Source organism: Natator depressus, chromosome 1 (assembly GCF_965152275.1).
Source record: "Natator depressus isolate rNatDep1 chromosome 1, rNatDep2.hap1, whole genome shotgun sequence".
In the NCBI taxonomy this organism is placed as follows: Eukaryota; Metazoa; Chordata; order Testudines; family Cheloniidae; genus Natator; species Natator depressus.
In genome coordinates this window covers 344,014,683-344,156,672 of record NC_134234.1, presented here as the reverse complement: position 1 = coordinate 344,156,672, position 141,990 = coordinate 344,014,683, and the positions used below count along the sequence as shown (strand labels likewise).

Sequence of the window (141,990 nt, the reverse complement as noted above, 5' to 3'; positions counted from 1 at the left end):
TCACAGTACTTAATGCACAGCTGGAAAGCGCTCAGACACTGCAATGAGGAGCAGAGAGTAAGAACCCATGTAGGACTGAACAGAAGACACCCCCACACTGTCCCCACAGCGCAGTGAACCAGGCAGGGGCCCACGGAGATAGAACGCGATCGTGTCATTGAAGAGCGCACCAGCATGCGGCACTACAAAGGGAAGAGATGAGGCTGCACAGGGAACCTGGGTAACGATGCAGCCTCTGGCGGGACACAGCTGAGAGTATCAGTTCAGGACAAATTGCTTAGAGCAGGGCAGTTACAGCCCACGGTTGGGTTTCCTTTACTATTAAGGCACACCAAACCAGCCAAACAGATCACTTCGGTCTCACCCCACTGGCTAACCATAAGTCACACAAGCAATTCCCTTAGACACTCCACTTCCCCAGTATCACCACCAGGACCAAGCCCCACACCCAGGTCAATATACAAGTCAGATCTTACCCACAAATCACACTGTTGCCAATCCTTTAGAATCTAAAAGTTTACTCATTGAAAGAAAGAAATATAGATGAGAGCTGAAATTGGTTAAATGGAATCAATGATATACAGTGATGGCAAAGTTCTTGGTTCAGGCATGTCACAGTGATGGAATAAATGGCAGGTTCAAATCAAGTCTCTGGAGAACGTCCCCAGCTGGGATGGGTCATTCAGTCCTTTGTTCAGAGCTTCAGTGTCGCAAAGTCTCTCCAAAGGTAAGAAACAGGATTGAAGATAAAATGGAGGGATTTCCAGGGCCTTTTATATCCTCTGCCGTGTGGAAGGACACCCCTTTGTTCTTACTGTGGAAAATCACAGCAGCAAGATGGCGTTTGGAGTCACATGGGCAAGCCACATGTCCCTGCATGACTCAATTCTTTTACAGGGAGAGCAGCCATTGCTCACATGCTACCTTGAACATTCCCAGGAAGACTTCTCATGTGAATTGGAGTCTCCCAAGGTCCACTGTCCGTTAAGTGTTTCTTGACTGGGCACTTACCGAGAATAGTCCCTTCTCAAGAAGCTGACCAAATGCTTCCCTGAGGCTACTTTGAATCAAGCACATTGAGATACAAGTACATAGCCAATGTTCATCACTTCAGCCACAACAACGATACGCCCAGACAGACAGCATAATCCTACCCAGCCAATCCTAACCTCTCCATAGACACCTCACACGACAACCTCTGTACCATATTTGCTGCAAATATATAACAGTGGTTGCAACAATGATCTATACGGTCACAACCTGACTATTATTTCCTCACTTTAGAGGGTTTAATTTCTATGTGGGGGAGGCATTTTCAAAAGTGCCGAAGTGACTGAGGAGCATGGCTCACGCTGGCAGCCAATGGGGCCTGGGTGTCTAAACCGGGGGGGGGGGCCTTTGGAAAATCGCACCCTGCGCGGATAAAGCTGGGGGAGGGTTCGGGGAGAGGAGGAGACCTGGGGGAGCAGGTACAAAGCTCTCACCTTTGGCTAATTGCCCTGCCTCCGTCATCGCCCTCTGCTCCTCGCTGCTCTGTGCCCAGGCAGGGCCCTGGAAGTGCATGAGGGCGATACGAACACCCCTCGGTGGTGGGGAAGGGCTGGCCGGGGCCGGGACACGGGCAACCGGTTCGGGGCAGGGGGCTGTGGAGCTGGTTGGGGGCGTAGCGGGGAGCGCGCCGCGGCGTGGTGATGGTGAGTGACCCCGTCTGTGTGCTGGGAAGCCCAGGCCAGGATTGTACGTGTGCAAGCGCGTGTGTGCGCACACACACACACACACACACACACCCCATAACTAGCCCCATGTCACCCATGGAGCTGCAGGTGGCGACTCGGGCTGGGCGGACGCTGAAGATGACAAGTGGAATTTAAAGTTAAGTTTCAGTTTCCTTTTCTCCTGCTCACTCTCGCTTCCTGGGGAAAGGCAGCTCCCCAGCCAAACCAGCGAGATCCCCAGCGAGCAACCCGCCCTGCGTATGAAGGGCAGCATCGCCCGGGCGGCCACAGTCCGTCCTGCCCGGGCAGAACTCGGGTCTCTCCCAGAACCGGGCACTTCCACACCGTGGGAAGAAACCCGGGGCAGTGAAAGGAGCCGTCACCTCCCCTGCCTGGGACTCAGCGGATCGCAATGAGGTAGGAGCATTGGGGTCGCTGGGCGGGGGGGACATTTCCAGCGAGGGCTAAAGTCAGACAGCTTGCCACCCCCCTCTGCGCATTTCTGGGCTGTAAATCTCCGGCTTTTAAATCTCTGGGGCGCGGTCACTCTGGGGTGATTCTGCGTCCTGTTGACTCTCCAGGCTGGTGCCTCTCAGGGCTAGTGCAGGTCACTGTTGACACCTCCCCTGCGAGCTCCCCTCGCTGTACCTTCACGGAGAACTCCCCCTCTGGCCAGCTGTCACTCCGGCTTCGCTCCGCATCAACGGAGGAGCCGGTAAGAGAGTGCCCCCCCCAGCCCTGTGCCCCCTCTCCGTTGTGTTTCAGAGGAGCAGCCCTGTTAGTCTGTATTCACAAAGAGAAAAGGAGGACTTGTGGCACCTTAGAGATGAACCAATTTGTTTGAGCATAAGCTTTCCTGAGCTACAGCTCACTTCATCGGATGCATTCTCTAGCCCACGAAAGCTTATGCTCAAATAAATTGGTTCGTCTCTAAGGTGCCACAAGTCCTCCTTCTCTCTGTTGTAGTTTCTAACATCCACGTGGCTGTTACCAGACTATTCACTGGCCTTGTAACTCCTGCTCCCCTCCGCGCCCCTCTGCAAAACCTGGCTGCGGGTGCGTGTGGGGCGGGGGGGAGAGATTAACTCTGATCCCTGGGGAGCTGGAGCCAAGGGGCAGCTGGGGGGCGGGACGGGACCAGCCCAGGAGATGCAGAGAGAAAAGGCAGCAGCAGCAGGAGCCCGGAGCTACAGCGCGGGGGAGGCTGCTGGGAGGGGAACCAGCTGCACGTAGCCCCACTGCCCCCCCAGCACCACCCTGAGCGCAGGGCACCGGCACCAGACCAGAGCGCAGGGACAGCTGGGGGGTGGAGGGGGCTGTGTCTCTAGCAAGGCGGGGGGGGTGGTCCTGTGAGTCTAACAAGGCGGGGGGGGGGGGAAGGTTGTTCTATTGTTCAGTGTGGTGCTTGTTCCAGGGTGACCATATTTCAGGTTCCCAAAAAGAGGACACTGCCGAGTGGGGAGGGGGAGGGAATGTGGGGGTGGGGGTACAATTGGTGGGTGCTGAAGGGGATACCTGCAGCAGGGGTACTCACTGGAGGTGGGGGGCAGTGTCGCTCCCTGTCATGGTGGTGGGGATGATTGCAGCATGTAGTGGAAATTCATTCAGCCCAGATGGAGTCTCATTTTCCCCTCTCTTTGCAGCACCCTGCGTCTGAAGGAGAAGCTGCAGGCCCTCCAGTGCCACTTCACCTGGAACTTTGAAATCAGAGACCAGGTAGATGCAGTTCACCTCCTCCAAACTCTGGCTCTCAGGATTGCCCACACTCACTACCAGAACCAGCCCACGCTCCTTGCCATGCAGGCTTATCTCTGCCACCTGCAAGGGCAATATGAAGACGCTCTGCAAAGCCTGAGAGAAGCCGAAGAGATTCTGCAAAGAGATCACCCAGATAACTTCCCCCGGCAGGTCCTGGTCATTTATGGAAACTACGCCTGGATCTATTATCACTTGGCCCACTATGATTTGGTTGAGCTTTACCTGGACAAGGTTAGAGAGATCTGCCGCTCCCTGAAGAGCCGCTCTCCACATGCAGCTCAGATCCCTGAGATACATGCACAGAAAGGCTGGTCTCTCCTGGCAGCAGGCTTCCGCAATGGCACTGAAGCCACAAAGTGTTTCCAAATTGCATTAAGAGAAGACGAAGCAAATGGGGAATTTCTTGCTGGGTTGGCAATTGCGGTCTTTGCATCGTGGACTCACTCACACAAGCCTGTACTTCGGGAAGCAGCCAAAAAGAAGTTGGTTGCCATTCTCCATGAACAGCAGCAAAACTATGAAGCTAAGGTGTATTTAGCCAAGATCCTTAAGAAGTGTGATAGACAGCAAGCCAAAGCCCTCTTAGAAGATGTTGTTCAGAATAGCCTGGACCCTGAGGTCCTGAGACATGCAGCCAAGTTCTTTCAACCAGAATTCATAGAAAAAGCAATCTCTGTTCTAGAGCAAGCAATCTCTCTGAACCCCAATTATCATCTCCTTCACTATGACCTTGGCGTCTGCTACAAGAAACAACTGGAGCAGGCCAAGTCAGGCAGAAGAGAAGAAATATTGGCAGCAGCTATTGAGGCCTTCAAAAAGGCTGTGCAGAAAGATCCAGCCTCTGTGTTTTCAAGGCTGGCTTTAGCTGAAATGTATGGAGAAAACACACCTCACTACCAAGAAGAGATTTATCTCAATCTCCTGAGTGAAATGCCCAGCCTCAGCAAGAAGTGTCAGCAGGCAGTCTACCTTCACTGGGGGGATTTCCTCTTCTACAAGCAGAAGTCAGTGTGGGAGGCAGCTAAGATGTACAAAGCAGGTTTTGCCATTCCAGACAACTACCTGGAGAGGCAACAACTGAAAAGCAGGTTGGAAGAGGTGGCAGGAGAATTCCAGCAGAGCTTCCAAACCACAGAGGCTGAGGCCATACATTACTTCATTCAAGAGAATGAAAGTCCGTGGTACATGGGGAGATCCACTGGTGGCAACAACAGAGCAGGAGACTGGAGAAGGAGAGAAAATGCGGGATCCTTTCCCTTCCCTTCCGTGGACACACCACGACCTCTTTCTTAAGTGAGTCACTTTCCCCACCTGTGTAACAGTGATATTCGTGATGCAAATGATTCTGGGTTCCCTGAATTGTTCAGACCACAGCACATCTTGCTGCTGTTTCTTATAATTATTATTAGCTACCTTTCTTCTGATAGCACCTAGAAGCCCAGACATGGACCAGGACCACATTGCGTCTGGCCCCAAAGAGTCTACCATCTGCAACGAGAGACAACAGGAGGGAACCGGCAGACAGACGGAGGAGCACAAAGAGACAATACTGGTCAGCAAAATGACAGTGGTCTCAGCCCACCAGCCGTTGTCAAGTGTTTTGTAAGTATCACCGCAGAGGACAGTTTAGCTTCTGACACTGAGCAGCTGTTTCTACTCAGAGGGGACAGTGCGACCATCCTTGTCTCTAAGCAAACCTACCTTCCAGCTCTGCTGCCTTCTAACGTCCACGCAGCAAATAAGAATGGAGTTTCTTCTAACAGCGTTGAGTTTTTGTATTTGCATGGCTGAGTGCCTGTAGTGTGTCTATATCATGAGTCCCATCTTTGCTTTCAGCACCTCTCACTGACAATGACTCACATTGACATGGCACCTTCATCCCCAGCTTGTCACTGATCTGCTATGGTTTTATTTCATTTACAATAAAAGTAACTGAGAAAACAGAAATCAGTCAATTACACCATCTTGGAACATTCCTTTCCGTGCCCTTAGATTGCATCAGGGTGAGCAGGACACACAGGACCCCACGGGCGCTTCGAACTCACAGTAAACCACCGTGACAGTCACTAATAGAGCTGGAGCCAAGGCTGGAGTTTCAGAAGCTCGCTTGGTGGAAATGAGTGTCCAGATTTACCAAAGAGCTCAGCACACAGCAGCTCCCATTGTTCTCAGCTGGGGTCCAAGACCCCTGCAGTATTCTCAGGGGGGTGGGGGGTGGGCGGTGGAATCCTCTATTGTTCTCAATGGGGTAGGGTGAGGAAGATTCTCCATGGTTTTCAGTAGACACTGCTAGCCCTTTGGAAAAGCAGCCATAGACGCTTAGACAGCTAAGGGGGTACCTTTGAGGTCTGCTGGGCACTCAAGGGATTACCATAAAGGACCCTAAACTCTCAGGTGGGTGAGGTGGACAAAGGGGTGGGGCAGGGGTAAAGGCTCCTTACCTGGCACGTTCAAAAGCCCTCCCAGGGGTCCTGTGTGCTCCAACCCCTCAGGCACAGCGACCCCATCAGGTGCAGGTGAACACGCTCACCCCAGCGCTGCCAGCTGGCCAGGCGCGTCCAAACGCCATGGGCCCCTTTGCGCTGCGATGAAGGGATAAGCAGACAGCCAGGGCAGGCTGGGTGTGAGTGAGTGAGAGGGGGGTTGGAACTGGCAGGTTTGCCCTGTCGGGGGATGCTGGAGGGGACGGGGCGTAGATCCACGGGGAGCTTGGGGAAGGGGCAAAACACAGGAAAGCTCTTATCTGGTTGGGGGCTGCTTTGCACGCAGAGCAGATGCCCTGCTTCCAGCCGCAATCCCTTTCCACAGCAAACCTGGGCAGTCAGCAGGTACCTGCCCCAGGGCTGTCCGGGGTTGGGGGCCCCTCCCAGCAGCTGTTTGTGGATGGATGTATCACCACTCAGAGCTGGAAAGGAGCCGCGTAGACCCAGCTACGGGGGTTCAGGCAGTTTTATGGGGACCAGAGCGACCATTCTGTGGGCACAGTGGAGAGCTGAGATGGCGTGACAGGGTTGGTGCTACTCACCCCTGGGCAGCACCGTCTTCTGGCTCATCTGGGGAAGTAGCTCGGATGCCCCTTCCCGTGCTTACTCAGCCCGTCGAGCCCCTTGGTCACGCCCTGGCCTCTCACGCGCTGGGAGCAGCCGCGCTTCCCTCTCCCTGAGCCCCCCCGATCACCTCACGTTAACGTTCTGCCCCAGCCGGGTGTCATCGCAGGCTGCTCCAGACGGCCCCCACCGCCCCCAGGGGCTCTCCCTCATGTGTCACCCCAGCACTGACTGGTGGGGGAACCCGGCCCGCCCTCTGCCCCGGATGCCAGTCCAAGGACCTCAACCCAGCAGCTGTGGGGTATTCCTCTCCCAGCCCTTCCTGCTCCTCCCCTGTGTAAACACCCCCAAACCCAGGGTGCTCCGGCTCCAGCGCCCCCCCACCCCACCCCACCCCCGGGCTGCTCGGGCTCCAGCGCCTGCCCCCGCTCCAGCATCCTCTCCACCACCACCCCCGCTCCAGCTCCCCAGCTCCGGCCCCCTGGCTGCTGCAGCTCTGCCTCCTGCCCAGCTCTGGCGGCTGCTCTCCCCTTAGCTCAGCCCTGCCCTGGCTCAGGGAGCTCCAGCGCACACGGAGGACAGGCCCCCAGGCTCCTGACTCCCTCATTGGCCTGCCCGCCCTGTCAATCAGCCTGACCTAGAGTATTGACCCCTGCCCATTGGCCCCAGGGACTGCCAGTCTCAGGATTCTAATTTCTCCGTGGCCCTTCCCCGCTATTGGCAGAGGGCAGCCAAACAACCCCACTCAGTGTCAGTGCGGGGCCAGCAGCCCCCTTACACCGGGACGGCTTCCTGCTCTCCCCCAGCTGACACACCAGCTGATCCCCTCCATCTCTCTCCCATCCCATCCCTATCCTTTCACCTGCACCACCAGCCTCTTTCCTGTCCCCCGCCCCGCCTCCTACCCCCCATTCCCTACAAACCTTAAATCTGCCTCCTGCCCCCGAGAGCTTCTCCACCCTCCCTTTACAGGGCTCTGCTGTTCCTGAGATGTAACCATGTCCTGGCTAGCCCCCAACGCACCCCTCATGGAGCGCCAGACATTTTGCCTCTGAGTGTTAGGATGACCACCCGTTCTTTATTTTATAGGACTGTCCCTGATGTAAGCAGTGTCAGGATGAGCTCCACCCTGACATCTGGTGGTGAGGTGTGGCAAGTTGTGGAAAAAACACTTCAGGGGCTGATCTCATTTGCATAGGCACACCCACCCCGCCTAGACTGAGGCCATAGCTGCCAAATGGTCACTTTGGCTGCTGTGGGATCCCCAGTGTCTCTGTTATTGGGGCAGGAAGAATAAATTGTTATTACCCTGATTATGGGAACTGTGCTTGGAACTGTACTTGGCCTTTTGCTATGATGGAGGGACTCATCATCAACTAAGTAGCACTCGCTAAGCAAGGGTCATGGGTTCCAAAACTGTGTGAAGGGAGAGAGACTTGAGACAGGTATTAGTACTTGGGGGTGTGGGCCCCTTTGTGAGGGTCTGAAGCACCAATTGCACCTCTGTCTTTCTCCACTGTGGAATGTCAGAGCTAATTTTGGGTCTATTAAGAGTCTTGCTACAGGTACTGTGCTGCATTCACTTTGGCCTTAAGGTGCACCAGCACTAAGGCCCCCACTACTATGAGCTGAAATCACTAAGCACTGTGTCAAGTAGTGGGGAGCCGGAAGATCTAGAGTGCAGCTGTGTGTTTGTGAGACGGCGAGCTGAGCAGAACTGTTCGTGAGACGGCGAGCTGTGTGGCGTGGAGCCGGTCGTGGTGGAGCGGAGCCGTCTGTGAGACAGCGGTGTGTTCGTGAGACAGCGAGCTGTACAGAGCGGAGCCATTCGTGAGACAGCGAGCTGAGCAGAGCTGTTCTTGAGACAGCGAGCGGTGCAGAGCAGAGCCGGTCGTGGTGGAGTGGAGCCGTTCGTGAGACAGCGGTGTGTTCGTGAGACGGCGAGCTGAGCAGAGCTGTTCGTGAGACGGCGAGTGGTGCAGAGCGGAGCTGGTCGTGGTGGAGCAGAGCCGTTCGTGAGACAGCGTAGCAGAGCAGAGCCCTGTGGGGCAGTCAGCTTCAGGACACGTAAGGTGCCCCTTGCCCCTTTTCCCCACACACAGGCACATTTTAGCCAGACTGGGGAGTAACACTATGCAGATGAACTTTTGAACTCTGGGGCTGGACTTTTTGGACTTTGGGTGATTTGTGGATTGCTGGACTCAAGAGACGTTTGCGTGCTGGGACTCAAGAACCCGAGGGAAAGGGGCATGCCCCAATTTGCTTGGGGTGGTTTTTTTGCTCATGGGTTGTGTTATGAATCCTGTTGGTGGTGTTTCCCCAACATAATGCCACATTGTTTCTCTCTGTTATTAAAAGGCTTTTTGCTACACTCAGACTATGTGCTTGCGAGAGGGGAAGTATTGCCTCTTGGAGGCGCCCAGCGGGGGTGGTATATATTTGTCCCAGGTCACTGGGTGGGGGCTCGAGCCGGTTTGCATTGTGTTATTGGAATGGATCCCCTAGATATTGAACCCGGCCCTTGTTGCTGCCAACTCTGATGGGCAGAAGGGTTACACTTATTTCATTGCTTTGGCCCTTATGATGACCATCCATAACTTAATTCTCCTGTGGTTTTTTCCCCCCTTTCTTCCATCCAACAAAGGTGGTCGCTCTGCTGCACCGGGCTTGGGTCTCACTGAACACAGTCGGAGATGGCTGCCCTCTTCATTACAGGCAACTTCTCTGCCACGTGCAGACAGCTTGTAGGGAAATGGCAGCCATCTTGCTGCCTTCAGCCCCATTGAGAGTAATGGGAGATAGCAGCCAAAATGGTTGCGGAAAACTTCACCCATTGGCAGTGTGGCTGGAGAGGGCAGGGCCTAGAGGGCAATGCGGCCCTCAGCGACCCTCTGTGTCAGGGATGGAGGCTGTGCCAGCCACAGGGGTGGCTCCGCAGGGCCATGGGGAAGCGTATTTATTGTCACACTGGCTGGAGTGGCTCATGAGTGAGAATACCAGCCTCAGGGCAGACTTTTAAGAACCACAGCACAAACCCCAAACTGGCTGGGAGTTCTATACTTCGATTTCACCAACCAAGTGACAAGTTTGAACCCCTCAGGCTCTAGGCAGCTTTACCGTGGGGCCACAGACAGTCCCCTGGGGCATTCCAATCTCTCTCGCAACCCAGGCAAGCTTCCTCTGTGGCACATGGTTGCTTTACACCAAAGATCACAAAATATTCAGGTTAGTCTCACTCACAAAGGACCATTCACTTACACCCAGCTCAATTTGCACCTTAGATCTCACACCAAAGACAACACTTGTAGACATTTCTCTAGTAAACTAGGATTTATTAACCAGGAAAAAGAAATAAGAGCATTATTTACAAAGTTAAAACAAGTAACCATACACACAAAAACGTGTTGCAGTCTTAGGATTCACATGGTGCCAGAGCTGATGAAATATGCCAGCTCGATGTGTCCATTAGGGCTAACCCAGGTTAGTCCTGCGGATCTCTTGCTTGTGTTCAGGAATCTTTGCCCCTGAGAATCTAAACAGGATAAAAGGACCATAATTCCTTCTGCTCCGAGATTTTTATCCCCATCTCCCTAGAGTCTGGACAAGTGCTTCTACATGCTTGATTTAGTTCTAAATGGGAGCACAGGATCCAGCCCAAGAGGTGAATCTAGCTGAACCGCTTTGTGATAGCATCCATAAAATAATTAAATTGAACATATCTGGGGGGAGGGGACCACCAAAGAAGTCCCACACAGGAGCATTTAATTTCAGAAAGGGGAACTACACAAAAATGAGGAAGCTAGTTAAACAGAAATGAAATGTCCAGTCCTAAAACCTATGTATGTAACCTATCATTTAAACCAGCTTCTGTACCAGATGTCTGGAGGATAGCTAATGTGACACCAATTTCTAAAAAAGCTCCAGAGGTGATCCTGGCAATTACAGTCCAGTAAGCCTCACTTCACTACCAGGCAAAGTGATTGAAACTATAATGAGGAACAGAATTATCAGACACAGATGAACACAATTTCATAGAATCATAGGACTGGAAGGGACCTCGAGAAGTCTTCTAGTTCAGTGCCCTGCACTCAAGGCAGGACTAAGTATTATCTAGACCATCACTGACAGGGGATTGTCTAACCTACTTTTTGACAGAGATTCCACAACCTCCCTGTGATGGGATGGGATTCGCCACTGTGGCGCCTCCTGCTGGCTGTGATAGGAATTAGCTCTACTCACCAGGGCCCCCTCCTCTGGTGGTGCCTTGTTGCCATCACTTTTGTTCCAGGACCCACTGTGACGAAGTGGGACTCTTCTTAATGTTTCCTCTGAATAGTGTGGGGGTGCCTCAGTTTCCCCTATACAGTTCTTGAGTATCTGGGTGGTGGAGTAAGGGTGTATGATCACTGCAGAGCCCTAGAGGGCAGGTGTGTGCAGGGGTCTGGACACAGAGAATGGCCGACACCCTGTTTCCTGGTAACTGATGGCCTGGGCCCTTCCCCCCTGCAAGGTGAGAGCTAAAGGGTTGGAGAACAAAGGAATCAGGTGACCTCCTGGCCCGGGAAAGGGACAAAGCCCAGAGGAGGTGCGGCTGGAGGGAGTTTCAGTTTGGGGCTGGCTGGAGACATGGAGTGAAGTACAGACATGGTTGTCTGGCTCACTGCCCCCCAAAATGGACCCAGCTGAGGGGTCCTGTTCTCTGCACCTACAAGCTCTGTTTTAGACCATGTTCCTGTCGTCTAATAAACCTTCTGTTTTTACTGGCTGGCTGAGAGTCACGTCCGACTGCGAAGTTGGGGGGCAGGACCCTCTGGCTTCCCCAGGACCCCGCCTGGGCAGGCTCGCTGGGGGAAGCGCACGGAGGGGAGAGGATGCTGAATGCTCCGAGGTCAGACCCAGGAAGGTGGAAGCTGTGTGTCCTGAAAAAAGGCGACTGCCCCAGAGTCCTGCCTGGCTTTGTAGGGAGCAGTTCCAGAGCATCGCCCGGGGACTCCGTGACACCCACGCCGCTCCCAGAACTGTAGAGTCCTCTTCAGTGACACTGCCCCCTGGCTCTGCCACCCTCTGTGTTCTCCCCCTTCCGGGGGACCCACGGTCTCTGTTCAGCCACTCCTCCAGTGGCAACTTCAGTCCATTGTCCCAGGGCCACTTCCCATGTAGCTGCAGCACCCTTTTCTGCCCATACCTCAGGTCCTCAGCCTGCAGGTTGTAGCAACCAGCCCAGAGCTCTCTCTAGCTCCCCCAGCCCCTGCTTGCAGCACTGCTCTATCCCAGGTGCTGGCACTCCTTCTTCCTGCTCAGAGCCTGGTCTTCTCCCCACAAACTCCATTCAGCTACTGAACTCTGCTATGCCGTGCAGCCCTTCTTATATGCGCCTGCCAGGTCATGATTGCCTGCTTCTCTCAGCCCCTTTCTAATTGGCTGCCTGCAGCTCACTCTCCGTAGGGCTGCTTTTAACCCCATTTCTGCCAGTGGCAGGCAGCCACGCCATCACGCTCCCTAGGCACTTTATTCCAGTGCATGACCACCCTGACAGTCAGGAAGTTTTTCCTAATGTCCAACCTAAAACACCCTGGCTGCAATTTAAGTCCATTGATTCTTACCCTATCCTCAGAGGTTAACAAGAATAATTTTTCTCCCTCCTCCTTGTAACAATCTTTATAACCGTTTTCAAGTGCATAAATGTCCCCTCCCAGTCTTCTCTTCTCCAGACTAAACCCAGCTTTTTCAATCTTTCCTCATAAGTCATCTTTTATAGACCTTGAATCATTTTTGTTGCTCTCCTCTGGACTTTCTCCAATTTGTCCACATCTTTCCTGAAATGTGGCGCCCAGAGCTGGACGCAATGCTCCAGCTGAAGCTGTATCAGCGTGGAGTAGAGCAGAAAAATTACTTCTTGTGTCTTGCTTACGACGCTCCTGCTAATACATCCTATTTGTTGCGGAAGAGTCAACATGGGTTTTGTCAAGGGAAATCATGCCTCACCAACCTATTACAATTCTTGGAGGAGGTCAACAAATATATGGACAAGGCTGATCCAGGGGAAGTAGTGTACTTGCACTTTCAGAAAGCCTTTGACAAGGTCCCTCACCACAGGCTCATAAGCAAAGGAAGCTGTTATGAGATAAGAAGGAAGGTCCTCTCATGGATCAGTAACCAATGAAAAGACAGGAAACAAAGGGTAGAAATAAATGGTCAGTTTTTAGAATGGAGAGAGGTGAGTAGTGGTGTTCCCCAAGGGTCAGTACTGGGACCAGGACTGTTCAACGTTTTCATAAATAATCTGGAAAAGGGGGTAAACAGTGATGTGGCAAAATTTGCGGATGATACAAAATTACTCAAGATAGTTAAGTCCAAAGCAGACTGAGAAGAGTTAAAAGGATCTCACAAAACAGGGTGACTGCGCAACAAAATGGCAGATGAAATTCTATGTTGATAAATGCAAAGAAATGCACATTGGAAAACATAATCCCAACTACACATACAAAATGCTGGGTTCTAAATTAACTGTTACCACTCAAGAAAGACTTTGGAGTCATTGTGGATACCTCTCTGAAAGTATCTGCTCACTGTGCGATGGCAGTCAAAAAAAGCTGACAGAATGTTAGGAACCATTAGGAAAGGGATAGATCAAATAGAAAATATGATAATACCCCTATATAAATTCATGGCACACCCATATCTTAAATACTGCATGCAGATCTGGTTGCCCCAGCTCAAAAAAGATATACTGCAATAGAGAAGGTAGAGAGAAGGGCAACAAAAATGATTAGGGGTATGAAACAGCTTCCATCTGAGGAGAGATTAAAAAAACTGGGAGTTTTCAGCTTGGAAAAGAGATGGCTAAGGGGGGAATATGATAAAGGTCTATAAAATCTTGACTGGTGTGGAGAAAGTGAATAAGGAAGTGTTATTTAGTCCTTTACATAACACAATAACTAGGGATCACCCAATGAAATTAATAGGCAGCAGGTTTAAAACAAACAAAAGGAAGTATTTCTTTATATAACGTACAGTCAACCTGTGGAATTGGTTGCCAGGGGATGTTGTGAGGCCAAAACAATAGTAGGGTTCAAAAAAGAACTAGGTAAGTTCATGGAGGACAGGTCCATCAAGGGCTATTGACAGGATGGGCAGGGATGCAACACCAAGCTCTAAGTGTAACTTGCCTCCGATTGCCAGAAGCTGGGAATGGGCGACAGGGGATGGATCACTTGATGATTCTCTGTTCTGTCCATTCCCTCTGGGGCACCTGGCATTGGCCACTGTCAGAAGACAGGACACTGGGCTAGATGGACCTTTGGTCTGACCCAATAGGGCCATTCTTATGTAACCTCTTCATGAGGTCCCAGGAGGTTGGGATGGATGTCATGGTTGACAGTATGAAAAGCAGCACAGAGGTCAGGAAGGATGGAGAATGAGAGTTAGGTGAGAGGAGATCACTTAACTCCCAAGGGGTGGCAGGTTCTGTCCCGTGCTGGGTTGTAGAGCAATGGCTGCTGTGCAATTTTACATTTTAACTGAAAAACATAGTGTCATCAGTTTTTGTTCTGAGTTCAAGAAAAGGAAGGAATCAGAAAGTCTCATAGAAATAACTCTCAGGTGTGTTTATGCCTTCAATTCTTAGGGTTTCAGCTGTATCCAGGCCAATTCCAGAACAAAGAACAGACATTGCATCCACAGAGTCCATAAGAACGGCCACAGTGGGTCAGACCAAAGGTCAATCTAGCCCATTGTCCTGTCTTCCAACAGTGGCCAACGGCAGGTGCCCCAGAGGGAATGAACAGAACAGGGAATCCTCAGGTGATCCATCCCCTGTCACCCATTCCCAGCTTCTGGCAAACAGAGGCAGGGACACCATCCCTGCCCATCCTGGCTAATAGTCATTGATGGACCTGTCCTCCATGAACGTCTCTAGTTCTTTTTTGGCCTTCACAACAAAGAGTTCCACAGATTGACTGTGCATCGTGGGAAGAAATACTTCCATTTCTTTGTTTGAAACCTGCTGCCTATTCATTTCATTTGGTGACCGATAGTTCTTGGGTTATGAGGAGTAAATCACACTTCCTTATTTACTTTCTCCACACCAGTCATGACTGTATAGACCTCAATCATATCCCCCCTTAGTCGTCTCTTTTCCAAGATGAACAGTCCCAGTCTTATTAATCTCTCCTAACATGGAAGCCGTTCCATGCCCCTAATCATTTTTGTTGCTCTTTTCTAAACCTTTTCCAATTCCAATATATCTGTTTTGAGATGGGGCAACCACATCTGCATGCAGGATGCACAGCAGGGGGAGGGGTGTAACAGGCCTCCATTGTCTCAATTAAATGTCCGGAGACAGAATATTTACATTCTGCCGACCCTCAGCATCTCCCCATTACATTTCTCTCCTGCCTGCTGACTAGAGTGGGCCCCGTTCCCATTGATACTAAGGTTATGGCTACAGTGCAGTCGCAGGTGTGTCTAGCTCAGGTAGGCATCCCCATGCGAGCTTTAATCTAGCTGGTGGGATTAAACCGAGCAGTGAAGCCGCAGTGGCACAGATCCGGATGTGGCCTAGAAACACAAGTACGTACCTGGGGGCCAGATGGGCTTGCAGGTCCTGCACCGCCAAGTGTCACTGCTGTCTTTAGCTGTGATATCTAGGTTACAGCTAGTGCGGGTAGGGCAGCCCATGCTACGGTCCCACCTCTCACTGCAGGGTAGACACACCCTGCGGCCATTTCACAGCACCCTGGCCGTGCAAAGGGGCCTTTCCATTTACACTCGCTTTACGCTGCCAGCGTGCTGGGAACTAGCCTTTGTGTAAATGAGAGTCAGGCCCTTCCTGTCTCCTTGGATAAATGGCCCCCAGTGAAGTCAGTGCGAGACTCTCTCTCCACACACACATATACGTATCCCAGGACATAAATGACCCCAGTGGGCAGCCAGATGATTTCCAATGTTTGAGGGGGTTTAAGCGCTCCCTGAAGATTCAGTTTTCTAGATATCAGCTCCTTAAAAGTTACATTTCTATTAAGGTTAACCCCCATACCTTACATTATTGGTCCAGACTGCATTTGCAACCTTAGCTCCACATTCACCAAGTTCTTACATGGGAAATCCCTTTGTTTTGTGGGCTCTGTTTTGTGACATCATGATGTACATTTTGGCTTGGAATAACACGCATCAAATATTCCAGTTAATAGCTAGCTTCGGCCCTAAAGGTGAACTGCACAACAAAATAATCACTTCTAAATACTCTCACTTAGCAGCTCTGGTGCTGGAGGAGCATTCAAACAGGTAAACACATTTTGAACAAACGTTGTACATTGTTATTTCCCCCCTGAGAAATTCTCCTGACGTTACCAAGCGGGGAGCTCTCTGTGACATAACAAATACCACAGGCTGCATCTATTGCAATGAGTCATGGGGTTTGGCAGTGTTGCTTTCTAGGACACAGGAAGTACTAAGAGGATTTCACAAAGGTTAGATTCAAACCATTCATACTGATCCCATGCATGGGAGAGTGAGGACGTCAGACACTGAAATCCAGGCTTAGTTCTTTGTTGCCACTTAGCAATTTGCTTTTAACCAGAAAGAAACCCTGTCACTCTGTAATCACTGCCCCATCATTGTAGCATGTAGTGGAAATTCATTCAGCCCAGATGGAGTCTCATTTTTCCCTTTCTTCGCAGCACCCTGCATCTGAAGAAGCTGCAGGCCCTCCAGCGCCACTTCACCTGGAACTTTGAAATCAGATACCAGGTAGATGCAGTTCACCTCCTCCAAACTCTGGCTCTCAGGATTGCCCACACTCACTACCAGAACCAGCCCACGCTCCTTGCCATGCAGGCTTATCTCTGCCACCTGCAAGGGCAATATGAAGATGCTCTGCAAAGCCTTAGAGAAGCAGAAGAGATTCTGGAAAGAGATCATCCAGATAACTTCCCCCGGCAGGTCCTGGTCATTTACGGAAACTATGCCTGGATCTATTATCACTTGGCCCACTATGATTTGGTTGAGCTTTACCTGGACGAGGTTAGAGAGATATACAGCTCCCTGAAGAGCCGCTCTCCACATGCAGCTCAGGTCCCTGAGATATATGCACAGAAAGGCTGGTCTCTCCTGGCAGCAGGCTTCCGCAATGGCATTGAAGCCACAAAGTGTTTCCAAATGGCATTAGGAGAAGATGAAGCAAATGGGGAATTTCTCGCAGGGTTGGCAATTGCGGTCTTTGCATCATGGACTCACTCACACAAGCCTGTTCTTCGGGAAGCAGCCAAAAAGAAGTTGGTTGCCATTCTCCATGAACAGCAGCAAAACTATGAAGCTAAGGTGTATTTAGCCGAGATCCTTAAGGAATCGGATAGACAGCAAGCAGAAGACCTCTTAGAAGATGTTGTTCAGAATAGCCTGGACCCTGAGGTCCTGAGACATGCAGCCAAGTTCTTTCAACTAGAATTTGTAGGGAAAAAAATTTCTATTCTAGAGCGAGCAATCTCTCTGAACCCCAATTATCATCTCCTTCACTATGACCTTGGCATCTGCTACAAGATGTAGTTGTGGGGGGCCAAATCCAGCAGAAGAGAAGAAATATTGGCAGCAGCTATTGAGGCCTTCAAAAAGGCTGTGCAGAAAGTTCCAGCCTCTGTGTTTGCAAGGTTGGCTTTAGCTGACATGTATGGAGAAAACACACCTCACTACCGAGAAGAGATTTATCTCAATCTCGTGAGTGCAATGCCCAGCCTCAGCAAGAAGTGTCAGCAGGCAGTCTGCCTTCACTGGGGAAATTTCCTCTTCTACAAGAAGAACAGTGTGCAGAAGGCAGCTGAGATGTACAAAGCAGGTTTCGCCATTCCAGGCAACTCCCAGAGAGGCCACAACTGAAAAGGAAGTTGGAAAAGGTGGCAGAAATATTCCAGCAGAACTCCCAAACCACTGAGGCTGAGGCCATACGTGACTTCATTCACGAGACTGAAAGTCATTCTCTTGACTAAAGGAGGAAGTCCACTCGTGGCAACAACAGAGCAGGAGACTGGAGATGTGGAGAAAATGGGGGATCCTTTCCCTTCCCTGGACACACCAAGACCTCCTTCTGAAGTGAGTCACTTTCCCCACCTGTGTAACAATGACATTCGTGTTGCAAATGATTCAGACTATGGCACATGCTACTGCTGCTGCTGCTAATTATTATTAGCTACCTGTCTTGTGGTCACGCCTAGGAGCCCAGACATGGACCAGGACCCCATTGTGTCTGGCTCCAAAGAGTCTACAGTCTGCAACAAGGGACAACAGGAGCGAACCAGCAGATGGACAGGGGAGCACAGGGAGACAATACTGGTCAGCAAAATGGACAGTGGCCTCAGCCCACCAGCTACCCAGCCATTGTCAAGTGTTTTGTAAGTATCACCGCAGAGACAGTTTAGCTTCTGATACTGAGCAGCTGTTTCTACTCAGAGGGGACGGTGCGACCATCCTTGTCTCTACGCAAACCTACCCTCCAGCTCTGTGGCCTTCCAACCTCCACGCAGCAAGTAGGTGTGGAGTTTCTTCTAACAGCGTTGAGTTTTTGCATTTGCATAGATGAGTGCCTGTAATGGGAATAATTATATAGACACATCTTTGCTTTCCCCATCTCACCTTGACCACGACTCACATTTACATGGCACCAGTTTCCCCAGCTTGTCAAGGATCTGATTTATTGTAAATGAAGTAAAAACATAAGTTACAGAGAAAACAGAAATAAATCAGTCTCTTTGTATTGAAACATTGCTTCTCCTGCCTCTAGATTGCATCGGGGTGAGCAGCACACATAGGACCCTACAGGCGTGTCGAGCTCACAGTAAAGCACCAGGACAGTCACTAACAGAACACGAACTGTCCCACATTGAGGTGTCATTACAGGAGGGTTTGGAACAAATTGATAAACTAAACCATTATAAGTCACCAGGACCAGATGGCATCACCCAAGAGTTCTGAAGGAACTCAAATGTGACATTGCAGAACTACTAACTGTCGTCTGTAACCGATCATTTAAATCGGCTTCTTCACCAGATGACTGGACGACAGCGAATGTGAGGCCATTTTTTTTAAAAGGCTCCAGAAGTGATTCTGGCAATTACAGGCCGGTAAACCTGACTTCAGTACCCGGCAAACTGGTTGAAACTAACTATAGGAAAGAACAGAATTATCAGACACATTGATGAACATGATTTGCTGGGAAAGTGTCAACATGTATTTAGATTTTCAGAAAGCCTTTGGCAAGGTCCCTCACCAAAGGCTCTTAAGCAAAGTAACCTGTCATGGGATAAGAGGGAAGGTCCTCTCACAAAGAGATCTCACAAAACTGGGTGATTGGGCAACAAAATGGCAGATGAAATTCAATGTTGATAAATGAAAAGTAATGCACATTGGAAAACATAATCCCAACTATACAAAGAAAATGATGGGGTCTAAATTAGCTGTTACCATTCAAGAAAGATCTTGGAGTCATTGTGGAGAGTTCTCTGAAAACATCCACTCAATGTGCAGCGACAGTCAAAAAAGCAAACAGAATGTTGTGAATTGTTAGGAGAAGGACAGATAAGAAGACACAAAATATCTTATTGCCTCTCTTTAAATCCATGGTACGCCCACATCTTGAATACTGCATGCAGATGTGGTTCCCCCATCTCAAAAAAGATATATTGGAATTGGAAAAGTTTCAGAAAAGGGCAACAAAAATGACTAGGGGTATGGAACGGCTTCCATATGGGGAGGGATTAATAAGACTGGGACTTTTCAGCTTGGAAAAGAGATGACTAAGAGGGGAAATGATAGAGGTCTATAAAATCATGACTAGTGTGGAGAAAGTAAATAAGGAAGTGTTATTTACTCCGTCTCATAACCCAAGAACTAGGGGTCGCCAAATGAAATGAATAGGCAGCAGGTTTAAAACAAACAAAAGGAAATATTTCTTCACCCAACGTACAGTCAACCTGTGAATCTCTTTGTTGTCAACGCCAAGACTATAACAGGGTTCAAAAAAGAACTAGAGAAGTTCCTGGAGGATAGGACCATCAGTGGCTATTAGCCAGGATGGGCAGGGATGGTGTCCCTAGCCTCTGTTTGCCAGAAACTGGGAATGGGCGACAGGGGATGGATCACTTGATGATGACCTGTTCTGCTCATTCCCTCTGAAGCACCTGGCGGTGGCCGCTGTCAGAAGACGGGAGACTGGGCTAGATGGACCATTGGTCTGACTGAGTATGGCCGTTCTTATGTACTTAAGAGCCAAGGCTGACGTTTCAGAAGTGCCAGAGCGGTATCAGTGAGAAGTAAATGAGAATCAGGCCTTGTGACACTTTACTACGTTTTCAGTCTGTTGCTAAGGGCTTGTCTACACACAAACACGGAGCTGCTTTCGCTCCATTGGTACAGCCCTCCAGGGTGGCTGCCACTGTTAGGCCAGTTCTCCCCGCCGTGGTTGAGGTCACCTGTGCTGGACGCTTACCAGGCTGCTGGGACTGGCTCCCAGAACTGGATGGGTGTATTTCTGATATCCCTCGGCAGAGGTGCCGACTTCCTGAGTTCCCCGGGGGGCGGGCTCAACCCCTTCCCCGCCCCAGGCCCCACGCCCACTCCAGCCCTTCCCCAAGCCACCACGCCTACCCCACCTCTTCCTGCCTCCGCTCCTCCCCCTCACCCCAGCACCTCCTGCATGTGGCTGAACAGCTGATCGCGGCGTGCAGGAGGGGCTGATTGGCAGCACCTGCTAGTGGGTGGGGGGGTGGGGAAAGGAGCTGATCCACAGGGCTGCCAGCAGCTGCTGAGCACCCACGGAGTCGGTGCCGATCTCCCTGGATTCTGGACAGGCCTTAGCACTGCCTGCTTCTTTGACCTCTAGGCTCACTCCCTGGTCCTAGACTCTGGATCTGGCACCCCTTCTTGAAAGTGGGGCCCCATGGCTCATGAGCGCGTGAGACAGGCTGCACCAGGCCTTTGTGGCCCCTACTGGAGGCCCCGTGGTCCTATCACATCCTGCCCCAGGAAAAGAGCAGCAAAGGGCTGCCGAGAGCGGCCCCATGGAAGCAGCCAATCAGAGCCCAGCAGGCTCAGGTGACAGGAGCTGCGGGTGCTAACAGGGCAGTGTCTGGCTGGGACCACAGGGGCACTCACACTCCTCTCTGGCCAGAGCAACTCTGGGGACAACCCGAGTTTCGTTCTAGCCGCATTTGCTGAAGCTGGGAAGAGAGAAGCTCTGAGAATTTTAACCCTGAGCTATGAGGGGGGCAGGGAAGTAGCAGCAACGAATTGCAGTGAGTGGCGCACGGCTGCTGTGCAGAGTGTCCCTGGGTCAGAACCTGGGCTAGTCTTTGGGCCCAGGTTCCCCCACCAGCAAAGTGGTATCCCCAAGAAGGGGACAAATTTCATTTGGAGGCCCAAGCGAAAGGCTGAAATTAAAGGGCTCAGAGCCAGGGCTGAAGACGCTGGTGAGGGCAGATAGTTTTGCTGGACACAGCGTCCCTCATGGAACAACGGAGCCTGTCCCTGTCTGAGGCACATGGGCCTTCATCTCCAGCCTCCTCATCCTTGCAGCCTCATGCACAGGAGCTGGGGTCTTCTCTCAGCAGTCTGCAATGAGGAGGGACATCACTGTAAGGGCAGGAATGGCCCCACTCGCCCTTCCATTGCCCCACTGATTGGTTTTGCCGTCTAGATTTTAAGAACTGGAATGATAAAGACTGTCATATGAAAAACGGCTACGTTTGCAAGTATCGACCCTAGCGAGGAGAGTCGCTCGCCTGCGCCTAAAGGGGGAGCTCAGTGCCTGGGATGCAAAAGAACTGGGCTCCTTGGGCATGATCAGACAAGGTCCCAGACTTTCCGATGCCTTTGCTGCATCAAGGGACAGTCCTCTCCCTCCCTGAAAGACCAGATCTCACTTCCCCAGCTGCAAACTCTCTTCCCCGAAGTGTATCTATTCTAGTTACATTCCTGCCCCTTCCCCTCAGTGGCTGCAGCCCACAACAAGAATAAACTCTCCTGAGCATGCAGTTCTGTGTGTGTCTCCTCTGTCCCAATCCTGGCCCTGCATAGAGGCGTCCATCCAGCCCCCTCTGACTGTGTCCTGAACTGCCCAGATCTCAGTGGAGGAGAGGAAGGGGACCCTCAGAGGGAGGCAGGATGGGCCTGGCCTTTTCGATAAGGGACAGGACTTCGTCTCCCTCTAGATATCTGCAATAACCAGAGTTTCTTCTCTCTTCTGGCCCACCCACCTCCTCTTGGTCTTATCTCCACTCAGACACAAAGCAGGGACGTTTCTAGCGGTTGTGTAATCATCAGGCCCCACCAGAGCTGGAAGCATTTGCCACAGTACTAAGCAGGCTGAGCTCCGTGAATACCACCCCTTGGACCTTTTTCCAACTGGTCAGTGTTGGACAATGACTGGGTTATGTTACTACTCCTGGGGGAATTCCGCACCACTGTGTGTGCAGAACTGGCTCGAGCCCCCCCACTGCAGTAATCTGGGAAAACTTAACACCGCCCCAGGCGCCTCCAAGAGACAATACATCCCCACTCACAGGCACTGAGTCTGTGTTTTACAAAAGAGAACTGCTATTGAAAGGGAAAGGGAACGCAGCATTAGTTTGGGAAAACATCACAACCACATTCAAACACATGTGATCATAAGCTGTGATCATAAGGTTAGGGACTATTTAGAAAAGCTGGACGTGCACAAGTCCATGGGGCCGGACGAGTTGCATCCGAGAGTGCTAAAGGAATTGGCGGATGTGATTGCAGAGCCATTGGCCATTATCTTTGAAAACTCGTGGCGAACGGCGGAAGTCCCAGATGACTGGAAAAAGGCTAATGTAGTGCCAATCTTTAAAAAAGGGAAGAAGGAGGATCCTGGGAACTACAGGCCAGTCAGCCTCACCTCAGTCCCCGGAAAAATCATGGAGCAGGTCCTCAAGGAATCAATCCTGAAGCACTTACACGAGAGGAAAGTGATCAGGAACAGTCAGCATGGATTCACCAAGGGTAGGTCATGCCTGACGAATCTAATAGCCTTCTATGATGAGATTACTGATTCTGTGGATGAAGGGAAAGCAGTGGATGTATTGTTTCTTGACTTTAGCAAAGCTTTTGACACGGTCTCCCACAGTATTCTTGTCAGCAAGTTAAAGAAGTATGGGCTGGATGAATGCACTATAAGGTGGGTAGAAAGTTGGCTAGATTGTCGGGCTGAACGGGTAGTGATCAATGGCTCCATGTCTAGTTGGCAGCCGGTGTCAAGTGGAGTGCCCCAGGGGTCGGTCCTGGGGCCGGTTTTGTTCAATATCTTCATAAATGATCTGGAGGATGGGGTGGATTGCACCCTCAGCAAATTTGCGGATGATACTAAACTGGGAGGAGTGGTAGATACGCTGGAGGGCAGGGATAGGATACAGAGGGACCTAGACAAATTGGAGGATTGGGCCAAAAGAAACCTGATGCGGTTCAATAAGGATAAGTGCAGGGTCCTGCACTTAGGACGGAAGAACCCAATGCACAGCTACAGACTAGGGACCGAATGGCTAGGCAGCAGTTCTGCGGAAAAGGACCTAGGGGTTACAGTGGACGAGAAGCTGGATATGAGTCAGCAGTGTGCCCTTGTTGCCAAGAAGGCCAATGGCATTTTGGGATGTATAAGTAGGGGCATAGCCAGCAGATCGAGGGACGTGATCGTTCCCCTCTATTCATAGAATCATAGAATCATAGAATATCAGGGTTGGAAGGGACCCCAGAAGGTCATCTAGTCCAACCCCCTGCTCGAAGCAGGACCAATTCCCAGTTAAATCATCCCAGCCAGGGCTTTGTCAAGCCTGACCTTAAAAACCTCTAAGGAAGGAGATTCTACCACCTCCCTAGGTAACGCATTCCAGTGTTTCACCACCCTCTTAGTGAAAAAGTTTTTCCTAATATCCAATCTAAACCTCCCCCATTGCAACTTGAGACCATTACTCCTCGTTCTGTCATCTGCTACCATTGAGAACAGTCTAGAGCCATCCTCTTTGGAACCCCCTTTCAGGTAGTTGAAAGCAGCTATCAAATCCCCCCTCATTCTTCTCTTCTGCAGACTAAACAATCCCAGCTCCCTCAGCCTCTCCTCATAAGTCATGTGCTCTAGACCCCTAATCATTTTTGTTGCCCTTCGCTGGACTCTCTCCAATTTATCCACATCCTTCTTGTAGTGTGGGGCCCAAAACTGGACACAGTACTCCAGATGAGGCCTCACATTCGACATTGGTGAGGCCTCATCTGGAGTACTGTGTCCAGTTTTGGGCCCCACACTACAAGAAGGATGTGGATAAATTGGAGAGAGTCCAGCGAAGGGCAACAAAAATGATTAGGGGTCTGGAACACATGACTTATGAGGAGAGGCTGAGGGAACTGGGATTGTTTAGTCTGCAGAAGAGAAGAATGAGGGGGGATTTGATAGCTGCTTTCAACTACCTGAGAGGTGGTTCCATAGAGGATGGTTCTAGACTATTCTCAGTGGTAGAAGAGGACAGGACAAGGAGTAATGGTCTCAAGTTGCAGTGGGGGAGGTTTAGGTTGGATATTAGGAAAAACTTTTTCACTAGGAGGGTGGTGAAACACTGGAATGCGTTACCTAGGGAGGTGGTAGAATCTCCTTCCTTGGAAGTTTTTAAGGTCAGGCTTGACAAAGCCTTGGCTGGGATGATTTGATTGGGGATTGGTCCTGCTTTGAGCAGGGGGTTGGACTAGATGACCTCCCGAGGTCCCTTCCAACCCTGATATTCTATGATTCTGTGATTCTATGATTCTAAGCCAAGCCAACCCCACAGCACACTTTTGTTAGGTGGGTTCATTTTCGTATGTTTTGTGACTACAGGAATCCATGTTGGTTTCAAAATGGAATTTTATGCCCACGTGAGCTATAGGTCCATTTTCCCGCTCTTTTATTTCTCCTGGAGTTGTAAACAACTTCCAGTCAGAACTGGTTTTCCTAAGGGGTTTCCCAGAAGGGGCTTCCCGCCTTTTCTAAGGGGTTTCCCGGGCAAGTGTATAAAAAGCTGCCCCGAACATGGCCTCAGGGCTGTCCAACTGAGTGGCAGCCAGGGACGGTCACGGGTCATGGGTCTTACCTGCAGACATCTATCCATCCTAGGGATTTTCCTCCTACAGCTTCCTCACCTCTAAAGAGAAGAGAGGAGAAGAAACAGCACTTACCTTTGTCATCGTCCATCGCTGTGCTCCTGAGCGTACCATTTCTTCTGTTTTCCTGTGGCCCCGAAGGAACATCAAGGGACTCCTTGGAGCTCCTCTCCAAAGCCTTGCCGTTAGCCAGAGGATTGAGGTCCCAAGCACCTGCTGTCGCTTTGATCTGTGAAGATGGTTTTTATATCTGTTTCGTAGGGTTGAGTTTGGGGGTAATCACTGTATTGCGCAATTTTGCTCTTTATTCCCCTTCTTATTTGTCCCACTCTTTGTTATAAACCCTTCAATACACTTTATTTGATTTTACCTTTACTGATTGACTCCTCATTATTTAGGGTGGGAGGGGTCCTCTTTGCAGGAGAAGGGATCCTACCACATGACAGATGCTGGACAGGGAGGCCGAACCTAGGGAGACTGAAAGCATAAGGATCTCTTTTCTTATCACACACACACACTCCTCCTTTGCCTTTCAGTCCTTTCCCCCTTTAACACAGGGCAGTGTCTTTTGCCTCAGTTTCCCAGCTGCTGGTGGGAAAGTTTGAGGAATGAATATCCCATTAGCACATCGCTCCCCTCTCCCTCCACTGCACCCCACTCACAGTTGGCCATCCTTGGTCAGCAAAGACCCAGAGCTCAGAGGGGCCTTCATGTGGGTTCCCTCCCACCCCCACCCAGGACGTGCATTGAGCACAACGGACCCTGCTGCCACCCTTCCCTCTGCCACCATCGGTCACCCCGGCGCTGCTGCTGCTTCTCTGCCGCCACCCGCCGCTCTCTGCGATGCCACGTTCTCAGGTCCCACCACTGAACCCAGCGCTCGGTGAGTAGCGGGAAACCTCACTGCTCGGGCGCTCTCTTTCCCTGCACCACCGTCCCGCACCAGGTCGATGGCTCGGCCGCTAGAGCTCATCACCAACTCTTGCTGGTGGCCGCTCTGACAATTTTTCCTAAAAGACTTAATTAACTTTAGGAAAAACAAACAAATATGCACATGGACACGTCCACGCCATTGTAATTTATCTAAATGTAGGATTTGTATTTTGCAGACTCAAGAATAAAAACAATGTACAGGTGTCTCTATTGTTTACTAGACCCAAATGCAATAGAAACACAAATAAGCTGCTTTGAACGTTCTTATCTTTTTTGTTGTTTCTTTGGCTTTTTTGGTAAAAGGTGGATGTCTGTACGACAATTTGACCCGGACGTTGCTCCTAGTCTTGTGCTCTGCGCAGGAGCGACTCACCGTGCCAGGGAGCTGCCAAACCCTGTAGTTACAGCAACTGTAAACAGCGAGTGCGGCCCTTCAGCAAAGCCCACCCTGGGGAAGGTGGGTTGGGAACTCCCCTGTGGCTGTGGAGTCCCAGGCTCCCCATGCCCCAGCCAGACAGGAGTGGGAGAGCTGCCCAGGGGAATGCCCTGGGGACCCAATGCCTCAGCTGCCTGCACTGACAAGAGCTGGCTCCAGCACCACGGGTCTCCAGAGACGCTGCCTACACCCTGCTTCACGAGAGCACTTCACTGGAGGGTGGTGGCCTGCATCAGGACAGGCTCAGCCCACTTCTGCTGCCCTTTACTCATACAACAAGGTAACAACCTGTCATTCCCCTGCATTCAATAGTAAAGTGATTTGTAACCCACCAGCAGCCAACACTGCTCCCTTTGGCACGGCAGCTCTGTCTGCTGGATATCGAGGCAGAGAAGGTGAGTTCATAGAATCGTAGGACTGGAAGGGACCTCGAGAGGTCATCTAGCCCAGTCCCCTGCACTCAAGGCAGGGCTAGGTATGATCTAGAGTCTAGACCATCCCTGGCAGGCGTTTAACCGGCTCTTAAAAATCCCCAATGATGGAGAGTCCACAACCTCCCTAGCCAATTTATTCCAGTGCTTAACCACCCTGACAGCTAGGAAGTTTATGTCCAACCTAAACCTCCCTGGCTGCAATTTAAGCCCACTGCTTCTTCTCCTGTCCTCAGAGGTTAAGAAAAACAATTTTTCTCCCGCCTCCTTGTAACAACCTTTTATGTACTCATGTAAATACAGAAGTCGTTTTCCCCCAGCCCATCACTAGATGTTACAGGAGATCTCAGTCATTCCCTGCTCACATAGCCACTGGGAGCTGACAACAGGAAGGGATTCAGAGGGTTAACAGCCCATGGGGAACGCGGCTCCCTCCCACCAGCTGGGCACCCCAGTCACTCAACCCTGCACAGAGACCAGGCATGAGGGGCAGTCGCAGCCCTGCTTCTATGCCACCCAACCCCTGCAACCCTCTGCGGGGCCCCACAGAGCCAGGATCAGCCCCAGCACAGCAGTGGGAGGCTGTGTGTGTGGGTGTGGGGGGGTGGGGGGGGGAATATGTTCACAGGGGCATGCATGTGATTCGTGCAAGTGTTCGCAGGCGGAGGGTGTGGGGAGGGGAATGTTCAGAGGGGAAGGGTGGGTGACGTCTCTCCTGCTGTCCCCGCTCCCTGTCCTGGGCACCTGCCAGCTCTTTGCACAGAGATCAGGAAGCTGAAACCCAGAGAAATGAAACCTAAAGGGAGCGTGAGGAATCAGAAAGAGCTGGGCCAGGAAACACAGCAGGCTATGGTGAGGCCCCACCCCCGGCCAGCCTGCCTCACTCTGGGGAGAATGCATTCGGCTGGCAAGGCCTCAGGCTGCTCTGAGAGCCTCGGATGACCGGGGCTGGGGAGCACACGGGACATGATGGGATTTGTGCCTTTAAGGAGCCCTTTATGCATCTCCAGCAAGGGGCTCTCAGCTGGGAGCTGGTCAGGGCCCGTTAACCCTCGCAAGCCCAGGCCTCAGGCACCGACACCCCCCAACAAAAAGCAACCGCGGCTTTGCATCCCCTTTAAATAAATTGCTCTAGATGTGGCCCTAGGGTGCTGGCTGTTCCCCCCTCACCCCTCAATGATGGGACAGTCCCCCCTACCGATCGAGGGCAGAGAACCAGGCAAACGATTCCCTGAGTTTGTTGAAATCGGCTTTTTAAGTGTATTGTCTTTATGCTGCTGCTCCCCCTGCTTCCTTCCCCTAGGATCACAAACTCTTTATCGCTGTGTAGTCACTTTCACCCAAGTTGCCTTCCACCTTCAGGTTCACAGCCAGCTCCTCCCTATTAGTGAGAAGGAAATGGCAACTAGCCACCGGCCTTCCCCCCTTTACATCCTCCACCTTCTGAAACAAAACAAAATGTATATTTAAAAAACCCTACGGAAAGACGCTTCTCCCTCTGGGAGAGGAGAAACCAAACATGTGACAGGTGTGAGTCACAGTACTTAATGCACAGCTGGAAAGCGCTCAGACACTGCAATGAGGAGCAGAGAGTAAGAACCCATGTAGGACTGAACAGAAGACACCCCCACACTGTCCCCACAGCGCAGTGAACCAGGCAGGGGCCCACGGAGATAGAACGCGATCGTGTCATTGAAGAGCGCACCAGCATGCGGCACTACAAAGGGAAGAGATGAGGCTGCACAGGGAACCTGGGTAACGATGCAGCCTCTGGCGAGACACAGCTGAGAGTATCAGTTCAGGACAAATTCCTTAGAGCAGGGCAGTTACAGCCCACGGTTGGGTTTCCTTTACTATTAAGGCACACCAAACCAGCCAAACAGATCACTTCGGTCTCACCCCACTGGCTAACCATAAGTCACACAAGCAATTCCCTTAGACACTCCACTTCCCCAGTATCACCACCAGGACCAAGCCCCACACCCAGGTCAATATACAAGTCAGATCTTACCCACAAATCACACTGTTGCCAATCCTTTAGAATCTAAAAGTTTACTCATTGAAAGAAAGAAAGAAATATAGATGAGAGCTAAAATTGGTTAAATGGAATCAATGATATACAGTGATGGCAAAGTTCTCAAGAAGCTGACCAAATGCTTCCCTGAGGCTACTTTGAATCAAGCACATTGACATACAAGTACATAGCCAATGTTCATCACTTCAGCCACAACAACGATACACCCAGACAGACAGCATAATCCTACCCAGCCAATCCTAACCTCTCCATAGACACCTCACACGACAACCTCTGTACCATATTTGCTGCAAATATATAACAGTGGTTGCAACAATGATCTATACGGTCACAGGTCATGTCAATAACGTCACAACCTGACTATTATTTCCTCACTTTAGAGGGTTTAATTTCTATGTGGGGGAGGCATTTTCAAAAGTGCCGAAGTGACTGAGGAGCATGGCTCACGCTGGCAGCCAATGGGGCCTGGGTGTCTAAACCGCGGGGGTAGCCTTTGGAAAATCGCACCCTGCGCGGATAAAGCTGGGGGAGGGTTCGGGGAGAGGAGGAGACCTGGGGGAGCAGGTACAAAGCTCTCACCTTTGGCTAATTGCCCTGCCTCCGTCATCGCCCTCTGCTCCTCGCTGCTCTGTGCCCAGGCAGGGCCCTGGAAGTGCATGAGGGCGATACGAACACCCCTCGGTGGTGGGGAAGGGCTGGCCGGGGCCGGGACACGGGCAACCGGTTCGGGGCAGGGGGCTGTGGAGCTGGTTGGGGGCGTAGCGGGGAGCGCGCCGCGGCGTGGTGATGGTGAGTGACCCCGTCTGTGTGCTGGGAAGCCCAGGCCAGGATTGTACGTGTGCAAGCGCGTGTGTGCGCACACACACACACACACACACACACCCCATAACTAGCCCCATGTCACCCATGGAGCTGCAGGTGGCGACTCGGGCTGAGCGGACGCTGAAGATGACAAGTGGAATTTAAAGTTAAGTTTCAGTTTCCTTTTCTCCTGCTCACTCTCGCTTCCTGGGGAAAGGCAGCTCCCCAGCCAAACCAGCGAGATCCCCAGCGAGCAACCCGCCCTGCGTATGAAGGGCAGCATCGCCCGGGCGGCCACAGTCCGTCCTGCCCGGGCAGAACTCGGGTCTCTCCCTGAACCGGGCACTTCCACACCGTGGGAAGAAACCCGGGGCAGTGAAAGGAGCCGTCACCTCCCCTGCCTGGGACTCAGCGGATCGCAATGAGGTAGGAGCATTGGGGTCGCTGGGCGGGGGGGACATTTCCAGCGAGGGCTAAAGTCAGACAGCTTGCCACCCCCCTCTGCGCATTTCTGGGCTGTAAATCTCCGGCTTTTAAATCTCTGGGGCGCGGTCACTCTGGGGTGATTCTGCGTCCTGTTGACTCTCCAGGCTGGTGCCTCTCAGGGCTAGTGCAGGTCACTGTTGACACCTCCCCTGCGAGCTCCCCTCGCTGTACCTTCACGGAGAACTCCCCCTCTGGCCAGCTGTCACTCCGGCTTCGCTCCGCATCAACGGAGGAGCCGGTAAGAGAGTGCCCCCCCCAGCCCTGTGCCCCCTCTCCGTTGCGTTTCAGAGGAGCAGCCCTGTTAGTCTGTATTCACAAAGAGAAAAGGAGGACTTGTGGCACCTTAGAAACGAACCAATTTATTTGAGCATAAGCTTTCCTGAGCTACAGCTCAGGAAACCTGGCTGCTGGTGTGGGGCGGGGGGGCGGAGAGATTAACTCTGATCCCTGGGGAGCTGGAGCCAAGGGACAGCTGGAGGGAGGGACGGGACCAGCCCAGGAGATGCAGAGAGAAAAGGCAGCAGCAGCAGGAGCCCGGAGCTACAGCGCAGGGGAGGCTGCTGGGAGGGGAACCAGCTGCTTGCAAGGGGGCGGGGGGGCTCTTGTGAACGCTCAGCCTGGAGCTGAGACCACGTAACCCCACTGCGCCCCCAGCACCACCCTGAGCGCAGGGCACCGGCACCAGACCAGAGCGCAGGGACAGCTGGAGAGGGGGGGAGGGGGGGAAGGCTGTGTGTCTAGCAAGGCAAAGGGGGGGGGAGTCCTGTGAGTCTAACAAGACGGGGGGGGGGTGTTCTATTGTTCAGTGTGGTGCTTGTTCCAGGGTGACCATATTTCAGGTTCCCAAAAACACTTCCTTATTTACTTTCTCCACACCAGTCATGACTGTATAGACCTCAATCATATCCCCCCTTAGTCGTCTCTTTTCCAAGATGAGCAATCCCAGTCTTATTAATCTCTCCTAACATGGAAGCCGTTCCATACCCCTAATCATTTTTGTTGCCCTTTTCTAAACCTTTTCCAATTCCAATATATCTGTTTTGAGATGGGGCAACCACATCTGCATGCAGGATGCACAGCAGGGGGAGGGGTGTAACAGGCCTCCATTGTCTCAGTTAAATGGCCAGAGACAGAATATTTACATTCTGCCGACCCTCAGCATCTCCCCATTACATTTCTCTCCTGCCTGCTGACTAGAGTGGGCCCCGTTCCCATTGATACTAAGGTTATGGCTACAGTGCAGTCGCAGGTGTGTCTAGCTCAGGTAGGCATCCCCATGCGAGCTTTAATCTAGCTAGTGGGACTAAACCGAGCAGTGAAGCCGCAGTGGCACAGATCCGGATGTGGCCTAGAAACACAAGTACGTACCTGGGGGCCAGATGGGCTTGCAGGTCCTGCACCGCCAAGTGTCACTGCTGTCTTCAGCTGTGATATCTAGGTTACAGCTAGTGCGGGTAGGGCAGCCCATGCTACGGTCCCACCTCTCACTGCAGGGTAGACACACCCTGCGGCCATTTCACAGCACCCTGGCCGTGCAAAGGGGCCTTTCCATTTACACTCGCTTTACGCTGCCAGCGTGCTGGGAACTAGCCTTTGTGTAAATGAGAGTCAGGCCCTTCCTGTCTCCTTGGATAAATGGCCCCCGTTGAAGTCAGTGCGAGACTCTCTCTCCACACACACATATACGTATCCCAGGACATAAATGACCCCAGTGGACAGCCAGATGATTTCCAATGTTTGAGGGGGTTTAAGCGCTCCCTGAAGATTCAGTTTTCTAGATGTCAGCTCCTTAAAAGTTACATTTCTATTAAGGTTAACCCCCATACCTTACATTATTGATCCAGACTGCATTTGCAACCTTAGCTCCACATTCACCAAGTTCTTACATTGGAAATCCCTTTGTTTTGTGGGCTCCGTTTTGTGACATCACGATGTACATTTTGGCTTGGAATAACACGCATCAAATATTCCAGTTAATAGCTAGCTTCGGCCCTAAAGGTGAACTGCACAACAAAATAATCACTTCTAAATACTCTCACTTAGCAGCTCTGGTGCTGGAGGAGCATTCAAACAGGTAAACACATTTTGAACAAACGTTGTACATTGTTATTTCCACCTGTCATAAATATAAAGGGAAGGGTAAACCCCTTTAAAATCCCTCCTCGCCGGAGGAAAACTCCTCTCACCTGACAGGTTTCAGAGTAACAGCCGTGTTAGTCTGTATTCGTAAAAAGAAAAAAGAAAAGGAGTACTTGTGGCACCTTAGAGACTAACCAGTTTATTTGAGCATGAGCTTTCGTGAGCTACAGCTCACTTCATCGGATGCATAGCATATCGTGGAAACTGCAGAAGACATTATATGCACACAGAGACCATGAAACAAAACTTCCTCCCACCCCACTCTCCTGCTGGTAACAGCTTATCTAAAGTGATCATCAAGGAGGGCCATTTCCAGCACAAATCCAGGTTTTCTCACCCTTCCCCCCCCCCCCCCCCCACAGACACACATACAAACTCACTCTCCTGCTGGTAATAGCCCATCCCTCTTTGAAACCTCTCTTTATAATGCGCATGATAATCAAGGTGGGTCATTTCCAGCACTAATCCAGGTTTTCTCACCCCTCCCCCCCACACACACCCCCCTCCAAAAACCACACACACAAACTCACTCTCCTGCTGGCAATAGCTCATCTTACAATGTGCACAGCAATAATCCAAGTTTAACCAGAACGTCTTGGGGGGGGGGGTTGTAGGAAAAAAACAAGGGGAGATAGGCTACCTTGCATAATGACTTAGCCACTCCCAGTCTCTATTCAAGCCCAAATTAATAGTATCCAATTTGCAAATGAATTCCAATTCAGCAGTTTCTCGCTGGAGTCTGGATTTGAAGTTTTTTTGCTTTAAGATAGCGACCCTCATGTCTGTGATTGCGTGACCAGAGAGATTGAAGTGTTCTCCGACTGGTTTATGAATGTTATAATTCTTAACATCTGATTTGTGTCCATTTATTCTTTTACGTAGAGACTGTCCAGTTTGACCAATGTACATGGCAGAGGGGCATTGCTGGCACATGATGGCATATATCACATTGGTGGATGTGCAGGTGAACGAGCCTCTGATAGTGTGGCTGATGTTGTTAGGCCCTGTGATGGTGTCCCCTGAATAGATATGTGGGCACAGTTGGCAACGGGCTTTGTTGCAAGGATAGGTTCCTGGGTTAGTGGTTCTGTTGTGTGGTATGTGGTTGTTGGTGAGTATTCGCTTCAGGTTGGGGGGCTGTCTGTAGGCAAGGACTGGCCTTTCTCCCAAGATTTGTGAGAGTGTTGGGTCATCCTTCAGGATAGGTTGTAGATCCTTAATAATGTGTTGGAGGGGTTTTAGTTGGGGGCTGAAGGTGACGGCGAGTGGCGTTCTGTTATTTTCTTTGTTAGGCCTGTCCTGTAGTAGGTGACTTCTGGGAACTCTTCTGGCTCTATCAATCTGTTTCTTCACTTCCGCAGGTGGGTATTGTAGTTGTAAGAATGCTTGATAGAGATCTTGTAGGTGTTTGTCTCTGTCTGAGGGGTTGGAGCAAATGCGGTTGTATCGCAGAGCTTGGCTGTAGACGATGGATCGTGTGGTGTGGTCAGGGTGAAAGCTGGAGGCATGTAGGTAGGAATAGCGGTCAGTAGGTTTCCGGTATAGGGTGGTGTTGATGTGACCATCATTTATTAGCACTGTAGTGTCCAGGAAGTGGATCTCTTGTGTGGACTGGACCAGGCTGAGGTTGATGGTGGGATGGAAATTGTTGAAATCATGGTGGAATTCCTCAAGGGCTTCTTTTCCATGGGTCCAGATGATGAAGATGTCATCAATATAGCGCAAGTAAAGTAGGGGCGTTAGGGGACGAGAGCTGAGGAAGCGTTGTTCTAAATCAGCCATAAAAATGTTGGCCTACTGTGGGGCCATGCGGGTACCCATAGCAGTGCCGCTGATCTGAAGGTATACATTGTCCCCAAATGTAAAATAGTTATGGGTAAGGACAAAGTCACAAAGTTCAGCCACCAGGTTAGCCGTGACATTATCGGGGATAGTGTTCTTGATGGCTTGTAGTCCATCTTTGTGTGGAATGTTGGTGTAGAGGGCTTCTACATCCATAGTGGCCAGGATGGTGTTATCAGGAAGATCACCAATGGATTGTAGTTTCCTCAGGAAGTCAGTGGTGTCTCGAAGGTAGCTGGGAGTGCTGGTAGCGTAGGGCCTGAGGAGTGAGTCTACATAGCCGGACAATCCTGCTGTCAGGGTGCCAATGCCTGAGATGATGGGGCGCCCAGGATTTCCAGGTTTATGGATCTTGAGTAGTAGATAGAATATCCCAGGTCGGGGTTCCAGGGGTGTGTCTGTGCGGATTTGATCTTGTGCTTTTTCAGGAAGTTTCTTGAGCAAATGCTGTAGATGCTTTTGGTAACTCTCAGTGGGATCAGAGGGTAATGGCTTGTAGAAAGTGGTGTTGGAGAGCTGCCGAGCAGCCTCTTGTTCATATTCCGACCTATTCATGATGACAACAGCACCTCCTTTGTCAGCCTTTTTGATTATGATGTCAGAGTTGTTTCTGAGGCTGTGGATGGCATTGTTACCATAACCTCAGCCATGCAGAACACAATGCCAGGAAACTGCTGAATTGGAATTCATTTGCAAATTGGATACTATTAATTTGGGCTTGAATAGAGACTGGGAGTGGCTAAGTCATTATGCAAGGTAGCCTATCTCCCCTTGTTTTTTTCCTACAAACCCCCCCCAAGACGTTCTGGTTAAACTTGGGTTATTGCTGTGCACATTGTAAGATGAGCTATTGCCAGCAGGAGAGTGAGTTTGTGTGTGTGGTTTTTGGAGGGGGGTGTGTGGGGGGGGGGTGAGAAAACCTGGATTAGTGCTGGAAATGACCCACCTTGATTATCATGCGCATTATAAAGAGAGGTTTCAAAGAGGGATGGGCTATTACCAGCAGGAGAGTGAGTTTGAATGTGTGTCTGTGGGGGGGGGGGGGAAGGGTGAGAAAACCTGGATTTGTGCTGGAAATGGCCCTCCTTGATGATCACTTTAGATAAGCTGTTACCAGCAGGAGAGTGGGGTGGGAGGAAGTTTTGTTTCATGGTCTCTGTGTGTATATAATGTCTTCTGCAGTTTCCACGATATGCTATGCATCCGATGAAGTGAGCTGTAGCTCACGAAAGCTCATGCTCAAATAAACTGGTTAGTCTCTAAGGTGCCACAAGTACTCCTTTTCTTTTTCCTCTCACCTGTAAAGGGTTAAGAAGCTAAAGGTAACCTCGCTGGCACCTGACCAACATGGCCAATGAGGAGACAAGATACTTTCAAAAGCTGGGAGGAGGGAGAGAAGCAAAGGGTCTCTGTCTGTCTATATGCTGCTTTTGCCGGGGATAGACCAGGAATGGAGTCTTAGAACTTTTAATAAGTAATCTAGCTAGGTATGTGTTAGATTATGATTTCTTTAAATGGCTGAGAAAAGAATTGTGCTGAATAGAATAACTATTTCTGTCTGTGTATCTTTTTTGTAACTTAAGGTTTTGCCTAGAGGGATTCTCTATCTTTTGAATCTAATTACCCTGTAAGGTATCTACCATCCTGATTTTACAGAGGGGATTTCTTTACTTCTATTTACTCCTATTTCTATTAAAAGTCTTCTTGTAAGAAAACTGAATGCTTTTTCATTGTTCTCAGATCCAAGGGTTTGGGTCTGTGGTCACCTAATTTCCAACATTTCCCAGGAAAGGGGGGGGTGCAAGTGTTGGGAGGATTGTTCATTGTTCTTAAGATCCAATGGTCTAGGTCTGTAGTCACCTAGGCAAATTGTTGAGGCTTTTTACTAAACCTTGTCCAGGAAGTGGGGTGCAAGGTTTTGGGAAGTATTTTGGGGGGAAAGACGTTTCCAAACAGCTCTTCCCCAGTAACCAGTATTTGTTTGGTGGTGGTAGCGGCCAATCCAAGGCAAATGGTGGAATATTTTGGACCTTGGGGAAGTTTTTGACCTACGCTGGTAAAGATAAGCTTAGGAGGTTTTCATGCAGGTCCCCACATCTGTACCCTAGCATTCAGAGGGGGGGAGGAACCTTGACACCCCCTGAGAAATTCTCCTGACGTTACCAAGCGGGGAGCTTTCTGTGACATAACAAATACCACAGGCTGCATCTATTGCAATGAGTCATGGGGTTTGGCAGTGTTGCTTTCTAGGACACAGGAAGTACTAAGAGGATTTCACAAAGGTTAGATTCAACCCATTCATACTGGTCCCATGCATGGGAGAGTGAGGACATCAGACACTGAAATCCAGGCTTAGTTCTTTGTTGCCACTTAGCAATTTGCTTTTAACCGGAAAGAAGCCCTGTCACTCTGTAATCACTGCCCCAGGATTGTAGCATATAGTGGAAATTCATTCAGCCCAAATGGAGTCTCATTTTTCCCTCTCTTTGCAGCACCCTGCGTCTGAAGGAGAAGCTGCAGGCCCTCCAGTGCCACTTCACCTGGAACTTTGAAATCAGAGACCAGGTAGATGCAGTTCATCTCCTCCAAACTCTGGCTCTCAGGATTGCCCACACTCACTACCAGAACCAGACCACGCTCCTTGCCATGCAGGCTTATCTCTGCCACCTGCAAGGGCAATATGAAGATGCTCTGCAAAGCCTTAGAGAAGCCGAAAAGATTCTGCAAAGAGATCACCTAGATAACTTCCCCCGGCAGGTCCTGGTCATTTACGGAAACTTCGCCTGGATCTATTATCACTTGGCCCACTATGATTTGGTTGAACTTTACCTGGACAAGGTTAGAAAGATCTGCAGCTCCCTGAAGAGCCGCTCTCCACATGCAGCTCAGATCCCTGAGATACATGCACAGAAAGGCTGGTCTCTCCTGGCAGCAGGCTTCCGCAATGGCAAAGAAGCCACAGAGTGTTTCAAAATGGCATTAGGAGAAGACGAAGCGAATGGGGAATTTCTTGCTGGGTTGGCAATCGCAGCCTTTGCATCATGGGATCACTCATACAATTCTACGTCTTGGAATGAAGCCAGAGAGAAGTTGGAAGACATTATCCCTGAACAGCCGCAAAACTATGAAGCTAAGGTGTATTTAGCCGAGATCCTTAAGGAATCGGATAGACAGCAAGCAGAAGCCCTCTTAGAAGATGTTGTTCAGAATAGCCTGGACCCTGAGGTCCTGAGACGTGCAGCCAAGTTCTTTGAACGGGAATTCGTAGAAAAAAAAATTTCTATTCTAGAGCGAGCAATCTCTCTGAACCCCAATTACCATCTCCTTCACTATGACCTTGGCATCTGCTACAAGATGCAGTTGTGGGGGGCCAAATCCAGCAGAAGAGAAGAAATATTGGCAGCAGCTATTGAGGCCTTCAAAAAGGCTGTGCAGAAAGATCCAGCCTCTGTGTTTTCAAGGCTGGCTTTAGCTGAAATGTATGGAGAAAACACACCTCACTACCAAGAAGAGATTTATCTCAATCTCGTGAGTGCAATGCCCAGCCTCAGCAAGAAGTGTCAGCAGGCAGTCTGCCTTCACTGGGGAAATTTCCTCTTCTACAAGAAGAACAGTGTGCAGAAAGCAGCTGAGATGTACAAAGCAGGTTTCGCCATTCCAGACAACTACCCGGAGAGGCAACAACTGAAAAGGAAGTTGGAAAAGGTGGCAGAAATATTCCAGCAGAACTCCCAGACCACTGAGGCTGAGGCCATACGTGACTTCATTCACGAGACTGAAAGTCATTCTCTTGAATAAAGGAGGAAGTCCACTCGTGGCAACAACAGAGCAGGAGACTGGAGATGTGGAGAAAATGGGGGATCCTTTCCCTTCCCTGGACACACCAAGACCTCCTTCTGAAGTGAGTCACTTTCCCCACCTGTGTAACAATGACATTCGTGTTGCAAATGATTCAGACTATGGCACATGCTGCTGCTGCTAATTATTATTAGCTACCTGTCTTGTGGTCACGCCTAGGAGCCCAGACATGGACCAGGACCCCATTGTGTCTGGCTCCAAAGAGTCTACAGTCTGCAACAAGGGACAACAGGAGCGAACCAGCAGACGGACAGGGGAGCACAGGGAGACAATACTGGTCAGCAAAATGGACAGTGGCCTCAGCCCACCAGCTACCCAGCCATTGTCAAGTGTCTTGTAAGTATCACCGCAGAGGACAGTTTAGCTTCTGATACTGAGCAGCTGTTTCTACTCAGAGGGGACGGTGCGACCATCCTTGTCTCTACGCAAACCTATCCTCCAGCTCTGCGGCCTTCCAACATCCACGCAGCAAATAGGTGTGGAGTTTCTTCTAACAGCATTGAGTTTTTGTATTTGCATAGATGAGTGCCTGTAATGGGAATAATTATATAGACACATCTTTGCTTTCCGCACCTCACCCTGACCATGACTCACATTTACATGGCACCAGTTTCCCCAGCTTGTCATGGATCTGAATTATTGTAAATGAAGTAAAAACATAAGTTACAGAGAAAACAGAAATAAATCAGTCTCTTTGTGTTGAAACATTGCTTCTCCTGCCTCTAGATTGCATCGGGGTGGGAAGCACACATAGGACCCTACAGGCGTGTCGAGCTCACAGTAAAGCACCAGGACAGTCACTAACAGAACACGAACTGTCCCACATTGAGGTGTCATTACAGGAGGGTTTGGAAGAAATTGATAAACTAAACCATTATAAGTCACCAGGACCAGATGGCATCACCCAAGAGTTCTGAAGGAACTCAAATGCGACATTGCAGAACTACTAACTGTCGTCTGTAACCGATCATTTAAATCGACTTCTTTACCAGATGACTGGATGACAGCGAATGTGAGGCTGTTTTTTTTAAAGGCTCCAGAAGTGATTCTGGCAATTACAGGCCGGTAAACCTGACTTCAGTACCAGGCAAACTGGTTGAAACTAACTATAGGAAAGAACAGAATTATCAGACACATTGATGAACATGATTTGCTGGGAAAGTGTCAACATGTATTTAAATTTTCAGAAAGCCTTTGGCAAGGTCCCTCACCAAAGGCTCTTAAGCAAAGTAACCTGTCATGGGATAAGAGGGAAGGTCCTCTCACAAAGAGATCTCACAAAACTGGGTGACTGGGCAACAAAATGGCAGATGAAATTCAATGTTGATAAATGAAAAGTAATGCACATTGGAAAACATAATCCCAACTATACATAGAAAATGATGGGGTCTAAATTAGCTGTTACCATTCAAGAAAGATCTTGGAGTCATTGTGGAGAGTTCTCTGAAAACATCCACTCAGTGTGCAGCGACAGTCAAAAAAAGCGAACAGAATGTTGGGAATCGTTAGGAGAAGGATAGATAAGAAGACACAAAATACTTTATTGCCTCTCTTTAAATCCATGGTATGCCCACATCTTGAATACTGCATGCAGATGTGGTTCCCCCATCTCAAAAAAGATATATTGGAATTGGAAAAGTTTCAGAAAAGGGCAACAAAAATGACTAGGGGTATGGAACGGCTTCCATATGGGGAGGGATTAATAAGACTGGGACTTTTCAGCTTGGAAAAGAGATGACTAAGAGGGGAAATGATAGAGGTCTATAAAATCATGACTAGTGTGGAGAAAGTAAATAAGGAAGTGTTATTTACTCCGTCTCATAACCCAAGAACTAGGGGTCGCCAAATGAAATGAATAGGCAGCAGGTTTAAAACAAACAAAAGGAAATATTTCTTCACCCAACGTACAGTCAACCTGTGAATCTCTTTGTTGTCAACGCCAAGACTATAACAGGGTTCAAAAAAGAACTAGAGAAGTTCCTGGAGGATAGGACCATCAGTGGCTATTAGCCAGGATGGGCAGGGATGGTGTCCCTAGCCTCTGTTTGCCAGAAACTGGGAATGGGCGACAGGGGATGGATCACTTGATGATGACCTGTTCTGCTCATTCCCTCTGAAGCACCTGGCGGTGGCCGCTGTCAGAAGACGGGAGACTGGGCTAGATGGACCATTGGTCTGACTGAGTATGGCCGTTCTTATGTACTTAAGAGCCAAGGCTGACGTTTCAGAAGTGCCAGAGCGGTGTCAGTGAGAAGTAAATGAGAATCAGGCCTTGTGACACTTTACTACGTTTTCAGTCTGTTGCTAAGGGCTTGTCTACACACAAACACGGAGCTGCTTTCGCTCCATTGGTACAGCCCTCCAGGGTGGCTGCCACTGTTAGGCCAGTTCTCCCCGCCGTGGTTGAGGTCACCTGTGCTGGACGCTTACCAGGCTGCTGGGACTGGCTCCCAGAACTGGATGGGTGTATTTCTGATATCCCTCGGCAGAGGTGCCGACTTCCTGAGTTCCCCGGGGGGCGGGCTCAACCCCTTCCCCGCCCCAGGCCCCACGCCCACTCCAGCCCTTCCCCAAGCCACCACGCCTACCCCACCTCTTCCTGCCTCCGCTCCTCCCCCTCACCCCAGCACCTCCTGCATGTGGCTGAACAGCTGATCGCGGCGTGCAGGAGGGGCTGATTGGCAGCACCTGCTAGTGGGTGGGGGGGTGGGGAAAGGAGCTGATCCACAGGGCTGCCAGCAGCTGCTGAGCACCCACGGAGTCGGTGCCGATCTCCCTGGATTCTGGACAGGCCTTAGCACTGCCTGCTTCTTTGACCTCTAGGCTCACTCCCTGGTCCTAGACTCTGGATCTGGCACCCCTTCTTGAAAGTGGGGCCCCATGGCTCATGAGCGCGTGAGACAGGCTGCACCAGGCCTTTGTGGCCCCTACTGGAGGCCCCGTGGTCCTATCACATCCTGCCCCAGGAAAAGAGCAGCAAAGGGCTGCCGAGAGCGGCCCCATGGAAGCAGCCAATCAGAGCCCAGCAGGCTCAGGTGACAGGAGCTGCGGGTGCTAACAGGGCAGTGTCTGGCTGGGACCACAGGGGCACTCACACTCCTCTCTGGCCAGAGCAACTCTGGGGACAACCCGAGTTTCGTTCTAGCCGCATTTGCTGAAGCTGGGAAGAGAGAAGCTCTGAGAATTTTAACCCTGAGCTATGAGGGGGGCAGGGAAGTAGCAGCAACGAATTGCAGTGAGTGGCGCACGGCTGCTGTGCAGAGTGTCCCTGGGTCAGAACCTGGGCTAGTCTTTGGGCCCAGGTTCCCCCACCAGCAAAGTGGTATCCCCAAGAAGGGGACAAATTTCATTTGGAGGCCCAAGCGAAAGGCTGAAATTAAAGGGCTCAGAGCCAGGGCTGAAGACGCTGGTGAGGGCAGATAGTTTTGCTGGACACAGCGTCCCTCATGGAACAACGGAGCCTGTCCCTGTCTGAGGCACATGGGCCTTCATCTCCAGCCTCCTCATCCTTGCAGCCTCATGCACAGGAGCTGGGGTCTTCTCTCAGCAGTGTGCAATGAGGAGGGACATCACTGTAAGGGCAGGAATGGCCCCACTCGCCCTTCCATTGCCCCACTGATTGGTTTTGCCGTCTAGATTTTAAGAACTGGAATGATAAAGACTGTCATATGAAAAACGGCTATGTTTGCAAGTATCGACCCTAGCGAGGAGAGTCGCTCGCCTGCGCCTAAAGGGGGAGCTCAGTGCCTGGGATGCAAAAGAACTGGGCTCCTTGGGCATGATCAGACAAGGTCCCAGACTTTCCGATGCCTTTGCTGCATCAAGAGACAGTCCCCGCCCTCCCTGAGAGACCAGATCTCACTTCCCCAGCTGCAAACTCTCTTCCCCGAAGTGTGTCTGTTCTAGTTACACTCCTGCCCCTTCCCCTCAGTGGCTGCAGCCCACAACAAGAATAAACTCTCCTGAGCATGCAGTTCTGTGTGTGTCTCCTCTGTCCCAATCCTGGCCCTGCATAGAGGCGTCCATCCAGCCCCCTCTGACTGTGTCCTGAACTGCCCAGATCTCAGTGGAGGAGAGGAAGGGGACCCTCAGAGGGAGGCAGGATGGGCCTGGCCTTTTGGATAAGGGACAGGACTTCGTCTCCCTCTAGATATCTGCAATAACCAGAGTTTCTTCTCTCTTCTGGCCCACCCATCTCCTCCTGGTCTTATCTCCACTCAGACACACAAAGCAGGGACGTTTCTAGCAGTTGTGTAAACATCAGGCCCCACCAGAGCTGGAAGCATTTGCCACAGTACTCAGCAGGCTGAGGTCCGTGAATACCACCCCTTGGACCTTTTTCCAACTGGTCAGTGTTGGACAGTGACTGGGTTATGTTACTATTCCTGGGGGAATTCTGCACCACTGTGTGTGCAGAACTGGCTCGAGCCCCCCCACCGCAGTAATCTGGGAAAACTTAACACCGTCCCGGGTGCCTCCAAGAGACAATACGTCCCCACTCACAGGCACTGAGTCTGTGATTTACAAAAGAGAACTGCTATTAAAAGGGAAAGGGAACCCAGCATTAGTTTGGGAAAACATCACAACCACATTCAAACACATGTGATCATAAGCCAAGCCAACCCCACAGCACACTTTTGTTAGGTGGGTTCATTTTCGTATGTTTTGTGACTACAGGAATCCATGTTGGTTTCAAAATGGAATTTTATGCCCACGTGAGCTATAGGTCCATTTTCCCGCTCTTTTATTTCTCCTGGAGTTGTAAACAACTTCCAGTCAGAACTGGTTTTCCTAAGGGGTTTCCCAGAAGGGGCTTCCCGCCTTTTCTAAGGGGTTTCCCAGGCAAGTGTATAAAAAGCTGGCCCGAACATGGCCTCAGGGCTGTCCAACTGAGTGGCAGCCAGGGACGGTCACGGGTCACGGGTCATGGGTCTTACCTGCAGACATCTATCCATCCTAGGGATTTTCCTCCTACAGCTTCCTCACCTCTAAAGAGAAGAGAGGAGAAGAAACAGCACTTACCTTTGTCATCGTCCATCGCTGTGCTCCTGAGCGTACCATTTCTTCTGTTTTCCTGGGGCCCCGAAGGAACATCAAGGGACTCCTTGGAGCTCCTCTCCAAAGCCTTGCCGTTAGCCAGAGGATTGAGGTCCCAAGCACCTGCTGTCGCTTTGATCTGCCAAGACGGATTTTATATCTGTTTTGTAGGGTTGAGTTTGGGGGTAATCACTGTATTGCGCAATTTTGCTCTTTATTCCCCTTCTTATTTGTCCCACTCTTTGTTATAAACCCTTCAATACACTTTATTTGATTTTACCTTTACTGATTGACTCCTCATTATTTAGGGTGGGAGGGGTCCTCTTTGCAGGAGAAGGGATCCTACCAGATGACAGATGCTGGACAGGGAGGCCGAACCTAGGGAGACTGAAAGCATAAGGATCTCTTTTCTTATCACACACACACACTCCTCCTTTGCCTTTCAGTCCTTTCCCCCTTTAACACAGGGCAGTGTCTTTTGCCTCAGTTTCCCAGCTGCTGGTGGGAAAGTCTGAGGAATGAATGCCCCATTAGCAGATCGCTCCCCTCTCCCTCCACTGCACCCCACTCACAGTTGGCCATCCTTGGTCAGCAAAGACCCAGAGCTCAGAGGGGCCTTCATGTGGGTTCCCTCCCACCCCCACCCAGGACGTGCATTGAGCACAACGGACCCTGCTGCCACCCTTCCCTCTGCCACCATCGGTCACCCCGGCGCTGCTGCTGCTTCTCTGCCACCACCCGCCGCTCTCTGCGATGCCACGTTCTCAGGTCCCACCACTGAACCCAGCGCTCGGTGAGTAGCGGGAAACCTCACTGCTCGGGCGCTCTCTTTCCCTGCACCACCGTCCCGCACCAGGTCGATGGCTCGGCCGCTAGAGCTCATCACCAACTCTTGCTGGTGGCCGCTCTGACAATTTTTCCTAAAAGACTTAATTAACTTTAGGAAAAACAAACAAATATGCACATGGACACATCCATGCCATTGTAATTTATCTAAATGTAGGATTTGTATTTTGCAGACTCAAGAATAAAAACAATGTACAGGTGTCTCTATTGTTTACTAGACCCAAATGCAATAGAAACACAAATAAGCTGCTTTGAACGTTCTTATCTTTTTTGTTGTTTCTTTGGCTTTTTTGGTAAAAGGTGGATGTCTGTACGACAATTTGACCCGGACGTTGCTCCTAGTCTTGTGCTCTGGGCAGGAGCGACTCACCGTGCCAGGGAGCTGCCAAACCCTGTAGTTACAGCAACTGTAAACAGCGAGTGCGGCCCTTCAGCAAAGCCCACCCTGGGGAAGGTGGGTTGGGAACTCCCCTGTGGCTGTGGAGTCCCAGGCTCCCCGTGCCCCGGCCAGACAGGAGTGGGAGAGCTGCCCAGGGGAATGCCCTGGGGACCCAATGCCTCAGCTGCCTGCACTGACAAGAGCTGGCTCCAGCACCACGGGTCTCCAGAGACGCTGCCTACACCCTGCTTCACGAGAGCACTTCACTGGAGGGTGACGGCCTGCATCAGGACAGGCTCAGCCCACTTCTGCTGCCCTTTACTCATACAACAAGGTAACAACCTGTCATTCCCCTGCATTCAATAGTAAAGTGATTTGTAACCCACCAGCAGCCAACACTGCTCCCTTTGGCACGGCAGCTCTGTCTGCTGGATATCGAGGCAGAGAAGGTGAGTTCATAGAATCGTAGGACTGGAAGGGACCTCGAGAGGTCATCTAGCCCAGTCCCCTGCACTCAAGGCAGGGCTAGGTATGATCTAGAGTCTAGACCATCCCTGGCAGGCGTTTAACCGGCTCTTAAAAATCCCCAATGATGGAGAGTCCACAACCTCCCTAGCCAATTTATTCCAGTGCTTAACCACCCTGACAGCTAGGAAGTTTATGTCCAACCTAAACCTCCCTGGCTGCAATTTAAGCCCACTGCTTCTTCTCCTGTCCTCAGAGGTTAAGAAAAACAATTTTTCTCCCACCTCCTTGTAACAACCTTTTATGTACTCATGTAAATACAGAAGTCGTTTTCCCCTAGCCCATCACTAGATGTTAGAGGAGATCTCAGTCATTCCCTGCTCACATAGCCACTGGGAGCTGACAACAGGAAGGGATTCAGAGGGTTAACAGCCCATGGGGAACGCGGCTCCCTCCCACCAGCTGGGCACCCCAGTCACTCAACCCTGCACAGAGACCAGGCATGAGGGGCAGTCGCAGCCCTGCTTCTATGCCACCCAACCCCTGCAACCCTCTGCGGGGCCCCACAGAGCCAGGATCAGCCCCAGCACAGCAGTGGGTGGCTGTGTGTGTGGGTGTGTGGGGTTGGGAGGGGAATATGTTCACAGGGGCATGCATGTGAGTCGTGCAAGTGTTCGCAGGAGGAGGGTGTGGGGAGTGGGATGTTCAGAGGGGAAGGGTGGGTGACGTCTCTCCTGCTGTCCCCGCTCCCTGTCCTGGGCACCTGCCAGCTCTTTGCACAGAGATCAGGAAGCTGAAACCCAGAGAAATGAAACCTAAAGGGAGCGTGAGGAATCAGAAAGAGCTGGGCCAGGAAACACAGCAGGCTATGGTGAGGCCCCACCCCCGGCCAGCCTGCCTCACTCTGGGGAGAATGCATTCGGCTGGCAAGGCCTCAGGCTGCTCTGAGAGCCTCGGATGACCGGGGCTGGGGAGCACACGGGACATGATGGGATTTGTGCCTTTAAGGAGCCCTTTATGCATCTCCAGCAAGGGGCTCTCAGCTGGGAGCTGGTCAGGGCCCGTTAACCCTCGCAAGCCCAGGCCTCAGGCACCGACACCCCCCAACAAAAAGCAACTGCGGCTTTGCATCCCCTTTAAATAAATTGCTCTAGATGTGGCCCTAGGGTGCTGGCTGTTCCCCCCTCACCCCTCAATGATGGGACAGTCCCCCCTACCGATCGAGGGCAGAGAACCAGGCAAACGATTCCCTGAGTTTGTTGAAATCGGCTTTTTAAATGTATTGTCTTTATGCTGCTGCTCCCCCTGCTTCCTTCCCCTAGGATCACAAACTCTTTATCGCTGTGTAGTCACTTTCACCCAAGTTGCCTTCCACCTTCAGGTTCACAGCCAGCTCCTCCATATTAGTGAGAAGGAAATGGCAACTAGCCACCGGCCTTCCCCCCTTTACATCCTCCACCTTCTGAAACAAAACAAAATGTATATTTAAAAAACCCTACGGAAAGACGCTTCTCCCTCTGGGAGAGGAGAAACCAAACATGTGACAGGTGTGAGTCACAGTACTTAATGCACAGCTGGAAAGCGCTCAGACACTGCAATGAGGAGCAGAGAGTAAGAACCCATGTAGGACTGAACAGAAGACACCCCCACACTGTCCCCACAGCGCAGTGAACCAGGCAGGGGCCCACGGAGATAGAACGCGATCGTGTCATTGAAGAGCGCACCAGCATGCGGCACTACAAAGGGAAGAGATGAGGCTGCACAGGGAACCTGGGTAACGATGCAGCCTCTGGCGAGACACAGCTGAGAGTATCAGTTCAGGACAAATTCCTTAGAGCAGGGCAGTTACAGCCCACGGTTGGGTTTCCTTTACTATTAAGGCACACCAAACCAGCCAAACAGATCACTTCGGTCTCACCCCACTGGCTAACCATAAGTCACACAAGCAATTCCCTTAGACACTCCACTTCCCCAGTATCACCACCAGGACCAAGCCCCACACCCAGGTCAATATACAAGTCAGATCTTACCCACAAATCACACTGTTGCCAATCCTTTAGAATCTAAAAGTTTACTCATTGAAAGAAAGAAAGAAATATAGATGAGAGCTAAAATTGGTTAAATGGAATCAATGATATACAGTGATGGCAAAGTTCTTGGTTCAGGCATGTCACAGTGATGGAATAAATGGCAGGTTCAAATCAAGTCTCTGGAGAACGTCCCCAGCTGGGATGGGTCATTCAGTCCTTTGTTCAGAGCTTCAGTGTCGCAAAGTCTCTCCAAAGGTAAGAAACAGGATTGAAGATAAAATGGAGGGATTTCCAGGGCCTTTTATATCCTCTGCCGTGTGGAAGGACACCCCTTTGTTCTTACTGTGGAAAATCACAGCAGCAAGATGGCGTTTGGAGTCACATGGGCAAGCCACATGTCCCTGCATGACTCAATTCTTTTACAGGGAGAGCAGCCATTGCTCACATGCTACCTTGAACATTCCCAGGAAGACTTCTCATGTGAATTGGAGTCTCCCAAGGTCCACTGTCCGTTAAGTGTTTCTTGACTGGGCACTTACTGAGAATAGTCCCTTCTCAAGAAGCTGACCAAATGCTTCCCTGAGGCTACTTTGAATCAAGCACATTGAGATACAAGTACATAGCCAATGTTCATCACTTCAGCCACAACAATGATGCGCCCAGACAGACAGCATAATCCTACCCAGCCAATCCTAACCTCTCCATAGACACCTCACACGACAACCTCTGTACCATATTTGCTGCAAATATATAACAGTGGTTGCAACAATGATCTATACGGTCACAACCTGACTATTATTTCCTCACTTTAGAGGGTTTAATTTCTATGTGGGGGAGGCATTTTCAAAAGTGCCGAAGTGACTGAGGAGCATGGCTCACGCTGGCAGCCAGTGGGGCCTGGGTGTCTAAACCGGGGGGAGGGGGACCCCCCTTTGGAAAATCGCACCCTGCGCGGATAAAGCTGGGGGAGGGTTCGGGGAGAGGAGGAGACCTGGGGGAGCAGGTACAAAGCTCTCACCTTTGGCTAATTGCCCTGCCTCCGTCATCGCCCTCTGCTCCTCGCTGCTCTGTGCCCAGGCAGGGCCCTGGAAGTGCATGAGGGCGATACGAACACCCCTCGGTGGTGGGGAAGGGCTGGCCGGGGCCGGGACACGGGCAACCGGTTCGGGGCAGGGGGCTGTGGAGCTGGTTGGGGGCGTAGCGGGGAGCGCGCCGCGGCGTGGTGATGGTGAGTGACCCCGTCTGTGTGCTGGGAAGCCCAGGCCAGGATTGTACGTGTGCAAGCGCGTGTGTGCGCACACACACACACACACACACACACCCCATAACTAGCCCCATGTCACCCATGGAGCTGCAGGTGGCGACTCGGGCTGAGCGGACGCTGAAGATGACAAGGGGAAGTGAAAGTTAAGTTTCAGTTTCCTTTTCTCCTGCTCACTCTCGCTTCCTGGGGAAAGGCAGCTCCCCAGCCAAACCAGCGAGATCCCCAGCGAGCAACCCGCCCTGCGTATGAAGGGCAGCATCGCCCGGGCGGCCACAGTCCGTCCTGCCCGGGCAGAACTCGGGTCTCTCCCAGAACCGGGCACTTCCACACCGTGGGAAGAAACCCGGGGCAGTGAAAGGAGCCGTCACCTCCCCTGCCTGGGACTCAGCGGATCGCAATGAGGTAGGAGCATTGGGGTCGCTGGGCGGGGGGGACATTTCCAGCGAGGGCTAAAGTCAGACAGCTTGCCACCCCCCTCTGCGCATTTCTGGGCTGTAAATCTCCGGCTTTTAAATCTCTGGGGCGCGGTCACTCTGGGGTGATTCTGCGTCCTGTTGACTCTCCAGGCTGGTGCCTCTCAGGGCTAGTGCAGGTCACTGTTGACACCTCCCCTGCGAGCTCCCCTCGCTGTACCTTCACGGAGAACTCCCCCTCTGGCCAGCTGTCACTCCGGCTTCGCTCCGCATCAACGGAGGAGCCGGTAAGAGAGTGCCCCCCCCAGCCTTGTGCCCCCTCTCCGTTGTGTTTCAGAGGAGCAGCCCTGTTAGTCTGTATTCACAAAGAGAAAAGGAGGACTTGTGGCACCTTAGAGATGAACCAATTTGTTTGAGCATAAGCTTTCCTGAGCTACAGCTCACTTCATCGGATGCATTCTCTAGCCCACGAAAGCTTATGCTCAAATAAATTGGTTCGTCTCTAAGGTGCCACAAGTCCTCCTTCTCTCTGTTGTAGTTTCTAACATCCACGTGGCTGTTACCAGACTATTCACTGGCCTTGTAACTCCTGCTCCCCTCCGCGCCCCTCTGCAAAACCTGGCTGCGGGTGCGTGTGGGGCGGGGGGGAGAGATTAACTCTGATCCCTGGGGAGCTGGAGCCAAGGGGCAGCTGGGGGGCGGGACGGGACCAGCCCAGGAGATGCAGAGAGAAAAGGCAGCAGCAGCAGGAGCCCGGAGCTACAGCGCGGGGGAGGCTGCTGGGAGGGGAACCAGCTGCACGTAGCCCCACTGCCCCCCCAGCACCACCCTGAGCGCAGGGCACCGGCACCAGACCAGAGCGCAGGGACAGCTGGGGGGTGGGGGGGGCTGTGTCTCTAGCAAGGCGGGGGGGGTGGTCCTGTGAGTCTAACAAGGCGGGGGGGGGGAAGGTTGTTCTATTGTTCAGTGTGGTGCTTGTTCCAGGGTGACCATATTTCAGGTTCCCAAAAAGAGGACACTGCCGAGTGGGGAGGGGGAGGGAATGTGGGGGTGGGGGTACAATTGGTGGGTGCTGAAGGGGATACCTGCAGCAGGGGTACTCACTGGAGGTGGGGGGCAGTGTCGCTCCCTGTCATGGTGGTGGGGATGATTGCAGCATGTAGTGGAAATTCATTCAGCCCAGATGGAGTCTCATTTTCCCCTCTCTTTGCAGCACCCTGCGTCTGAAGGAGAAGCTGCAGGCCCTCCAGTGCCACTTCACCTGGAACTTTGAAATCAGAGACCAGGTAGATGCAGTTCACCTCCTCCAAACTCTGGCTCTCAGGATTGCCCACACTCACTACCAGAACCAGCCCACGCTCCTTGCCATGCAGGCTTATCTCTGCCACCTGCAAGGGCAATATGAAGACGCTCTGCAAAGCCTTAGAGAAGCCGAAGAGATTCTGCAAAGAGATCACCCAGATAACTTCCCCCGGCAGGTCCTGGTCATTTATGGAAACTACGCCTGGATCTATTATCACTTGGCCCACTATGATTTGGTTGAGCTTTACCTGGACAAGGTTAGAGAGATCTGCCGCTCCCTGAAGAGCCGCTCTCCACATGCAGCTCAGATCCCTGAGATACATGCACAGAAAGGCTGGTCTCTCCTGGCAGCAGGCTTCCGCAATGGCACTGAAGCCACAAAGTGTTTCCAAATTGCATTAAGAGAAGACGAAGCAAATGGGGAATTTCTTGCTGGGTTGGCAATTGCGGTCTTTGCATCGTGGACTCACTCACACAAGCCTGTACTTCGGGAAGCAGCCAAAAAGAAGTTGGTTGCCATTCTCCATGAACAGCAGCAAAACTATGAAGCTAAGGTGTATTTAGCCAAGATCCTTAAGAAGTGTGATAGACAGCAAGCCAAAGCCCTCTTAGAAGATGTTGTTCAGAATAGCCTGGACCCTGAGGTCCTGAGACATGCAGCCAAGTTCTTTCAACCAGAATTCATAGAAAAAGCAATCTCTGTTCTAGAGCAAGCAATCTCTCTGAACCCCAATTATCATCTCCTTCACTATGACCTTGGCGTCTGCTACAAGAAACAACTGGAGCAGGCCAAGTCAGGCAGAAGAGAAGAAATATTGGCAGCAGCTATTGAGGCCTTCAAAAAGGCTGTGCAGAAAGATCCAGCCTCTGTGTTTTCAAGGCTGGCTTTAGCTGAAATGTATGGAGAAAACACACCTCACTACCAAGAAGAGATTTATCTCAATCTCCTGAGTGAAATGCCCAGCCTCAGCAAGAAGTGTCAGCAGGCAGTCTACCTTCACTGGGGGGATTTCCTCTTCTACAAGCAGAAGTCAGTGTGGGAGGCAGCTAAGATGTACAAAGCAGGTTTTGCCATTCCAGACAACTACCTGGAGAGGCAACAACTGAAAAGCAGGTTGGAAGAGGTGTCAGGAGAATTCCAGCAGAGCTTCCAAACCACAGAGGCTGAGGCCATACATTACTTCATTCAAGAGAATGAAAGTCCGTGGTACATGGGGAGATCCACTGGTGGCAACAACAGAGCAGGAGACTGGAGAAGGAGAGAAAATGCAGGATCCTTTCCCTTCCCTTCCGTGGACACACCACGACCTCTTTCTTAAGTGAGTCACTTTCCCCACCTGTGTAACAGTGATATTCGTGATGCAAATGATTCTGGGTTCCCTGAATTGTTCAGACCACAGCACATCTTGCTGCTGTTTCTTATAATTATTATTAGCTACCTTTCTTCTGATAGCACCTAGAAGCCCAGACATGGACCAGGACCCCATTGCGTCTGGCCCCAAAGAGTCTACCGTCTGCAACGAGAGACAACAGGAGGGAACCGGCAGACAGACGGAGGAGCACAAAGAGACAATACTGGTCAGCAAAATGACAGTGGTCTCAGCCCACCAGCCGTTGTCAAGTGTTTTGTAAGTATCACCGCAGAGGACAGTTTAGCTTCTGACACTGAGCAGCTGTTTCTACTCAGAGGGGACAGTGCGACCATCCTTGTCTCTAAGCAAACCTACCTTCCAGCTCTGCTGCCTTCTAACGTCCACGCAGCAAATAAGAATGGAGTTTCTTCTAACAGCGTTGAGTTTTTGTATTTGCATGGCTGAGTGCCTGTAGTGTGTCTATATCATGAGTCCCATCTTTGCTTTCAGCACCTCTCACTGACAATGACTCACATTGACATGGCACCTTCATCCCCAGCTTGTCACTGATCTGCTATGGTTTTATTTCATTTACAATAAAAGTAACTGAGAAAACAGAAATCAGTCAATTACACCATCTTGGAACATTCCTTTCCGTGCCCTTAGATTGCATCAGGGTGAGCAGCACACACAGGACCCCACGGGCGCTTCGAACTCACAGTAAACCACCGTGACAGTCACTAATAGAGCTGGAGCCAAGGCTGGAGTTTCAGAAGCTCGCTTGGTGGAAATGAGTGTCCAGATTTACCAAAGAGCTCAGCACACAGCAGCTCCCATTGTTCTCAGCTGGGGTCCAAGACCCCTGCAGTATTCTCAGGGGGGTGGGGGGTGGGCGGTGGAATCCTCTATTGTTCTCAATGGGGTAGGGTGAGGAAGATTCTCCATGGTTTTCAGTAGACACTGCTAGCCCTTTGGAAAAGCAGCCATAGACGCTTAGACAGCTAAGGGGGTACCTTTGAGGTCTGCTGGGCACTCAAGGGATTACCATAAAGGACCCTAAACTCTCAGGTGGGTGAGGTGGACAAAGGGGTGGGGCAGGGGTAAAGGCTCCTTACCTGGCACGTTCAAAAGCCCTCCCAGGGGTCCTGTGTGCTCCAACCCCTCAGGCACAGCGACCCCATCAGGTGCAGGTGAACACGCTCACCCCAGCACTGCCAGCTGGCCAGGCGCGTCCAAACACCACGGGCCCCTTTGCGCTGCGATGAAGGGATAAGCAGACAGCCAGGGCAGGCTGGGTGTGAGTGAGTGAGAGGGGGGTTGGAACTGGCAGGTTTGCCCTGTCGGGGGATGCTGGAGGGGACGGGGCGTAGATCCACGGGGAGCTTGGGGAAGGGGCAAAACACAGGAAAGCTCTTATCTGGTTGGGGGCTGCTTTGCACGCAGAGCAGGTGCCCTGCTTCCAGCCGCAATCCCTTTCCACAGCAAACCTGGGCAGTCAGCAGGTACCTGCCCCAGGGCTGTCCGGGGTTGGGGGCCCCTCCCAGCAGCTGTTTGTGGATGGATGTATCACCACTCAGAGCTGGAAAGGAGCCACGTAGACCCAGCTACGGGGGTTCAGGCAGTTTTATGGGGACCAGAGCGACCATTCTGTGGGCACAGTGGAGAGCTGAGATGGCGTGACAGGGTTGGTGCTACTCACCCCTGGGCAGCACCGTCTTCTGGCTCATCTGGGGAATTAGCTCGGATGCCCCTTCCCGTGCTTACTCAGCCCGTCGAGCCCCTTGGTCACGCCCTGGCCTCTCACGCGCTGGGAGCAGCCGCGCTTCCCTCTCCCTGAGCCCCCCCGATCACCTCATGTTAACGTTCTGCCCCGGCCGGGTGTCATCGCAGGCTGCTCCAGACGGCCCCCACCACCCCCAGGGGCTCTCCCTCATGTGTCACCCCAGCACTGACTGGTGGGGGAACCCGGCCCGCCCTCTGCCCCGGATGCCAGTCCAAGGACCTCAACCCAGCAGCTGTGGGGTATTCCTCTCCCAGCCCTTCCTGCTCCTCCCCTGTGTAAACACCCCCAAACCCAGGGTGCTCCGGCTCCAGCGCCCCCCCACCCCACCCCACCCCACCCCACTCCCGGGCTGCTCGGGCTCCAGCGCCTGCCCCCGCTCCAGCATCCTCTCCACCACCACCCCCGCTCCAGCTCCCCAGCTCCGGCCCCCTGGCTGCTGCAGCTCTGCCTCCTGCCCAGCTCTGGCGGCTGCTCTCCCCTTAGCTCAGCCCTGCCCTGGCTCAGGGAGCTCCAGCGCACACGGAGGACAGGCCCCCAGGCTCCTGACTCCCTCATTGGCCTGCCCGCCCTGTCAATCAGCCTGACCTAGAGTATTGACCCCTGCCCATTGGCCCCAGGGACTGCCAGTCTCAGGATTCTAATTTCTCCGTGGCCCTTCCCCGCTATTGGCAGAGGGCAGCCAAACAACCCCACTCAGTGTCAGTGCGGGGCCAGCAGCCCCCTTACACCGGGACGGCTTCCTGCTCTCCCCCAGCTGACACACAAGCTGATCCCCTCCATCTCTCTCCCATCCCATCCCTATCCTTTCACCTGCACCACCAGCCTCTTTCCTGTCCCCCGCCCCGCCTCCTACCCCCCCATTCCCTACAAACCTTAAATCTGCCTCCTGCCCCCGAGAGCTTCTCCACCCTCCCTTTACAGGGCTCTGCTGTTCCTGAGACGTAACCATGTCCTGGCTAGCCCCCAACGCAACCCTCATGGAGCGCCAGACATTTTGCCTCTCAGTGTTAGGATGACCACCCGTTCTTTATTTTATAGGACTGTCCCTTATTTCATTGATTCGGCCCTTATGATGACCATCCATAACTTAATTCTCCTGCGGTTTTTTTCCCCCTTTCTTCCATCCAACAAAGGTGGTCACTCTGCTGCACCGGGCTTGGGTCTCACTGAACACAGTCGGAGATGGCTGCCCTCTTCATTACAGGCAACTTCCCTGCCACGTGCAGACAGCCTGTAGGGAAATGGCAGCCATCTTGCTGCCTTCAGCCCCATTGAGAGTAATGGGAGATAGCAGCCAAAATGGCTGCGGAAAACTTCACCCATTGGCAGTGTGGCTGGTGAGGGCAGGGCCTAGAGGGCAATGCGGCCCTGAGCGACCCTCTGTGTCAGGGATGGAGGCTGTGCCAGTCACAGGGGTGGCTCTGCAGGGCTATGGAGAACTGTGTCCATCGGAGCTCCAAGCCCCCTTGTGCCGTGAGAGCCCGGAGGCGGCTCCGCAGGGCCATGGGGAAGCGTATTTATTGTCACACTTGCTGGAGTGGCTCATGAGTGAGAATACCAGCCTCAAGGCAGACTTTTAAGAACCACAGCACAAACCCCAAACTGGCTGGGAGTTCTATACTTCGATTTCACCAACCAAGTGACAAGTTTGAACCCCTCAGGCTCTAGGCAGCTTTACCGTGGGGCCACAGACAGTCCCCTGGGGCATTCCAATCTCTCTTGCAACCCAGGCAAGCTTGCTCTGTGGCACATGGTTGCTTTACACCAAAGATCACAAAATATTCAGGTTAGTCTCACTCACAAAGGACCATTCACTTACACTCAGCTCAATTTGCACCTTAGATCTCACACCAAAGACAACACTTGTAGACATTTCTCTAGTAAACTAGGATTTATTAACCAGGAAAAAGAAATAAGAGCATTATTTACAAAGTTAAAACAAGTAACCATACACACAAAAACGTGTTGCAGTCTTAGGATTCACATGGTGCCAGAGCTGATGAAATATGCCAGCTCGATGTGTCCATTAGGGCTAACCCAGGTTAGTCCTGCGGATCTCTTGCTTGTGTTTAGGAATCTTTGCCCCTGAGAATCTTAACAGGATAAAAGGACCATAATTCCTTCTGCTCCGAGATTTTTATCCCCATCTCCCTAGAGTCTGGACAAGTGCTTCTACATGCTTGATTTAGTTCTAAACGGGAGCACAGGATCCAGCCCAAGAGGTGAATCTAGCTGAACCGCTTTGTGATAGCATCCATAAAATAATTAAATTGAACATATCTGGGGGGAGGGGACCACCAAAGAAGTCCAACACAGGAGCATTTAATTTCAGAAAGGGGAACTACACAAAAATGAGGAAGCTAGTTAAACAGAAATGAAATGTCCAGTCCTAAAACCTATGTATGTAACCTATCATTTAAACCAGCTTCTGTACCAGATGACTAGAGGATAGCTAATGTGACACCAATTTCTAAAAAAGCTCCAGAGGTGATCCTGGCAATTACAGTCCAGTAAGCCTCACTTCACTACCAGGCAAAGTGATTGAAACTATAATGAGGAACAGAATTATCAGACACAGATGAACACAATTTCATAGAATCATAGGACTGGAAGGGACCTCGAGAGGTCTTCTAGTTCAGTGCCCTGCACTCAAGGCAGGACTAAGTATTATCTAGACCATCACTGACAGGGGATTGTCTAACCTACTTTTTGACAGAGATTCCACAACCTCCCTGTGATGGGATGGGATTCGCCACTGTGGCGCCTCCTGCTGGCTGTGATAGGAATTAGCTCTACTCACCAGGGCCCCCTCCTCTGGTGGTGCCTTGTTGCCATCACTTTTGATCCAGGACCCACTGTGACGAAGTGGGACTCTTCTTAATGTTTCCTCTGAATAGTGTGGGGGTGCCTCAGTTTCCCCTATACAGTTCTTGAGTATCTTGGTGGTGGAGTAAGGGTGTATGATCACTGCAGAGCCCTAGAGGGCAGGTGTGTGCAGGGGTCTGGACACAGAGAATGGCCGACACCCTGTTTCCTGGTAACTGATGGCCTGGGCCCTTCCCCCCTGCAAGGTGAGAGCTAAAGGGTTGGAGAACAAAGGAATCAGGTGACCTCCTGGCCCAGGAAAGGGACAAAGCCCAGAGGAGGTGCGGCTGGAGGGAGTTTCAGTTTGGGGCTGGCTGGAGACATGGAGTGAAGTACAGACATGGTTGTCTGGCTCACTGCCCCCCAAAATGGACCCAGCTGAGGGGTCCTGTTCTCTGCACCTACAAGCTCTGTTTTAGACCATGTTCCTGTCGTCTAATAAACCTTCTGTTTTTACTGGCTGGCTGAGAGTCACGTCCGACTGCGAAGTTGGGGGGCAGGACCCTCTGGCTTCCCCAGGACCCCGCCTGGGCAGGCTCGCTGGGGGAAGCGCACGGAGGGGAGAGGATGCTGAATGCTCCGAGGTCAGACCCAGGAAGGTGGAAGCTGTGTGTCCTGAAAAAAGGCGACTGCCCCAGAGTCCTGCCTGGCTTTGTAGGGAGCAGTTCCAGAGCATCGCCCGGGGACTCCGTGACACCCACGCCGCTCCCAGAACTGTAGAGTCCTCTTCAGTGACACTGCCCCCTGGCTTGCCACCCTCTGTGTTCTCCCCCTTCCGGGGGACCCACGGTCTCTGTTCAGCCACTCCTCCAGTGGCAACTTCAGTCCATTGTCCCAGGGCCACTTCCCATGTAGCTGCAGCACCCTTTTCTGCCCATACCTCAGGTTCTCAGCCTGCAGGTTGTAGCAACCAGCCCAGAGCTCTCTCTAGCTCCCCCAGCCCCTGCTTGCAGCACTGCTCTATCCCAGGTGCTGGCACTCCTTCTTCCTGCTCAGAGCCTGGTCTTCTCCCCACAAACTCCATTCAGCTACTGAACTCTGCTATGCCGTGCAGCCCTTCTTATATGCGCCTGCCAGGTCATGATTGTCTGCTTCTCTCAGCCCCTTTCTAATTGGCTGCCTACAGCTCACTCTCCGTAGGGCTGCTTTTAACCCCATTTCTGCCAGTGGCAGGCAGCCACGCCATCACACTCCCTAGGCACTTTATTCCAGTGCATAACCACCCTGACAGTCAGGAAGTTTTTCCTAATGTCCAACCTAAAACACCCTGGCTGCAATTTAAGTCCATTGATTCTTACCCTATCCTCAGAGGTTAACAAGAATAATTTTTCTCCCTCCTCCTTGTAACAATCTTTATAACCGTTTTCAAGTGCATAAATGTCCCCTCCCAGTCTTCTCTTCTCCAGACTAAACCCAGCTTTTTCAATCTTTCCTCATAAGTCATCTTTTATAGACCTTGAATCATTTTTGTTGCTCTCCTCTGGACTTTCTCCAATTTGTCCACATCTTTCCTGAAATGTGGCGCCCAGAGCTGGACGCAATGCTCCAGCTGAAGCTGTATCAGCGTGGAGTAGAGCAGAAAAATTACTTCTTGTGTCTTGCTTACGACGCTCCTGCTAATACATCCTATTTGTTGCGGAAGAGTCAACATGGGTTTTGTCAAGGGAAATCATGCCTCACCAACCTATTACAATTCTTGGAGGAGGTCAACAAATATATGGACAAGGCTGATCCAGGGGAAGTAGTGTACTTGCACTTTCAGAAAGCCTTTGACAAGGTCCCTCACCACAGGCTCATAAGCAAAGGAAGCTGTTATGAGATAAGAAGGAAGGTCCTCTCATGGATCAGTAACCAATTAAAAGACAGGAAACAAAGGGCAGGAATAAATGGTCAGTTTTTAGAATGGAGAGAGGTGAGTAGCGGTGTTCCCCAAGGGTCAGTACTGGGACAGGACTGTTCAACGTTTTCATAAATAATCTGGAAAAGGGGGTAAACAGTGATGTGGCAAAATTTGCGGATGATATAAAATTACTCAAGATAGTTAAGTCCAAAGCAGACTGAGAAGAGTTAAAAGGATCTCACAAAACAGGGTGACTGCGCAACAAAATGGCAGATGAAATTCTATGTTGATAAGTGCAAAGAAATGCACATTGGAAAACATAATCCCAACTACACATACAAAATGCTGGGTTCTAAATTAACTGTTACCACTCAAGAAAGACTTTGGAGTCATTGTGGATACCTCTCTGAAAGTATCTGCTCACTGTGCGATGGCAGTCAAAAAAGGCTGACAGAATGTTAAAAACCATTAGGAAAGGGATAGATCAAATAGAAAATATGATAATACCCCTATATAAATTCATGGCACACCCATATCTTAAATACTGCATGCAGATCTGGTTGCCCCAGCTCAAAAAAGATATACTGCAATAGAGAAGGTAGAGAGAAGGGCAACAAAAATGATTAGGGGTATGAAACAGCTTCCATCTGAGGAGAGATTAAAAAAACTGGGAGTTTTCAGCTTGGAAAAGAGATGGCTAAGGGGGGAATATGATAAAGGTCTATAAAATCTTGACTGGTGTAGAGAAAGTGAATAAGGAAGTGTTATTTAGTCCTTTACATAACACAATAACTAGGGATCACCCAATGAAATTAATAGGCAGCAGGTTTAAAACAAACAAAAGGAAGTATTTCTTTATATAACGTACAGTCAACCTGTGGAACTGGTTGCCAGGGGATGTTGTGAGGCCAAAACAATAGTAGGGTTCAAAAAAGAACTAGGTAAGTTCATGGAGGACAGGTCCATCAAGGGCTATTGACAGGATGGGCAGGGATGCAACACCAAGCTCTAAGTGTAACTTGCCTCCGATTGCCAGAAGCTGGGAATGGGCAGCAGGGGATGGATCACTTGATGATTCCCTGTTCTGTCCATTCCCTCTGGGGCACCTGGCATTGGCCACTGTCAGAAGACAGGACACTGGGCTAGATGGACCTTTGGTCTGACCCAATAGGGCCACTCTTATGTAACCTCTTCATGAGGTCCCAGGAGGTTGGGATGGATGTCATGGTTGACAGTATGAAAAGCAGCACAGAGGTCAGAAAGGATGGAGAATGAGAGTTAGGTGAGAGGACATCATTTAACTCCCAAGGGGTGGCAGGTTCTGTCCCGTGCTGGGTTGTAGAGCAATGGCTGCTGTGCAATTTTACATTTTAACTGAAAAACATAGTGTCATCAGTTTTTGTTCTGAGTTCAAGAAAAGGAAGGAATCAGAAAGTCTCATAGAAATAACTCTCAGGTGTGTTTATGCCTTCAATTCTTAGGGTTTCAGCTGTATCCAGGCCAATTCCAGAACAAAGAACAGACATTGCATCCACAGAGTCCATAAGAACGGCCACAGTGGGTCAGACCAAAGGTCAATCTAGCCCATTGTCCTGTCTTCCAACAGTGGCCAACGGCAGGTGCCCCAGAGGGAATGAACAGAACAGAGAATCCTCAGGTGATCCATCCCCTGTCACCCATTCCCAGCTTCTGGCAAACAGAGGCAGGGACACCATCCCTGCCCATCCTGGCTAATAGTCATTGATGGACCTGTCCTCCATGAATGTCTCTAGTTCTTTATTGGCCTTCACAACAAAGAGTTCCACAGGTTGACTGTGCATCGTGGGAAGAAATACTTCCATTTCTTTCTTTGAAACCTGCTGCCTATTCATTTCATTTGGTGACCGATAGTTCTTGGGTTATGAGGAGTAAATAACACTTCCTTATTTACTTTCTCCACACCAGTCATGACTGTATAGACCTCAATCATATCCCCCCTTAGTCGTCTCTTTTCCAAGATGAGCAATCCCAGTCTTATTAATCTCTCCTAACATGGAAGCCGTTCCATACCCCTAATCATTTTTGTTGCCCTTTTCTAAACCTTTTCCCATTCCAATATATCTGTTTTGAGATGGGGCAACCACATCTGCATGCAGGATGCACAGCAGGGGGAGGGGTGTAACAGGCCTCCATTGTCTCAATTAAATGGCCAGAGACAAAATATTTACATTCTGCCGACCCTCAGCATCTCCCCATTACATTTCTCTCCTGCCTGCTGACTAGAGTGGGCCCCGTTCCCATTGATACTAAGGTTATGGCTACAGTGCAGTCGCAGGTGTGTCTAGCTCAGGTAGGCATCCCCATGCGAGCTTTAATCTAGCTAGTGGGACTAAACCGAGCAGTGAAGCCGCAGTGGCGCAGACCCGGATGTGGCCTAGAAACACAAGTATGTACCTGGGGGCCAGATGGGCTTGCAGGTCCTGCACCGCCAAGTGTCACTGCTGTTTTTAGCTGTGATATCTAGGTTACAGCTAGTGCGGGTAGGGCAGCCCATGCTACGGTCCCACCTCTCACTGCAGGGTAGACACACCCTGCGGCCATTTCACAGCACCCTGGCCGTGCAAAGGGGCCTTTCCATTTACACTCGCTTTACGCTGCCAGCGTGCTGGGAACTAGCCTTTGTGTAAATGAGAGTCAGGCCCTTCCTGTCTCCTTGGATAAATGGCCCCCAGTGAAGTCAGTGCGAGACTCTCTCTCCACACACACATATACATATCCCAGGACATAAATGACCCCAGTGGGCAGCCAGATGATTTCCAATGTTTGAGGGGGTTTAAGCGCTCCCTGAAGATTCAGTTTTCTAGATATCAGCTCCTTAAAAGTTACATTTCTATTAAGGTTAACCCCCATACCTTACATTATTGGTCCAGACTGCATTTGCAACCTTAGCTCCACATTCACCAAGTTCTTACATGGCAAATCCCTTTGTTTTGTGGGCTCTGTTTTGTGACATCATGATGTACATTTTGGCTTGGAATAACACGCATCAAATATTCCAGTTAATAGCTAGCTTCGGCCCTAAAGGTGAACTGCACAACAAAATAATCACTTCTAAATACTCTCACTTAGCAGCTCTGGTGCTGGAGGAGCATTCAAACAGGTAAACACATTTTGAACAAACGTTGTACATTGTTATTTCCCCCTGTCATAAATATAAAGGGAAGGGTAAACCCCTTTAAAATCCCTCCTGGCCAGAGGAAAACTCCTCTCACCTGTAAAGGGTTAAGAAGCTAAAGGTAACCTCGCTGGCACCTGACCAAAATGACCAATGAGGAGACAAGATACTTTCAAAAGCTGGGAGGAGGGAGAGAAGCAAAGGGTCTCTGTCTGTCTATATGCTGCTTTTGCCAGGGATAGACCAGGAATGGAGTCTTAGAACTTTTAGTAAGTAATCTAGCTAGGTATGTGTTAGATTATGATTTCTTTAAATGGCTGAGAAAAGAATTGTGCTGAATAGAATAACTATTTCTGTCTGTGTATCTTTTTTGTAACTTAAGGTTTTGCCTAGACGGATTCTCTATCTTTTGAATCTAATTACCCTGTAAAGTATCTACCATCCTGATTTTACAGAGGGGATTTCTTTACTTCTATTTACTCCTATTTCTATTAAAAGTCTTCTTGTAAGAAAACTGAATGCTTTTTCATTGTTCTCAGATCCAAGGGTTTGGGTCTGTGGTCACCTAATTTCCAACATTTCCCAGGAAAGGGGGGGGTGCAAGTGTTGGGAGGATTGTTCATTGTTCTTAAGATCCAATGGTCTGGGTCTGTAGTCACCTAGGCAAATTGTTGAGGCTTTTTACTAAACCTTGTCCAGGAAGTGGGGTGCAAGGTTTTGGGAAGTATTTTGGGGGGAAAGACGTTTCCAAACAGCTCTTCCCCAGTAACCAGTATTTGTTTGGTGGTGGTAGCGGCCAATCCAAGGCAAATGGTGGAATATTTTGGACCTTGGGGAAGTTTTTGACCTAAGCTGGTAAAGATAAGCTTAGGAGGTTTTCATGCAGGTCCCCACATCTGTACCCTAGCGTTCAGAGGGGGGGAGGAACCTTGACACCCCCTGAGAAATTCTCCTGACGTTACCAAGTGGGGAGCTTTCTGTGACATAACAAATACCACAGGCTGCATCTATTGCAATGAGTCATGGGGTTTGGCAGTGTTGCTTTCTAGGACACAGGAAGTACTAAGAGGATTTCACAAAGATTAGATTCAACCCATTCATACTGGTCCCATGCATGGGAGAGTGAGGACGTCAGACACTGAAATCCAGGCTTAGTTCTTTGTTGCCACTTAGCAATTTGCTTTTAACCGGAAAGAAGCCCTGTCACTCTGTAATCACTGCCCCAGGATTGTAGCATATAGTGGAAATTCATTCAGCCCAAATGGAGTCTCATTTTTCCCTCTCTTTGCAGCACCCTGCGTCTGAAGGAGAAGCTGCAGGCCCTCCAGTGCCACTTCACCTGGAACTCTGAAATCAGAGACCAGGTAGATGCAGTTCACCTCCTCCAAACTCTGGCTCTCAGGATTGCCCACACTCACTACCAGAACCAGCCCACGCTCCTTGCCATGCAGGCTTATCTCTGCCACCTGCAGGGGCAATATGAAGATGCTCTGCAAAGCCTTAGAGAAGCCGAAAAGATTCTGCAAAGAGATCACCCAGATAACTTCCCCCGGCAGGTCCTGGTCATTTACGGAAACTACGCCTGGACCTATTATCACTTGGCCCACTATGATTTGGTTGAACTTTACCTGGACAAGGTTAGAAAGATCTGCAGCTTCCTGAAGAGCCGCTCTCCACATGCAGCTCAGATCCCTGAGATACATGCACAGAAAGGCTGGTCTCTCCTGGCAGCAGGCTTCCGCAATGGCAAAGAAGCCACAGAGTGTTTCCAAATGGCATTAGGAGAAGACGAAGCGAATGGGGAATTTCTTGCTGGGTTGGCAATCGCAGCCTTTGCATCATGGGATCACTCATACAATTCTACGTCTTGGAATGAAGCCAGAGAGAAGTTGGAAGACATTATCCCTGAACAGCCGCAAAACTATGAAGCTAAGGTGTATTTAGCCGAGATCCTTAAGGAATCGGATAGACAGCAAGCAGAAGCCCTCTTAGAAGATGTTGTTCAGAACAGCCTGGACCCTGAGGTCCTGAGACGTGCAGCCAAGTTCTTTGAACGGGAATTCGTAGAAAAAAAAATTTCTATTCTAGAGCGAGCAATCTCTCTGAACCCCAATTACCATCTCCTTCACTATGACCTTGGCGTCTGCTACAAGATGCAGTTGTGGGGAGCCAAATCCAGCAGAAGAGAAGAAATATTGGCAGCAGCTATTGAGGCCTTCAAAAAGGCTGTGCAGAAAGATCCAGCCTCTGTGTTTTCAAGGCTGGCTTTAGCTGAAATGTATGGAGAAAACACACCTCACTACCGAGAAGAGATTTATCTCAATCTCGTGAGTGCAATGCCCAGCCTCAGCAAGAAGTGTCAGCAGGCAGTCTGCCTTCACTGGGGAAATTTCCTCTTCTACAAGAAGAACAGTGTGCAGAAGGCAGCTGAGATGTAAAAAGCAGGTTTTGCCATTCCAGACAACTACCCGGAGAGGCAACAACTGAAAAGGAAGTTGGAAAAGGTGGCAGAAATATTCCAGCAGAACTCCCAGACCACTGAGGCTGAGGCCATACGTGACTTCATTCACGAGACTGAAAGTCATTCTCTTGAATAAAGGAGGAAGTCCACTCGTGGCAACAACAGAGCAGGAGACTGGAGATGTGGAGAAAATGGGGGATCCTTTCCCTTCCCTGGACACACCAAGACCTCCTTCTGAAGTGAGTCACTTTCCCCACCTGTGTAACAATGACATTCGTGTTGCAAATGATTCAGACTATGGCACATGCTGCTGCTGCTGCTGCTAATTATTATTAGGTACCTGTCTTGTGGTCACGTCTAGGAGCCCAGACATGGACCAGGACCCCATTGTGTCTGGCCCCAAAGAGTCTACAGTCTGCAACAAGGGACAACAGGAGCAAACCAGCAGACGGACAGGGGAGCACAGGGAGACAATACTGGTCAGCAAAATGGACAGTGGCCTCAGCCCACCAGCTACCCAGCCATTGTCAAGTGTCTTGTAAGTATCACCGCAGAGGACAGTTTAGCTTCTGATACTGAGCAGCTGTTTCTACTCAGAGGGGACGGTGCGACCATCCTTGTCTCTACGCAAACCTATCCTCCAGCTCTGCGGCCTTCCAACATCCACGCAGCAAATAGGTGTGGAGTTTCTTCTAACAGCGTTGAGTTTTTGCATTAGCATAGATAAGTGCCTGTAATGGGAATAATTATATAGACACATCTTTGCTTTCCGCACCTCACCCTGACCATGACTCACATTTACATGGCACCAGTTTCCCCAGCTTGTCATGGATCTGATTTATTGTAAATGAAGTAAAAACATAAGTTACAGAGAAAACAGAAATAAATCAGTCTCTTTGTGTTGAAACATTGTTTCTCCTGCCTCTAGATTGCATCGGGGTGAGCAGCACACATAGGACCCTACAGGCGTGTCGAGAACACGAACTGAACACAGAACACAGAACACGAACTGTCACAGAACACGAACTGTCCCACATTGAGGTGTCATTACAGGAGGGTTTGGAACAAATTGATAAACTAAACCATAATAAGTCACCAGGACCAGATGGCATCACCCAAGAGTTCTGAAGGAACTCAAATGCGACATTGCAGAACTACTAACTGTCGTCTGTAACCGATCATTTAAATCGGCTTCTTTACCAGATGACTGGACGACAGCGAATGTGAGGCCATTTTTTTTAAAGGCTCCAGAAGTGATTCTGGCAATTACAGGCCGGTAAACTTGACTTCAGTACCAGGCAAACTGGTTGAAACTAACTATAGGAAAGAACAGAATTATCAGACACATTGATGAACATGATTTGCTGGGAAAGTGTCAACATGTATTTAGATTTTCAGAAAGCCTTTGGCAAGGTCCCTCACCAAAGGCTCTTAAGCAAAGTAACCTGTCATGGGATAAGAGGGAAGGTCCTCTCACAAAGAGATCTCACAAAACTGGGTGACTGGGCAACAAAATGGCAGATGAAATTCAATGTTGATAAATGAAAAGTAATGCACATTGGAAAACATAATCCCAACTATACATAGAAAATGATGGGGTCTAAATTAGCTGTTACCATTCAAGAAAGATCTTGGAGTCATTGTGGAGAGTTCTCTGAAAACATCCACTCAATGTGCAGCGACAGTCAAAAAAGCAAACAGAATGTTGGGAATTGTTAGGAGAAGGACAGATAAGAAGACACAAAATATCTTATTGCCTCTCTTTAAATCCATGGTATGCCCACATCTTGAACACTGCGTGCAGATGTAGTTCCCCCGTCTCAAAAAAGTTCGATTGGAATTGGAAAAGTTTCAGAAAAGGGCAACAAAAATGACTAGGGGTATGGAACGGCTTCCATATGGGGAGGGATTAATAAGACTGGGACTTTTCAGCTTGGAAAAGAGATGACTAAGAGGGGAAATGATAGAGGTCTATAAAATCATGACTAGTGTGGAGAAAGTAAATAAGGAAGTGTTATTTACTCCGTCTCATAACCAAAGAGCTAGGGGTCGCCAAATGAAATGAATAGGCAGCAGGTTTAAAACAAACAAAAGGAAATATTTCTTCACCCAATGCACAGTCAACCTGTGGATCTCTTTGTTGTCAACGCCAAGACTATAACAGGGTTCAAAAAAGAACTAGAGAAGTTCCTGGAGGATAGGACCATCAGTGGCTATTAGCCAGGATGGGCAGGGATGGTGTCCCTAGCCTCTGTTTGCCAGAAACTGGGAATGGGCGACAGGGGATGGATCACTTGATGATGACCTGTTCTGCTCATTCCCTCTGAAGCACCTGGTGGTGGCCGCTGTCAGAAGACAGGAGACTGGGCTAGATGGACCATTGGTCTGACTCAGTATGGCCGTTCTTATGTACTTAAGAGCCAAGGCTGACGTTTCAGAAGTGCCAGAGCGGTGTCAGTGAGAAGTAAATGAGGATCAGGCCTTGTGACACTTTACTACGTTTTCAGTCTGTTGCTAAGGGCTTGTCTACACACAAACACGGAGCTGCTTTCTCTCCATTGGTACAGCCCTCCAGGGTGGCTGCCACTGTTAGGCCAGTTCTCCCCGCCGTGGTTGAGGTCACCTGTGCTGGACGCTTACCAGGCTGCTGGGACTGGCTCCCAGAACTGGATGGGTGTATTTCTGATATCCCTCGGCAGAGGTGCCGACTTCCTGAGTTCCCCGGGGGGCGGGCTCAACCCCTTCCCCGCCCCAGGCCCCACGCCCACTCCAGCCCTTCCCCAAGCCACCACGCCTACCCCACCTCTTCCTGCCTCCGCTCCTCCCCCTCACCCCAGCACCTCCTGCATGTGGCTGAACAGCTGATCGCGGCGTGCAGGAGGGGCTGATTGGCAGCACCTGCTAGTGGGGGGGGGGGGAGGAGCTGATCCACAGGGCTGCCAGTGGCTGCTGAGCACCCACGGAGTCGGTGCCGATCTCCCTGGATTCTGGACAGGCCTTAGCACTGCCTGCTTCTTTGCACTTAGCACTCCCTACTGGAGGCCCCGTGGTCCTATCACATCCTGCCCCAGGAAAAGAGCAGCAAAGGGCTGCCGAGAGCGGCCCCATGGAAGCAGCCAATCAGAGCCCAGCAGGCTCAGGTGACAGGAGCTGCGGGTGCTAACAGGGCAGTGTCTGGCTGGGACCACAGGGGCATTCACACTCCTCTCTGGCCAAAGCAACTCTGGGGACAACCCGAGTTTCGTTCTAGCCGCATTTGCTGAAGCTGGGAAGAGAGAAGCTCTGAGAATTTTAACCCTGAGCTATGAGGGGGGCAGTGAAGTAGCAGCAACGAATTGCAGTGAGTGGCGCACGGCTGCTGTGCAGAGTGTCCCTGGGTCGGAACCTGGGCTAGTCTTTGGGCCCAGGTTCCCCCACCAGCAAAGTGGTATCCCCAAGAAGGGGACAAATTTCATTTGGAGGCCCAAGCGAAAGGCTGAAATTAAAGGGCTCAGAGCCAGGGCTGAAGACGCTGGTGAGGGCAGATAGTTTTGCTGGACACAGCGTCCCTCATGGAACAATGGAGCCTGTCCCTGTCTGAGGCACATGGGCCTTCATCTCCAGCCTCCTCATCCTTGCAGCCTCATGCACAGGAGCTGGGGTCTTCTCTCAGCAGTGTGCAATGAGGAGGGACATCACTGTAAGGGCAGGAATGGCCCCACTCGCCCTTCCATTGCCCCACTGATTGGTTTTGCCATCTAGATTTTAAGAACTGGAATGATAAAGACTGTCATATGAAAAACGGCTACGTTTGCAAGTATCGACCCTAGCGAGGAGAGTCGCTCGCCTGCGCCTAAAGGGGGAGCTCAGTGCCTGGGATGCAAAAGAACTGGGCTCCTTGGGCATGATCAGACAAGGTCCCAGACTTTCCGATGCCTTTGCTGCATCAAGGGACAGTCCTCTCCCTTCCTGAAAGACCAGATCTCACTTCCCCAGCTGCAAACTCTCTTCCCCGAAGTGTATCTATTCTAGTTACATTCCTGCCCCTTCCCCTCAGTGGCTGCAGCCCACAACAAGAATAAACTCTCCTGAGCATGCAGTTCTGTGTGTGTCTCCTCTGTCCCAATCCTGGCCCTGCATAGAGGCGTCCATCCAGCCCCCTCTGACTGTGTCCTGAACTGCCCAGATCTCAGTGGAGGAGAGGAAGGGGACCCTCAGAGGGAGGCAGGATGGGCCTGGCCTTTTGGATAAGGGACAGGACTTCGTCTCCCTCTAGATATCTGCAATAACCAGAGTTTCTTCTCTCTTCTGGCCCACCCACCTCCTCTTGGTCTTATCTCCACTCAGACACAAAGCAGGGACGTTTCTAGCGGTTGTGTAATCATCAGGCCCCACCAGAGCTGGAAGCATTTGCCACAGTACTAAGCAGGCTGAGCTCCGTGAATACCACCCCTTGGACCTTTTTCCAACTGGTCAGTGTTGGACAGTGACTGGGTTATGTTACTACTCCTGGGGGAATTCCGCACCACTGTGTGTGCAGAACTGGCTCGAGCCCCCCCACCGCAGTAATCTGGGAAAACTTAACACCGCCCCAGGCGCCTCCAAGAGACAATACATCCCCACTCACAGGCACTGAGTCTGTGTTTTACAAAAGAGAACTGCTATTGAAAGGGAAAGGGAACGCAGCATTAGTTTGGGAAAACATCACAACCACATTCAAACACATGTGATCATAAGCTGTGATCATAAGGTTAGGGACTATTTAGAAAAGCTGGACGTGCACAAGTCCATGGGGCCGGACGAGTTGCATCCGAGAGTGCTAAAGGAATTGGCGGATGTGATTGCAGAGCCATTGGCCATTATCTTTGAAAACTCGTGGCGAACGGCGGAAGTCCCAGATGACTGGAAAAAGGCTAATGTAGTGCCAATCTTTAAAAAAGGGAAGAAGGAGGATCCTGGGAACTACAGGCCAGTCAGCCTCACCTCAGTCCCCGGAAAAATCATGGAGCAGGTCCTCAAGGAATCAATCCTGAAGCACTTACACGAGAGGAAAGTGATCAGGAACAGTCAGCATGGATTCACCAAGGGTAGGTCATGCCTGACGAATCTAATAGCCTTCTATGATGAGATTACTGATTCTGTGGATGAAGGGAAAGCAGTGGATGTATTGTTTCTTGACTTTAGCAAAGCTTTTGACACGGTCTCCCACAGTATTCTTGTCAGCAAGTTAAAGAAGTATGGGCTGGATGAATGCACTATAAGGTGGGTAGAAAGTTGGCTAGATTGTCGGGCTGAACGGGTAGTGATCAATGGCTCCATGTCTAGTTGGCAGCCGGTGTCAAGTGGAGTGCCCCAGGGGTCGGTCCTGGGGCCGGTTTTGTTCAATATCTTCATAAATGATCTGGAGGATGGGGTGGATTGCACCCTCAGCAAATTTGCGGATGATACTAAACTGGGAGGAGTGGTAGATACGCTGGAGGGCAGGGATAGGATACAGAGGGACCTAGACAAATTGGAGGATTGGGCCAAAAGAAACCTGATGCGGTTCAATAAGGATAAGTGCAGGGTCCTGCACTTAGGACGGAAGAACCCAATGCACAGCTACAGACTAGGGACCGAATGGCTAGGCAGCAGTTCTGCGGAAAAGGACCTAGGGGTTACAGTGGACGAGAAGCTGGATATGAGTCAGCAGTGTGCCCTTGTTGCCAAGAAGGCCAATGGCATTTTGGGATGTATAAGTAGGGGCATAGCCAGCAGATTGAGGGACGTGATCGTTCCCCTCTATTCGACATTGGTGAGGCCTCATCTGGAGTACTGTGTCCAGTTTTGGGCCCCACACTACAAGAAGGATGTGGATAAATTGGAGAGAGTCCAGCGAAGGGCAACAAAAATGATTAGGGGTCTGGAACACATGACTTATGAGGAGAGGCTGAGGGAACTGGGATTGTTTAGTCTGCAGAAGAGAAGAATGAGGGGGGATTTGATAGCTGCTTTCAACTACCTGAGAGGTGGTTCCATAGAGGATGGTTCTAGACTATTCTCAGTGGTAGAAGAGGACAGGACAAGGAGTAATGGTCTCAAGTTGCAGTGGGGGAGGTTTAGGTTGGATATTAGGAAAAACTTTTTCACTAGGAGGGTGGTGAAACACTGGAATGCGTTACCTAGGGAGGTGGTAGAATCTCCTTCCTTGGAAGTTTTTAAGGTCAGGCTTGACAAAGCCTTGGCTGGGATGATTTGATTGGGGATTGGTCCTGCTTTGAGCAGGGGGTTGGACTAGATGACCTCCCGAGGTCCCTTCCAACCCTGATATTCTATGATTCTGTGATTCTATGATTCTAAGCCAAGCCAACCCCACAGCACACTTTTGTTAGGTGGGTTCATTTTCGTATGTTTTGTGACTACAGGAATCCATGTTGGTTTCAAAATGGAATTTTATGCCCACGTGAGCTATAGGTCCATTTTCCCGCTCTTTTATTTCTCCTGGAGTTGTAAACAACTTCCAGTCAGAACTGGTTTTCCTAAGGGGTTTCCCAGAAGGGGCTTCCCGCCTTTTCTAAAGGGTTTCCCGGGCAAGTGTATAAAAAGCTGCCCCGAACATGGCCTCAGGGCTGTCCAACTGAGTGGCAGCCAGGGACGGTCACGGGTCATGGGTCTTACCTGCAGACATCTATCCATCCTAGGGATTTTCCTCCTACAGCTTCCTCACCTCTAAAGAGAAGAGAGGAGAAGAAACAGCACTTACCTTTGTCATCGTCCATCGCTGTGCTCCTGAGCGTACCATTTCTTCTGTTTTCCTGTGGCCCCGAAGGAACATCAAGGGACTCCTTGGAGCTCCTCTCCAAAGCCTTGCCGTTAGCCAGAGGATTGAGGTCCCAAGCACCTGCTGTCGCTTTGATCTGCCAAGACGGATTTTATATCTGTTTTGTAGGGTTGAGTTTGGGGGTAATCACTGTATTGCGCAATTTTGCTCTTTATTCCCCTTCTTATTTGTCCCACTCTTTGTTATAAACCCTTCAATACACTTTATTTGATTTTACCTTTACTGATTGACTCCTCATTATTTAGGGTGGGAGGGGTCCTCTTTGCAGGAGAAGGGATCCTACCAGATGACAGATGCTGGACAGGGAGGCCGAACCTAGGGAGACTGAAAGCATAAGGATCTCTTTTCTTATCACACACACACACTCCTCCTTTGCCTTTCAGTCCTTTCCCCCTTTAACAAAGGGCAGTGTCTTTTGCCTCAGTTTCCCAGCTGCTGGTGGGAAAGTCTGAGGAATGAATGTCCCATTAGCACATCGCTCCCCTCTCCCTCCACTGCACCCCACTCACAGTTGGCCATCCTTGGTCAGCAAAGACCCAGAGCTCAGAGGGGCCTTCATGTGGGTTCCCTCCCACCCCCACCCAGGACGTGCATTGAGCACAACGGACCCTGCTGCCACCCTTCCCTCTGCCACCATCGGTCACCCCGGCGCTGCTGCTGCTTCTCTGCCGCCACCCGCCGCTCTCTGCGATGCCACGTTCTCAGGTCCCACCACTGAACCCAGCGCTCGGTGAGTAGCGGGAAACCTCACTGCTCGGGCGCTCTCTTTCCCTGCACCACCGTCCCGCACCAGGTCGATGGCTCGGCCGCTAGAGCTCATCACCAACTCTTGCTGGTGGCCGCTCTGACAATTTTTCCTAAAAGACTTAATTAACTTTAGGAAAAACAAACAAATATGCACATGGACACGTCCACGCCATTGTAATTTATCTAAATGTAGGATTTGTATTTTGCAGACTCAAGAATAAAAACAATGTACAGGTGTCTCTATTGTTTACTAGACCCAAATGCAATAGAAACACAAATAAGCTGCTTTGAACGTTCTTATCTTTTTTGTTGTTTCTTTGGCTTTTTTGGTAAAAGGTGGATGTCTGTACGACAATTTGACCCGGACGTTGCTCCTAGTCTTATGCTCTGCGCAGGAGCGACTCACCGTGCCAGGGAGCTGCCAAACCCTGTAGTTACAGCAACTGTAAACAGCGAGTGCGGCCCTTCAGCAAAGCCCACCCTGGGGAAGGTGGGTTGGGAACTCCCCTGTGGCTGTGGAGTCCCAGGCTCCCCGTGCCCCGGCCAGACAGGAGTGGGAGAGCTGCCCAGGGGAATGCCCTGGGGACCCAATGCCTCAGCTGCCTGCACTGACAAGAGCTGGCTCCAGCACCACGGGTCTCCAGAGACGCTGCCTACACCCTGCTTCACGAGAGCTCTTCACTGGAGGGTGGTGGCCTGCATCAGGACAGGCTCAGCCCACTTCTGCTGCCCTTTACTCATACAACAAGGTAACAACCTGTCATTCCCCTGCATTCAATAGTAAAGTGATTTGTAACCCACCAGCAGCCAACACTGCTCCCTTTGGCACGGCAGCTCTGTCTGCTGGATATCGAGGCAGAGAAGGTGAGTTCATAGAATCGTAGGACTGGAAGGGACCTCGAGAGGTCATCTAGCCCAGTCCCCTGCACTCAAGGCAGGGCTAGGTATGATCTAGAGTCTAGACCATCCCTGGCAGGCGTTTAACCGGCTCTTAAAAATCCCCAATGATGGAGAGTCCACAACCTCCCTAGCCAATTTATTCCAGTGCTTAACCACCCTGACAGCTAGGAAGTTTATGTCCAACCTAAACCTCCCTGGCTGCAATTTAAGCCCACTGCTTCTTCTCCTGTCCTCAGAGGTTAAGAAAAACAATTTTTCTCCCGCCTCCTTGTAACAACCTTTTATGTACTCATGTAAATACAGAAGTCGTTTTCCCCCAGCCCATCACTAGATGTTACAGGAGATCTCAGTCATTCCCTGCTCACATAGCCACTGGGAGCTGACAACAGGAAGGGATTCAGAGGGTTAACAGCCCATGGGGAACGCGGCTCCCTCCCACCAGCTGGGCACCCCAGTCACTCAACCCTGCACAGAGACCAGGCATGAGGGGGGCAGTCGCAGCCCTGCTTCTATGCCACCCAACCCCTGCAACCCTCTGCGGGGCCCCACAGAGCCAGGATCAGCCCCAGCACAGCAGTGGGTGGCTGTGTGTGTGGGTGTGTGGGGTTGGGAGGGGAATATGTTCACAGGGGCATGCATGTGAGTCGTGCAAGTGTTCGCAGGAGGAGGGTGTGGGGAGGGGAATGTTCAGAGGGGAAGGGTGGGTGACGTCTCTCCTGCTGTCCCCGCTCCCTGTCCTGGGCACCTGCCAGCTCTTTGCACAGAGATCAGGAAGCTGAAACCCAGAGAAATGAAACCTAAAGGGAGCGTGAGGAATCAGAAAGAGCTGGGCCAGGAAACACAGCAGGCTATGGTGAGGCCCCACCCCCGGCCAGCCTGCCTCACTCTGGGGAGAATGCATTCGGCTGGCAAGGCCTCAGGCTGCTCTGAGAGCCTCGGATGACCGGGGCTGGGGAGCACATGGGACATGATGGGATTTGTGCCTTTAAGGAGCCCTTTATGCATCTCCAGCAAGGGGCTCTCAGCTGGGAGCTGGTCAGGGCCCGTTAACCCTCGCAAGCCCAGGCCTCAGGCACCGACACCCCCCAACAAAAAGCAACTGCGGCTTTGCATCCCCTTTAAATAAATTGCTCTAGATGTGGCCCTAGGGTGCTGGCTGTTCCCCCCTCACCCCTCAATGATGGGACAGTCCCCCCTACCGATCGAGGGCAGAGAACCAGGCAAACGATTCCCTGAGTTTGTTGAAATCGGCTTTTTAAGTGTATTGTCTTTATGCTGCTGCTCCCCCTGCTTCCTTCCCCTAGGATCACAAACTCTTTATCGCTGTGTAGTCACTTTCACCCAAGTTGCCTTCCACCTTCAGGTTCACAGCCAGCTCCTCCCTATTAGTGAGAAGGAAATGGCAACTAGCCACCGGCCTTCCCCCCTTTACATCCTCCACCTTCTGAAACAAAACAAAATGTATATTTAAAAAACCCTACGGAAAGACGCTTCTCCCTCTGGGAGAGGAGAAACCAAACATGTGACAGGTGTGAGTCACAGTACTTAATGCACAGCTGGAAAGCGCTCAGACACTGCAATGAGGAGCAGAGAGTAAGAACCCATGTAGGACTGAACAGAAGACACCCCCACACTGTCCCCACAGCGCAGTGAACCAGGCAGGGGCCCACGGAGATAGAACGCGATCGTGTCATTGAAGAGCGCACCAGCATGCGGCACTACAAAGGGAAGAGATGAGGCTGCACAGGGAACCTGGGTAACGATGCAGCCTCTGGCGGGACACAGCTGAGAGTATCAGTTCAGGACAAATTGCTTAGAGCAGGGCAGTTACAGCCCACGGTTGAGTTTCCTTTACTATTAAGGCACACCAAACCAGCCAAACAGATCACTTCGGTCTCACCCCACTGGCTAACCATAAGTCACACAAGCAATTCCCTTAGACACTCCACTTCCCCAGTATCACCACCAGGACCAAGCCCCACACCCAGGTCAATATACAAGTCAGATCTTACCCACAAATCACACTGTTGCCAATCCTTTAGAATCTAAAAGTTTACTCATTGAAAGAAAGAAAGAAATATAGATGAGAGCTAAAATTGGTTAAATGGAATCAATGATATACAGTGATGGCAAAGTTCTCAAGAAGCTGACCAAATGCTTCCCTGAGGCTACTTTGAATCAAGCACATTGACATACAAGTACATAGCCAATGTTCATCACTTCAGCCACAACAACGATACACCCAGACAGACAGCATAATCCTACCCAGCCAATCCTAACCTCTCCATAGACACCTCACACGACAACCTCTGTACCATATTTGCTGCAAATATATAACAGTGGTTGCAACAATGATCTATACGGTCACAGGTCATGTCAATAACGTCACAACCTGACTATTATTTCCTCACTTTAGAGGGTTTAATTTCTATGTGGGGGAGGCATTTTCAAAAGTGCCGAAGTGACTGAGGAGCATGGCTCACGCTGGCAGCCAATGGGGCCTGGGTGTCTAAACCGCGGGGGTAGCCTTTGGAAAATCGCACCCTGCGCGGATAAAGCTGGGGGAGGGTTCGGGGAGAGGAGGAGACCTGGGGGAGCAGGTACAAAGCTCTCACCTTTGGCTAATTGCCCTGCCTCCGTCATCGCCCTCTGCTCCTCGCTGCTCTGTGCCCAGGCAGGGCCCTGGAAGTGCATGAGGGCGATACGAACACCCCTCGGTGGTGGGGAAGGGCTGGCCGGGGCCGGGACACGGGCAACCGGTTCGGGGCAGGGGGCTGTGGAGCTGGTTGGGGGCGTAGCGGGGAGCGCGCCGCGGCGTGGTGATGGTGAGTGACCCCGTCTGTGTGCTGGGAAGCCCAGGCCAGGATTGTACGTGTGCAAGCGCGTGTGTGCGCACACACACACACACACACACACACCCCATAACTAGCCCCATGTCACCCATGGAGCTGCAGGTGGCGACTCGGGCTGGGCGGACGCTGAAGATGACAAGGGGAAGTGAAAGTTAAGTTTCAGTTTCCTTTTCTCCTGCTCACTCTCGCTTCCTGGGGAAAGGCAGCTCCCCAGCCAAACCAGCGAGATCCCCAGCGAGCAACCCGCCCTGCGTATGAAGGGCAGCATCGCCCGGGCGGCCACAGTCCGTCCTGCCCGGGCAGAACTCGGGTCTCTCCCAGAACCGGGCACTTCCACACCGTGGGAAGAAACCCGGGGCAGTGAAAGGAGCCGTCACCTCCCCTGCCTGGGAGTCAGCGGATCGCAATGAGGTAGGAGCATTGGGGTCGCTGGGCGGGGGGGACATTTCCAGCGAGGGCTAAAGTCAGACAGCTTGCCACCCCCCTCTGCGCATTTCTGGGCTGTAAATCTCCGGCTTTTAAATCTCTGGGGCGCGGTCACTCTGGGGTGATTCTGCGTCCTGTTGACTCTCCAGGCTGGTGCCTCTCAGGGCTAGTGCAGGTCACTGTTGACACCTCCCCTGCGAGCTCCCCTCGCTGTACCTTCACGGAGAACTCCCCCTCTGGCCAGCTGTCACTCCGGCTTCGCTCCGCATCAACGGAGGAGCCGGTAAGAGAGTGCCCCCCCCAGCCCTGTGCCCCCTCTCCGTTGTGTTTCAGAGGAGCAGCCCTGTTAGTCTGTATTCACAAAGAGAAAAGGAGGACTTGTGGCACCTTAGAAACGAACCAATTTGTTTGAGCATAAGCTTTCCTGAGCTACAGCTCAGGAAACCTGGCTGCTGGTGTGGGGCGGGGGGGCGGAGAGATTAACTCTGATCCCTGGGGAGCTGGAGCCAAGGGACAGCTGGAGGGAGGGACGGGACCAGCCCAGGAGATGCAGAGAGAAAAGGCAGCAGCAGCAGGAGCCCGGAGCTACAGCGCAGGGGAGGCTGCTGGGAGGGGAACCAGCTGCTTGCAAGGGGGCGGGGGGGCTCTTGTGAACGCTCAGCCTGGAGCTGAGACCACGTAACCCCACTGCGCCCCCAGCACCACCCTGAGCGCAGGGCACCGGCACCAGACCAGAGCGCAGGGACAGCTGGAGAGGGGGGGAGGGGGGGAAGGCTGTGTGTCTAGCAAGGCAAAGGGGGGGGGAGTCCTGTGAGTCTAACAAGACGGGGGGGGGGGTGTTCTATTGTTCAGTGTGGTGCTTGTTCCAGGGTGACCATATTTCAGGTTCCCAAAAACACTTCCTTATTTACTTTCTCCACACCAGTCATGACTGTATAGACCTCAATCATATCCCCCCTTAGTCGTCTCTTTTCCAAGATGAGCAGTCCCAGTCTTATTAATCTCTCCTAACATGGAAGCCGTTCCATGCCCCTAATCATTTTTGTTGCCCTTTTCTAAACCTTTTCCAATTCCAATATATCTGTTTTGAGATGGGGCAACCACATCTGCATGCAGGATGCACAGCAGGGGGAGGGGTGTAACAGGCCTCCATTGTCTCAGTTAAATGGCCAGAGACAGAATATTTACATTCTGCCGACCCTCAGCATCTCCCCATTACATTTCTCTCCTGCCTGCTGACTAGAGTGGGCCCCGTTCCCATTGATACTAAGGTTATGGCTACAGTGCAGTCGCAGGTGTGTCTAGCTCAGGTAGGCATCCCCATGCGAGCTTTAATCTAGCTAGTGGGACTAAACCGAGCAGTGAAGCCGCAGTGGCGCAGATCCGGATGTGGCCTAGAAACACAAGTACGTACCTGGGGGCCAGATGGGCTTGCAGGTCCTGCACCGCCAAGTGTCACTGCTGTCTTTAGCTGTGATATCTAGGTTACAGCTAGTGCGGGTAGGGCAGCCCATGCTACGGTCCCACCTCTCACTGCAGGGTAGACACACCCTGCGGCCATTTCACAGCACCCTGGCCGTGCAAAGGGGCCTTTCCATTTACACTCGCTTTACGCTGCCAGCGTGCTGGGAACTAGCCTTTGTGTAAATGAGAGTCAGGCCCTTCCTGTCTCCTTGGATAAATGGCCCCCGTTGAAGTCAGTGCGAGACTCTCTCTCCACACACACATATACGTATCCCAGGACATAAATGACCCCAGTGGACAGCCAGATGATTTCCAATGTTTGAGGGGGTTTAAGCGCTCCCTGAAGATTCAGTTTTCTAGATGTCAGCTCCTTAAAAGTTACATTTCTATTAAGGTTAACCCCCATACCTTACATTATTGATCCAGACTGCATTTGCAACCTTAGCTCCACATTCACCAAGTTCTTACATTGGAAATCCCTTTGTTTTGTGGGCTCCGTTTTGTGACATCACGATGTACATTTTGGCTTGGAATAACACGCATCAAATATTCCAGTTAATAGCTAGCTTCGGCCCTAAAGGTGAACTGCACAACAAAATAATCACTTCTAAATACTCTCACTTAGCAGCTCTGGTGCTGGAGGAGCATTCAAACAGGTAAACACATTTTGAACAAACGTTGTACATTGTTATTTCCACCTGTCATAAATATAAAGGGAAGGGTAAACCCCTTTAAAATCCCTCCTCGCCGGAGGAAAACTCCTCTCACCTGACAGGTTTCAGAGTAACAGCCGTGTTAGTCTGTATTCGTAAAAAGAAAAAAGAAAAGGAGTACTTGTGGCACCTTAGAGACTAACCAGTTTATTTGAGCATGAGCTTTCGTGAGCTACAGCTCACTTCATCGGATGCATAGCATATCGTGGAAACTGCAGAAGACATTATATGCACACAGAGACCATGAAACAAAACTTCCTCCCACCCCACTCTCCTGCTGGTAACAGCTTATCTAAAGTGATCATCAAGGAGGGCCATTTCCAGCACAAATCCAGGTTTTCTCACCCTTCCCCCCCCCCCCCCACAGACACACATACAAACTCACTCTCCTGCTGGTAATAGCCCATCCCTCTTTGAAACCTCTCTTTATAATGCGCATGATAATCAAGGTGGGTCATTTCCAGCACTAATCCAGGTTTTCTCACCCCTCCCCCCCACACACACCCCCCTCCAAAAACCACACACACAAACTCACTCTCCTGCTGGCAATAGCTCATCTTACAATGTGCACAGCAATAATCCAAGTTTAACCAGAACGTCTTGGGGGGGGGGGTTGTAGGAAAAAAACAAGGGGAGATAGGCTACCTTGCATAATGACTTAGCCACTCCCAGTCTCTATTCAAGCCCAAATTAATAGTATCCAATTTGCAAATGAATTCCAATTCAGCAGTTTCTCGCTGGAGTCTGGATTTGAAGTTTTTTTGCTTTAAGATAGCGACCCTCATGTCTGTGATTGCGTGACCAGAGAGATTGAAGTGTTCTCCGACTGGTTTATGAATGTTATAATTCTTAACATCTGATTTGTGTCCATTTATTCTTTTACGTAGAGACTGTCCAGTTTGACCAATGTACATGGCAGAGGGGCATTGCTGGCACATGATGGCATATATCACATTGGTGGATGTGCAGGTGAACGAGCCTCTGATAGTGTGGCTGATGTTGTTAGGCCCTGTGATGGTGTCCCCTGAATAGATATGTGGGCACAGTTGGCAACGGGCTTTGTTGCAAGGATAGGTTCCTGGGTTAGTGGTTCTGTTGTGTGGTATGTGGTTGTTGGTGAGTATTCGCTTCAGGTTGGGGGGCTGTCTGTAGGCAAGGACTGGCCTTTCTCCCAAGATTTGTGAGAGTGTTGGGTCATCCTTCAGGATAGGTTGTAGATCCTTAATAATGTGTTGGAGGGGTTTTAGTTGGGGGCTGAAGGTGACGGCGAGTGGCGTTCTGTTATTTTCTTTGTTAGGCCTGTCCTGTAGTAGGTGACTTCTGGGAACTCTTCTGGCTCTATCAATCTGTTTCTTCACTTCCGCAGGTGGGTATTGTAGTTGTAAGAATGCTTGATAGAGATCTTGTAGGTGTTTGTCTCTGTCTGAGGGGTTGGAGCAAATGCGGTTGTATCGCAGAGCTTGGCTGTAGACGATGGATCGTGTGGTGTGGTCAGGGTGAAAGCTGGAGGCATGTAGGTAGGAATAGCGGTCAGTAGGTTTCCGGTATAGGGTGGTGTTGATGTGACCATCATTTATTAGCACTGTAGTGTCCAGGAAGTGGATCTCTTGTGTGGACTGGACCAGGCTGAGGTTGATGGTGGGATGGAAATTGTTGAAATCATGGTGGAATTCCTCAAGGGCTTCTTTTCCATGGGTCCAGATGATGAAGATGTCATCAATATAGCGCAAGTAAAGTAGGGGCGTTAGGGGACGAGAGCTGAGGAAGCGTTGTTCTAAATCAGCCATAAAAATGTTGGCCTACTGTGGGGCCATGCGGGTACCCATAGCAGTGCCGCTGATCTGAAGGTATACATTGTCCCCAAATGTAAAATAGTTATGGGTAAGGACAAAGTCACAAAGTTCAGCCACCAGGTTAGCCGTGACATTATCGGGGATAGTGTTCTTGATGGCTTGTAGTCCATCTTTGTGTGGAATGTTGGTGTAGAGGGCTTCTACATCCATAGTGGCCAGGATGGTGTTATCAGGAAGATCACCAATGGATTGTAGTTTCCTCAGGAAGTCAGTGGTGTCTCGAAGGTAGCTGGGAGTGCTGGTAGCGTAGGGCCTGAGGAGTGAGTCTACATAGCCGGACAATCCTGCTGTCAGGGTGCCAATGCCTGAGATGATGGGGCGCCCAGGATTTCCAGGTTTATGGATCTTGGGTAGTAGATAGAATATCCCAGGTCGGGGTTCCAGGGGTGTGTCTGTGCGGATTTGATCTTGTGCTTTTTCAGGAAGTTTCTTGAGCAAATGCTGTAGATGCTTTTGGTAACTCTCAGTGGGATCAGAGGGTAATGGCTTGTAGAAAGTGGTGTTGGAGAGCTGCCGAGCAGCCTCTTGTTCATATTCCGACCTATTCATGATGACAACAGCACCTCCTTTGTCAGCCTTTTTGATTATGATGTCAGAGTTGTTTCTGAGGCTGTGGATGGCATTGTTACCATAACCTCAGCCATGCAGAACACAATGCCAGGAAACTGCTGAATTGGAATTCATTTGCAAATTGGATACTATTAATTTGGGCTTGAATAGAGACTGGGAGTGGCTAAGTCATTATGCAAGGTAGCCTATCTCCCCTTGTTTTTTTCCTACAAACCCCCCCCCAAGACGTTCTGGTTAAACTTGGGTTATTGCTGTGCACATTGTAAGATGAGCTATTGCCAGCAGGAGAGTGAGTTTGTGTGTGTGGTTTTTGGAGGGGGGTGTGTGGGGGGGGGGTGAGAAAACCTGGATTAGTGCTGGAAATGACCCACCTTGATTATCATGCGCATTATAAAGAGAGGTTTCAAAGAGGGATGGGCTATTACCAGCAGGAGAGTGAGTTTGAATGTGTGTCTGTGTGTGGGGGGGGGAAGGGTGAGAAAACCTGGATTTGTGCTGGAAATGGCCCTCCTTGATGATCACTTTAGATAAGCTGTTACCAGCAGGAGAGTGGGGTGGGAGGAAGTTTTGTTTCATGGTCTCTGTGTGTATATAATGTCTTCTGCAGTTTCCACGATATGCTATGCATCCGATGAAGTGAGCTGTAGCTCACGAAAGCTCATGCTCAAATAAACTGGTTAGTCTCTAAGGTGCCACAAGTACTCCTTTTCTTTTTCCTCTCACCTGTAAAGGGTTAAGAAGCTAAAGGTAACCTTGCTGGCACCTGACCAAAATGGCCAATGAGGAGACAAGATACTTTCAAAAGCTGGGAGGAGGGAGAGAAGCAAAGGGTCTCTGTCTGTCTATATGCTGCTTTTGCCGGGGATAGACCAGGAATGGAGTCTTAGAACTTTTAATAAGTAATCTAGCTAGGTATGTGTTAGATTATGATTTCTTTAAATGGCTGAGAAAAGAATTGTGCTGAATAGAATAACTATTTCTGTCTGTGTATCTTTTTTGTAACTTAAGGTTTTGCCTAGAGGGATTCTCTATCTTTTGAATCTAATTACCCTGTAAGGTATCTACCATCCTGATTTTACAGAGGGGATTTCTTTACTTCTATTTACTCCTATTTCTATTAAAAGTCTTCTTGTAAGAAAACTGAATGCTTTTTCATTGTTCTCAGATCCAAGGGTTTGGGTCTGTGGTCACCTAATTTCCAACATTTCCCAGGAAAGGGGGGGGTGCAAGTGTTGGGAGGATTGTTCATTGTTCTTAAGATCCAATGGTCTAGGTCTGTAGTCACCTAGGCAAATTGTTGAGGCTTTTTACTAAACCTTGTCCAGGAAGTGGGGTGCAAGGTTTTGGGAAGTATTTTGGGGGGAAAGACGTTTCCAAACAGCTCTTCCCCAGTAACCAGTATTTGTTTGGTGGTGGTAGCGGCCAATCCAAGGCAAATGGTGGAATATTTTGGACCTTGGGGAAGTTTTTGACCTACGCTGGTAAAGATAAGCTTAGGAGGTTTTCATGCAGGTCCCCACATCTGTACCCTAGCGTTCAGAGGGGGGGAGGAACCTTGACACCCCCTGAGAAATTCTCCTGACGTTACCAAGCGGGGAGCTTTCTGTGACATAACAAATACCACAGGCTGCATCTATTGCAATGAGTCATGGGGTTTGGCAGTGTTGCTTTCTAGGACACAGGAAGTACTAAGAGGATTTCACAAAGGTTAGATTCAACCCATTCATACTGGTCCCATGCATGGGAGAGTGAGGACGTCAGACACTGAAATCCAGGCTTAGTTCTTTGTTGCCACTTAGCAATTTGCTTTTAACCGGAAAGAAGCCCTGTCACTCTGTAATCACTGCCCCAGGATTGTAGCATATAGTGGAAATTCATTCAGCCCAAATGGAGTCTCATTTTTCCCTCTCTTTGCAGCACCCTGCGTCTGAAGGAGAAGCTGCAGGCCCTCCAGTGCCACTTCACCTGGAACTTTGAAATCAGAGACCAGGTAGATGCAGTTCATCTCCTCCAAACTCTGGCTCTCAGGATTGCCCACACTCACTACCAGAACCAGACCACGCTCCTTCCCATGCAGGCTTATCTCTGCCACCTGCAAGGGCAATATGAAGATGCTCTGCAAAGCCTTAGAGAAGCCGAAAAGATTCTGCAAAGAGATCACCCAGATAACTTCCCCCGGCAGGTCCTGGTCATTTACGGAAACTTCGCCTGGATCTATTATCACTTGGCCCACTATGATTTGGTTGAACTTTACCTGGACAAGGTTAGAAAGATCTGCAGCTCCCTGAAGAGCCGCTCTCCACATGCAGCTCAGATCCCTGAGATACATGCACAGAAAGGCTGGTCTCTCCTGGCAGCAGGCTTCCGCAATGGCAAAGAAGCCACAGAGTGTTTCAAAATGGCATTAGGAGAAGACGAAGCGAATGGGGAATTTCTTGCTGGGTTGGCAATCGCAGCCTTTGCATCATGGGATCACTCATACAATTCTACGTCTTGGAATGAAGCCAGAGAGAAGTTGGAAGACATTATCCCTGAACAGCCGCAAAACTATGAAGCTAAGGTGTATTTAGCCGAGATCCTTAAGGAATCGGATAGACAGCAAGCAGAAGCCCTCTTAGAAGATGTTGTTCAGAATAGCCTGGACCCTGAGGTCCTGAGACGTGCAGCCAAGTTCTTTGAACGGGAATTCGTAGAAAAAAAAATTTCTATTCTAGAGCGAGCAATCTCTCTGAACCCCAATTACCATCTCCTTCACTATGACCTTGGCATCTGCTACAAGATGCAGTTGTGGGGGGCCAAATCCAGCAGAAGAGAAGAAATATTGGCAGCAGCTATTGAGGCCTTCAAAAAGGCTGTGCAGAAAGATCCAGCCTCTGTGTTTTCAAGGCTGGTTTTAGCTGAAATGTATGGAGAAAACACACCTCACTACCAAGAAGAGATTTATCTCAATCTCGTGAGTGCAATGCCCAGCCTCAGCAAGAAGTGTCAGCAGGCAGTCTGCCTTCACTGGGGAAATTTCCTCTTCTACAAGAAGAACAGTGTGCAGAAGGCAGCTGAGATGTACAAAGCAGGTTTCGCCATTCCAGACAACTACCCGGAGAGGCAACAACTGAAAAGGAAGTTGGAAAAGGTGGCAGAAATATTCCAGCAGAACTCCCAGACCACTGAGGCTGAGGCCATACGTGACTTCATGCACGAGACTGAAAGTCATTCTCTTGAATAAAGGAGGAAGTCCACTCGTGGCAACAACAGAGCAGGAGACTGGAGATGTGGAGAAAATGGGGGATCCTTTCCCTTCCCTGGACACACCAAGACCTCCTTCTGAAGTGAGTCACTTTCCCCACCTGTGTAACAATGACATTCGTGTTGCAAATGATTCAGACTATGGCACATGCTGCTGCTGCTAATTATTATTAGCTACCTGTCTTGTGGTCACGCCTAGGAGCCCAGACATGGACCAGGACCCCATTGTGTCTGGCTCCAAAGAGTCTACAGTCTGCAACAAGGGACAACAGGAGCGAACCAGCAGACGGACAGGGGAGCACAGGGAGACAATACTGGTCAGCAAAATGGACAGTGGCCTCAGCCCACCAGCTACCCAGCCATTGTCAAGTGTCTTGTAAGTATCACCGCAGAGGACAGTTTAGCTTCTGATACTGAGCAGCTGTTTCTACTCAGAGGGGACGGTGCGACCATCCTTGTCTCTACGCAAACCTATCCTCCAGCTCTGCGGCCTTCCAACATCCACGCAGCAAATAGGTGTGGAGTTTCTTCTAACAGCATTGAGTTTTTGTATTTGCATAGATGAGTGCCTGTAATGGGAATAATTATATAGACACATCTTTGCTTTCCGCACCTCACCCTGACCATGACTCACATTTACATGGCACCAGTTTCCCCAGCTTGTCATGGATCTGAATTATTGTAAATGAAGTAAAAACATAAGTTACAGAGAAAACAGAAATAAATCAGTCTCTTTGTGTTGAAACATTGCTTCTCCTGCCTCTAGATTGCATCGGGGTGGGAAGCACACATAGGACCCTACAGGCGTGTCGAGCTCACAGTAAAGCACCAGGACAGTCACTAACAGAACACGAACTGTCCCACATTGAGGTGTCATTACAGGAGGGTTTGGAAGAAATTGATAAACTAAACCATTATAAGTCACCAGGACCAGATGGCATCACCCAAAAGTTCTGAAGGAACTCAAATGCGACATTGCAGAACTACTAACTGTCGTCTGTAACCGATCATTTAAATCGGCTTCTTTACCAGATGACTGGATGACAGCGAATGTGAGGCTGTTTTTTTTAAAGGCTCCAGAAGTGATTCTGGCAATTACAGGCCGGTAAACCTGACTTCAGTACCAGGCAAACTGGTTGAAACTAACTATAGGAAAGAACAGAATTATCAGACACATTGATGAACATGATTTGCTGGGAAAGTGTCAACATGTATTTAAATTTTCAGAAAGCCTTTGGCAAGGTCCCTCACCAAAGGCTCTTAAGCAAAGTAACCTGTCATGGGATAAGAGGGAAGGTCCTCTCACAAAGAGATCTCACAAAACTGGGTGACTGGGCAACAAAATGGCAGATGAAATTCAATGTTGATAAATGAAAAGTAATGCACATTGGAAAACATAATCCCAACTATACATAGAAAATGATGGGGTCTAAATTAGCTGTTACCATTCAAGAAAGATCTTGGAGTCATTGTGGAGAGTTCTCTGAAAACATCCACTCAGTGTGCAGCGACAGTCAAAAAAAGCGAACAGAATGTTGGGAATCGTTAGGAGAAGGATAGATAAGAAGACACAAAATACTTTATTGCCTCTCTTTAAATCCATGGTATGCCCACATCTTGAATACTGCATGCAGATGTGGTTCCCCCATCTCAAAAAAGATATATTGGAATTGGAAAAGTTTCAGAAAAGGGCAACAAAAATGACTAGGGGTATGGAACGGCTTCCATATGGGGAGGGATTAATAAGACTGGGACTTTTCAGCTTGGAAAAGAGATGACTAAGAGGGGAAATGATAGAGGTCTATAAAATCATGACTAGTGTGGAGAAAGTAAATAAGGAAGTGTTATTTACTCCGTCTCATAACCCAAGAACTAGGGGTCGCCAAATGAAATGAATAGGCAGCAGGTTTAAAACAAACAAAAGGAAATATTTCTTCACCCAACGTACAGTCAACCTGTGAATCTCTTTGTTGTCAACGCCAAGACTATAACAGGGTTCAAAAAAGAACTAGAGAAGTTCCTGGAGGATAGGACCATCAGTGGCTATTAGCCAGGATGGGCAGGGATGGTGTCCCTAGCCTCTGTTTGCCAGAAACTGGGAATGGGCGACAGGGGATGGATCACTTGATGATGACCTGTTCTGCTCATTCCCTCTGAAGCACCTGGCGGTGGCCGCTGTCAGAAGACGGGAGACTGGGCTAGATGGACCATTGGTCTGACTGAGTATGGCCGTTCTTATGTACTTAAGAGCCAAGGCTGACGTTTCAGAAGTGCCAGAGCGGTATCAGTGAGAAGTAAATGAGAATCAGGCCTTGTGACACTTTACTACGTTTTCAGTCTGTTGCTAAGGGCTTGTCTACACACAAACACGGAGCTGCTTTCGCTCCATTGGTACAGCCCTCCAGGGTGGCTGCCACTGTTAGGCCAGTTCTCCCCGCCGTGGTTGAGGTCACCTGTGCTGGACGCTTACCAGGCTGCTGGGACTGGCTCCCAGAACTGGATGGGTGTATTTCTGATATCCCTCGGCAGAGGTGCCGACTTCCTGAGTTCCCCGGGGGGCGGGCTCAACCCCTTCCCCGCCCCAGGCCCCACGCCCACTCCAGCCCTTCCCCAAGCCACCACGCCTACCCCACCTCTTCCTGCCTCCGCTCCTCCCCCTCACCCCAGCACCTCCTGCATGTGGCTGAACAGCTGATCGCGGCGTGCAGGAGGGGCTGATTGGCAGCACCTGCTAGTGGGTGGGGGGGTGGGGAAAGGAGCTGATCCACAGGGCTGCCAGCAGCTGCTGAGCACCCACGGAGTCGGTGCCGATCTCCCTGGATTCTGGACAGGCCTTAGCACTGCCTGCTTCTTTGACCTCTAGGCTCACTCCCTGGTCCTAGACTCTGGATCTGGCACCCCTTCTTGAAAGTGGGGCCCCATGGCTCATGAGCGCGTGAGACAGGCTGCACCAGGCCTTTGTGGCCCCTACTGGAGGCCCCGTGGTCCTATCACATCCTGCCCCAGGAAAAGAGCAGCAAAGGGCTGCCGAGAGCGGCCCCATGGAAGCAGCCAATCAGAGCCCAGCAGGCTCAGGTGACAGGAGCTGCGGGTGCTAACAGGGCAGTGTCTGGCTGGGACCACAGGGGCACTCACACTCCTCTCTGGCCAGAGCAACTCTGGGGACAACCCGAGTTTCGTTCTAGCCGCATTTGCTGAAGCTGGGAAGAGAGAAGCTCTGAGAATTTTAACCCTGAGCTATGAGGGGGGCAGGGAAGTAGCAGCAACGAATTGCAGTGAGTGGCGCACGGCTGCTGTGCAGAGTGTCCCTGGGTCAGAACCTGGGCTAGTCTTTGGGCCCAGGTTCCCCCACCAGCAAAGTGGTATCCCCAAGAAGGGGACAAATTTCATTTGGAGGCCCAAGCGAAAGGCTGAAATTAAAGGGCTCAGAGCCAGGGCTGAAGACGCTGGTGAGGGCAGATAGTTTTGCTGGACACAGCGTCCCTCATGGAACAACGGAGCCTGTCCCTGTCTGAGGCACATGGGCCTTCATCTCCAGCCTCCTCATCCTTGCAGCCTCATGCACAGGAGCTGGGGTCTTCTCTCAGCAGTCTGCAATGAGGAGGGACATCACTGTAAGGGCAGGAATGGCCCCACTCGCCCTTCCATTGCCCCACTGATTGGTTTTGCCGTCTAGATTTTAAGAACTGGAATGATAAAGACTGTCATATGAAAAACGGCTACGTTTGCAAGTATCGACCCTAGCGAGGAGAGTCGCTCGCCTGCGCCTAAAGGGGGAGCTCAGTGCCTGGGATGCAAAAGAACTGGGCTCCTTGGGCATGATCAGACAAGGTCCCAGACTTTCCGATGCCTTTGCTGCATCAAGAGACAGTCCCCGCCCTCCCTGAGAGACCAGATCTCACTTCCCCAGCTGCAAACTCTCTTCCCCGAAGTGTGTCTGTTCTAGTTACACTCCTGCCCCTTCCCCTCAGTGGCTGCAGCCCACAACAAGAATAAACTCTCCTGAGCATGCAGTTCTGTGTGTGTCTCCTCTGTTCCAATCCTGGCCCTGCATAGAGGCGTCCATCCAGCCCCCTCTGACTGTGTCCTGAACTGCCCAGATCTCAGTGGAGGAGAGGAAGGGGACCCTCAGAGGGAGGCAGGATGGGCCTGGCCTTTTGGATAAGGGACAGGACTTCGTCTCCCTCTAGATATCTGCAATAACCAGAGTTTCTTCTCTCTTCTGGCCCACCCATCTCCTCCTGGTCTTATCTCCACTCAGACACACAAAGCAGGGACGTTTCTAGCAGTTGTGTAAACATCAGGCCCCACCAGAGCTGGAAGCATTTGCCACAGTACTCAGCAGGCTGAGGTCCGTGAATACCACCCCTTGGACCTTTTTCCAACTGGTCAGTGTTGGACAGTGACTGGGTTATGTTACTATTCCTGGGGGAATTCTGCACCACTGTGTGTGCAGAACTGGCTCGAGCCCCCCCACCGCAGTAATCTGGGAAAACTTAACACCGCCCCGGGTGCCTCCAAGAGACAATACGTCCCCACTCACAGGCACTGAGTCTGTGATATACAAAAGAGAACTGCTATTAAAAGGGAAAGGGAACCCAGCATTAGTTTGGGAAAACATCACAACCACATTCAAACACATGTGATCATAAGCCAAGCCAACCCCACAGCACACTTTTGTTAGGTGGGTTCATTTTCGTATGTTTTGTGACTACAGGAATCCATGTTGGTTTCAAAATGGAATTTTATGCCCACGTGAGCTATAGGTCCATTTTCCCGCTCTTTTATTTCTCCTGGAGTTGTAAACAACTTCCAGTCAGAACTGGTTTTCCTAAGGGGTTTCCCAGAAGGGGCTTCCCGCCTTTTCTAAGGGGTTTCCCAGGCAAGTGTATAAAAAGCTGGCCCGAACATGGCCTCAGGGCTGTCCAACTGAGTGGCAGCCAGGGACGGTCACGGGTCACGGGTCATGGGTCTTACCTGCAGACATCTATCCATCCTAGGGATTTTCCTCCTACAGCTTCCTCACCTCTAAAGAGAAGAGAGGAGAAGAAACAGCACTTACCTTTGTCATCGTCCATCGCTGTGCTCCTGAGCGTACCATTTCTTCTGTTTTCCTGGGGCCCCGAAGGAACATCAAGGGACTCCTTGGAGCTCCTCTCCAAAGCCTTGCCGTTAGCCAGAGGATTGAGGTCCCAAGCACCTGCTGTCGCTTTGATCTGCCAAGACGGATTTTATATCTGTTTTGTAGGGTTGAGTTTGGGGGTAATCACTGTATTGCGCAATTTTGCTCTTTATTCCCCTTCTTATTTGTCCCACTCTTTGTTATAAACCCTTCAATACACTTTATTTGATTTTACCTTTACTGATTGACTCCTCATTATTTAGGGTGGGAGGGGTCCTCTTTGCAGGAGAAGGGATCCTACCACATGACAGATGCTGGACAGGGAGGCCGAACCTAGGGAGACTGAAAGCATAAGGATCTCTTTTCTTATCACACACACACACTCCTCCTTTGCCTTTCAGTCCTTTCCCCCTTTAACACAGGGCAGTGTCTTTTGCCTCAGTTTCCCAGCTGCTGGTGGGAAAGTCTGAGGAATGAATGCCCCATTAGCAGATCGCTCCCCTCTCCCTCCACTGCACCCCACTCACAGTTGGCCATCCTTGGTCAGCAAAGACCCAGAGCTCAGAGGGGCCTTCATGTGGGTTCCCTCCCACCCCCACCCAGGACGTGCATTGAGCACAACGGACCCTGCTGCCACCCTTCCCTCTGCCACCATCGGTCACCCCGGCGCTGCTGCTGCTTCTCTGCCGCCACCCGCCGCTCTCTGCGATGCCACGTTCTCAGGTCCCACCACTGAACCCAGCGCTCGGTGAGTAGCGGGAAACCTCACTGCTCGGGCGCTCTCTTTCCCTGCACCACCGTCCCGCACCAGGTCGATGGCTCGGCCGCTAGAGCTCATCACCAACTCTTGCTGGTGGCCGCTCTGACAATTTTTCCTAAAAGACTTAATTAACTTTAGGAAAAACAAACAAATATGCACATGGACACATCCACGCCATTGTAATTTATCTAAATGTAGGATTTGTATTTTGCAGACTCAAGAATAAAAACAATGTACAGGTGTCTCTATTGTTTACTAGACCCAAATGCAATAGAAACACAAATAAGCTGCTTTGAACGTTCTTATCTTTTTTGTTGTTTCTTTGGCTTTTTTGGTAAAAGGTGGATGTCTGTACGACAATTTGACCCGGACGTTGCTCCTAGTCTTGTGCTCTGGGCAGGAGCGACTCACCGTGCCAGGGAGCTGCCAAACCCTGTAGTTACAGCAACTGTAAACAGCGAGTGCGGCCCTTCAGCAAAGCCCACCCTGGGGAAGGTGGGTTGGGAACTCCCCTGTGGCTGTGGAGTCCCAGGCTCCCCGTGCATCGGCCAGACAGGAGTGGGAGAGCTGCCCAGGGGAATGCCCTGGGGACCCAATGCCTCAGCTGCCTGCACTGACAAGAGCTGGCTCCAGCACCACGGGTCTCCAGAGACGCTGCCTACACCCTGCTTCACGAGAGCACTTCACTGGAGGGTGACGGCCTGCATCAGGACAGGCTCAGCCCACTTCTGCTGCCCTTTACTCATACAACAAGGTAACAACCTGTCATTCCCCTGCATTCAATAGTAAAGTGATTTGTAACCCACCAGCAGCCAACACTGCTCCCTTTGGCACGGCAGCTCTGTCTGCTGGATATCGAGGCAGAGAAGGTGAGTTCATAGAATCGTAGGACTGGAAGGGACCTCGAGAGGTCATCTAGCCCAGTCCCCTGCACTCAAGGCAGGGCTAGGTATGATCTAGAGTCTAGACCATCCCTGGCAGGCGTTTAACCGGCTCTTAAAAATCCCCAATGATGGAGAGTCCACAACCTCCCTAGCCAATTTATTCCAGTGCTTAACCACCCTGACAGCTAGGAAGTTTATGTCCAACCTAAACCTCCCTGGCTGCAATTTAAGCCCACTGCTTCTTCTCCTGTCCTCAGAGGTTAAGAAAAACAATTTTTCTCCCGCCTCCTTGTAACAACCTTTTATGTACTCATGTAAATACAGAAGTCGTTTTCCCCCAGCCCATCACTAGATGTTAGAGGAGATCTCAGTCATTCCCTGCTCACATAGCCACTGGGAGCTGACAACAGGAAGGGATTCAGAGGGTTAACAGCCCATGGGGAACGCGGCTCCCTCCCACCAGCTGGGCACCCCAGTCACTCAACCCTGCACAGAGACCAGGCATGAGGGGCAGTCGCAGCCCTGCTTCTATGCCACCCAACCCCTGCAACCCTCTGCGGGGCCCCACAGAGCCAGGATCAGCCCCAGCACAGCAGTGGGTGGCTGTGTGTGTGGGTGTGTGGGGTTGGGAGGGGAATATGTTCACAGGGGCATGCATGTGAGTCGTGCAAGTGTTCGCAGGAGGAGGGTGTGGGGAGTGGGATGTTCAGAGGGGAAGGGTGGGTGACGTCTCTCCTGCTGTCCCCGCTCCCTGTCCTGGGCACCTGCCAGCTCTTTGCACAGAGATCAGGAAGCTGAAACCCAGAGAAATGAAACCTAAAGGGAGCGTGAGGAATCAGAAAGAGCTGGGCCGGGAAACACAGCAGGCTATGGTGAGGCCCCACCCCCGGCCAGCCTGCCTCACTCTGGGGAGAATGCATTCGGCTGGCAAGGCCTCAGGCTGCTCTGAGAGCCTCGGATGACCGGGGCTGGGGAGCACACGGGACATGATGGGATTTGTGCCTTTAAGGAGCCCTTTATGCATCTCCAGCAAGGGGCTCTCAGCTGGGAGCTGGTCAGGGCCCGTTAACCCTCGCAAGCCCAGGCCTCAGGCACCGACACCCCCCAACAAAAAGCAACCGCGGCTTTGCATCCCCTTTAAATAAATTGCTCTAGATGTGGCCCTAGGGTGCTGGCTGTTCCCCCCTCACCCCTCAATGATGGGACAGTCCCCCCTACCGATCGAGGGCAGAGAACCAGGCAAACGATTCCCTGAGTTTGTTGAAATCGGCTTTTTAAGTGTATTGTCTTTATGCTGCTGCTCCCCCTGCTTCCTTCCCCTAGGATCACAAACTCTTTATCGCTGTGTAGTCACTTTCACCCAAGTTGCCTTCCACCTTCAGGTTCACAGCCAGCTCCTCCCTATTAGTGAGAAGGAAATGGCAACTAGCCACCGGCCTTCCCCCCTTTACATCCTCCACCTTCTGAAACAAAACAAAATGTATATTTAAAAAACCCTACGGAAAGACGCTTCTCCCTCTGGGAGAGGAGAAACCAAACATGTGACAGGTGTGAGTCACAGTACTTAATGCACAGCTGGAAAGCGCTCAGACACTGCAATGAGGAGCAGAGAGTAAGAACCCATGTAGGACTGAACAGAAGACACCCCCACACTGTCCCCACAGCGCAGTGAACCAGGCAGGGGCCCACGGAGATAGAACGCGATCGTGTCATTGAAGAGCGCACCAGCATGCGGCACTACAAAGGGAAGAGATGAGGCTGCACAGGGAACCTGGGTAACGATGCAGCCTCTGGCGGGACACAGCTGAGAGTATCAGTTCAGGACAAATTGCTTAGAGCAGGGCAGTTACAGCCCACGGTTGGGTTTCCTTTACTATTAAGGCACACCAAACCAGCCAAACAGATCACTTCGGTCTCACCCCACTGGCTAACCATAAGTCACACAAGCAATTCCCTTAGACACTCCACTTCCCCAGTATCACCACCAGGACCAAGCCCCACACCCAGGTCAATATACAAGTCAGATCTTACCCACAAATCACACTGTTGCCAATCCTTTAGAATCTAAAAGTTTACTCATTGAAAGAAAGAAAGAAATATAGATGAGAGCTAAAATTGGTTAAATGGAATCAATGATATACAGTGATGGCAAAGTTCTTGGTTCAGGCATGTCACAGTGATGGAATAAATGGCAGGTTCAAATCAAGTCTCTGGAGAACGTCCCCAGCTGGGATGGGTCATTCAGTCCTTTGTTCAGAGCTTCAGTGTCGCAAAGTCTCTCCAAAGGTAAGAAACAGGATTGAAGATAAAATGGAGGGATTTCCAGGGCCTTTTATATCCTCTGCCGTGTGGAAGGACACCCCTTTGTTCTTACTGTGGAAAATCACAGCAGCAAGATGGCGTTTGGAGTCACATGGGCAAGCCACATGTCCCTGCATGACTCAATTCTTTTACAGGGAGAGCAGCCATTGCTCACATGCTACCTTGAACATTCCCAGGAAGACTTCTCATGTGAATTGGAGTCTCCCAAGGTCCACTGTCCGTTAAGTGTTTCTTGACTGGGCACTTACCGAGAATAGTCCCTTCTCAAGAAGCTGACCAAATGCTTCCCTGAGGCTACTTTGAATCAAGCACATTGAGATACAAGTACATAGCCAATGTTCATCACTTCAGCCACAACAACGATGCGCCCAGACAGACAGCATAATCCTACCCAGCCAATCCTAACCTCTCCATAGACACCTCACACGACAACCTCTGTACCATATTTGCTGCAAATATATAACAGTGGTTGCAACAATGATCTATACGGTCACAACCTGACTATTATTTCCTCACTTTAGAGGGTTTAATTTCTATGTGGGGGAGGCATTTTCAAAAGTGCCGAAGTGACTGAGGAGCATGGCTCACGCTGGCAGCCAATGGGGCCTGGGTGTCTAAACCGCGGGGGTGGCCTTTGGAAAATCGCACCCTGCGCGGATAAAGCTGGGGGAGGGTTCGGGGAGAGGAGGAGACCTGGGGGAGCAGGTACAAAGCTCTCACCTTTGGCTAATTGCCCTGCCTCCGTCATCGCCCTCTGCTCCTCGCTGCTCTGTGCCCAGGCAGGGCCCTGGAAGTGCATGAGGGCGATACGAACACCCCTCGGTGGTGGGGAAGGGCTGGCCGGGGCCGGGACACGGGCAACCGGTTCGGGGCAGGGGGCTGTGGAGCTGGTTGGGGGCGTAGCGGGGAGCGCGCCGCGGCGTGGTGATGGTGAGTGACCCCGTCTGTGTGCTGGGAAGCCCAGGCCAGGATTGTACGTGTGCAAGCGCGTGTGTGCGCACACACACACACACACACACACACACCCCATAACTAGCCCCATGTCACCCATGGAGCTGCAGGTGGCGACTCGGGCTGAGCGGACGCTGAAGATGACAAGGGGAAGTGAAAGTTAAGTTTCAGTTTCCTTTTCTCCTGCTCACTCTCGCTTCCTGGGGAAAGGCAGCTCCCCAGCCAAACCAGCGAGATCCCCAGCGAGCAACCCGCCCTGCGTATGAAGGGCAGCATCGCCCGGGCGGCCACAGTCCGTCCTGCCCGGGCAGAACTCGGGTCTCTCCCAGAACCGGGCACTTCCACACCGTGGGAAGAAACCCGGGGCAGTGAAAGGAGCCGTCACCTCCCCTGCCTGGGACTCAGCGGATCGCAATGAGGTAGGAGCATTGGGGTCGCTGGGCGGGGGGGACATTTCCAGCGAGGGCTAAAGTCAGACAGCTTGCCACCCCCCTCTGCGCATTTCTGGGCTGTAAATCTCCGGCTTTTAAATCTCTGGGGCGCGGTCACTCTGGGGTGATTCTGCGTCCTGTTGACTCTCCAGGCTGGTGCCTCTCAGGGCTAGTGCAGGTCACTGTTGACACCTCCCCTGCGAGCTCCCCTCGCTGTACCTTCACGGAGAACTCCCCCTCTGGCCAGCTGTCACTCCGGCTTCGCTCCGCATCAACGGAGGAGCCGGTAAGAGAGTGCCCCCCCCAGCCCTGTGCCCCCTCTCCGTTGTGTTTCAGAGGAGCAGCCCTGTTAGTCTGTATTCACAAAGAGAAAAGGAGGACTTGTGGCACCTTAGAGATGAACCAATTTGTTTGAGCATAAGCTTTCCTGAGCTACAGCTCACTTCATCGGATGCATTCTCTAGCCCACGAAAGCTTATGCTCAAATAAATTGGTTCGTCTCTAAGGTGCCACAAGTCCTCCTTCTCTCTGTTGTAGTTTCTAACATCCACGTGGCTGTTACCAGACTATTCACTGGCCTTGTAACTCCTGCTCCCCTCCGCGCCCCTCTGCAAAACCTGGCTGCGGGTGCGTGTGGGGCGGGGGGGAGAGATTAACTCTGATCCCTGGGGAGCTGGAGCCAAGGGGCAGCTGGGGGGCGGGACGGGACCAGCCCAGGAGATGCAGAGAGAAAAGGCAGCAGCAGCAGGAGCCCGGAGCTACAGCGCGGGGGAGGCTGCTGGGAGGGGAACCAGCTGCACGTAGCCCCACTGCCCCCCCAGCACCACCCTGAGCGCAGGGCACCGGCACCAGACCAGAGCGCAGGGACAGCTGGGGGGTGGGGGGGGCTGTGTCTCTAGCAAGGCGGGGGGGGTGGTCCTGTGAGTCTAACAAGGCGGGGGGGGGGAAGGTTGTTCTATTGTTCAGTGTGGTGCTTGTTCCAGGGTGACCATATTTCAGGTTCCCAAAAAGAGGACACTGCCGAGTGGGGAGGGGGAGGGAATGTGGGGGTGGGGGTACAATTGGTGGGTGCTGAAGGGGATACCTGCAGCAGGGGTACTCACTGGAGGTGGGGGGCAGTGTCGCTCCCTGTCATGGTGGTGGGGATGATTGCAGCATGTAGTGGAAATTCATTCAGCCCAGATGGAGTCTCATTTTCCCCTCTCTTTGCAGCACCCTGCGTCTGAAGGAGAAGCTGCAGGCCCTCCAGTGCCACTTCACCTGGAACTTTGAAATCAGAGACCAGGTAGATGCAGTTCACCTCCTCCAAACTCTGGCTCTCAGGATTGCCCACACTCACTACCAGAACCAGCCCACGCTCCTTGCCATGCAGGCTTATCTCTGCCACCTGCAAGGGCAATATGAAGACGCTCTGCAAAGCCTTAGAGAAGCCGAAGAGATTCTGCAAAGAGATCACCCAGATAACTTCCCCCGGCAGGTCCTGGTCATTTATGGAAACTACGCCTGGATCTATTATCACTTGGCCCACTATGATTTGGTTGAGCTTTACCTGGACAAGGTTAGAGAGATCTGCCGCTCCCTGAAGAGCCGCTCTCCACATGCAGCTCAGATCCCTGAGATACATGCACAGAAAGGCTGGTCTCTCCTGGCAGCAGGCTTCCGCAATGGCACTGAAGCCACAAAGTGTTTCCAAATTGCATTAAGAGAAGACGAAGCAAATGGGGAATTTCTTGCTGGGTTGGCAATTGCGGTCTTTGCATCGTGGACTCACTCACACAAGCCTGTACTTCGGGAAGCAGCCAAAAAGAAGTTGGTTGCCATTCTCCATGAACAGCAGCAAAACTATGAAGCTAAGGTGTATTTAGCCAAGATCCTTAAGAAGTGTGATAGACAGCAAGCCAAAGCCCTCTTAGAAGATGTTGTTCAGAATAGCCTGGACCCTGAGGTCCTGAGACATGCAGCCAAGTTCTTTCAACCAGAATTCATAGAAAAAGCAATCTCTGTTCTAGAGCAAGCAATCTCTCTGAACCCCAATTATCATCTCCTTCACTATGACCTTGGCGTCTGCTACAAGAAACAACTGGAGCAGGCCAAGTCAGGCAGAAGAGAAGAAATATTGGCAGCAGCTATTGAGGCCTTCAAAAAGGCTGTGCAGAAAGATCCAGCCTCTGTGTTTTCAAGGCTGGCTTTAGCTGAAATGTATGGAGAAAACACACCTCACTACCAAGAAGAGATTTATCTCAATCTCCTGAGTGAAATGCCCAGCCTCAGCAAGAAGTGTCAGCAGGCAGTCTACCTTCACTGGGGGGATTTCCTCTTCTACAAGCAGAAGTCAGTGTGGGAGGCAGCTAAGATGTACAAAGCAGGTTTTGCCATTCCAGACAACTACCTGGAGAGGCAACAACTGAAAAGCAGGTTGGAAGAGGTGTCAGGAGAATTCCAGCAGAGCTTCCAAACCACAGAGGCTGAGGCCATACATTACTTCATTCAAGAGAATGAAAGTCCGTGGTACATGGGGAGATCCACTGGTGGCAACAACAGAGCAGGAGACTGGAGAAGGAGAGAAAATGCAGGATCCTTTCCCTTCCCTTCCGTGGACACACCACGACCTCTTTCTTAAGTGAGTCACTTTCCCCACCTGTGTAACAGTGATATTCGTGATGCAAATGATTCTGGGTTCCCTGAATTGTTCAGACCACAGCACATCTTGCTGCTGTTTCTTATCATTATTATTAGCTACCTTTCTTCTGATAGCACCTAGAAGCCCAGACATGGACCAGGACCCCATTGCGTCTGGCCCCAAAGAGTCTACCGTCTGCAACGAGAGACAACAGGAGGGAACCGGCAGACAGACGGAGGAGCACAAAGAGACAATACTGGTCAGCAAAATGACAGTGGTCTCAGCCCACCAGCCGTTGTCAAGTGTTTTGTAAGTATCACCGCAGAGGACAGTTTAGCTTCTGACACTGAGCAGCTGTTTCTACTCAGAGGGGACAGTGCGACCATCCTTGTCTCTAAGCAAACCTACCTTCCAGCTCTGCTGCCTTCTAACGTCCACGCAGCAAATAAGAATGGAGTTTCTTCTAACAGCGTTGAGTTTTTGTATTTGCATGGCTGAGTGCCTGTAGTGTGTCTATATCATGAGTCCCATCTTTGCTTTCAGCACCTCTCACTGACAATGACTCACATTGACATGGCACCTTCATCCCCAGCTTGTCACTGATCTGCTATGGTTTTATTTCATTTACAATAAAAGTAACTGAGAAAACAGAAATCAGTCAATTACACCATCTTGGAACATTCCTTTCCGTGCCCTTAGATTGCATCAGGGTGAGCAGCACACACAGGACCCCACGGGCGCTTCGAACTCACAGTAAACCACCGTGACAGTCACTAATAGAGCTGGAGCCAAGGCTGGAGTTTCAGAAGCTCGCTTGGTGGAAATGAGTGTCCAGATTTACCAAAGAGCTCAGCACACAGCAGCTCCCATTGTTCTCAGCTGGGGTCCAAGACCCCTGCAGTATTCTCAGGGGGGTGGGGGGTGGGCGGTGGAATCCTCTATTGTTCTCAATGGGGTAGGGTGAGGAAGATTCTCCATGGTTTTCAGTAGACACTGCTAGCCCTTTGGAAAAGCAGCCATAGACGCTTAGACAGCTAAGGGGGTACCTTTGAGGTCTGCTGGGCACTCAAGGGATTACCATAAAGGACCCTAAACTCTCAGGTGGGTGAGGTGGACAAAGGGGTGGGGCAGGGGTAAAGGCTCCTTACCTGGCACGTTCAAAAGCCCTCCCAGGGGTCCTGTGTGCTCCAACCCCTCAGGCACAGCGACCCCATCAGGTGCAGGTGAACACGCTCACCCCAGCGCTGCCAGCTGGCCAGGCGCGTCCAAACGCCATGGGCCCCTTTGCGCTGCGATGAAGGGATAAGCAGACAGCCAGGGCAGGCTGGGTGTGAGTGAGTGAGAGGGGGGTTGGAACTGGCAGGTTTGCCCTGTCGGGGGATGCTGGAGGGGACGGGGCGTAGATCCACGGGGAGCTTGGGGAAGGGGCAAAACACAGGAAAGCTCTTATCTGGTTGGGGGCTGCTTTGCACGCAGAGCAGGTGCCCTGCTTCCAGCCGCAATCCCTTTCCACAGCAAACCTGGGCAGTCAGCAGGTACCTGCCCCAGGGCTGTCCGGGGTTGGGGGCCCCTCCCAGCAGCTGTTTGTGGATGGATGTATCACCACTCAGAGCTGGAAAGGAGCCGCGTAGACCCAGCTACGGGGGTTCAGGCAGTTTTATGGGGACCAGAGCGACCATTCTGTGGGCACAGTGGAGAGCTGAGATGGCGTGACAGGGTTGGTGCTACTCACCCCTGGGCAGCACCGTCTTCTGGCTCATCTGGGGAAGTAGCTCGGATGCCCCTTCCCGTGCTTACTCAGCCCGTCGAGCCCCTTGGTCACGCCCTGGCCTCTCACGCGCTGGGAGCAGCCGCGCTTCCCTCTCCCTGAGCCCCCCCGATCACCTCACGTTAACGTTCTGCCCCGGCCGGGTGTCATCGCAGGCTGCTCCAGACGGCCCCCACCGCCCCCAGGGGCTCTCCCTCATGTGTCACCCCAGCACTGACTGGTGGGGGAACCCGGCCCGCCCTCTGCCCCGGATGCCAGTCCAAGGACCTCAACCCAGCAGCTGTGGGGTATTCCTCTCCCAGCCCTTCCTGCTCCTCCCCTGTGTAAACACCCCCAAACCCAGGGTGCTCCGGCTCCAGCGCCTGCCCCCGCTCCAGCATCCTCTCCACCACCACGGCCCCCTGGCTGCTGCAGCTCTGCCTCCTGCCCAGCTCTGGCGGCTGCTCTCCCCTTAGCTCAGCCCTGCCCTGGCTCAGGGAGCTCCAGCGCACACGGAGGACAGGCCCCCAGGCTCCTGACTCCCTCATTGGCCTGCCCGCCCTGTCAATCAGCCTGACCTAGAGTATTGACCCCTGCCCATTGGCCCCAGGGACTGCCAGTCTCAGGATTCTAATTTCTCCGTGGCCCTTCCCCGCTATTGGCAGAGGGCAGCCAAACAACCCCACTCAGTGTCAGTGCGGGGCCAGCAGCCCCCTTACACCGGGACGGCTTCCTGCTCTCCCCCAGCTGACACACCAGCTGATCCCCTCCATCTCTCTCCCATCCCATCCCTATCCTTTCACCTGCACCACCAGCCTCTTTCCTGTCCCCCGCCCCGCCTCCTACCCCCCATTCCCTACAAACCTTAAATCTGCCTCCTGCCCCCGAGAGCTTCTCCACCCTCCCTTTACAGGGCTCTGCTGTTCCTGAGATGTAACCATGTCCTGGCTAGCCCCCAACGCACCCCTCATGGAGCGCCAGACATTTTGCCTCTGAGTGTTAGGATGACCACCCGTTCTTTATTTTATAGGACTGTCCCTGATGTAAGCAGTGTCAGGATGAGCTCCACCCTGACATCTGGTGGTGAGGTGTGGCAAGTTGTGGAAAAAAAACTTCAGGGGCTGATCTCATTTGCATAGGCACACCCACCCCGCCTAGACTGAGGCCATAGCTGCCAAATGGTCACTTTGGCTGCTGTGGGATCCCCAGTGTCTCTGTTATTGGGGCAGGAAGAATAAATTGTTATTACCCTGATTATGGGAACTGTGCTTGGAACTGTACTTGGCCTTTTGCTATGATGGAGGGACTCATCATCAACTAAGTAGCACTCGCTAGGCAAGGGTCATGGGTTCCAAAACTGTGTGAAGGGAGAGAGACTTGAGACAGGTATTAGTACTTGGGGGTGTGGGCCCCTTTGTGAGGGTCTGAAGCACCAATTGCACCTCTGTCTTTCTCCACTGTGGAATGTCAGAGCTAATTTTGGGTCTATTAAGAGTCTTGCTACAGGTACTGTGCTGCATTCACTTTGGCCTTAAGGTGCACCAGCACTAAGGCCCCCACTACTATGAGCTGAAATCACTAAGCACTGTGTCAAGTGGTGGGGAGCCGGAAGATCTAGAGTGCAGCTGTGTGTTTGTGAGACGGCGAGCTGAGCAGAACTGTTCGTGAGACGGCGAGCTGTGTGGCGTGGAGCCGGTCGTGGTGGAGCGGAGCCGTCTGTGAGACAGCGGTGTGTTCGTGAGACAGCGAGCTGTACAGAGCGGAGCCATTTGTGAGACAGCGAGCTGAGCAGAGCTGTTCTTGAGACAGCGAGCGGTGCAGAGCAGAGCCGGTCGTGGTGGAGTGGAGCCGTTCGTGAGACAGCGGTGTGTTCGTGAGACGGCGAGCTGAGCAGAGCTGTTCGTGAGACGGCGAGTGGTGCAGAGCGGAGCTGGTCGTGGTGGAGCAGAGCCGTTCGTGAGACAGCGTAGCAGAGCAGAGCCCTGTGGGGCAGTCAGCTTCAGGACACGTAAGGTGCCCCTTGCCCCTTTTCCCCACACACAGGCACATTTTAGCCAGACTGGGGAGTAACACTATGCAGATGAACTTTTGAACTCTGGGGCTGGACTTTTTGGACTTTGGGTGATTTGTGGATTGCTGGACTCAAGAGACGTTTGCGTGCTGGGACTCAAGAACCCGAGGGAAAGGGGCATGCCCCAATTTGCTTGGGGTGGTTTTTTTGCTCATGGGTTGTGTTATGAATCCTGTTGGTGCTGTTTCCCCAACATAATGCCACATTGTTTCTCTCTGTTATTAAAAGGCTTTTTGCTACACTCAGACTATGTGCTTGCGAGAGGGGAAGTATTGCCTCTTGGAGGCGCCCAGCGGGGGTGGTATATATTTGTCCCAGGTCACTGGGTGGGGGCTCGAGCCGGTTTGCATTGTGTTATTGGAATGGATCCCCTAGATATTGAACCCGGCCCTTGTTGCTGCCAACTCTGATGGGCAGAAGGGTTACACTTATTTCATTGATTTGGCCCTTATGATGACCATCCATAACTTAATTCTCCTGTGGTTTTTTCCCCCCTTTCTTCCATCCAACAAAGGTGGTCGCTCTGCTGCACCGGGCTTGGGTCTCACTGAACACAGTCGGAGATGGCTGCCCTCTTCATTACAGGCAACTTCTCTGCCACGTGCAGACAGCTTGTAGGGAAATGGCAGCCATCTTGCTGCCTTCAGCCCCATTGAGAGTAATGGGAGATAGCAGCCAAAATGGTTGCGGAAAACTTCACCCATTGGCAGTGTGGCTGGAGAGGGCAGGGCCTAGAGGGCAATGCGGCCCTCAGCGACCCTCTGTGTCAGGGATGGAGGCTGTGCCAGCCACAGGGGTGGCTCCGCAGGGCCATGGGGAAGCGTATTTATTGTCACACTGGCTGGAGTGGCTCATGAGTGAGAATACCAGCCTCAGGGCAGACTTTTAAGAACCACAGCACAAACCCCAAACTGGCTGGGAGTTCTATACTTCGATTTCACCAACCAAGTGACAAGTTTGAACCCCTCAGGTTCTAGGCAGCTTTACCGTGGGGCCACAGACAGTCCCCTGGGGCATTCCAATCTCTCTCGCAACCCAGGCAAGCTTGCTCTGTGGCACATGGTTGCTTTACACCAAAGATCACAAAATATTCAGGTTAGTCTCACTCACAAAGGACCATTCACTTACACCCAGCTCAATTTGCACCTTAGATCTCACACCAAAGACAACACTTGTAGACATTTCTCTAGTAAACTAGGATTTATTAACCAGGAAAAAGAAATAAGAGCATTATTTACAAAGTTAAAACAAGTAACCATACACACAAAAACGTGCTGCAGTCTTAGGATTCACATGGTGCCAGAGCTGATGAAATATGCCAGCTCGATGTGTCCATTAGGGCTAACCCAGGTTAGTCCTGCGGATCTCTTGCTTGTGTTCAGGAATCTTTGCCCCTGAGAATCTAAACAGGATAAAAGGACCATAATTCCTTCTGCTCCGAGATTTTTATCCCCATCTCCCTAGAGTCTGGACAAGTGCTTCTACATGCTTGATTTAGTTCTAAACGGGAGCACAGGATCCAGCCCAAGAGGTGAATCTAGCTGAACCGCTTTGTGATAGCATCCATAAAATAATTAAATTGAACATATCTGGGGGGAGGGGACCACCAAAGAAGTCCCACACAGGAGCATTTAATTTCAGAAAGGGGAACTACACAAAAATGAGGAAGCTAGTTAAACAGAAATGAAATGTCCAGTCCTAAAACCTATGTATGTAACCTATCATTTAAACCAGCTTCTGTACCAGATGTCTGGAGGATAGCTAATGTGACACCAATTTCTAAAAAAGCTCCAGAGGTGATCCTGGCAATTACAGTCCAGTAAGCCTCACTTCACTACCAGGCAAAGTGATTGAAACTATAATGAGGAACAGAATTATCAGACACAGATGAACACAATTTCATAGAATCATAGGACTGGAAGGGACCTCGAGAAGTCTTCTAGTTCAGTGCCCTGCACTCAAGGCAGGACTAAGTATTATCTAGACCATCACTGACAGGGGATTGTCTAACCTACTTTTTGACAGAGATTCCACAACCTCCCTGTGATGGGATGGGATTCGCCACTGTGGCGCCTCCTGCTGGCTGTGATAGGAATTAGCTCTACTCACCAGGGCCCCCTCCTCTGGTGGTGCCTTGTTGCCATCACTTTTGTTCCAGGACCCACTGTGACGAAGTGGGACTCTTCTTAATGTTTCCTCTGAATAGTGTGGGGGTGCCTCAGTTTCCCCTATACAGTTCTTGAGTATCTGGGTGGTGGAGTAAGGGTGTATGATCACTGCAGAGCCCTAGAGGGCAGGTGTGTGCAGGGGTCTGGACACAGAGAATGGCCGACACCCTGTTTCCTGGTAACTGATGGCCTGGGCCCTTCCCCCCTGCAAGGTGAGAGCTAAAGGGTTGGAGAACAAAGGAATCAGGTGACCTCCTGGCCCGGGAAAGGGACAAAGCCCAGAGGAGGTGCGGCTGGAGGGAGTTTCAGTTTGGGGCTGGCTGGAGACATGGAGTGAAGTACAGACATGGTTGTCTGGCTCACTGCCCCCCAAAATGGACCCAGCTGAGGGGTCCTGTTCTCTGCACCTACAAGCTCTGTTTTAGACCATGTTCCTGTCGTCTAATAAACCTTCTGTTTTTACTGGCTGGCTGAGAGTCACGTCCGACTGCGAAGTTGGGGGGCAGGACCCTCTGGCTTCCCCAGGACCCCGCCTGGGCAGGCTCGCTGGGGGAAGCGCACGGAGGGGAGAGGATGCTGAATGCTCCGAGGTCAGACCCAGGAAGGTGGAAGCTGTGTGTCCTGAAAAAAGGCGACTGCCCCAGAGTCCTGCCTGGCTTTGTAGGGAGCAGTTCCAGAGCATCGCCCGGGGACTCCGTGACACCCACGCCGCTCCCAGAACTGTAGAGTCCTCTTCAGTGACACTGCCCCCTGGCTCTGCCACCCTCTGTGTTCTCCCCCTTCCGGGGGACCCACGGTCTCTGTTCAGCCACTCCTCCAGTGGCAACTTCAGTCCATTGTCCCAGGGCCACTTCCCATGTAGCTGCAGCACCCTTTTCTGCCCATACCTCAGGTCCTCAGCCTGCAGGTTGTAGCAACCAGCCCAGAGCTCTCTCTAGCTCCCCCAGCCCCTGCTTGCAGCACTGCTCTATCCCAGGTGCTGGCACTCCTTCTTCCTGCTCAGAGCCTGGTCTTCTCCCCACAAACTCCATTCAGCTACTGAACTCTGCTATGCCGTGCAGCCCTTCTTATATGCGCCTGCCAGGTCATGATTGCCTGCTTCTCTCAGCCCCTTTCTAATTGGCTGCCTGCAGCTCACTCTCCGTAGGGCTGCTTTTAACCCCATTTCTGCCAGTGGCAGGCAGCCACGCCATCACGCTCCCTAGGCACTTTATTCCAGTGCATGACCACCCTGACAGTCAGGAAGTTTTTCCTAATGTCCAACCTAAAACACCCTGGCTGCAATTTAAGTCCATTGATTCTTACCCTATCCTCAGAGGTTAACAAGAATAATTTTTCTCCCTCCTCCTTGTAACAATCTTTATAACCGTTTTCAAGTGCATAAATGTCCCCTCCCAGTCTTCTCTTCTCCAGACTAAACCCAGCTTTTTCAATCTTTCCTCATAAGTCATCTTTTATAGACCTTGAATCATTTTTGTTGCTCTCCTCTGGACTTTCTCCAATTTGTCCACATCTTTCCTGAAATGTGGCGCCCAGAGCTGGACGCAATGCTCCAGCTGAAGCTGTATCAGCGTGGAGTAGAGCAGAAAAATTACTTCTTGTGTCTTGCTTACGACGCTCCTGCTAATACATCCTATTTGTTGCGGAAGAGTCAACATGGGTTTTGTCAAGGGAAATTATGCCTCACCAACCTATTACAATTCTTGGAGGAGGTCAACAAATATATGGACAAGGCTGATCCAGGGGAAGTAGTGTACTTGCACTTTCAGAAAGCCTTTGACAAGGTCCCTCACCACAGGCTCATAAGCAAAGGAAGCTGTTATGAGATAAGAAGGAAGGTCCTCTCATGGATCAGTAACCAATGAAAAGACAGGAAACAAAGGGTAGAAATAAATGGTCAGTTTTTAGAATGGAGAGAGGTGAGTAGTGGTGTTCCCCAAGGGTCAGTACTGGGACCAGGACTGTTCAACGTTTTCATAAATAATCTGGAAAAGGGGGTAAACAGTGATGTGGCAAAATTTGCGGATGATACAAAATTACTCAAGATAGTTAAGTCCAAAGCAGACTGAGAAGAGTTAAAAGGATCTCACAAAACAGGGTGACTGCGCAACAAAATGGCAGATGAAATTCTATGTTGATAAATGCAAAGAAATGCACATTGGAAAACATAATCCCAACTACACATACAAAATGCTGGGTTCTAAATTAACTGTTACCACTCAAGAAAGACTTTGGAGTCATTGTGGATACCTCTCTGAAAGTATCTGCTCACTGTGCGATGGCAGTCAAAAAAAGCTGACAGAATGTTAGGAACCATTAGGAAAGGGATAGATCAAATAGAAAATATGATAATACCCCTATATAAATTCATGGCACACCCATATCTTAAATACTGCATGCAGATCTGGTTGCCCCAGCTCAAAAAAGATATACTGCAATAGAGAAGGTAGAGAGAAGGGCAACAAAAATGATTAGGGGTATGAAACAGCTTCCATCTGAGGAGAGATTAAAAAAACTGGGAGTTTTCAGCTTGGAAAAGAGATGGCTAAGGGGGGAATATGATAAAGGTCTATAAAATCTTGACTGGTGTGGAGAAAGTGAATAAGGAAGTGTTATTTAGTCCTTTACATAACACAATAACTAGGGATCACCCAATGAAATTAATAGGCAGCAGGTTTAAAACAAACAAAAGGAAGTACTTCTTTATATAACGTACAGTCAACCTGTGGAATTGGTTGCCAGGGGATGTTGTGAGGCCAAAACAATAGTAGGGTTCAAAAAAGAACTAGGTAAGTTCATGGAGGACAGGTCCATCAAGGGCTATTGACAGGATGGGCAGGGATGCAACACCAAGCTCTAAGTGTAACTTGCCTCCGATTGCCAGAAGCTGGGAATGGGCGACAGGGGATGGATCACTTGATGATTCTCTGTTCTGTCAATTCCCTCTGGGGCACCTGGCATTGGCCACTGTCAGAAGACAGGACACTGGGCTAGATGGACCTTTGGTCTGACCCAATAGGGCCATTCTTATGTAACCTCTTCATGAGGTCCCAGGAGGTTGGGATGGATGTCATGGTTGACAGTATGAAAAGCAGCACAGAGGTCAGGAAGGATGGAGAATGAGAGTTAGGTGAGAGGAGATCACTTAACTCCCAAGGGGTGGCAGGTTCTGTCCCGTGCTGGGTTGTAGAGCAATGGCTGCTGTGCAATTTTACATTTTAACTGAAAAACATAGTGTCATCAGTTTTTGTTCTGAGTTCAAGAAAAGGAAGGAATCAGAAAGTCTCATAGAAATAACTCTCAGGTGTGTTTATGCCTTCAATTCTTAGGGTTTCAGCTGTATCCAGGCCAATTCCAGAACAAAGAACAGACATTGCATCCACAGAGTCCATAAGAACGGCCACAGTGGGTCAGACCAAAGGTCAATCTAGCCCATTGTCCTGTCTTCCAACAGTGGCCAACGGCAGGTGCCCCAGAGGGAATGAACAGAACAGGGAATCCTCAGGTGATCCATCCCCTGTCACCCATTCCCAGCTTCTGGCAAACAGAGGCAGGGACACCATCCCTGCCCATCCTGGCTAATAGTCATTGATGGACCTGTCCTCCATGAACGTCTCTAGTTCTTTTTTGGCCTTCACAACAAAGAGTTCCACAGATTGACTGTGCATCGTGGGAAGAAATACTTCCATTTCTTTGTTTGAAACCTGCTGCCTATTCATTTCATTTGGTGACCGATAGTTCTTGGGTTATGAGGAGTAAATCACACTTCCTTATTTACTTTCTCCACACCAGTCATGACTGTATAGACCTCAATCATATCCCCCCTTAGTCGTCTCTTTTCCAAGATGAGCAATCCCAGTCTTATTAATCTCTCCTAACATGGAAGCCGTTCCATACCCCTAATCATTTTTGTTGCTCTTTTCTAAACCTTTTCCAATTCCAATATATCTGTTTTGAGATGGGGCAACCACATCTGCATGCAGGATGCACAGCAGGGGGAGGGGTGTAACAGGCCTCCATTGTCTCAATTAAATGTCCGGAGACAGAATATTTACATTCTGCCGACCCTCAGCATCTCCCCATTACATTTCTCTCCTGCCTGCTGACTAGAGTGGGCCCCGTTCCCATTGATACTAAGGTTATGGCTACAGTGCAGTCGCAGGTGTGTCTAGCTCAGGTAGGCATCCCCATGCGAGCTTTAATCTAGCTAGTGGGATTAAACCGAGCAGTGAAGCCGCAGTGGCACAGATCCGGATGTGGCCTAGAAACACAAGTACGTACCTGGGGGCCAGATGGGCTTGCAGGTCCTGCACCGCCAAGTGTCACTGCTGTCTTCAGCTGTGATATCTAGGTTACAGCTAGTGCGGGTAGGGCAGCCCATGCTACGGTCCCACCTCTCACTGCAGGGTAGACACACCCTGCGGCCATTTCACAGCACCCTGGCCGTGCAAAGGGGCCTTTCCATTTACACTCGCTTTACGCTGCCAGCGTGCTGGGAACTAGCCTTTGTGTAAATGAGAGTCAGGCCCTTCCTGTCTCCTTGGATAAATGGCCCCCAGTGAAGTCAGTGCGAGACTCTCTCTCCACACACACATATACGTATCCCAGGACATAAATGACCCCAGTGGGCAGCCAGATGATTTCCAATGTTTGAGGGGGTTTAAGCGCTCCCTGAAGATTCAGTTTTCTAGATATCAGCTCCTTAAAAGTTACATTTCTATTAAGGTTAACCCCCATACCTTACATTATTGGTCCAGACTGCATTTGCAACCTTAGCTCCACATTCACCAAGTTCTTACATGGGAAATCCCTTTGTTTTGTGGGCTCTGTTTTGTGACATCATGATGTACATTTTGGCTTGGAATAACACGCATCAAATATTCCAGTTAATAGCTAGCTTCGGCCCTAAAGGTGAACTGCACAACAAAATAATCACTTCTAAATACTCTCACTTAGCAGCTCTGGTGCTGGAGGAGCATTCAAACAGGTAAACACATTTTGAACAAACGTTGTACATTGTTATTTCCCCCCTGAGAAATTCTCCTGACGTTACCAAGCGGGGAGCTCTCTGTGACATAACAAATACCACAGGCTGCATCTATTGCAATGAGTCATGGGGTTTGGCAGTGTTGCTTTCTAGGACACAGGAAGTACTAAGAGGATTTCACAAAGGTTAGATTCAAACCATTCATACTGATCCCATGCATGGGAGAGTGAGGACGTCAGACACTGAAATCCAGGCTTAGTTCTTTGTTGCCACTTAGCAATTTGCTTTTAACCAGAAAGAAACCCTGTCACTCTGTAATCACTGCCCCATCATTGTAGCATGTAGTGGAAATTCATTCAGCCCAGATGGAGTCTCATTTTTCCCTTTCTTCGCAGCACCCTGCATCTGAAGAAGCTGCAGGCCCTCCAGCGCCACTTCACCTGGAACTTTGAAATCAGATACCAGGTAGATGCAGTTCACCTCCTCCAAACTCTGGCTCTCAGGATTGCCCACACTCACTACCAGAACCAGCCCACGCTCCTTGCCATGCAGGCTTATCTCTGCCACCTGCAAGGGCAATATGAAGATGCTCTGCAAAGCCTTAGAGAAGCAGAAGAGATTCTGGAAAGAGATCATCCAGATAACTTCCCCCGGCAGGTCCTGGTCATTTACGGAAACTATGCCTGGATCTATTATCACTTGGCCCACTATGATTTGGTTGAGCTTTACCTGGACGAGGTTAGAGAGATATACAGCTCCCTGAAGAGCCGCTCTCCACATGCAGCTCAGGTCCCTGAGATATATGCACAGAAAGGCTGGTCTCTCCTGGCAGCAGGCTTCCGCAATGGCATTGAAGCCACAAAGTGTTTCCAAATGGCATTAGGAGAAGATGAAGCAAATGGGGAATTTCTCGCAGGGTTGGCAATTGCGGTCTTTGCATCATGGACTCACTCACACAAGCCTGTTCTTCGGGAAGCAGCCAAAAAGAAGTTGGTTGCCATTCTCCATGAACAGCAGCAAAACTATGAAGCTAAGGTGTATTTAGCCGAGATCCTTAAGGAATCGGATAGACAGCAAGCAGAAGACCTCTTAGAAGATGTTGTTCAGAATAGCCTGGACCCTGAGGTCCTGAGACATGCAGCCAAGTTCTTTCAACTAGAATTTGTAGGGAAAAAAATTTCTATTCTAGAGCGAGCAATCTCTCTGAACCCCAATTATCATCTCCTTCACTATGACCTTGGCATCTGCTACAAGATGTAGTTGTGGGGGGCCAAATCCAGCAGAAGAGAAGAAATATTGGCAGCAGCTATTGAGGCCTTCAAAAAGGCTGTGCAGAAAGTTCCAGCCTCTGTGTTTGCAAGGTTGGCTTTAGCTGACATGTATGGAGAAAACACACCTCACTACCGAGAAGAGATTTATCTCAATCTCGTGAGTGCAATGCCCAGCCTCAGCAAGAAGTGTCAGCAGGCAGTCTGCCTTCACTGGGGAAATTTCCTCTTCTACAAGAAGAACAGTGTGCAGAAGGCAGCTGAGATGTACAAAGCAGGTTTCGCCATTCCAGGCAACTCCCAGAGAGGCCACAACTGAAAAGGAAGTTGGAAAAGGTGGCAGAAATATTCCAGCAGAACTCCCAAACCACTGAGGCTGAGGCCATACGTGACTTCATTCACGAGACTGAAAGTCATTCTCTTGAATAAAGGAGGAAGTCCACTCGTGGCAACAACAGAGCAGGAGACTGGAGATGTGGAGAAAATGGGGGATCCTTTCCCTTCCCTGGACACACCAAGACCTCCTTCTGAAGTGAGTCACTTTCCCCACCTGTGTAACAATGACATTTGTGTTGCAAATGATTCAGACTATGGCACATGCTGCTGCTGCTGCTGTTAATTATTATTAGCTACCTGTCTTGTGGTCACGCCTAGGAGCCCAGACATGGACCAGGACCCCATTGTGTCTGGCTCCAAAGAGTCTACAGTCTGCAACAAGGGACAACAGGAGCAAACCAGCAGATGGACAGGGGAGCACAGGGAGACAATACTGGTCAGCAAAATGGACAGTGGCCTCAGCCCACCAGCTACCCAGCCATTGTCAAGTGTTTTGTAAGTATCACCGCAGAGACAGTTTAGCTTCTGATACTGAGCAGCTGTTTCTACTCAGAGGGGACGGTGCGACCATCCTTGTCTCTACGCAAACCTACCCTCCAGCTCTGTGGCCTTCCAACCTCCACGCAGCAAGTAGGTGTGGAGTTTCTTCTAACAGCGTTGAGTTTTTGCATTTGCATAGATGAGTGCCTGTAATGGGAATAATTATATAGACACATCTTTGCTTTCCCCATCTCACCTTGACCACGACTCACATTTACATGGCACCAGTTTCCCCAGCTTGTCAAGGATCTGATTTATTGTAAATGAAGTAAAAACATAAGTTACAGAGAAAACAGAAATAAATCAGTCTCTTTGTATTGAAACATTGCTTCTCCTGCCTCTAGATTGCATCGGGGTGAGCAGCACACATAGGACCCTACAGGCGTGTCGAGCTCACAGTAAAGCACCAGGACAGTCACTAACAGAACACGAACTGTCCCACATTGAGGTGTCATTACAGGAGGGTTTGGAACAAATTGATAAACTAAACCATTATAAGTCACCAGGACCAGATGGCATCACCCAAAAGTTCTGAAGGAACTCAAATGCGACATTGCAGAACTACTAACTGTCGTCTGTAACCGATCATTTAAATCGGCTTCTTCACCAGATGACTGGACGACAGCGAATGTGAGGCCATTTTTTTTAAAAGGCTCCAGAAGTGATTCTGGCAATTACAGGCCGGTAAACCTGACTTCAGTACCCGGCAAACTGGTTGAAACTAACTATAGGAAAGAACAGAATTATCAGACACATTGATGAACATGATTTGCTGGGAAAGTGTCAACATGTATTTAGATTTTCAGAAAGCCTTTGGCAAGGTCCCTCACCAAAGGCTCTTAAGCAAAGTAACCTGTCATGGGATAAGAGGGAAGGTCCTCTCACAAAGAGATCTCACAAAACTGGGTGACTGGGCAACAAAATGGCAGATGAAATTCAATGTTGATAAATGAAAAGTAATGCACATTGGAAAACATAATCCCAACTATACATAGAAAATGATGGGGTCTAAATTAGCTGTTACCATTCAAGAAAGATCTTGGAGTCATTGTGGAGAGTTCTCTGAAAACATCCACTCAATGTGCAGCGACAGTCAAAAAAGCAAACAGAATGTTGGGAATTGTTAGGAGAAGGACAGATAAGAAGACACAAAATATCTTATTGCCTCTCTTTAAATCCATGGTATGCCCACATCTTGAACACTGCGTGCAGATGTAGTTCCCCCGTCTCAAAAAAGTTCGATTGGAATTGGAAAAGTTTCAGAAAAGGGCAACAAAAATGACTAGGGGTATGGAACGGCTTCCATATGGGGAGGGATTAATAAGACTGGGACTTTTCAGCTTGGAAAAGAGATGACTAAGAGGGGAAATGATAGAGGTCTATAAAATCATGACTGATGTGGAGAAAGTAGATAAGGAAGTGTTATTTACTCCGTCTCATAACCCAAGAACTAGGGGTCACCAAATGAAATGAATAGGCAGCAGGTTTAAAACAAACAAAAGGAAATATTTCTTCACCCAACGCACAGTCAACCTGTGGATCTCTTTGTTGTGAAGGCCAAGACTATAACAGGGTTCAAAAAAGAACTAGAGAAGTTCCTGGAGGATAGGACCATCAATGGCTATTAGCCAGGATGGGCAGGGATGGTGTCCCTAGCCTCTGTTTGCCAGAAACTGGGAATGGGCGACAGGGGATGGATCACTTGATGATGACCTGTTCTGCTCATTCCCTCTGAAGCACTTGGCGGTGGCCGCTGTCACAAGACAGGAGACTGGGCTAGATGGACCATTGGTCTGACTGAGTATCGCCGTTCTTATGTACTTAAGAGCCAAGGCTGACGTTTCAGAAGTGCCAGAGCGGTGTCAGTGAGAAGTAAATGAGAATCAGGCCTTGTGACACTTTACTACGTTTTCAGTCTGTTGCTAAGGGCTTGTCTACACACAAACACGGAGCTGCTTTCGCTCCATTGGTACAGCCCTCCAGGGTGGCTGCCACTGTTAGGCCAGTTCTCCCCGCCGTGGTTGAGGTCACCTGTGCTGGACGCTTACCAGGCTGCTGGGACTGGCTCCCAGAACTGGATGGGTGTATTTCTGATATCCCTCGGCAGAGGTGCCGACTTCCTGAGTTCCCCGGGGGGCGGGCTCAACCCCTTCCCCGCCCCAGGCCCCACGCCCACTCCAGCCCTTCCCCAAGCCCCCACGCCTACCCCACCTCTTCCTGCCTCCGCTCCTCCCCCTCACCCCAGCACCTCCTGCATGTGGCTGAACAGCTGATCACGGCGTGCAGGAGGGGCTGATTGGCAGCACCTGCTAGTAGGTGGGGGGGTGGGGAAAGGAGCTGATCCACAGGGCTGCCAGCAGCTGCTGAGCACCCACGGAGTCGGTGCCGATCTCCCTGGATTCTGGACAGGCCTTAGCACTGCCTGCTTCTTTGACCTCTAGGCTCACTCCCTGGTCCTAGACTCTGGATCTGGCACCCCTTCTTGAAAGTGGGGCCCCATGGCTCATGAGCGCGTGAGACAGGCTGCACCAGGCCTTTGTGGCCCCTACTGGAGGCCCCGTGGTCCTATCACATCCTGCCCCAGGAAAAGAGCAGCAAAGGGCTGCCGAGAGCGGCCCCATGGAAGCAGCCAATCAGAGCCCAGCAGGCTCAGGTGACAGGAGCTGCGGGTGCTAACAGGGCAGTGTCTGGCTGGGACCACAGGGGCACTCACACTCCTCTCTGGCCAGAGCAACTCTGGGGACAACCCGAGTTTCATTCTAGCCGCATTTGCTGAAGCTGGGAAGAGAGAAGCTCTGAGAATTTTAACCCTGAGCTATGAGGGGGGCAGGGAAGTAGCAGCAACGAATTGCAGTGAGTGGCGCACGGCTGCTGTGCAGAGTGTCCCTGGGTCAGAACCTGGGCTAGTCTTTGGGCCCAGGTTCCCCCACCAGCAAAGTGGTATCCCCAAGAAGGGGACAAATTTCATTTGGAGGCCCAAGCGAAAGGCTGAAATTAAAGGGCTCAGAGCCAGGGCTGAAGACGCTGGTGAGGGCAGATAGTTTTGCTGGACACAGCGTCCCTCATGGAACAATGGAGCCTGTCCCTGTCTGAGGCACATGGGCCTTCATCTCCAGCCTCCTCATCCTTGCAGCCTCATGCACAGGAGCTGGGGTCTTCTCTCAGCAGTGTGCAATGAGGAGGGACATCACTGTAAGGGCAGGAATGGCCCCACTCGCCCTTCCATTGCCCCACTGATTGGTTTTGCCATCTAGATTTTAAGAACTGGAATGATAAAGACTGTCATATGAAAAACGGCTACGTTTGCAAGTATCGACCCTAGCGAGGAGAGTCGCTCGCCTGCGCCTAAAGGGGGAGCTCAGTGCCTGGGATGCAAAAGAACTGGGCTCCTTGGGCATGATCAGACAAGGTCCCAGACTTTCCGATGCCTTTGCTGCATCAAGGGACAGTCCTCTCCCTCCCTGAAAGACCAGATCTCACTTCCCCAGCTGCAAACTCTCTTCCCCGAAGTGTATCTATTCTAGTTACATTCCTGCCCCTTCCCCTCAGTGGCTGCAGCCCACAACAAGAATAAACTCTCCTGAGCATGCAGTTCTGTGTGTGTCTCCTCTGTCCCAATCCTGGCCCTGCATAGAGGCGTCCATCCAGCCCCCTCTGACTGTGTCCTGAACTGCCCAGATCTCAGTGGAGGAGAGGAAGGGGACCCTCAGAGGGAGGCAGGATGGGCCTGGCCTTTTGGATAAGGGACAGGACTTCGTCTCCCTCTAGATATCTGCAATAACCAGAGTTTCTTCTCTCTTCTGGCCCACCCACCTCCTCTTGGTCTTATCTCCACTCAGACACAAAGCAGGGACGTTTCTAGCGGTTGTGTAATCATCAGGCCCCACCAGAGCTGGAAGCATTTGCCACAGTACTAAGCAGGCTGAGCTCCGTGAATACCACCCCTTGGACCTTTTTCCAACTGGTCAGTGTTGGACAATGACTGGGTTATGTTACTACTCCTGGGGGAATTCCGCACCACTGTGTGTGCAGAACTGGCTCGAGCCCCCCCACCGCAGTAATCTGGGAAAACTTAACACCGCCCCAGGCGCCTCCAAGAGACAATACATCCCCACTCACAGGCACTGAGTCTGTGTTTTACAAAAGAGAACTGCTATTGAAAGGGAAAGGGAACGCAGCATTAGTTTGGGAAAACATCACAACCACATTCAAACACATGTGATCATAAGCTGTGATCATAAGGTTAGGGACTATTTAGAAAAGCTGGACGTGCACAAGTCCATGGGGCCGGACGAGTTGCATCCGAGAGTGCTAAAGGAATTGGCGGATGTGATTGCAGAGCCATTGGCCATTATCTTTGAAAACTCGTGGCGAACGGCGGAAGTCCCAGATGACTGGAAAAAGGCTAATGTAGTGCCAATCTTTAAAAAAGGGAAGAAGGAGGATCCTGGGAACTACAGGCCAGTCAGCCTCACCTCAGTCCCCGGAAAAATCATGGAGCAGGTCCTCAAGGAATCAATCCTGAAGCACTTACACGAGAGGAAAGTGATCAGGAACAGTCAGCATGGATTCACCAAGGGTAGGTCATGCCTGACGAATCTAATAGCCTTCTATGATGAGATTACTGATTCTGTGGATGAAGGGAAAGCAGTGGATGTATTGTTTCTTGACTTTAGCAAAGCTTTTGACACGGTCTCCCACAGTATTCTTGTCAGCAAGTTAAAGAAGTATGGGCTGGATGAATGCACTATAAGGTGGGTAGAAAGTTGGCTAGATTGTCGGGCTGAACGGGTAGTGATCAATGGCTCCATGTCTAGTTGGCAGCCGGTGTCAAGTGGAGTGCCCCAGGGGTCGGTCCTGGGGCCGGTTTTGTTCAATATCTTCATAAATGATCTGGAGGATGGGGTGGATTGCACCCTCAGCAAATTTGCGGATGATACTAAACTGGGAGGAGTGGTAGATACGCTGGAGGGCAGGGATAGGATACAGAGGGACCTAGACAAATTGGAGGATTGGGCCAAAAGAAACCTGATGCGGTTCAATAAGGATAAGTGCAGGGTCCTGCACTTAGGACGGAAGAACCCAATGCACAGCTACAGACTAGGGACCGAATGGCTAGGCAGCAGTTCTGCGGAAAAGGACCTAGGGGTTACAGTGGACGAGAAGCTGGATATGAGTCAGCAGTGTGCCCTTGTTGCCAAGAAGGCCAATGGCATTTTGGGATGTATAAGTAGGGGCATAGCCAGCAGATCGAGGGACGTGATCGTTCCCCTCTATTCATAGAATCATAGAATCATAGAATATCAGGGTTGGAAGGGACCCCAGAAGGTCATCTAGTCCAACCCCCTGCTCGAAGCAGGACCAATTCCCAGTTAAATCATCCCAGCCAGAGCTTTGTCAAACCTGACCTTAAAAACTTCTAAGGAAGGAGATTCTACCACCTCCCTAGGTAACGCATTCCAGTGTTTCACCACCCTCTTAGTGAAAAAGTTTTTCCTAATATCCAATCTAAACCTCCCCCATTGCAACTTGAGACCATTACTCCTCGTTCTGTCATCTGCTACCATTGAGAACAGTCTAGAGCCATCCTCTTTGGAACCCCCTTTCAGGTAGTTGAAAGCAGCTATCAAATCCCCCCTCATTCTTCTCTTCTGCAGACTAAACAATCCCAGCTCCCTCAGCCTCTCCTCATAAGTCATGTGCTCTAGACCCCTAATCATTTTTGTTGCCCTTCGCTGGACTCTCTCCAATTTATCCACATCCTTCTTGTAGTGTGGGGCCCAAAACTGGACACAGTACTCCAGATGAGGCCTCACATTCGACATTGGTGAGGCCTCATCTGGAGTACTGTGTCCAGTTTTGGGCCCCTGTTAGCCGATGGCCAGGGATGTTTGGTGAGGTGCCAGCTATGCCCGTTTATACCATCCGTGACTTTAACCGCTAGGACGCACTGTCCCTTCGCGGCGGGCAGCCCGGGCTAGGCTGACGGATGCCCCAAGGTCCTAACCACCCGTGACTTTAACTGCTAGAGCTCAGAGCTCCTTCGCAGCGGGCAGTCAACACTGACTGACAGGTGCCCCAATGGCAGCACTAAGAGCCTCTCCACACCCGTGACTTTAACTGCTAGAGCTCAGAGCTCCTTCGCAGCGGGCAGTCAGGATTGACTGACAGGTGCCCCAAGAGTTTGCCCCGTGGAGGCGGCACAACTCAACGCTAGGCTCTTAGTACTCTCACCTAATGGCCAGGCTTTACAGCCAAAACGGCTGAGGTTCTTTAATTGTGTTGGCTGCTTCACAGTAAACCAGAGAAACAAGTCAGGCTTATGCATAAATGGTTACCAAAATTTATTAAACTAGATTCTAATCATGTGGTTACAAAATTGCTAGTGCCTACTTATTTAAGTGTAGAGATGTTACACACACAAACAAGTTACAAAACTGAAGCTACAATCCCAAAGAAAGAAAACAAAGTATAGAGCTCTATTTCAAAATATGTGTACACTAAAGATAGGAGATCAGGTGTGGGTGCTTCTTACCCTCCTTGCATCTCTCGATTCCAGCGGTGCCAAGCCAGGATCGGTCACTCAATTCCGCGGAAAGACGAATAAGGGACAAGGCTCAGGGACCCTCTTAGCTGCAGAAGCCTTGGGAGGCTGTCACTTATCTGACCAGCAGATAGATAGTGAAAAGCACTCAAAAATCATGGTGCTGTAGGTCCCCTACTTATACCTCTGTACTCCTTTATTCTCTTTCTCCTTTCTATGCTAAATTGGGGCTGGTCTGTCGGGGTGACGCCAGCTCTCGCAAGAGTAGTTCACACTTGCAAGGGAGAAACAATAAGTTTCGACTACTGGACACTTCTTTTATCAGGGTAAATATTTTCCCACCTAGGATGTTGGTGTGTGTGCATCATGCTGTTTTAGTAGGGGCTAAGAGCCATGTCTGTCACAGCGCCTCTGCCTGCTGTGAGCCCAATTGTTGTATACGTTCCCAGAGGCACATTGTCGCAGCACACCTGTGCTTCTCTCAGCTTCAAAGGCTGTGCTGGAGTGCCCTGGTGTTTTGGCTCCCGTGTGTTTCCAGCAATGCTGGTCTGAGGGGGGGGGGCTGGCTGTCTGGCTACAGCCCCACACTACAAGAAGGATGTGGATAAATTGGAGAGAGTCCAGCGAAGGGCAACAAAAATGATTAGGGGTCTGGAACACATGACTTATGAGGAGAGGCTGAGGGAGCTGGGATTGTTTAGTCTGCAGAAGAGAAGAATGAGGGGGGATTTGATAGCTGCTTTCAACTACCTGAGAGGTGGTTCCATAGAGGATGGTTCTAGACTATTCTCAGTGGTAGAAGAGGACAGGACAAGGAGTAATGGTCTCAAGTTGCAGTGGGGGAGGTTTAGGTTGGATATTAGGAAAAACTTTTTCACTAGGAGGGTGGTGAAACACTGGAATGCGTTACCTAGGGAGGTGGTAGAATCTCCTTCCTTGGAAGTTTTTAAGGTCAGGCTTGACAAAGCCTTGGCTGGGATGATTTGATTGGGGATTGGTCCTGCTTTGAGCAGGGGGTTGGACTAGATGACCTCCTGAGGTCCCTTCCAACCCTGATATTCTATGATTCTGTGATTCTATGATTCTAAGCCAAGCCAACCCCACAGCACACTTTTGTTAGGTGGGTTCATTTTCGTATGTTTTGTGACTACAGGAATCCATGTTGGTTTCAAAATGGAATTTTATGCCCACGTGAGCTATAGGTCCATTTTCCCGCTCTTTTATTTCTCCTGGAGTTGTAAACAACTTCCAGTCAGAACTGGTTTTCCTAAGGGGTTTCCCAGAAGGGGCTTCCCGCCTTTTCTAAGGGGTTTCCCGGGCAAGTGTATAAAAAGCTGGCCCGAACATGGCCTCAGGGCTGTCCAACTGAGTGGCAGCCAGGGACGGTCACGGGTCATGGGTCTTACCTGCAGACATCTATCCATCCTAGGGATTTTCCTCCTACAGCTTCCTCACCTCTAAAGAGAAGAGAGGAGAAGAAACAGCACTTACCTTTGTCATCGTCCATCGCTGTGCTCCTGAGCGTACCATTTCTTCTGTTTTCCTGGGGCCCCGAAGGAACATCAAGGGACTCCTTGGAGCTCCTCTCCAAAGCCTTGCCGTTAGCCAGAGGATTGAGGTCCCAAGCACCTGCTGTCGCTTTGATCTGCCAAGACGGATTTTATATCTGTTTCGTAGGGTTGAGTTTGGGGGTAATCACTGTATTGCGCAATTTTGCTCTTTATTCCCCTTCTTATTTGTCCCACTCTTTGTTATAAACCCTTCAATACACTTTATTTGATTTTACCTTTACTGATTGACTCCTCATTATTTAGGGTGGGAGGGGTCCTCTTTGCAGGAGAAGGGATCCTACCAGATGACAGATGCTGGACAGGGAGGCCGAACCTAGGGAGACTGAAAGCATAAGGATCTCTTTTCTTATCACACACACACATTCCTCCTTTGCCTTTCAGTCCTTTCCCCCTTTAACAAAGGGCAGTGTCTTTTGCCTCAGTTTCCCAGCTGCTGGTGGGAAAGTCTGAGGAATGAATGTCCCATTAGCACATCGCTCCCCTCTCCCTCCACTGCACCCCACTCACAGTTGGTCATCCTTGGTCAGCAAAGACCCAGAGCTCAGAGGGGCCTTCATGTGGGTTCCCTCCCACCCCCACCCAGGACGTGCATTGAGCACAACGGACCCTGCTGCCACCCTTCCCTCTGCCACCATCGGTCACCCCGGCGCTGCTGCTGCTTCTCTGCCGCCACCCGCCGCTCTCTGCGATGCCACGTTCTCAGGTCCCACCACTGAACCCAGCGCTCGGTGAGTAGCGGGAAACCTCACTGCTCGGGCGCTCTCTTTCCCTGCACCACCGTCCCGCACCAGGTCGATGGCTCGGCCGCTAGAGCTCATCACCAACTCTTGCTGGTGGCCGCTCTGACAATTTTTCCTAAAAGACTTAATTAACTTTAGGAAAAACAAACAAATATGCACATGGACACGTCCACGCCATTGTAATTTATCTAAATGTAGGATTTGTATTTTGCAGACTCAAGAATAAAAACAATGTACAGGTGTCTCTATTGTTTACTAGACCCAAATGCAATAGAAACACAAATAAGCTGCTTTGAACGTTCTTATCTTTTTTGTTGTTTCTTTGGCTTTTTTGGTAAAAGGTGGATGTCTGTACGACAATTTGACCCGGACGTTGCTCCTAGTCTTGTGCTCTGCGCAGGAGCGACTCACCGTGCCAGGGAGCTGCCAAACCCTGTAGTTACAGCAACTGTAAACAGCGAGTGCGGCCCTTCAGCAAAGCCCACCCTGGGGAAGGTGGGTTGGGAACTCCCCTGTGGCTGTGGAGTCCCAGGCTCCCCATGCCCCAGCCAGACAGGAGTGGGAGAGCTGCCCAGGGGAATGCCCTGGGGACCCAATGCCTCAGCTGCCTGCACTGACAAGAGCTGGCTCCAGCACCACGGGTCTCCAGAGACGCTGCCTACACCCTGCTTCACGAGAGCACTTCACTGGAGGGTGGTGGCCTGCATCAGGACAGGCTCAGCCCACTTCTGCTGCCCTTTACTCATACAACAAGGTAACAACCTGTCATTCCCCTGCATTCAATAGTAAAGTGATTTGTAACCCACCAGCAGCCAACACTGCTCCCTTTGGCACGGCAGCTCTGTCTGCTGGATATCGAGGCAGAGAAGGTGAGTTCATAGAATCGTAGGACTGGAAGGGACCTCGAGAGGTCATCTAGCCCAGTCCCCTGCACTCAAGGCAGGGCTAGGTATGATCTAGAGTCTAGACCATCCCTGGCAGGCGTTTAACCGGCTCTTAAAAATCCCCAATGATGGAGAGTCCACAACCTCCCTAGCCAATTTATTCCAGTGCTTAACCACCCTGACAGCTAGGAAGTTTATGTCCAACCTAAACCTCCCTGGCTGCAATTTAAGCCCACTGCTTCTTCTCCTGTCCTCAGAGGTTAAGAAAAACAATTTTTCTCCCGCCTCCTTGTAACAACCTTTTATGTACTCATGTAAATACAGAAGTCGTTTTCCCCCAGCCTATCACTAGATGTTACAGGAGATCTCAGTCATTCCCTGCTCACATAGCCACTGGGAGCTGACAACAGGAAGGGATTCAGAGGGTTAACAGCCCATGGGGAACGCGGCTCCCTCCCACCAGCTGGGCACCCCAGTCACTCAACCCTGCACAGAGACCAGGCATGAGGGGCAGTCGCAGCCCTGCTTCTATGCCACCCAACCCCTGCAACCCTCTGCGGGGCCCCACAGAGCCAGGATCAGCCCCAGCACAGCAGTGGGAGGCTGTGTGTGTGGGTGTGGGGGGGTGGGGGGGGGAATATGTTCACAGGGGCATGCATGTGATTCGTGCAAGTGTTCGCAGGAGGAGGGTGTGGGGAGGGGAATGTTCAGAGGGGAAGGGTGGGTGACGTCTCTCCTGCTGTCCCCGCTCCCTGTCCTGGGCACCTGCCAGCTCTTTGCACAGAGATCAGGAAGCTGAAACCCAGAGAAATGAAACCTAAAGGGAGCGTGAGGAATCAGAAAGAGCTGGGCCAGGAAACACAGCAGGCTATGGTGAGGCCCCACCCCCGGCCAGCCTGCCTCACTCTGGGGAGAATGCATTCGGCTGGCAAGGCCTCAGGCTGCTCTGAGAGCCTCGGATGACCGGGGCTGGGGAGCACACGGGACATGATGGGATTTGTGCCTTTAAGGAGCCCTTTATGCATCTCCAGCAAGGGGCTCTCAGCTGGGAGCTGGTCAGGGCCCGTTAACCCTCGCAAGCCCAGGCCTCAGGCACCGACACCCCCCAACAAAAAGCAACCGCGGCTTTGCATCCCCTTTAAATAAATTGCTCTAGATGTGGCCCTAGGGTGCTGGCTGTTCCCCCCTCACCCCTCAATGATGGGACAGTCCCCCCTACCGATCGAGGGCAGAGAACCAGGCAAACGATTCCCTGAGTTTGTTGAAATCGGCTTTTTAAGTGTATTGTCTTTATGCTGCTGCTCCCCCTGCTTCCTTCCCCTAGGATCACAAACTCTTTATCGCTGTGTAGTCACTTTCACCCAAGTTGCCTTCCACCTTCAGGTTCACAGCCAGCTCCTCCCTATTAGTGAGAAGGAAATGGCAACTAGCCACCGGCCTTCCCCCCTTTACATCCTCCACCTTCTGAAACAAAACAAAATGTATATTTAAAAAACCCTACGGAAAGACGCTTCTCCCTCTGGGAGAGGAGAAACCAAACATGTGACAGGTGTGAGTCACAGTACTTAATGCACAGCTGGAAAGCGCTCAGACACTGCAATGAGGAGCAGAGAGTAAGAACCCATGTAGGACTGAACAGAAGACACCCCCACACTGTCCCCACAGCGCAGTGAACCAGGCAGGGGCCCACGGAGATAGAACGCGATCGTGTCATTGAAGAGCGCACCAGCATGCGGCACTACAAAGGGAAGAGATGAGGCTGCACAGGGAACCTGGGTAACGATGCAGCCTCTGGCGAGACACAGCTGAGAGTATCAGTTCAGGACAAATTCCTTAGAGCAGGGCAGTTACAGCCCACGGTTGGGTTTCCTTTACTATTAAGGCACACCAAACCAGCCAAACAGATCACTTCGGTCTCACCCCACTGGCTAACCATAAGTCACACAAGCAATTCCCTTAGACACTCCACTTCCCCAGTATCACCACCAGGACCAAGCCCCACACCCAGGTCAATATACAAGTCAGATCTTACCCACAAATCACACTGTTGCCAATCCTTTAGAATCTAAAAGTTTACTCATTGAAAGAAAGAAAGAAATATAGATGAGAGCTAAAATTGGTTAAATGGAATCAATGATATACAGTGATGGCAAAGTTCTCAAGAAGCTGACCAAATGCTTCCCTGAGGCTACTTTGAATCAAGCACATTGACATACAAGTACATAGCCAATGTTCATCACTTCAGCCACAACAACGATACACCCAGACAGACAGCATAATCCTACCCAGCCAATCCTAACCTCTCCATAGACACCTCACACGACAACCTCTGTACCATATTTGCTGCAAATATATAACAGTGGTTGCAACAATGATCTATACGGTCACAGGTCATGTCAATAACGTCACAACCTGACTATTATTTCCTCACTTTAGAGGGTTTAATTTCTATGTGGGGGAGGCATTTTCAAAAGTGCCGAAGTGACTGAGGAGCATGGCTCACGCTGGCAGCCAGTGGGGCCTGGGTGTCTAAACCGCGGGGGTGGCCTTTGGAAAATCGCACCCTGCGCGGATAAAGCTGGGGGAGGGTTCGGGGAGAGGAGGAGACCTGGGGGAGCAGGTACAAAGCTCTCACCTTTGGCTAATTGCCCTGCCTCCGTCATCGCCCTCTGCTCCTCGCTGCTCTGTGCCCAGGCAGGGCCCTGGAAGTGCATGAGGGCGATACGAACACCCCTCGGTGGTGGGGAAGGGCTGGCCGGGGCCGGGACACGGGCAACCGGTTCGGGGCAGGGGGCTGTGGAGCTGGTTGGGGGCGTAGCGGGGAGCGCGCCGCGGCGTGGTGATGGTGAGTGACCCCGTCTGTGTGCTGGGAAGCCCAGGCCAGGATTGTACGTGTGCAAGCGCGTGTGTGCGCACACACACACACACACACACACACCCCATAACTAGCCCCATGTCACCCATGGAGCTGCAGGTGGCGACTCGGGCTGAGCGGACGCTGAAGATGACAAGTGGAATTTAAAGTTAAGTTTCAGTTTCCTTTTCTCCTGCTCACTCTCGCTTCCTGGGGAAAGGCAGCTCCCCAGCCAAACCAGCGAGATCCCCAGCGAGCAACCCGCCCTGCGTATGAAGGGCAGCATCGCCCGGGCGGCCACAGTCCGTCCTGCCCGGGCAGAACTCGGGTCTCTCCCTGAACCGGGCACTTCCACACCGTGGGAAGAAACCCGGGGCAGTGAAAGGAGCCGTCACCTCCCCTGCCTGGGACTCAGCGGATCGCAATGAGGTAGGAGCATTGGGGTCGCTGGGCGGGGGGGACATTTCCAGCGAGGGCTAAAGTCAGACAGCTTGCCACCCCCCTCTGCGCATTTCTGGGCTGTAAATCTCCGGCTTTTAAATCTCTGGGGCGCGGTCACTCTGGGGTGATTCTGCGTCCTGTTGACTCTCCAGGCTGGTGCCTCTCAGGGCTAGTGCAGGTCACTGTTGACACCTCCCCTGCGAGCTCCCCTCGCTGTACCTTCACGGAGAACTCCCCCTCTGGCCAGCTGTCACTCCGGCTTCGCTCCGCATCAACGGAGGAGCCGGTAAGAGAGTGCCCCCCCCAGCCCTGTGCCCCCTCTCCGTTGTGTTTCAGAGGAGCAGCCCTGTTAGTCTGTATTCACAAAGAGAAAAGGAGGACTTGTGGCACCTTAGAAACGAACCAATTTGTTTGAGCATAAGCTTTCCTGAGCTACAGCTCAGGAAACCTGGCTGCTGGTGTGGGGCGGGGGGGCGGAGAGATTAACTCTGATCCCTGGGGAGCTGGAGCCAAGGGACAGCTGGAGGGAGGGACGGGACCAGCCCAGGAGATGCAGAGAGAAAAGGCAGCAGCAGCAGGAGCCCGGAGCTACAGCGCAGGGGAGGCTGCTGGGAGGGGAACCAGCTGCTTGCAAGGGGGCGGGGGGGCTCTTGTGAACGCTCAGCCTGGAGCTGAGACCACGTAACCCCACTGCGCCCCCAGCACCACCCTGAGCGCAGGGCACCGGCACCAGACCAGAGCGCAGGGACAGCTGGAGAGGGGGGGAGGGGGGGAAGGCTGTGTGTCTAGCAAGGCAAAGGGGGGGGGAGTCCTGTGAGTCTAACAAGACGGGGGGGGGGTGTTCTATTGTTCAGTGTGGTGCTTGTTCCAGGGTGACCATATTTCAGGTTCCCAAAAACACTTCCTTATTTACTTTCTCCACACCAGTCATGACTGTATAGACCTCAATCATATCCCCCCTTAGTCGTCTCTTTTCCAAGATGAGCAGTCCCAGTCTTATTAATCTCTCCTAACATGGAAGCCGTTCCATACCCCTAATCATTTTTGTTGCCCTTTTCTAAACCTTTTCCAATTCCAATATATCTGTTTTGAGATGGGGCAACCACATCTGCATGCAGGATGCACAGCAGGGGGAGGGGTGTAACAGGCCTCCATTGTCTCAGTTAAATGGCCAGAGACAGAATATTTACATTCTGCCGACCCTCAGCATCTCCCCATTACATTTCTCTCCTGCCTGCTGACTAGAGTGGGCCCCGTTCCCATTGATACTAAGGTTATGGCTACAGTGCAGTCGCAGGTGTGTCTAGCTCAGGTAGGCATCCCCATGCGAGCTTTAATCTAGCTAGTGGGACTAAACCGAGCAGTGAAGCCGCAGTGGCGCAGACCCGGATGTGGCCTAGAAACACAAGTACGTACCTGGGGGCCAGATGGGCTTGCAGGTCCTGCACCGCCAAGTGTCACTGCTGTCTTTAGCTGTGATATCTAGGTTACAGCTAGTGCGGGTAGGGCAGCCCATGCTACGGTCCCACCTCTCACTGCAGGGTAGACACACCCTGCGGCCATTTCACAGCACCCTGGCCGTGCAAAGGGGCCTTTCCATTTACACTCGCTTTACGCTGCCAGCGTGCTGGGAACTAGCCTTTGTGTAAATGAGAGTCAGGCCCTTCCTGTCTCCTTGGATAAATGGCCCCCGTTGAAGTCAGTGCGAGACTCTCTCTCCACACACACATATACGTATCCCAGGACATAAATGACCCCAGTGGACAGCCAGATGATTTCCAATGTTTGAGGGGGTTTAAGCGCTCCCTGAAGATTCAGTTTTCTAGATGTCAGCTCCTTAAAAGTTACATTTCTATTAAGGTTAACCCCCATACCTTACATTATTGATCCAGACTGCATTTGCAACCTTAGCTCCACATTCACCAAGTTCTTACATTGGAAATCCCTTTGTTTTGTGGGCTCCGTTTTGTGACATCACGATGTACATTTTGGCTTGGAATAACACGCATCAAATATTCCAGTTAATAGCTAGCTTCGGCCCTAAAGGTGAACTGCACAACAAAATAATCACTTCTAAATACTCTCACTTAGCAGCTCTGGTGCTGGAGGAGCATTCAAACAGGTAAACACATTTTGAACAAACGTTGTACATTGTTATTTCCACCTGTCATAAATATAAAGGGAAGGGTAAACCCCTTTAAAATCCCTCCTCGCCGGAGGAAAACTCCTCTCACCTGACAGGTTTCAGAGTAACAGCCGTGTTAGTCTGTATTCGTAAAAAGAAAAAAGAAAAGGAGTACTTGTGGCACCTTAGAGACTAACCAGTTTATTTGAGCATGAGCTTTCGTGAGCTACAGCTCACTTCATCGGATGCATAGCATATCGTGGAAACTGCAGAAGACATTATATGCACACAGAGACCATGAAACAAAACTTCCTCCCACCCCACTCTCCTGCTGGTAACAGCTTATCTAAAGTGATCATCAAGGAGGGCCATTTCCAGCACAAATCCAGGTTTTCTCACCCTTCCCCCTCCCCCCCCACAGACACACATACAAACTCACTCTCCTGCTGGTAATAGCCCATCCCTCTTTGAAACCTCTCTTTATAATGCGCATGATAATCAAGGTGGGTCATTTCCAGCACTAATCCAGGTTTTCTCACCCCTCCCCCCCACACACACCCCCCTCCAAAAACCACACACACAAACTCACTCTCCTGCTGGCAATAGCTCATCTTACAATGTGCACAGCAATAATCCAAGTTTAACCAGAACGTCTTGGGGGGGGGGGGTTGTAGGAAAAAAACAAGGGGAGATAGGCTACCTTGCATAATGACTTAGCCACTCCCAGTCTCTATTCAAGCCCAAATTAATAGTATCCAATTTGCAAATGAATTCCAATTCAGCAGTTTCTCGCTGGAGTCTGGATTTGAAGTTTTTTTGCTTTAAGATAGCGACCCTCATGTCTGTGATTGCGTGACCAGAGAGATTGAAGTGTTCTCCGACTGGTTTATGAATGTTATAATTCTTAACATCTGATTTGTGTCCATTTATTCTTTTACGTAGAGACTGTCCAGTTTGACCAATGTACATGGCAGAGGGGCATTGCTGGCACATGATGGCATATATCACATTGGTGGATGTGCAGGTGAACGAGCCTCTGATAGTGTGGCTGATGTTGTTAGGCCCTGTGTTGGTGTCCCCTGAATAGATATGTGGGCACAGTTGGCAACGGGCTTTGTTGCAAGGATAGGTTCCTGGGTTAGTGGTTCTGTTGTGTGGTATGTGGTTGTTGGTGAGTATTCGCTTCAGGTTGGGGGGCTGTCTGTAGGCAAGGACTGGCCTTTCTCCCAAGATTTGTGAGAGTGTTGGGTCATCCTTCAGGATAGGTTGTAGATCCTTAATAATGTGTTGGAGGGGTTTTAGTTGGGGGCTGAAGGTGACGGCGAGTGGCGTTCTGTTATTTTCTTTGTTAGGCCTGTCCTGTAGTAGGTGACTTCTGGGAACTCTTCTGGCTCTATCAATCTGTTTCTTCACTTCCGCAGGTGGGTATTGTAGTTGTAAGAATGCTTGATAGAGATCTTGTAGGTGTTTGTCTCTGTCTGAGGGGTTGGAGCAAATGCGGTTGTATCGCAGAGCTTGGCTGTAGACGATGGATCGTGTGGTGTGGTCAGGGTGAAAGCTGGAGGCATGTAGGTAGGAATAGCGGTCAGTAGGTTTCCGGTATAGGGTGGTGTTGATGTGACCATCATTTATTAGCACTGTAGTGTCCAGGAAGTGGATCTCTTGTGTGGACTGGACCAGGCTGAGGTTGATGGTGGGATGGAAATTGTTGAAATCATGGTGGAATTCCTCAAGGGCTTCTTTTCCATGGGTCCAGATGATGAAGATGTCATCAATATAGCGCAAGTAAAGTAGGGGCGTTAGGGGACGAGAGCTGAGGAAGCGTTGTTCTAAATCAGCCATAAAAATGTTGGCCTACTGTGGGGCCATGCGGGTACCCATAGCAGTGCCGCTGATCTGAAGGTATACATTGTCCCCAAATGTAAAATAGTTATGGGTAAGGACAAAGTCACAAAGTTCAGTCACCAGGTTAGCCGTGACATTATCGGGGATAGTGTTCTTGATGGCTTGTAGTCCATCTTTGTGTGGAATGTTGGTGTAGAGGGCTTCTACATCCATAGTGGCCAGGATGGTGTTATCAGGAAGATCACCAATGGATTGTAGTTTCCTCAGGAAGTCAGTGGTGTCTCGAAGGTAGCTGGGAGTGCTGGTAGCGTAGGGCCTGAGGAGTGAGTCTACATAGCCGGACAATCCTGCTGTCAGGGTGCCAATGCCTGAGATGATGGGGCGCCCAGGATTTCCAGGTTTATGGATCTTGGGTAGTAGATAGAATATCCCAGGTCGGGGTTCCAGGGGTGTGTCTGTGCGGATTTGATCTTGTGCTTTTTCAGGAAGTTTCTTGAGCAAATGCTGTAGATGCTTTTGGTAACTCTCAGTGGGATCAGAGGGTAATGGCTTGTAGAAAGTGGTGTTGGAGAGCTGCCGAGCAGCCTCTTGTTCATATTCCGACCTATTCATGATGACAACAGCACCTCCTTTGTCAGCCTTTTTGATTATGATGTCAGAGTTGTTTCTGAGGCTGTGGATGGCATTGTTACCATAACCTCAGCCATGCAGAACACAATGCCAGGAAACTGCTGAATTGGAATTCATTTGCAAATTGGATACTATTAATTTGGGCTTGAATAGAGACTGGGAGTGGCTAAGTCATTATGCAAGGTAGCCTATCTCCCCTTGTTTTTTTCCTACAAACCCCCCCCCAAGACGTTCTGGTTAAACTTGGGTTATTGCTGTGCACATTGTAAGATGAGCTATTGCCAGCAGGAGAGTGAGTTTGTGTGTGTGGTTTTTGGAGGGGGGTGTGTGGGGGGGGGGGTGAGAAAACCTGGATTAGTGCTGGAAATGACCCACCTTGATTATCATGCGCATTATAAAGAGAGGTTTCAAAGAGGGATGGGCTATTACCAGCAGGAGAGTGAGTTTGAATGTGTGTCTGTGGGGGGGGGGGGGGGGGGGAAGGGTGAGAAAACCTGGATTTGTGCTGGAAATGGCCCTCCTTGATGATCACTTTAGATAAGCTGTTACCAGCAGGAGAGTGGGGTGGGAGGAAGTTTTGTTTCATGGTCTCTGTGTGTATATAATGTCTTCTGCAGTTTCCACGATATGCTATGCATCCGATGAAGTGAGCTGTAGCTCACGAAAGCTCATGCTCAAATAAACTGGTTAGTCTCTAAGGTGCCACAAGTACTCCTTTTCTTTTTCCTCTCACCTGTAAAGGGTTAAGAAGCTAAAGGTAACCTCGCTGGCACCTGACCAAAATGGCCAATGAGGAGACAAGATACTTTCAAAAGCTGGGAGGAGGGAGAGAAGCAAAGGGTCTCTGTCTGTCTATATGCTGCTTTTGCCGGGGATAGACCAGGAATGGAGTCTTAGAACTTTTAATAAGTAATCTAGCTAGGTATGTGTTAGATTATGATTTCTTTAAATGGCTGAGAAAAGAATTGTGCTGAATAGAATAACTATTTCTGTCTGTGTATCTTTTTTGTAACTTAAGGTTTTGCCTAGAGGGATTCTCTATCTTTTGAATCTAATTACCCTGTAAGGTATCTACCATCCTGATTTTACAGAGGGGATTTCTTTACTTCTATTTACTCCTATTTCTATTAAAAGTCTTCTTGTAAGAAAACTGAATGCTTTTTCATTGTTCTCAGATCCAAGGGTTTGGGTCTGTGGTCACCTAATTTCCAACATTTCCCAGGAAAGGGGGGGGTGCAAGTGTTGGGAGGATTGTTCATTGTTCTTAAGATCCAATGGTCTAGGTCTGTAGTCACCTAGGCAAATTGTTGAGGCTTTTTACTAAACCTTGTCCAGGAAGTGGGGTGCAAGGTTTTGGGAAGTATTTTGGGGGGAAAGACGTTTCCAAACAGCTCTTCCCCAGTAACCAGTATTTGTTTGGTGGTGGTAGCGGCCAATCCAAGGCAAATGGTGGAATATTTTGGACCTTGGGGAAGTTTTTGACCTACGCTGGTAAAGATAAGCTTAGGAGGTTTTCATGCAGGTCCCCACATCTGTACCCTAGCGTTCAGAGGGGGGGAGGAACCTTGACACCCCCTGAGAAATTCTCCTGACGTTACCAAGCGGGGAGCTTTCTGTGACATAACAAATACCACAGGCTGCATCTATTGCAATGAGTCATGGGGTTTGGCAGTGTTGCTTTCTAGGACACAGGAAGTACTAAGAGGATTTCACAAAGGTTAGATTCAACCCATTCATACTGGTCCCATGCATGGGAGAGTGAGGACGTCAGACACTGAAATCCAGGCTTAGTTCTTTGTTGCCACTTAGCAATTTGCTTTTAACCGGAAAGAAGCCCTGTCACTCTGTAATCACTGCCCCAGGATTGTAGCATATAGTGGAAATTCATTCAGCCCAAATGGAGTCTCATTTTTCCCTCTCTTTGCAGCACCCTGCGTCTGAAGGAGAAGCTGCAGGCCCTCCAGTGCCACTTCACCTGGAACTTTGAAATCAGAGACCAGGTAGATGCAGTTCATCTCCTCCAAACTCTGGCTCTCAGGATTGCCCACACTCACTACCAGAACCAGACCACGCTCCTTGCCATGCAGGCTTATCTCTGCCACCTGCAAGGGCAATATGAAGATGCTCTGCAAAGCCTTAGAGAAGCCGAAAAGATTCTGCAAAGAGATCACCCAGATAACTTCCCCCGGCAGGTCCTGGTCATTTACGGAAACTTCGCCTGGATCTATTATCACTTGGCCCACTATGATTTGGTTGAACTTTACCTGGACAAGGTTAGAAAGATCTGCAGCTCCCTGAAGAGCCGCTCTCCACATGCAGCTCAGATCCCTGAGATACATGCACAGAAAGGCTGGTCTCTCCTGGCAGCAGGCTTCCGCAATGGCAAAGAAGCCACAGAGTGTTTCAAAATGGCATTAGGAGAAGACGAAGCGAATGGGGAATTTCTTGCTGGGTTGGCAATCGCAGCCTTTGCATCATGGGATCACTCATACAATTCTACGTCTTGGAATGAAGCCAGAGAGAAGTTGGAAGACATTATCCCTGAACAGCCGCAAAACTATGAAGCTAAGGTGTATTTAGCCGAGATCCTTAAGGAATCGGATAGACAGCAAGCAGAAGCCCTCTTAGAAGATGTTGTTCAGAATAGCCTGGACCCTGAGGTCCTGAGACGTGCAGCCAAGTTCTTTGAACGGGAATTCGTAGAAAAAAAAATTTCTATTCTAGAGCGAGCAATCTCTCTGAACCCCAATTACCATCTCCTTCACTATGACCTTGGCATCTGCTACAAGATGCAGTTGTGGGGGGCCAAATCCAGCAGAAGAGAAGAAATATTGGCAGCAGCTATTGAGGCCTTCAAAAAGGCTGTGCAGAAAGATCCAGCCTCTGTGTTTTCAAGGCTGGTTTTAGCTGAAATGTATGGAGAAAACACACCTCACTACCAAGAAGAGATTTATCTCAATCTCGTGAGTGCAATGCCCAGCCTCAGCAAGAAGTGTCAGCAGGCAGTCTGCCTTCACTGGGGAAATTTCCTCTTCTACAAGAAGAACAGTGTGCAGAAGGCAGCTGAGATGTACAAAGCAGGTTTCGCCATTCCAGACAACTACCCGGAGAGGCAACAACTGAAAAGGAAGTTGGAAAAGGTGGCAGAAATATTCCAGCAGAACTCCCAGACCACTGAGGCTGAGGCCATACGTGACTTCATGCACGAGACTGAAAGTCATTCTCTTGAATAAAGGAGGAAGTCCACTCGTGGCAACAACAGAGCAGGAGACTGGAGATGTGGAGAAAATGGGGGATCCTTTCCCTTCCCTGGACACACCAAGACCTCCTTCTGAAGTGAGTCACTTTCCCCACCTGTGTAACAATGACATTCGTGTTGCAAATGATTCAGACTATGGCACATGCTGCTGCTGCTAATTATTATTAGCTACCTGTCTTGTGGTCACGCCTAGGAGCCCAGACATGGACCAGGACCCCATTGTGTCTGGCTCCAAAGAGTCTACAGTCTGCAACAAGGGACAACAGGAGCGAACCAGCAGACGGACAGGGGAGCACAGGGAGACAATACTGGTCAGCAAAATGGACAGTGGCCTCAGCCCACCAGCTACCCAGCCATTGTCAAGTGTCTTGTAAGTATCACCGCAGAGGACAGTTTAGCTTCTGATACTGAGCAGCTGTTTCTACTCAGAGGGGACGGTGCGACCATCCTTGTCTCTACGCAAACCTATCCTCCAGCTCTGCGGCCTTCCAACATCCACGCAGCAAATAGGTGTGGAGTTTCTTCTAACAGCATTGAGTTTTTGTATTTGCATAGATGAGTGCCTGTAATGGGAATAATTATATAGACACATCTTTGCTTTCCGCACCTCACCCTGACCATGACTCACATTTACATGGCACCAGTTTCCCCAGCTTGTCATGGATCTGAATTATTGTAAATGAAGTAAAAACATAAGTTACAGAGAAAACAGAAATAAATCAGTCTCTTTGTGTTGAAACATTGCTTCTCCTGCCTCTAGATTGCATCGGGGTGGGAAGCACACATAGGACCCTACAGGCGTGTCGAGCTCACAGTAAAGCACCAGGACAGTCACTAACAGAACACGAACTGTCCCACATTGAGGTGTCATTACAGGAGGGTTTGGAAGAAATTGATAAACTAAACCATTATAAGTCACCAGGACCAGATGGCATCACCCAAAAGTTCTGAAGGAACTCAAATGCGACATTGCAGAACTACTAACTGTCGTCTGTAACCGATCATTTAAATCGGCTTCTTTACCAGATGACTGGATGACAGCGAATGTGAGGCTGTTTTTTTTAAAGGCTCCAGAAGTGATTCTGGCAATTACAGGCCGGTAAACCTGACTTCAGTACCAGGCAAACTGGTTGAAACTAACTATAGGAAAGAACAGAATTATCAGACACATTGATGAACATGATTTGCTGGGAAAGTGTCAACATGTATTTAAATTTTCAGAAAGCCTTTGGCAAGGTCCCTCACCAAAGGCTCTTAAGCAAAGTAACCTGTCATGGGATAAGAGGGAAGGTCCTCTCACAAAGAGATCTCACAAAACTGGGTGACTGGGCAACAAAATGGCAGATGAAATTCAATGTTGATAAATGAAAAGTAATGCACATTGGAAAACATAATCCCAACTATACATAGAAAATGATGGGGTCTAAATTAGCTGTTACCATTCAAGAAAGATCTTGGAGTCATTGTGGAGAGTTCTCTGAAAACATCCACTCAGTGTGCAGCGACAGTCAAAAAAAGCGAACAGAATGTTGGGAATCGTTAGGAGAAGGATAGATAAGAAGACACAAAATACTTTATTGCCTCTCTTTAAATCCATGGTATGCCCACATCTTGAATACTGCATGCAGATGTGGTTCCCCCATCTCAAAAAAGATATATTGGAATTGGAAAAGTTTCAGAAAAGGGCAACAAAAATGACTAGGGGTATGGAACGGCTTCCATATGGGGAGGGATTAATAAGACTGGGACTTTTCAGCTTGGAAAAGAGATGACTAAGAGGGGAAATGATAGAGGTCTATAAAATCATGACTAGTGTGGAGAAAGTAAATAAGGAAGTGTTATTTACTCCGTCTCATAACCCAAGAACTAGGGGTCGCCAAATGAAATGAATAGGCAGCAGGTTTAAAACAAACAAAAGGAAATATTTCTTCACCCAACGTACAGTCAACCTGTGAATCTCTTTGTTGTCAACGCCAAGACTATAACAGGGTTCAAAAAAGAACTAGAGAAGTTCCTGGAGGATAGGACCATCAGTGGCTATTAGCCAGGATGGGCAGGGATGGTGTCCCTAGCCTCTGTTTGCCAGAAACTGGGAATGGGCGACAGGGGATGGATCACTTGATGATGACCTGTTCTGCTCATTCCCTCTGAAGCACCTGGCGGTGGCCGCTGTCAGAAGACGGGAGACTGGGCTAGATGGACCATTGGTCTGACTGAGTATGGCCGTTCTTATGTACTTAAGAGCCAAGGCTGACGTTTCAGAAGTGCCAGAGCGGTATCAGTGAGAAGTAAATGAGAATCAGGCCTTGTGACACTTTACTACGTTTTCAGTCTGTTGCTAAGGGCTTGTCTACACACAAACACGGAGCTGCTTTCGCTCCATTGGTACAGCCCTCCAGGGTGGCTGCCACTGTTAGGCCAGTTCTCCCCGCCGTGGTTGAGGTCACCTGTGCTGGACGCTTACCAGGCTGCTGGGACTGGCTCCCAGAACTGGATGGGTGTATTTCTGATATCCCTCGGCAGAGGTGCCGACTTCCTGAGTTCCCCGGGGGGCGGGCTCAACCCCTTCCCCGCCCCAGGCCCCACGCCCACTCCAGCCCTTCCCCAAGCCACCACGCCTACCCCACCTCTTCCTGCCTCCGCTCCTCCCCCTCACCCCAGCACCTCCTGCATGTGGCTGAACAGCTGATCGCGGCGTGCAGGAGGGGCTGATTGGCAGCACCTGCTAGTGGGTGGGGGGGTGGGGAAAGGAGCTGATCCACAGGGCTGCCAGCAGCTGCTGAGCACCCACGGAGTCGGTGCCGATCTCCCTGGATTCTGGACAGGCCTTAGCACTGCCTGCTTCTTTGACCTCTAGGCTCACTCCCTGGTCCTAGACTCTGGATCTGGCACCCCTTCTTGAAAGTGGGGCCCCATGGCTCATGAGCGCGTGAGACAGGCTGCACCAGGCCTTTGTGGCCCCTACTGGAGGCCCCGTGGTCCTATCACATCCTGCCCCAGGAAAAGAGCAGCAAAGGGCTGCCGAGAGCGGCCCCATGGAAGCAGCCAATCAGAGCCCAGCAGGCTCAGGTGACAGGAGCTGCGGGTGCTAACAGGGCAGTGTCTGGCTGGGACCACAGGGGCACTCACACTCCTCTCTGGCCAGAGCAACTCTGGGGACAACCCGAGTTTCGTTCTAGCCGCATTTGCTGAAGCTGGGAAGAGAGAAGCTCTGAGAATTTTAACCCTGAGCTATGAGGGGGGCAGGGAAGTAGCAGCAACGAATTGCAGTGAGTGGCGCACGGCTGCTGTGCAGAGTGTCCCTGGGTCAGAACCTGGGCTAGTCTTTGGGCCCAGGTTCCCCCACCAGCAAAGTGGTATCCCCAAGAAGGGGACAAATTTCATTTGGAGGCCCAAGCGAAAGGCTGAAATTAAAGGGCTCAGAGCCAGGGCTGAAGACGCTGGTGAGGGCAGATAGTTTTGCTGGACACAGCGTCCCTCATGGAACAACGGAGCCTGTCCCTGTCTGAGGCACATGGGCCTTCATCTCCAGCCTCCTCATCCTTGCAGCCTCATGCACAGGAGCTGGGGTCTTCTCTCAGCAGTCTGCAATGAGGAGGGACATCACTGTAAGGGCAGGAATGGCCCCACTCGCCCTTCCATTGCCCCACTGATTGGTTTTGCCGTCTAGATTTTAAGAACTGGAATGATAAAGACTGTCATATGAAAAACGGCTACGTTTGCAAGTATCGACCCTAGCGAGGAGAGTCGCTCGCCTGCGCCTAAAGGGGGAGCTCAGTGCCTGGGATGCAAAAGAACTGGGCTCCTTGGGCATGATCAGACAAGGTCCCAGACTTTCCGATGCCTTTGCTGCATCAAGAGACAGTCCCCGCCCTCCCTGAGAGACCAGATCTCACTTCCCCAGCTGCAAACTCTCTTCCCCGAAGTGTGTCTGTTCTAGTTACACTCCTGCCCCTTCCCCTCAGTGGCTGCAGCCCACAACAAGAATAAACTCTCCTGAGCATGCAGTTCTGTGTGTGTCTCCTCTGTTCCAATCCTGGCCCTGCATAGAGGCGTCCATCCAGCCCCCTCTGACTGTGTCCTGAACTGCCCAGATCTCAGTGGAGGAGAGGAAGGGGACCCTCAGAGGGAGGCAGGATGGGCCTGGCCTTTTGGATAAGGGACAGGACTTCGTCTCCCTCTAGATATCTGCAATAACCAGAGTTTCTTCTCTCTTCTGGCCCACCCATCTCCTCCTGGTCTTATCTCCACTCAGACACACAAAGCAGGGACGTTTCTAGCAGTTGTGTAAACATCAGGCCCCACCAGAGCTGGAAGCATTTGCCACAGTACTCAGCAGGCTGAGGTCCGTGAATACCACCCCTTGGACCTTTTTCCAACTGGTCAGTGTTGGACAGTGACTGGGTTATGTTACTATTCCTGGGGGAATTCTGCACCACTGTGTGTGCAGAACTGGCTCGAGCCCCCCCACCGCAGTAATCTGGGAAAACTTAACACCGCCCCGGGTGCCTCCAAGAGACAATACGTCCCCACTCACAGGCACTGAGTCTGTGATATACAAAAGAGAACTGCTATTAAAAGGGAAAGGGAACCCAGCATTAGTTTGGGAAAACATCACAACCACATTCAAACACATGTGATCATAAGCCAAGCCAACCCCACAGCACACTTTTGTTAGGTGGGTTCATTTTCGTATGTTTTGTGACTACAGGAATCCATGTTGGTTTCAAAATGGAATTTTATGCCCACGTGAGCTATAGGTCCATTTTCCCGCTCTTTTATTTCTCCTGGAGTTGTAAACAACTTCCAGTCAGAACTGGTTTTCCTAAGGGGTTTCCCAGAAGGGGCTTCCCGCCTTTTCTAAGGGGTTTCCCAGGCAAGTGTATAAAAAGCTGGCCCGAACATGGCCTCAGGGCTGTCCAACTGAGTGGCAGCCAGGGACGGTCACGGGTCACGGGTCATGGGTCTTACCTGCAGACATCTATCCATCCTAGGGATTTTCCTCCTACAGCTTCCTCACCTCTAAAGAGAAGAGAGGAGAAGAAACAGCACTTACCTTTGTCATCGTCCATCGCTGTGCTCCTGAGCGTACCATTTCTTCTGTTTTCCTGGGGCCCCGAAGGAACATCAAGGGACTCCTTGGAGCTCCTCTCCAAAGCCTTGCCGTTAGCCAGAGGATTGAGGTCCCAAGCACCTGCTGTCGCTTTGATCTGCCAAGACGGATTTTATATCTGTTTTGTAGGGTTGAGTTTGGGGGTAATCACTGTATTGCGCAATTTTGCTCTTTATTCCCCTTCTTATTTGTCCCACTCTTTGTTATAAACCCTTCAATACACTTTATTTGATTTTACCTTTACTGATTGACTCCTCATTATTTAGGGTGGGAGGGGTCCTCTTTGCAGGAGAAGGGATCCTACCACATGACAGATGCTGGACAGGGAGGCCGAACCTAGGGAGACTGAAAGCATAAGGATCTCTTTTCTTATCACACACACACACTCCTCCTTTGCCTTTCAGTCCTTTCCCCCTTTAACACAGGGCAGTGTCTTTTGCCTCAGTTTCCCAGCTGCTGGTGGGAAAGTCTGAGGAATGAATGCCCCATTAGCAGATCGCTCCCCTCTCCCTCCACTGCACCCCACTCACAGTTGGCCATCCTTGGTCAGCAAAGACCCAGAGCTCAGAGGGGCCTTCATGTGGGTTCCCTCCCACCCCCACCCAGGACGTGCATTGAGCACAACGGACCCTGCTGCCACCCTTCCCTCTGCCACCATCGGTCACCCCGGCGCTGCTGCTGCTTCTCTGCCGCCACCCGCCGCTCTCTGCGATGCCACGTTCTCAGGTCCCACCACTGAACCCAGCGCTCGGTGAGTAGCGGGAAACCTCACTGCTCGGGCGCTCTCTTTCCCTGCACCACCGTCCCGCACCAGGTCGATGGCTCGGCCGCTAGAGCTCATCACCAACTCTTGCTGGTGGCCGCTCTGACAATTTTTCCTAAAAGACTTAATTAACTTTAGGAAAAACAAACAAATATGCACATGGACACATCCACGCCATTGTAATTTATCTAAATGTAGGATTTGTATTTTGCAGACTCAAGAATAAAAACAATGTACAGGTGTCTCTATTGTTTACTAGACCCAAATGCAATAGAAACACAAATAAGCTGCTTTGAACGTTCTTATCTTTTTTGTTGTTTCTTTGGCTTTTTTGGTAAAAGGTGGATGTCTGTACGACAATTTGACCCGGACGTTGCTCCTAGTCTTGTGCTCTGGGCAGGAGCGACTCACCGTGCCAGGGAGCTGCCAAACCCTGTAGTTACAGCAACTGTAAACAGCGAGTGCGGCCCTTCAGCAAAGCCCACCCTGGGGAAGGTGGGTTGGGAACTCCCCTGTGGCTGTGGAGTCCCAGGCTCCCCGTGCCCCGGCCAGACAGGAGTGGGAGAGCTGCCCAGGGGAATGCCCTGGGGACCCAATGCCTCAGCTGCCTGCACTGACAAGAGCTGGCTCCAGCACCACGGGTCTCCAGAGACGCTGCCTACACCCTGCTTCATGAGAGCACTTCACTGGAGGGTGACGGCCTGCATCAGGACAGGCTCAGCCCACTTCTGCTGCCCTTTACTCATACAACAAGGTAACAACCTGTCATTCCCCTGCATTCAATAGTAAAGTGATTTGTAACCCACCAGCAGCCAACACTGCTCCCTTTGGCACGGCAGCTCTGTCTGCTGGATATCGAGGCAGAGAAGGTGAGTTCATAGAATCGTAGGACTGGAAGGGACCTCGAGAGGTCATCTAGCCCAGTCCCCTGCACTCAAGGCAGGGCTAGGTATGATCTAGAGTCTAGACCATCCCTGGCAGGCGTTTAACCGGCTCTTAAAAATCCCCAATGATGGAGAGTCCACAACCTCCCTAGCCAATTTATTCCAGTGCTTAACCACCCTGACAGCTAGGAAGTTTATGTCCAACCTAAACCTCCCTGGCTGCAATTTAAGCCCACTGCTTCTTCTCCTGTCCTCAGAGGTTAAGAAAAACAATTTTTCTCCCGCCTCCTTGTAACAACCTTTTATGTACTCATGTAAATACAGAAGTCGTTTTCCCCCAGCCCATCACTAGATGTTAGAGGAGATCTCAGTCATTCCCTGCTCACATAGCCACTGGGAGCTGACAACAGGAAGGGATTCAGAGGGTTAACAGCCCATGGGGAACGCGGCTCCCTCCCACCAGCTGGGCACCCCAGTCACTCAACCCTGCACAGAGACCAGGCATGAGGGGCAGTCGCAGCCCTGCTTCTATGCCACCCAACCCCTGCAACCCTCTGCGGGGCCCCACAGAGCCAGGATCAGCCCCAGCACAGCAGTGGGTGGCTGTGTGTGTGGGTGTGTGGGGTTGGGAGGGGAATATGTTCACAGGGGCATGCATGTGAGTCGTGCAAGTGTTCGCAGGAGGAGGGTGTGGGGAGTGGGATGTTCAGAGGGGAAGGGTGGGTGACGTCTCTCCTGCTGTCCCCGCTCCCTGTCCTGGGCACCTGCCAGCTCTTTGCACAGAGATCAGGAAGCTGAAACCCAGAGAAATGAAACCTAAAGGGAGCGTGAGGAATCAGAAAGAGCTGGGCCGGGAAACACAGCAGGCTATGGTGAGGCCCCACCCCCGGCCAGCCTGCCTCACTCTGGGGAGAATGCATTCGGCTGGCAAGGCCTCAGGCTGCTCTGAGAGCCTCGGATGACCGGGGCTGGGGAGCACACGGGACATGATGGGATTTGTGCCTTTAAGGAGCCCTTTATGCATCTCCAGCAAGGGGCTCTCAGCTGGGAGCTGGTCAGGGCCCGTTAACCCTCGCAAGCCCAGGCCTCAGGCACCGACACCCCCCAACAAAAAGCAACCGCGGCTTTGCATCCCCTTTAAATAAATTGCTCTAGATGTGGCCCTAGGGTGCTGGCTGTTCCCCCCTCACCCCTCAATGATGGGACAGTCCCCCCTACCGATCGAGGGCAGAGAACCAGGCAAACGATTCCCTGAGTTTGTTGAAATCGGCTTTTTAAGTGTATTGTCTTTATGCTGCTGCTCCCCCTGCTTCCTTCCCCTAGGATCACAAACTCTTTATCGCTGTGTAGTCACTTTCACCCAAGTTGCCTTCCACCTTCAGGTTCACAGCCAGCTCCTCCCTATTAGTGAGAAGGAAATGGCAACTAGCCACCGGCCTTCCCCCCTTTACATCCTCCACCTTCTGAAACAAAACAAAATGTATATTTAAAAAACCCTACGGAAAGACGCTTCTCCCTCTGGGAGAGGAGAAACCAAACATGTGACAGGTGTGAGTCACAGTACTTAATGCACAGCTGGAAAGCGCTCAGACACTGCAATGAGGAGCAGAGAGTAAGAACCCATGTAGGACTGAACAGAAGACACCCCCACACTGTCCCCACAGCGCAGTGAACCAGGCAGGGGCCCACGGAGATAGAACGCGATCGTGTCATTGAAGAGCGCACCAGCATGCGGCACTACAAAGGGAAGAGATGAGGCTGCACAGGGAACCTGGGTAACGATGCAGCCTCTGGCGGGACACAGCTGAGAGTATCAGTTCAGGACAAATTGCTTAGAGCAGGGCAGTTACAGCCCACGGTTGGGTTTCCTTTACTATTAAGGCACACCAAACCAGCCAAACAGATCACTTCGGTCTCACCCCACTGGCTAACCATAAGTCACACAAGCAATTCCCTTAGACACTCCACTTCCCCAGTATCACCACCAGGACCAAGCCCCACACCCAGGTCAATATACAAGTCAGATCTTACCCACAAATCACACTGTTGCCAATCCTTTAGAATCTAAAAGTTTACTCATTGAAAGAAAGAAAGAAATATAGATGAGAGCTAAAATTGGTTAAATGGAATCAATGATATACAGTGATGGCAAAGTTCTTGGTTCAGGCATGTCACAGTGATGGAATAAATGGCAGGTTCAAATCAAGTCTCTGGAGAACGTCCCCAGCTGGGATGGGTCATTCAGTCCTTTGTTCAGAGCTTCAGTGTCGCAAAGTCTCTCCAAAGGTAAGAAACAGGATTGAAGATAAAATGGAGGGATTTCCAGGGCCTTTTATATCCTCTGCCGTGTGGAAGGACACCCCTTTGTTCTTACTGTGGAAAATCACAGCAGCAAGATGGCGTTTGGAGTCACATGGGCAAGCCACATGTCCCTGCATGACTCAATTCTTTTACAGGGAGAGCAGCCATTGCTCACATGCTACCTTGAACATTCCCAGGAAGACTTCTCATGTGAATTGGAGTCTCCCAAGGTCCACTGTCCGTTAAGTGTTTCTTGACTGGGCACTTACCGAGAATAGTCCCTTCTCAAGAAGCTGACCAAATGCTTCCCTGAGGCTACTTTGAATCAAGCACATTGAGATACAAGTACATAGCCAATGTTCATCACTTCAGCCACAACAACGATGCGCCCAGACAGACAGCATAATCCTACCCAGCCAATCCTAACCTCTCCATAGACACCTCACACGACAACCTCTGTACCATATTTGCTGCAAATATATAACAGTGGTTGCAACAATGATCTATACGGTCACAACCTGACTATTATTTCCTCACTTTAGAGGGTTTAATTTCTATGTGGGGGAGGCATTTTCAAAAGTGCCGAAGTGACTGAGGAGCATGGCTCACGCTGGCAGCCAATGGGGCCTGGGTGTCTAAACCGCGGGGGTGGCCTTTGGAAAATCGCACCCTGCGCGGATAAAGCTGGGGGAGGGTTCGGGGAGAGGAGGAGACCTGGGGGAGCAGGTACAAAGCTCTCACCTTTGGCTAATTGCCCTGCCTCCGTCATCGCCCTCTGCTCCTCGCTGCTCTGTGCCCAGGCAGGGCCCTGGAAGTGCATGAGGGCGATACGAACACCCCTCGGTGGTGGGGAAGGGCTGGCCGGGGCCGGGACACGGGCAACCGGTTCGGGGCAGGGGGCTGTGGAGCTGGTTGGGGGCGTAGCGGGGAGCGCGCCGCGGCGTGGTGATGGTGAGTGACCCCGTCTGTGTGCTGGGAAGCCCAGGCCAGGATTGTACGTGTGCAAGCGCGTGTGTGCGCGCACACACACACACACACACACACACCCCATAACTAGCCCCATGTCACCCATGGAGCTGCAGGTGGCGACTCGGGCTGAGCGGACGCTGAAGATGACAAGGGGAAGTGAAAGTTAAGTTTCAGTTTCCTTTTCTCCTGCTCACTCTCGCTTCCTGGGGAAAGGCAGCTCCCCAGCCAAACCAGCGAGATCCCCAGCGAGCAACCCGCCCTGCGTATGAAGGGCAGCATCGCCCGGGCGGCCACAGTCCGTCCTGCCCGGGCAGAACTCGGGTCTCTCCCAGAACCGGGCACTTCCACACCGTGGGAAGAAACCCGGGGCAGTGAAAGGAGCCGTCACCTCCCCTGCCTGGGAGTCAGCGGATCGCAATGAGGTAGGAGCATTGGGGTCGCTGGGCGGGGGGGACATTTCCAGCGAGGGCTAAAGTCAGACAGCTTGCCACCCCCCTCTGCGCATTTCTGGGCTGTAAATCTCCGGCTTTTAAATCTCTGGGGCGCGGTCACTCTGGGGTGATTCTGCGTCCTGTTGACTCTCCAGGCTGGTGCCTCTCAGGGCTAGTGCAGGTCACTGTTGACACCTCCCCTGCGAGCTCCCCTCGCTGTACCTTCACGGAGAACTCCCCCTCTGGCCAGCTGTCACTCCGGCTTCGCTCCGCATCAACGGAGGAGCCGGTAAGAGAGTGCCCCCCCCAGCCCTGTGCCCCCTCTCCGTTGTGTTTCAGAGGAGCAGCCCTGTTAGTCTGTATTCTCAAAGAGAAAAGGAGGACTTGTGGCACCTTAGAGATGAACCAATTTGTTTGAGCATAAGCTTTCCTGAGCTACAGCTCACTTCATCGGATGCATTCTCTAGCCCACGAAAGCTTATGCTCAAATAAATTGGTTCGTCTCTAAGGTGCCACAAGTCCTCCTTCTCTCTGTTGTAGTTTCTAACATCCACGTGGCTGTTACCAGACTATTCACTGGCCTTGTAACTCCTGCTCCCCTCCGCGCCCCTCTGCAAAACCTGGCTGCGGGTGCGTGTGGGGCGGGGGGGAGAGATTAACTCTGATCCCTGGGGAGCTGGAGCCAAGGGGCAGCTGGGGGGCGGGACGGGACCAGCCCAGGAGATGCAGAGAGAAAAGGCAGCAGCAGCAGGAGCCCGGAGCTACAGCGCGGGGGAGGCTGCTGGGAGGGGAACCAGCTGCACGTAGCCCCACTGCCCCCCCAGCACCACCCTGAGCGCAGGGCACCGGCACCAGACCAGAGCGCAGGGACAGCTGGGGGGTGGGGGGGGCTGTGTCTCTAGCAAGGCGGGGGGGGTGGTCCTGTGAGTCTAACAAGGCGGGGGGGGGGAAGGTTGTTCTATTGTTCAGTGTGGTGCTTGTTCCAGGGTGACCATATTTCAGGTTCCCAAAAAGAGGACACTGCCGAGTGGGGAGGGGGAGGGAATGTGGGGGTGGGGGTACAATTGGTGGGTGCTGAAGGGGATACCTGCAGCAGGGGTACTCACTGGAGGTGGGGGGCAGTGTCGCTCCCTGTCATGGTGGTGGGGATGATTGCAGCATGTAGTGGAAATTCATTCAGCCCAGATGGAGTCTCATTTTCCCCTCTCTTTGCAGCACCCTGCGTCTGAAGGAGAAGCTGCAGGCCCTCCAGTGCCACTTCACCTGGAACTTTGAAATCAGAGACCAGGTAGATGCAGTTCACCTCCTCCAAACTCTGGCTCTCAGGATTGCCCACACTCACTACCAGAACCAGCCCACGCTCCTTGCCATGCAGGCTTATCTCTGCCACCTGCAAGGGCAATATGAAGACGCTCTGCAAAGCCTTAGAGAAGCCGAAGAGATTCTGCAAAGAGATCACCCAGATAACTTCCCCCGGCAGGTCCTGGTCATTTATGGAAACTACGCCTGGATCTATTATCACTTGGCCCACTATGATTTGGTTGAGCTTTACCTGGACAAGGTTAGAGAGATCTGCCGCTCCCTGAAGAGCCGCTCTCCACATGCAGCTCAGATCCCTGAGATACATGCACAGAAAGGCTGGTCTCTCCTGGCAGCAGGCTTCCGCAATGGCACTGAAGCCACAAAGTGTTTCCAAATTGCATTAAGAGAAGACGAAGCAAATGGGGAATTTCTTGCTGGGTTGGCAATTGCGGTCTTTGCATCGTGGACTCACTCACACAAGCCTGTACTTCGGGAAGCAGCCAAAAAGAAGTTGGTTGCCATTCTCCATGAACAGCAGCAAAACTATGAAGCTAAGGTGTATTTAGCCAAGATCCTTAAGAAGTGTGATAGACAGCAAGCCAAAGCCCTCTTAGAAGATGTTGTTCAGAATAGCCTGGACCCTGAGGTCCTGAGACATGCAGCCAAGTTCTTTCAACCAGAATTCATAGAAAAAGCAATCTCTGTTCTAGAGCAAGCAATCTCTCTGAACCCCAATTATCATCTCCTTCACTATGACCT

At 50.9% G+C, this 141,990-nt stretch overlaps 7 protein-coding genes and 3 pseudogenes across 8 annotated transcripts in view; all 10 read left to right on the top strand.

The window, feature by feature from the left end:
* LOC141992053 (interferon-induced protein with tetratricopeptide repeats 5-like) overlaps nucleotides 1-5,455 on the top strand; it is a 17,214-nt gene extending 11,759 nt beyond the window's left edge. Inside the window, exons 3-4 of the mRNA XM_074960671.1 lie at nucleotides 3,359-4,766; nucleotides 4,901-5,455. Of these exons, the coding sequence (XP_074816772.1) occupies nucleotides 3,359-4,766 (1,408 nt within the window). The 3' untranslated portion in view covers nucleotides 4,901-5,455. The remainder of the gene's footprint in view (nucleotides 1-3,358; nucleotides 4,767-4,900) is intronic.
* Nucleotides 5,456-15,659: 10,204 nt separating this feature from the next.
* LOC141991984 (interferon-induced protein with tetratricopeptide repeats 2-like) lies at nucleotides 15,660-17,502 on the top strand (annotated as a pseudogene).
* Nucleotides 17,503-29,706: 12,204 nt separating this feature from the next.
* Nucleotides 29,707-38,496, top strand: LOC141991924 (interferon-induced protein with tetratricopeptide repeats 2-like). Its single transcript, XM_074960417.1, has 2 exons — nucleotides 29,707-29,711; nucleotides 36,245-38,496. Exons 1-2 carry the CDS (start codon nucleotides 29,707-29,709, stop codon nucleotides 37,548-37,550), a joined length of 1,311 nt encoding a protein of 436 aa, XP_074816518.1. The 3' UTR covers nucleotides 37,551-38,496.
* A 9,532-nt stretch (nucleotides 38,497-48,028) lies between these two features.
* Nucleotides 48,029-51,354, top strand: LOC141991863 (interferon-induced protein with tetratricopeptide repeats 5-like). Its single transcript, XM_074960285.1, has 2 exons — nucleotides 48,029-48,033; nucleotides 49,258-51,354. The coding sequence occupies exons 1-2, from the start codon at nucleotides 48,029-48,031 to the stop codon at nucleotides 50,663-50,665; spliced, it is 1,413 nt and encodes a 470-aa protein (XP_074816386.1). The 3' UTR covers nucleotides 50,666-51,354.
* LOC141991805 (interferon-induced protein with tetratricopeptide repeats 2-like) lies at nucleotides 50,817-63,039 on the top strand (annotated as a pseudogene).
* Nucleotides 63,040-74,505: 11,466 nt separating this feature from the next.
* Nucleotides 74,506-84,979, top strand: LOC141991697 (interferon-induced protein with tetratricopeptide repeats 5-like). Its single transcript, XM_074960062.1, has 2 exons — nucleotides 74,506-74,510; nucleotides 81,043-84,979. Exons 1-2 carry the CDS (start codon nucleotides 74,506-74,508, stop codon nucleotides 82,346-82,348), a joined length of 1,311 nt encoding a protein of 436 aa, XP_074816163.1. The 3' UTR covers nucleotides 82,349-84,979.
* Nucleotides 84,980-92,821: 7,842 nt separating this feature from the next.
* LOC141991605 (interferon-induced protein with tetratricopeptide repeats 5-like) lies at nucleotides 92,822-96,147 on the top strand. The gene is made up of 2 exons (XM_074959965.1): nucleotides 92,822-92,826; nucleotides 94,051-96,147. Exons 1-2 carry the CDS (start codon nucleotides 92,822-92,824, stop codon nucleotides 95,456-95,458), a joined length of 1,413 nt encoding a protein of 470 aa, XP_074816066.1. The 3' UTR covers nucleotides 95,459-96,147.
* Nucleotides 95,610-108,128, top strand: LOC141991517 (interferon-induced protein with tetratricopeptide repeats 2-like; annotated as a pseudogene).
* Nucleotides 108,129-121,592: 13,464 nt separating this feature from the next.
* LOC141991434 (interferon-induced protein with tetratricopeptide repeats 5-like) lies at nucleotides 121,593-132,073 on the top strand. The gene is made up of 2 exons (XM_074959768.1): nucleotides 121,593-121,597; nucleotides 128,137-132,073. The coding sequence occupies exons 1-2, from the start codon at nucleotides 121,593-121,595 to the stop codon at nucleotides 129,440-129,442; spliced, it is 1,311 nt and encodes a 436-aa protein (XP_074815869.1). The 3' UTR covers nucleotides 129,443-132,073.
* Nucleotides 132,074-139,906: 7,833 nt separating this feature from the next.
* Nucleotides 139,907-141,990, top strand: part of LOC141987613 (interferon-induced protein with tetratricopeptide repeats 5-like) — a 3,335-nt gene continuing 1,251 nt past the window's right edge. For both annotated transcript variants that reach the window (XM_074953115.1, XM_074953105.1), the window contains exons 1-2: nucleotides 139,907-139,920; nucleotides 141,145-141,990. The exon at nucleotides 141,145-141,990 is cut by the window's right edge. In XM_074953115.1, coding sequence (XP_074809216.1) covers nucleotides 139,916-139,920; nucleotides 141,145-141,990 — 851 coding nt within the window. In that variant the 5' untranslated portion in view covers nucleotides 139,907-139,915. The remainder of the gene's footprint in view (nucleotides 139,921-141,144) is intronic.